Consider the following 130344-nt stretch of genomic DNA (forward strand, 5'->3'; position numbering starts at 1 on the left):
AGACAGACAGACAGACAGACAGACAGACAGACAGACAGACAGACAGACAGACAGACAGACAGACAGACAGACAGACAGACAGACAGACAGACAGACAGACAGACAGACAGACAGACAGACAGACAGACAGACAGACAGACAGACAGACAGACAGACAGACAGACAGACAGACAGACAGACAGACAGACAGACAGACAGACAGACAGACAGACAGACAGACAGACAGACAGACAGACAGACAGACAGACAGACAGACAGACAGACAGACAGACAGACAGACAGACAGACAGACAGACAGACAGACAGACAGACAGACAGACAGACAGACAGACAGACAGACAGACAGACAGACAGACAGACAGACAGACAGACAGACAGACAGACAGACAGACAGACAGACAGACAGACAGACAGACAGACAGACAGACAGACAGACAGACAGACAGACAGACAGACAGACAGACAGACAGACAGACAGACAGACAGACAGACAGACAGACAGACAGACAGACAGACAGACAGACAGACAGACAGACAGACAGACAGACAGACAGACAGACAGACAGACAGACAGACAGACAGACAGACAGACATATAGGTGCATTATAAAATAGATACAATCGGTTTTAGGTAGTAATAGTTTTTAGCAATACCACAATTACTGTGGAGCAAGAAAAAATATGTGATGGCCTATCTACACCACTTAAAAAGCTTCATACCTTCGTAAGAGTGTCTTTTCTTAGCAAACAGGATATGTTTTACCTTCACCTCACTAAATAAATACACCGTTGAGTTACATTACTGCTATATTTTAACCTTTATCAAGGATGTACAAGCATTTTAATTGTATGTGACAAAAATTGAAACAGTTGCAACGATGGTTAATTATTTAAAACACTTTAATGACAACAAAAGCTGATTCTGATCATTGTGGTGTTGAGTAGTGGAGATGTCAAAGATTAAAATTCTGTTGTTGTTCTCCAAAACGAGGTTTTACATCTTGTTTCTCGTACTCTATAAAATACAACACAAATTTTTAGAATTGACGCAATTGACGTTAATACGTTGATTATTAAAAATGAAAAACTTTCAACTAAGTACATTAAATCAGTCGTTAATTGGGAATGTTTTGGTCGAGTTTCAACTTCATCAATCAAGTTTTCATAAATAGAACATTCACTGGGATCTACACCAACAGTGGTGACGTCATCAATTGAAATTTTCATTCCGCCCAACAGGTTTGCTGAAAAATCTACTTTTTTCATTTGATGAAGATGTGAATTGAATTTTGGGATAGTTTTTGGAAGAGAGGATAGCCTGCGAAGTTGTCGTTCAATTTCCAACTTTTCAGCAACTAACTCAAAATGAGATTTTAAATTGAAAGTTTGAACGTATTCTGTAAGTTCTTGTACTTTCTTATCACCAACGAAATCATCACAAATCAATTTTGCTTTAAATTCTTTAGATTTTTTTATCGAATATCCGCAATAGATCTTCTTCTTCTTTATTTAACATTTTGAGATATTCTTCTAGTCGTTTTAACTTCCTATCTTTTAATTTTAGAAGAAATACTTCTCTTTCTTTCTCCAAATTTGTTAGAGCGTCACCGTATTTCCTTGTTAATTCTTCCCACACTCCCTTTGTTTCATCGAATGAAGTGATACATGTACATTGGAACCACTTTTCGTTTCCAGACCAATCTCATCTATTGATTTGATTCTGTGATTCTTACGTTGTCTGTGTGTGCAATACACACAGGTAAACAAATTTGCACAGTCAATACAGATAAATTTTGCAAGAGAGTTGTGTTGTTTACACAATGGTTGGAGCTCTTGCAATTTTTGATTAAAAATGACATTGGTGTATGATTTGCTGAAACAAGAATGAAGGTTTTGACATTTTTTACAGGTCTTTAAACTGCATGTTGTACAGAAATAGCCGATTATCTGCTTGCATTCTTCACTTTGTTGACATATAGGTTTAACATTTTCACCAGGTGACCTATGTATAAAATAATATCATTGTTTTAACGAAAACATTCTATATAACCAAAATATATATCCTTATATTTCATATTATTAAGATTCTTGACATATGCTATACATTTTTTTATAACGACCATGATCTGCTATTGTTCTTAATTTGTTCTTATATTTTGAACACTTGTATTTGATAAATTATGATCTAATATAAAATTTCTAAAAATCTAATTATAAAATTATAATCTAATATAAAATTTCTGCTTGAAAATATCATTTTCCTATGTTTGCTATTTTTTATAATTGTTTTCTTGTTTTTATGTTCTACCCGTTCCAAACCACATTTGCGTATAGGTAGGTCGAACTGAAATGTTAGGGATTAAAAACTTTTGCAAAATTATGATATTTTTATGCGCTTTTGTTAAGAATAGACATTCGTGAGAAAAGTACTGAATGAGCGTTTTTTCAGTATCATGTGCATAAAATTAACTTACACTTCGTCCAAAATGCTAGTTAGTATGAACATCTGCATTAACGAAGATGTTGTTTGTTCCTTAGTTATTGTTGTCTTTTTAGTACATCTCACTGGACAAGGCAGTTCAGCACTTCCATCTTCCATAAACACCAAAATGCCGTCTAAATAATCTTGGCAATAAGTATGCCCGCAGTTTAGATGTTTCGGTTGATGATAGGTGTTTGAACAAATCTTGCATTCCGACATTGCAGCAAGCCGAACTTTTGATAAAGCCATTTTATTACAGAAACTCAAAACCCTTTTAAACATAAAAATATTTCACATCATCGTATCATTTTTATTCATGTTGAGTGAGAATGTTCAGTATATTTATTGGTGGACAGCTTTCGACTTAAAGATGTTTTTGCTATACACTAGAACATAAGATCTAATCTCACCACGCATTCTGATAAGAAGACACTGTTCCAGTAATTACTCACTGGAACAGTTGCAGTAAGTAGGGTTTAGAAATATGCAAGTAATTTACAACATATATGCAAACAATGACAATAAATTTCGTGTGAAAAAGTATAACACTAAGATAAATACTTTACAACAATATTTCTATTGTTGCCATACAACGTATTTGCTTTTACAAGATCTTCAACGTGGAAACCTTTAAGGCACTCCGTTGTTTGTGTTTTTGTAAGAGATTTTTGTCAAAATAGCACGTCATCTAAATCTTTCACAGTCATCAAATTTTTACTCCTCATAGGGCGTTATATAATGTACAGTCCTAGTAATCTGTTAAAGGTGCTACGGAATGATTCAATAGGCTGAATCCCTGCACATTTTAAAGAATGGCGTGTAATAAACGGACCACTCAAAAGGTGTATGTGCAAGAATTATACACACTTTAGAACCACATAGACGTCCAGACAACCTGTTTATGAATAATCAATTTTTTATTATAAATTTGCTACCTTTTTATTTTTATTTCTTAAACAAAAAAAAATTCCGTCAATATTCTTTTTGACGGCAGAATAAGCTACGATCTGTAATTATCAGGAAATTGAAAGTCTGTTTTCACGACGTAGCAGAGACAACAAGAGGAGCTAGCTGCATTTGTTAAAAAATAATATGTTACTATCTTTAAGAAGGCAATTAATACCTTTAATAAGTTTTTTAAACCATCGTTGTTGTTGTTGCTTTGACTGGCTTTATATGCAATAAACTTGTATGTTCTTATGCAAAATGTCGAAGGATATAGCTAGCTAATACAGAAAATTTAAAATTTATTTTACAGTTGAACTCATGTAATTCGAACTCCTATAATTCAAATAATCATTTAAATCAAACGAATTTTCCGGTCCCGCCGAATTTTACTCTAAAATCCTTATAAGAAAACTCATATAATTCGAACTCTTGTAATTCGAAAAATCATGTAAATCGAACAGTTTTCTTAGTCCCGTGAGCAAATTTTGATCATGTAATTCGAATTTTCTTGTTTATTTATTTTTTACTTTAGTTGGTGTAAATTAGTATTTACCACTTACTATGTAAAACCAACTTTTAATAAATGAAATAATAATAATAATACTTTAAAGGATCTGGAAAAGGGGCGCTTGAACGTAGATGTAGATGTAGCCAAGAAATACAATATTCCCACTAGCACACTGGCAACCTGGAAGAAAAATAAGGAAAAAATAGAAACGCCAACGGAGGTTTAAAACAGATACGACAAATTAAATGACGCTCCGTTTAAGTGGTTTAAATCAATGCGCGGAAACAACATCCCAATCAATGGTTCAATCTTGTCAGGAAAAACACAAAGATTTGCGAAAGATTTTCAATATGAAGACTTCACGGCATCAAAATAAGTGGTTAAGAGGCCGGAAAGAGAGGTAAATTATATCCTATGTACCTTTACTGTATTCGATCACTCTCGCGAATGTATCCCGTCATGAAAAATAGCCAGAACAATGAGGAATTTCAATCTTTTTATAGATATGGAATCATTTAGAAAGAGGTATCTAGCGAATCAGAGAAAGTCACCAAAGAGATGACAGCGCCATGGGAACAAACAACCCTCCTAACTATTCTTGCCAGGTACGATTTGAAGGACATCTTCAACGCGTATAAATTTGGTCTGTTTTACCAAGCACTGCCCTCTAAGTCTTTACATTTTCGTGGTAAATGTTGCGCAGGTGGAAAACATAGCAAAGTTTTTTACCAATAGCGTTGGACGCAGCCATACCATGAGGCTGCGTCCAACGCTATTGGCAAAAAACTCCCGTTGTTTGTGATAGGAAAATCTGCAAAGCCGAGATGCATCAAGAACGTGCACAACCTTCCCTGTCGATACCGATCTCAAAATAAATCATGAATGGATGGAGTACTTTTTGAAGAGTAGGTACGAGAGCTCGACCGTCAATTCGATTCGCAAGACAGAAAGATTACTCTAGTTGTCGACAATTGTCCTGCTCAGCCGGAAGTCACAGGATTAAAGGCGATCAATTTGCAATTTTTACCACCCACCACAACTTCTTGTACACAGCGCAAGGAACAAAGGGTTATCAGGTCGAGATTGTTGATGTTGATGCTAGCTCTGATGATAAAAGGATGACTGTCCTGACGACGATCCAGTTTCACCACAGTCGCAGAGACTCTGAAGAAACTGACGTTGTTTGAGACCGATCCAAATTTTGATACTCTGCTGTCGCAAATGTCCGATAAGATCAACCATGGAAGATTGATTAACAGGAGACAGACCAAAATCATGGACTTTAATGAGAAATATTGATAATTAAAAATTGGTAACACTTGTTTTACATGAAAATAGCCACTTATTTCTCAAATACTACGCGTCGTTTTACTCCATAGGATGTTACAACATTGATAATTAATAGCGCCAAAATTCGGCCGAAAAAAGTCAAACTCCTATAATTCGAAACTCATGTAATTCGAACAAATTTTGAATCCCCTTGGAGATTCGAATTACATGAGTTCAACTGTATTGACTACTCCAGTTTATCAACCTGCTGTAAAATTTGATGAAAATAAATATGTTTGGTTGAATTAGTACAAATAATTATTCCACTGTTTTAATTTTACTTCCATCTCAAGGCTTACCATATAACCTTACCTTTCATCACATTTATTTTCACTAAACAGCTTTCTTGTGTTTGTACTAGGACCTCTCTTCTTATACGGGTAAAAAGTCTTTTCTTTCTTTGTCAGTTTTCCCAACCCTACCAATACAAGCCATTAACAGTCAAATAAATGTTAATGAAACAAGGACCTCCTTGATAAAATGGATACTAAATAATACACACATTAAAAAGCATATCGAATAAAAATGTACCCTAAAACTAAGTATCAACGTTTTATTAAAAACGCATTGCTGAAAAAGCACAACCTCGTCCCCAGGGCATCTTGTATCTTTTCTGACCCTGGGACGGCAATACGAACATGGCTCTGGAAGAGGCTGGTCCAATATGAAACCTGATTGGCGCGGATACACAATTATTGCGTCATACAAAACATTTTGGCGCTCGCTATTCTGTTGGACGGAAAATTGTTGCCTTTTATTTGCTATTTGAAATAAGTATACAAAAGTGAAATACTTATAATATGATGTCCTAAGTAAGCTAAAAAAGGGTTATTTGAGGGGATCTTAAAATAATTGGTTATTCTTTTGCTGAAAGCTCCTAGATGAGGCTACGATAGCAGATTAAAATCTGTTGGACGGAATCGTAATTTTCCTTTGCATTTTACAAAAAATCGAAAATAAGACTTTATTAGAAAAAGTATTTTTTTAACTAATGATAGTTTTCTTTGATACTTACACATCAAACATTTATAACATTCTGAAACCTAATGTAAATGCATAAAAATATGTTGAACGGAATTGTCTAAAGGCGTTCCAATCTTGTGAGATACCACGATTCCATATTTTGCTAAATTTATCGTTTTTTTTAATACAATTTAATAAGTGATACAAATATATTTTTACTTTTCTGAAAAGACTTGTCCTTTTTATCAAAAACTTACAACGAAGCTTTTCCGTCCAACAGATTGAAAAATCAACCTTCGAAAAAAGTTTACTACTCTCTTTAAGTTGGAGCATTTGATCTAATCCATCGTACATTTGATCTAATTTTTTTTGGAAAAGACAGTTTTGATTTTGTTTATTTAGAAATGTGTAAATTCATAAGAAATTCAAACGTTTTATTTTTACCCAAAAGTGTTTACCCATTCTAATTTAGCACGTGAGGCGGCAAGTATGTGACGAACAGGAGAAAGCTGTTCGTATTAAAATGGCGGAGGAGCTGTATCATCATGTTGTTTTCAAAGTGAAAATTTTAATAAAAAGTATTACTAAGCAATGAGAGTATAATATAAGACATCATAAAATAATACAGCTTACATGGAAATATTTCAATAGCTGGTAAAGTTTAATAAAACTAGAAAAGTAGCTAGCTAGCACACTATACCTAGCAAACTATCAAGATAAGAACAAAAGAAAGAAACTCAGCATGTTTCCAAGTGGCCAGGTTTAATTTGCAGCTTTATGCAATGAATGACGTCACATAAAATTACTAGCTGAGACACCTAGCCCTTTATAGACAAAATAATTTTGCACAAAATATCAAAAATGTTTTTTTAAAAAAATATATGTATCATTACGTTTTAAATTATATCAGGTTGTTATTAGTGGGCATGTTTTATTACTTTATATTTTTTGGTTACAATAAGAAATATAGAAAGCCAGTAGGTTAACCGTCGGAGCCATTTTATCATTGACTGTACATTTACCAGGCCTATTTCAAGAAATTCAAAGTGCAATAACTTCATTAAAAAAGTAAAGTTATTGACTTGAAACTTGTTATGGAGTACTTTTAGACCAATCCAATAAAAGATACTTTTACATAATGCATAAAAAAATTACACAGCCATTTTGATTCTTGCTATGCCTTTTTTAACACGTTATGAAGAAATTTCAAAAAATCGAACTCAATCAAATTTCAAGTCACACTTTAATTAAGCGCTCAGTCGGGCATATGGTTAAATCCAGGATGTACTGGAGATAGTGGTAGATATTAAGCAGCTCACCACTGTGATATATTATCTCAAGAGTTTTAATACTAATTACAAAGCAGTGAACATAAAAAAATGACAAAAAAAGTCTAAACCGAGTATATAGTATATATAGCGTCCCATAACTTCAGTAAAAATTAAAATATTGACTTGAGATTTGGTATGATATGGTTTTAGATTGGTTTGATAAAATTGAGCCAAAATAGTTCTATTATCGTCATAATTTCTTTTTGACAGCATATCAATTTTGACTAAAAAAAAGGTTCAGAAAATTTTAAAAACTATTCTAATCTCAGAAATAGGTCAGATAAGATTCAACCTAAAATTATGCCAGTAAACAAAAAATTTAATTGCAAAGAATATCTTTTTGCTATTAGTAAAGTCGTATACCAATTTTTTCAAAACTATTAAGGCAGTGATACATGTAAAAGCAAAAAAGACTTCTAAAGTAAATACGTTTTTGAAGCCTTTTTCACACTATAACTGCAAGCAGTGAGTCCACCATATACCAATTCAGTTTCAGTTAACTATTGTTTTAATAAATTTTGTGCAAAAAATTAATAAAAAAGCAACATTGAGATTCGTACAGCAAAATCTTGGTCATGCAGACACAGATATGAACTTACAGTAAATGAGAATTCTAAAGTTCAGCGCAAATGAATAAAAAATGTAAATGTTAATATGAAGTTAAATTTCTGCCTAGCTACTTTCAGTCAGGCACCTAGAATGACACGACCATTTGAAAATTATGTAGCCGTATTTGCACCTTAGAGAACCAACGAAGTGCTATGGTCAGGTGGGTAAATCATTTACTAATTTCCAAGGTTCCCCTAGCTACAAGTTTTGCAACCCAGTGCTTGCTAGCCATCCAATTCAGTACACATAACTAGTGCTTGAATTTCTTCAAGTAAACAGCGGCCTAAATAACATGATCGTATATTTATACCTTTAGAAAACAATCAAGGGCAATATTCAAGTAGTTTGTGTGTTGCGTATGAGAAAATCAAAACAAACTTGCCGCACGTATCTGTGACGTAAAACGTCGAGCTCGCTTAGCTCTGCAAGGTTATATATAAAACTTCGGTTAATTTAGACAAATCTCATTAAATATTACACACAGAAGAACTGTGTATTTGAGGGTCACGTGACGAGGCCTCTTCCAGGGCCATGTTCGTATCGCGTCCCAGAGTCAGAAAAGATACAAGATGCCCTGGGGACGAGGTTGAAAAAAGCAGTGGCTACTTTTTATATATTGTTGACCACAGTTAGAATAGGAAGTGATTGTCAGCTTAGGCGACAGTATACTTCATACTTCTCATTAAACCGATATAAACTACAATTAGCTGGTTAACTACACGTTTTTAGAGTTATTAGTTAACTCTTTGTGATATGAAGTTTAGTGTATGAACACTCGTAACTCACGCCCTGTTAACGGTATTATCTGTGCAGGGAAATCTTCATTAAGTCAAAAAAAGTGGCAAATACATAGGTACTTAGCTAATGCAATGCATGCCATTGATTGGCCACCTATTCGGATTTAGATTATTGATTAGCCCTGTTCATGGTGGAGTATTTCCAACTTCACATTACCGGGGGGCTGGCAAGAGGCAAATCCGCCCCTCTTCTCCTAATAACTATTTTTCTGAAACGCTTTCGAAAACGGAATAATACTTTACACCAAAAGAATAAAATGGGTAAAAACAATTTCACTTTACGTGGTAACGTTATCGTTATGTTATCCGAATCTTTAAACTTGTCCAAAAAAACACCGCTCGCTTAAAATCCAATTACTTCGGTTTCTAAAACGAATTATAAAATGCAGCTTTGGTGATTAATCTACCAGATTTTTTGTTATCTTTAAAACAAACAACTTCAGTAACTCCTAATATTCAAAATACTACACGTTCTGTCAACCAGCAAAGCGCTTGTGGAAACAAATTTTCAGTTTTAATGCAGATTTACTAAATAAATTTTAATGCTAGTTTTTCATATCTATTCTAGTTTAGTGCTGAAAAGAGAGGGGAAAAAGTATAATCCTGTCTTATTATTTTTTTCTTTTTAACTGTCTCTTCACCTTTCAATGACATGCTTCTGGCGCTTTATCCTACTTTGTGGCATGCTTGCATTTACATTAAGTGTTTAAATTGAAAAAAATATTTCAGAAAGGCAAGATAGGACATTCTTGATGTAACTCTTTTGTAGGCTAGTGAACTGAATATGTACCATACAGTTTTCGATTCGAGGAATAAAGTTCTAGCCGAAACATAATAAAAAGAACTATCATATTATTATTAGTGCACTATGTAAACAAGAAATAAAAATTGTAGCTGCATAAAAGCGGTTATTAAATCAGTACAAAAATATTCAAAGACATACAGGAGGTAATGATGCCCATTATGTAAGAAAGAATTTGTGTTAAAAAATAAACTTATTTAGATTAAAAAAACATACTTTTCCACATATTCTAAACATGAATTCACGACAGTACGCCTAAATTTGTCAAGTATTGTATTGAGATTTGTGTTCAGTAAAGTTGACGTGCAATCGGTGAAACAATTTGCGAAGTAATCAAAGTGGATATTGCGTGGGAAACATAAATGTTTTTTTTTTTTTTTTGAAAAGATAGAATGGCGCAATTTGACAAGGGTAAAAAATGGTTCCACGAAATGAGTAAAAACATATCACATACCATTTTAAAAAAACTCCAGCGAAAATTGACATTGCAGAAATTGTAAAAAAATAGACAAACCTGAAAACTAAACACAAATCAAAAAAAAAAAAAAAAAAAAAAAACCCCGCAGAAGTACGATATTTTATTATATCCACGTAGTCAGTATGTTTGGTCAAGCCGTAAGACTATAAAATCTTCAAAGAAAAATTACTTCTGTGCGCGTTTTCAAGCTTAAAGGGCAACTTTTAATGATTACTCACGCAAACCTCTCCGTAATTTTGTTTCGGAAGAACCTGCGTTATGGCACTTGTTGTTAGAATTTTCCTAAGTTTGATGGCCAGCGTACGTTTACGATAGCGTGGTGCATTTTAACGGCAAAACAAGAGATGAAAAGGTCGAAACATATCTTCGGATCTGATCCACACTACGTCGTACGTGCTATGATGTACAGTACTTTCAGTAGTGAAAATGGCAGCAAAGAGGTAGCCGGCAGTAAATTTCTGCGGGCTAAATCCGTGGAAAATAAACCTAGGTTTTGTTATTTAGTACAGCGATGACATTGTTTTAAATTACATATTACAATTTAACAATATTTATTAAAAACATTAAGAAATATTTTTCTTCGGTGTTTTTTTAATAAACATTTAATAGCATCCACATCAGTAACATCATAAGCAGTTTGCATGGGATTGTTTCGTCTATTTACATCAATTTGTGGTATAGATAACAGTAATTTAACACACTCAATATAATTACGTCGCGATGCAAGATGTAGTGGTGTATTACCGTATTTATCTGCATTGTTAATGTTATTGTTGCCATAGTTAATTAGAACTTTTAAAACTTCTTGATGACCATAACCTGCACTGTAGTGATATGCATTCCATTTATACTTATTCACAGCATACACATCACTACCAGCATCAATTAACATTATTATGATGTTTCTTGGTTTGTTAGTCATTGCAGCTGAGATTAAAAGCGTGCTTTTATCGTAAGCACCTTCCATTTTAACGACATTTGGATTGTTTATAAGAATTGCTTGTAATGTCTTTTCGTCGCCATTTTCCATGATTTTCTCAACTTCTGAAAACAAATTAGGCCAGAAATGATAACAGAGAATACATTCACAACACAATTACTCGTATATATATTTATTTCTTTTTGTGAGGTCATTTATCAATGCTGATATATGAGCAGGAAATTGGGAAACTTTCCATGCGTAAAGAAAGTGCTGTGAAGGACAGAAGTTTCGGAAAGGCTTAAATAATTTTGAGAATATAAGAAGTATCATCACAAAATTGCGTATAGATGACTAGAAAAAGTCCATTTTGCATATTTTTACCCATTGGTGCCAATGTTAGCATTCAATACTTAGATATTTTGTCGATTTCTTGTTACATTTAAGTTTCAGCTGATAAACTTTGCAAAATTCAATTCCGGTCAAAAACTAGTTCTTTAAACATTGACCCAAACCTCAGGCTTAGCAAATAATTTTTGTTTATAAAAGAGTACTTAAGAAAACGAAAAAACATTTCGTATTCCAAATGTTTTTTTTAAACAAACTATTCGACGTCTGATGAAATTTTCGTCACTTTAGACGGCAAAAATTTAAGGTCAAACTTACTGTTATCGGTAGGCAGCTCAAACATCTTTCTCAAATGAAATTAATTCAGCACTTCTGCTGCAACGATTTTTAGACAACTCGGTAGTTTATTATACTTTGCTTTTTTTACCCTATTTGCGTAACAAGTTGGAGCTGTTATTAAAGAATATTATAGTACTAGTCGATAAAATCGATGAACATCCACGTAGGGAAAATAAGAATGGAAAAATAATGGTTATCTAGTTTCGATGAGTTGGGCATTGCATAAACATAACATTTATTATAAGAAATTTGTTAAGAAGTTTCTCCTTATTTGTAGGCCGCAGAAAATGAAAAACAGGTAAGGAGAAATAAGGGTTTAAAAATTTTGTTAGCATTAAACTCGCTAAGGTATTAAAATTATTTTTTTTTAATATTTGCATACCCGTTGCCTTCACCGTATAAATCTTCAAATACATAAATATTATAAAAAGCAGGAAAATGTATAGGTTGACGAACAGTTACAGAAATATTAAGGTTAAAAGATTTTTGATGACGACATAAACCCAGGTTTGGATATTGACATTAGATTAATGTTGTTACCCTCGTGCCCTTACCAGAGAAAATTTAACATTTGACACATATCATTTTTGGCTAACTTCGAGACAAAATGAACACATCCACACACTGTTCGTGTATTGTAAATATAGATACACCCGTACCTTCAAATGTATAAGATTTTTTAAATTTCTCTGTTTCTTTTGCCTTGATGTCCCTATAAAGCAGAAATAAAATAGAAAAAAGAATTCTACGTCTTGGCGAGATGCTCTAGTTTGTTTTGATGGCTGGTTTTATGCTAGTTAGGTAGCCGCTATCTACATCAGTAAACTGAAAACAAATTTTACAAAGAATACCTTGCTACGCTGCACATTTTATAACCATAGTGTTGGGCATATTTTCAAAACTCCTTATAATTTACAACTAAAAGAATGTATATTATTTTACCTTAGATTATTTATGTTAGATATTATATTTACGTACTTAAATTGAAGCTGAAAAATGTAGTTTTTTTTAAAGGGGTATCAAAAAAGGCTGTTGATTTATGGCTTAGTCGTTTACACCAAAATCGAACTAAGTGAGGACAAAACAACATCGAGAATCATTTTGAATATCACAATTGGCATTGAAATATAACTGAGAAAAAGCGAAAAACGTTTCTGAACTAGCCAGCTAGCTATACTCTTGAAATTTTCCATAGATACATACAAGACTATTGCACATAAAACCAGTCTAACCAACAACGACTACTCTAAAATCTGTTTGGAGGTATTTATTACCTTCTTAAACAAGCAACATAGTATTTTCTTACCAAATATGGCTTCTCGTGATGTCGTTGTTAAAATAAACATATTTTACAGGTTGTAGCCCATTTTAACGCAAAGAATACTAAATGGATCCTGTTTTTAAAAAAGCACTGGGGAAAAGTAGCAATTTCTTCACCACAAAAGTATCTGTTCATAAATAGGTTGTGTATACAGTTGCAAAATGCGTATAATTTGTTGTACTTGACTAAACATCTTCATTCAAAATACGCAAGCTCCTTATAGCCACTTAATATATACATACATTCGTGTTTACGTAACAGAAAGTAATTTCAATTGACCTGCTATTTAAACGGTTAAGAACAATGAGGTTGGTTACAACAGAGTTAGATCTCATATCTCACTAATATGGTATGTTTATACAACGTCCCTGTATGTTGCAGTTTATTTTGTTTTGCTAAGTTAGCTAACAGCCGAAGTGTTTTACCACTAGGTTATAAGTCCATTGGGCTTATAATGATTGTTAAGCTTGCTAACTAGCCATAAGGCTTGGTGTTTGCTGATGGAAAGCTTGAGATGGCAAGCTAGCTAACAGAGACCTAGGCTAAGTAGCTTAGTATACCTTAACTGATGGGGAAAATGGCTGAAAGTGAAGTTGGCCAAGTTTTGTTAAAATCATATTTGCCACACAGGGAGAAACAGTATTAACTTGTAGCAGGATAGAGTGGAAATAGTTTAATTAAACAATAGATGGTAGTTAGTCATTCAATTGTGGAAATAAAATGTAGCTGTAAATAAATGTAGGTGATGGCTTTGGCAGACATCACAAAGTATGGTGTTAGAGTCACCCGGCCGATACTATTTTTTATGACAAATTTTGACATACAGATGAACCAGAATGAGAATAACATATTTTATACCCGTTGTCTTCCCACATTGATTATGATCAAAGAACTAAATTATTTCTACCTTTTTATCACAGCTCGAACATTATCAGCAGGTTTTTCATTCTCTAAAAAACATTAAAACGATATCTCACCTCTTTAGATTCAGAAAAACAATATGCCTACGAGTAATTTCGTAGTTACAAGTAAATAAGTGACGAACTGGAAGCATTTCAAAGGGGGTGAAACGTGCACGGTACTTAAATTAATGAAAGAAGAAACATGTGAAAATAGTTAAGAAATGTTAGAATAGACAAAACTGTACAACGAAGGAATGTCATGGAAAATATTAACGAGAAGTCCTGCCAGTAAAGCTGATTATTAAAATATAATAAAATTATACAGTTGTTAAATTAAGAAACGCATTTAATGCAACGAGTGAGTTGATAAGCTTTAAGAAAAATTATGTGACATAGTGATATTAAATAATCAACATTATCAGACAAATACTTACTATTTAAACATTCCACTAAATCCATCAAACTTTGCTTTAAATCTAATTGATTACATTTTATTTCAGTTTCACTAACGTGACTTACGCAAACAGATTTTTTGCCAGCATCTACACCAGCAGTACTTATATCAATAATGGAAACTGTCAACACGCCCAATGGATTGAATAACAAGTTCTGATCATCAAAATCTTCTAGATTAGAATTTAGACTCGGAACAGTCGATGGAGCCGATGCAATGCCGCGTAGTTGTCTTTCAATTTCCACTTTCTGAGCAACTAACTCAAAATCAGCTTTTGAATTAAATGCGTCAATATAGTCCGAAGCTTGTTTTATTTTGGCATCATCCGTATAACCCGCAGCAGTAACGTTTTTTCTAAATTCTGAAACTTTTTTATCAAATTTTCTCAACAGGTTTTGGTTCTCGTTATTTAACCGTTCAATATATTGCTCCACTCGTTTTAATTTTCTTGCTTCCAATTCACAAACTAATTTTTCCCTTTCACTTTCCAAGTTCATAAAGGCTTCATTATATTTTCCTGTTAACCTCTCCAACAAGACTTTCGTATCCTTAAAGGTTTCTATAAAAGACTGAAACCACGTCTTCGCTTCAACGCTAAATTCAGCAATAGATTTTCTCCTATGGCTCAAATGATCTCTATTTATACAGTATCTGCAAGTGAACATATTTTCACATTCTAGGCAGACCTGCTTTGCAAGAGTGTTATGTTGGTTGCATAATGGTCGAATTTCTTCTAATTTTTTATCAAAGGTTACGGTTGTGAATGATTTTGGTTGGCAAGTATGCAGTTCCTTGCATTGGTCACAGCTCTGTAGACCACATGTTGTACACATCAAAGCAATGTCATGCTTGCAATGATCTGTTTGTTGACATAGTGCACGCTGATGACCTAACGATCTAAATACAAAGCGGTACTTGCAGAAGCAGGACGATGTAAATTTCTAAATGTAACAACACTTTGCCGGACTGAAAATTCTAATTTTATCAAGTACTGAAGACATCTAAAGTAGTCTTTTTGTTTCACGGCAGAAACGGAACACGGACTTGTTTTGTCTCGTTTTATATGGCAACAATGCACATTTTGCGAATTCAGTTTTTTGTTAATATGAGAATGTTAATTTATTAACTTTGAAATCAAAGCATTTTAATTGAATTTGACATGAAAAGTGTTATTGCCACAATTAAAGGGGAATTTAATTCAAAACTTTATTTAATCCGACTTATGCAAATATACGTCGTTTTTTTGGAAGGCCAATTAGTACGCATTTAAAAAATAAGCAGTTACAGCAGTTTCTTTGTTTGCTTTATGCATCTGATAATGGGGTAAAATGGTGACAAAAAAGACTATTTTTGTGCCTTTATACTAAAAGAACAGAACTGGAAACTCAGGCTCAGGGTTCTGATAGCAACTCAGTCCGTTTGCAGCAATTTTTTTCTTCTTCAAAAGCAAATAATAGTAGAAGATACTATTAAATCATATAACGAAAACAAATTGGTGCAGAGCTACAAGGTTTTAAAGTTTCAGCAATCTTCTGGCTTGGTTAACAGTTTTTTCTGAGAATCTTCTCAGAAGAAACGTTTAGGGAAATTTAAAATTACTGAGCTACAAGCAATAAGAAATTTAGTCTGTAAACGCCTATAAAATGAACAATTCAAAGCACTCCAAATGCTTTAAAATATATAAAAAATTCATAAAAAATTACCCAATTATTAAATAAATTTTTCGATTTTTCATGTCTTTTTTACTTTCTTGGCTTATCTTTCCTTCTTTTTGACTCCAATTCCATTCCTTGTTTTGCCCGTATTTTTAAGACTTTTCACATATCTGAATCCTTAGTACCACTTAGTCTGAGTATTAATTTTATAATGCGGTTACTTATTATCTATATTATAATGCCCGTATACGTCCGTCTGTCCGTCCGTCCGTCACGCAAAATGGTAGCTTAGCTGCGGCGTGTGAACCCGTGGATTTTTCAACGGCGGGGTAACGACTAGTTTGTCATTATTTAGGATGAAGAACCATGTAATGTGGATATCCAAATAACTACTTTCGGGAGTCGCCTGTGGCAGATCTTTAGTTGTTCAAGATTTTTAGTTTAGTATTATTAATAACTGTGGGAAGTTTCACGCTTTTAGCTCACTTCTCAAAATCAATTTCTTTCCACGAGTCGCGAGTCAAAAGCATTTCATACTTCGTGTTTCAGATCTTAAAAGAAACAGTGGACTTACCCTTGACTCTCACTTCCAAACTGATCTATGATGTCTGAAAGCGGATAATTAGTTGATAAAAGTGATGTTGTGTCGTTTTCAGCTATTGTCACGACGCTTTTACATTTCAAAGGGCAACGAATTTCTGCGCTGCCGTTTTTCTGAAAAACCAGAATGTCATCCAAGCAATTCTTGCAGTACGTGTGTCCACAACTAAGAAATTTAGGGTTATCATATGTGTCCATGCAAATCTTACATTCTAGCAAAGCAGAAAGCTGATCTTCGAACATAGCCATTGTATAAAATAATAATTTAAAGTTTTCCTTTAAAAAAATCTATATGTGAAAAGAATTATAAGCTCGTTGTTTTTTCTAACGTAACGTAATTATAAAGCTTTCAACGTATACGTGTCTGGAATAGATTTTTCGTGAAACAACATTATAATCCTCTTTACGTCTGTGTTTATTCTAGAAATAAACTTTTAAATAATAGTCATTATGTATTGCTATGGTAGCCACACTTTACCGTTGGGTTGTGAGTGCACTCCTCCTTTGTGTCTTTAATGACCTTGTTGTGCCACGTCTTTTTCCGTCAAAATTTTTGTTGGTTTAAGTATTAAAGCCTAGTTCCCACCAACGCGTTTATTATTAAACATATGATTATTACTAAACTCATGGATGCGTTTGTTTTTCATCTAATAAATTATGCGGTAAGATTATGCGTTCACACTAAACTTAATTTTTGAACAAGTGGTTTGTAAGTATGCATGTGAACAGCGAGGAAATTTTAGAATTAGGCTATCTTTATTTAAGTATGATAAATACTAAAAAAAATTAAAGACCAAGCCTTGTTCTTCACATAATTTTTTATTTATCACTCTCCAAACCTTGTCTTTTTCCTTATATCCATTTTTAGCTTTATCATACAGACAGGTGTAAAATCTCGTCAGCTCAGATAGTGATTTCTCTGATACTATTCCTATTTTAGATTCATTACGTATTATTATTTTCAATTTTTGTCACTTTCGTTCTTTCACTTCTTGTGCAATGCTCTCATGATAGCCACTCTTACTTTGAACATTAGCGGTAAAAACAAAAGATTTCCTTGATGTTGAATAAACTTATGGTAAACGCATGATTTTAATATCAAAACTTTTTGATATTAATATAAACGCATTCATAAACATATGTTTATTGCATGCCAAATTGTCATGCGTTAATTTTTACCATTCCCACCTGTAAGTTAACTCTAAAACTTTTAAAATAAACATATGTTTATCAGCAAACGCATTGGTGGAAACCAGGCTTAAACAACCTAATTTATGTTTAAAACAATGAGATTTTATGTGCAATTTTGCAACTGCCATCCTGGATATCGAGTCCGTTGGGACATAGGGTGAAAGTTAGCGGCTCCGAGACTAATTTTTAAAGGAGGTGAAAATTTTAAATAAGTGAATATGTCAAACCAATAGCAACCGACCGACGTGGGTGGACCTGCTGCGCTTGTTGCTTTTGCCGATACAAACCAGCCAGCACTGTCAAAAACTCGTCCCTACGTAGTAACTGATGGAGACAGCAAATAAGGAAAAAAATGTCCTGTATCCAAAGCAAACCGTTGTTTTTGCCTTTCTAAAACAAAATAAAAAATGGCACCGAAGCTGGGCACTAAAATTTAACTCTCAACAAAAAACAAACAAATAATATTGGGGAACATTTTGCGCCATAACCGAGTGATGGCGAAGCCCCTTAGGCGATTGATTACCATCATAAAAGAAGTCATAATTACTTGAAATCAGCAAGCTAACGCAAGGCCGAGTAATTTTTTAATAAAAAATGAACATTAAGTTATTGTATCCAGAAATCATTTTCACTACATTTTTTTAGCAATTTCTACAATTGTTTGTTTTAACCACGCTGTAGTTTACAGATTTTAGGACTTTCAATTCTTTTTCTACCACGATAAGTTAGTTTACTCCTGTCACCAAAACAGAAATGTGGTTCACTGAGATTTTTGTCGGAGCTGATTGAAAAATAGCTGCACTTCACCAACCTCATCCTCAGGGGTTCTTGCTTTTTTGACATTGAGGCCGGCGACGAAGGAACCCCTGGTGTATGATGGTGTGAGTCCTGTAATGCGATTAATTCACATCTGACAGACAATCTATTCACACATCATAATATATGCAATGATTTGCTATAAGATGGAGGATTTTGTTATAAAAACATTGAAATATGAGAGGATACCTATCAGAAACGTTAAAAAAGATTCACTAAAAATATGGCGAGCTATACAGTAAATATTTCTACGAAATAAGTTATTTTTGCAGATTTTCATTGTTAACATAAAAAAAAATAAAGGGTCTTTTTAAAGCTTTGTAAATAACATAACTTTTAACAATTTAGCTACTTGAGAAAAAACATGCAGCTAGATAAGTAGCTATTTTGCTAACGAGCATAAAGGCAGATGTAATAAGCCATTACACAGCTGAAAGAAAAGGTAACTCCAAACCACTTGCGCGGTATTTCGCTTTTTGTAGTCGCCATGGATGTTTGCTGAGAAAATGTGTGACGAGCATGAATAGAGTATCAACAGCACAGATGGCTGACAGTAGAAATCCACCATCTGACTAAAAATTTGGCATAAAGAAATATGTTTAACAATGATAACAAATGACTTATTAACAAAATACTGCTGAATTTCCATGTTTTCTCAAAGAAATTTGAACTAATATAGTGGTGAAGGTTCAATTGCAAATATCGTAGGAATTTTGCCAGAAATGTGACCAGACATACATATGATATACACTGATATCGTCCCAATGAATCAAATGTCCAAATTTGTTGAACTTTGGTTGAACTTTGGTTGAATTCTGATTGAGAATGTGGTTTTAACTTTGGTTGAAAATGTTGCCTAATAGAGCATTTAGTCTTCGCTCGTTAAAGTAGTTCCACATTGTGCTTACGAAATGAAGGAGTAGCAACGTGTGTTTTTATGACAGTGGGTTACATTCGCCATAATAAAAATAGCAAAGACAAAAGAAAACAAAATAGTTGTGTTTTTAACAGTTGTTACCTTAACTCTTTAGAGTTTGGATTAGAGCAACTAATGTCGTTTTTCCACTATTTCTGAAAATAATTGATTGATTGAACAACATTGTGTAGATATAATGCAACTAACATATTTCCAAATTCGCAGGTTTTATACTTTAACCCTGATACGGTAGACTGAATATCAAAATGTGAGAAAGGGGGATGAAAAAGCGCCTGTGGGCATTTATCCCAATCTGCAAATATTTTAGACATTCGCTTTTTTGTTTTATGCTTAGTCAGTTGCACTGGCAACTTTTAGTAACATTTCTTTAGAAATCTTTTTTTTTAGAATTAGCGAACTACTCCAAATTAGGAGTGAGGCATAAAATTTATAATTCCTGGCGTTAACCGGATAGTAAAATCAACTTTAACTGTAAATAGTTCTTATTAATTTGAGTTTCTCTATTCTGTGAGATAAGACAGAAAGTTAATTACCTGCTTATAATCCGTAACGCATGATTCAGTTTCTTTTCACGTAATGTTTAAGACATATTTTGCAGAATTTATTCTTGATTCTAGACCTCATTTTTTTAGATCCGATGCCCTCCTTAGATGCTTAGATATTGGCCATTGCTGGAAATTAACCAATTTTTTTGATGAAATTCTTGCAATTGATAAATTGAAATGACATCTTTTAAGATTATGATTATCAGAGCATGAAACTTACAACCCATTACAGTGAATCATCTTCTATTACAATAATGCGATATGTCAGTGTGTTTGTAAAGGGCAATTTTAACATGAACTTTTTTCCTTTAATGTAACCGGAAGTTTTGTCACAAATGTTAATCTACAAATTCATTGACGCGACGTCAATAACACTAATTTAACGTCAAAATCTTAATATCATAAAGTCATAACAATGCACCTAAAACTTTGAGCCAAGACAACTTGGAAATGAGGTTGCATCAGTGATTTTCCCCACGTGGGTAACTAGGGGCAACCTGGGAATAAATTAGTAATTAATAATAAGGTTGTTGGGTCCTCAAATCCGTTTCGGAATATGGACGAGTTAATGATGTCATCCATAGACCTTTAAAACACAATATCTTTGTAACCATTAGTCGAAACCACACGAACCTATACATTTTCATGATCAGCGTTTTGAGGTCTACACAATAACAAGAAGGGATTAAAGAATTTCTGAAATTAAGGTTTTGTTCATTGGCCTTTGCTCACGTCGAGAGTAAATTTCAAAATATTTTATATCTCCTTTAGTGTTCGTTAAAAGCACATGATTCTATACGTTTCCTTGATCAGCATTTTAAGCTCTATGCAAATAAATTGAAAAATTAATTTCTTTGTGCATCCACGGGTCATTGTTGACGTCGTCAAAATTGAAATGACGGACGTTTTTTATTTCTTTTTTGCGTAGTTTGATATTTCCAAGGGCTTATCGACTATTTATTCCCGTTTATAAAAGTTTTGAAAATCTCTGAATAGAATTAACGTCTGTCAATAAAAAAAGGCTGACTCATAAAACCTTTTAAATAGCAATTAATGCAAGTATTTATTGACATATTCAATATGTATTTTCAAGGGCTTATCGACTATTTATTCCCGTTTATAAAAGTTTTGAAAATCTCTGAATAGAATTAACGTCTGTCAATAAAAAAAGGCTGACTCATAAAACCTTTTAAATAACAATTAATGCAAGTATTTATTGACATATTCAATATGTAATCAATCAAGCATTAAGAAATTTTAATAAGGTTTGAAATTAAAACAACTGTAATTACAAGATTTATGATAACAAAGCTTGTTTTGATAGCGTATCAGAGTTTTAGACTTTTGCTATCATCAGCAACCAGTTGATGCCAAGACAGGTTGGTTGATTCGAGCACTAGCTTTGCAAAATTCGTGTTCTAATAAGGTTCTCTTTATCAAAAAGCGTGTTACTAAAATTATCACTGTAACCTGCTTCACTAAAACATATTTCTCGTTATATTGTTGACAAATAAAGCAAAAATGGCTGCATCAAAAGTCGATCTGACTCACATATTGGAATGCAAGATTTGTTTGGACACCTATCATAAACCAAAACAGCTTACTTGTGGCCATTCTTATTGTCAAGATTGTTTAGACAGTATTCTTGTTTTTAACAATGATGGAAGTGCTGAACTTCCTTGTCCATTAAGATGTGATAAGAAGACAATGCTAAATGAACCTGAGACAACGGCTTCTTTAGTTACTGCATATACATTAAATGACCTTTTGGATCAGATGTAAGTCATTTTTGTGAATAGTTTTGTCAATAAAATATTTTGTGAAGAAAATGAGACCATTCCTGTTTTGCTTTTAGTAAACCTTGTTGAATATGATGCTTTGGTACATCATTAATTAACCCTTTTACTTGTAATTTTTGATGAAAAATATTAAAAAAATTAAAAAGGCAATATTATGCAACATTAGAAATAGTTTTAATTTCTTAACAAAAACCTGCTATATTTAATAAGAAAATGTCGGGGAATGAAAATAAATACATCACAATTATTGATCGATTATTTTTTAATTTTCAGGTCAGTTGGTAAAATAAATAGTCCTTTGTGCCAACAAAGTAAGGTATGCCATCGTATCATCTCCTGCTCCTGTACAAAATGCAGTGCAAAGATCTGTTACAGATGTCAAAACCCACATTCTTGTACCAACAAATCTTTTACCAATGTCAGTTTTAACGAAAAATTGAAAGAACTCCAACCATTGTGTAAACAACACAACTCAATTGCAAAATTTGTCTGTATTGACTGTGAAAATCTGTTTACCTGTGTGTATTGCACACACAGGCAACATAAGAATCACAGAATCAAATCGATAGATGAATTTGGTGTGGAAGCCAAAAACTGGTTTCAATCGTTTATCAACTCATTCGATGAAACAAAAGTGGTGTTGGAAAAGTTAACAAGGAAATACGGTGACGCTCTAAAAAAAATTGAGAAAGAAAGAGAAGTACTTGCTCTTAAGTTGAAAGAAAGAAAGTTGAAACGACTAGAAGAGTATCTTAAAATGCTAAATAAAGAAGAAGAAGATCTATTGAAATCATTTGATGATAAATCTAAAGAATTTAAAGCAAAATTGATTTCTGCTGGTTTTGTTGACAATACCAAAGTAAAAGAATTTAGAGATTACATTCAAAGTTTTAATTTAAAATCCCATTTCGAGTTAGTTGCTGAGAAGATAGAAATCGAACGACAACTGCGCAGACTATCCTCTTTTCCAAAAATTATCCCAGCTTTTAAGTCATATCTTTATGAAATGAACAAAGAAGACTTTTTGGTACATCCATTGGGTGAAATGAAAATTTGCATTGTTGCTTTAGCTTCTAGTGAATTTTCTGTTTATAAAAATGTGATTGATGAAAGTAAAGCAGAACTGGACCATTCACAATTATCAACAGATTTAATGAAATTAGTTGAATATCTGAGAGGTATTTTGTAGTAAAACTTTTATTCTTCTACTAGAAGTTAGTGACAAAGTGATAACATTGATGTAAATTGTGTGCGCCTGTCTTTATAGAGTATGAAAAACCACTGGCTAAAGCTAACATTGGTAGTAGGAAGCAATTAGTCGGGTAATGATCTTATTCTGTGTTTGCACTTGTTTCGCAAAGCGAGATAAGTTTTAACAACTGGATGTCTTGCCTTTAGCGGTGTAAAGCGAAAAGATACGCAGAAGGCTGAAAAGAAATACACATTTGACGGTATGAATGTTTTTTTCTTTTTGATTTTCCCTTCTTCATCTCTCTATTGTGTTCTGGAAAATTATTATTAACATGTATTTCTGCTTTATGCTTTGTGTGAATATAATGTACGGTTTGTGATACAAACAGTGTGGCAAAGATAGTTATTTGGCATCGGCATTAGAATGAAATTCTGCAGCTCCACAGTTCTTTTATTATTTTACAATCCCACATCAAATAAACTTTGATGACATCGTCATTTTCTGCTGACGTCATCAATTTTAACACTTGGGCAACAAATCTCAATAATCTATAATTTAATGCCCGTATACGTCTGTCCGTCCGTCCGTCTGTCCGTCTGTCTGTCACGCAAAATGGTAGCTTAGCTGCACAAGTAGCGAGACCCACGCAATGCGATATAAAAAGGACGGGCGAACCCGTGGATTTTTCCACGGGCTAAAGACTAGTCTCAATAATTATTCTTATCAAATGGTATAGTTTTTCTCGCACTGTGTTTCGCCACTCTACACAAAATATATGCTATATTGTTATTTTCTGCCGAGAAAAGAGTGGAATTGTTTTGCTATTTTCAATTTTACAGTAAAAAAAACCGTATATTTTTCCTTATTGGCTGAAATAGCCTGTAAAAAGCTGATATTTTTTCCTCATTGGTTAATATCTTGGTGACCAAAGTTATTGTTTTCTTGAAAACTAAAACCCGTCGGTAAATTTGTTTCATAATTTTCTCCTCATAAAAAACATCAACTTTTACGAAACAAACTAACAATTATTAATAAATATTCACAGTTCAATTATTCTTTTGTTCCAGCATTGTCATTGAAAAGAAGTACAAGTGCTCCCCACCGTAGAGATTTTGAGTATAAATGTCACTTCAGGTTACTGACGTTATATGTATAGCGCATAAAGGAGATTTGTTTATAATTTGATTTTTAGTAACTTATTAAACATCAGCGGTACTTATTAAGCATACTAGTCGTTAACCTGTGAAAATATCCACGGGGTTGCCTGTCTTTAAATTACACGCTATTTTGTGTGCCCATTGTGCATCACTTTTCTCGGGATAGACAGACAATGTCCAGCTATTATTACGGAGACGTAAATATTTTAGCGATATTAACGCAGCCGATTTCCCACTATAATGTTACAACCATTTGCTAAGTATATCAAATTACATCAAGAAAACCTGTTGGTTTAAATACACAATCGAATCTAAAAAAATAAATTAAAGGTTAAAATTAAAGGTTATATATATATATATATATATATATATATATATATATATATATATATATATATATATATATATATATATATATATATATATATATATATATATATATATATATATATATATATATATATATATATATATATATATATATATATATATATATATATATATATATATATATATATATATATATATATATATATATATATATATATATATATATATATATATATATATATATATATATATATATATATATATATATATATATATATATATATATATATATATATATATATATATATATATATATATATATATATATATATATATATATATATATATATATATATATATATATATATATATATATATATATATATATATATATATATATATATATATATATATATATATATATATATTTACAGGCTAATAGTTTTCAACCAGTGACAATACAGTATTAACATTTACGACCCGTCCCAAAGTCGCAATTTTTTAGGTAGCCAGAAAGCCAATTTTCTTGCTGGTGAAAAACTAGAACTGCTATACCTGCATAATGAAAAACGACGAAAAAAAACGTATTAATATTGAATTCCTGTCTGTTAAACGTTCCAGCACCAACCGAACATACCGAAAAGTTGAGCTAGGTATCACCTAGAGTATTCCAAATAGCTATCTAGCTAGCTAGCTAGCTAGCTAACATTGAAGAAATATTTTAAATTTTGGTGGTGTTGAACTGAATTATATGTTATTAATATTTTAATTTACAACTTCCCTGTAGCTACAGTATTCTTATAACTTAACAGGCTAGATATATAAATCTTGAAATATTTACAAAGTTATGCCATGCCATCATGATGTATGCTGACTGGAAAAAAATGAAGTATAGCTAGCTATATATGTACCACTTTTGCTAATTACATACCTTCCAACCCTGGGAATCCTGTAAAATGGGATATTGGGTGAACTTAGTTTAGAGTTTCTGTGAGGTGCTGCCATAGTTAGTAATAAAGGAAAAAATTTAAGTTTTTGAGCCTCTCTCTAGATCCTAAGAAATATTTTGCTGAGTTTAGAAGAGGTTGCCGATAAGCCGCAAACGCCCGCATATGTAGAGGCGAATTTGGGAATTTTTCCAATTAAATTGGCCCAAAACCGCCCGCACTTTCACGACCTCTCCCGGAGCATTCCTGAAGTGCAATTTCTTGTAACATGCAGACGAGGGTGCCGACTCGCCGAAAACGCTGTGTATGTCAGGGCGGCCACAGGCGTTTTTTTCAGGGTTTTCGTCTGTAACCGGCCTAAAAAGCCTGAGTCTGTCTGAAACCGCCCGAAATGCTACGTGGACAAGCTCCTTGGTGCTCATTTAAATTCTTACGGGAAGAAGAGAGGTGTTATTTTGTCGTCGTACTTACAGTTTATTATTTGTGGGATTTTATTACTGCTATTTATGAAATAAGTGATATGGAAAACAGTCTGCCACTACCATTCCTCAACATTAAAAGAATAAATTATACATGGTAATAAATGTTTAAAAAATGTTGTTTCGGGTTGATTTCGGGTTTCTCCAGGCGAAATTTCAAGTTTTTATTAAATTGCCAGAACTCGACCGACAGTCCCGTCGTTTTTGCGGCGTTTCCAGCAAGTCGGCAACCTCGTTAATGCAGTCGATAGTTGGAAGAAGGCACTTGAAGATAAAGAAGTTAATAAAGTTAATATATAAATTTTTTATCAAGTAAATTTTATTAAAAACTATCGAAAACAGTTCTTTTAAGAACTTCACTACCATTATATTATATAAGTTTATTTTTTACTTTTTGAATCATTATTAGTGTCTGTTTTTCTTTGCGTTTGGAGCATTATTGGGTCTATATAGGTTTTTGTCGGGCAAAAACACGTCGACTCGAAAACACCTGCACTTTTTACGGCATATGCAGCTTATTGACACCCGCGTTGGTTAAGGGGCTGCTGAAAAAATGTTTGGGCCCTGTTTATGGGATTTCGTGGTGTACTTCATGGACGGAAATCTTCTAAAGAGGGGAGGGAGGTCGTCCGAATCCAACTGCAATATACTGCTAACAGGGCCCAAAAGATTATCAAAGCCCCTTAACGTATATACCTAACGTAAATGTATGGTTTTATACAATGAAATGCGATTTATAAAAGTAGGGTGACCCTATGGACTTCTCCATGGGTAAACTATTAGTTATCCATATTTTGTTTGTTTGTCAGTTCGTATTTTGTCTGTTTGTCGACCAAAAAGGACTTGTGTAAAACCACAAGCGAAATGAACTGTAATATATTAAGCATACTAGTCGTTAACCTGTGAAAATATCCAGGGGGTTGCCTGTCTTTAAATTACACGCTCTTTTGTGTGCCCATTGTGCATCACTTTTCTCGGGATAGACAGACAATGTCCAGCTATTATTACGGAGACGTAAATATTTTAGCGATATTAACGCAGCCGATTTCCCACTATAATGTTACAACCATCTGCTAAGTATATAATATAATATAATATAATTAAATATACATAAATAAAATATATAATATAATAAAATAGTATTAATATTATAATAAAATAGTATTAAAATAGTAATAATATAATATAAATATATAATATAATAAAATAAAGCTCTAGACATCAGAATCCATAGAAAGTTAAACAATCTAAAATTTTCTTATTTTTACTGTGTTATACGATGACTCTTATAATAAAACCCTTTAAAATCTAATTTTAAAATTTATGTGTTAATGTGTCTCGTGATTTAAAAATATGTTAACTCAGCAAATAGCACTTTATCGTCTTTTTCTCTTCGTTTCAACATGAAATATTTCCTTAAGAGCCAGTCATATAACATAAAACATACATTTTCTGAAATCTTTTCTTATTAAAAATTTCCTTGCGTTCAATAACGAAAAAATTATGGAAACCAAAAAGTATAATTAAAAAAACCAATGAAATTAAATATTATTTTCGTTTTGTGCCATTCAGCTTTGAGATTTTTACATTTCTCAAAAGTTTTTTTAATAATGTAATTTTCTTGGACATTATTTTTTAGATGTTATGGTGATAATACGAAATAGTGATGTCAAGATGTTGCAAACAATTCTTATTGATGATCCAACTATCGTTGAAATGAGAAATGTTTATAAAGCAACACTATTGATGGAAGCTTCACGTTACAACAATCCATTTATAGTGAAATCTTTGATTGATGCTGGTATTGATGTGTATGCTGTGAATAAATATAAACATAATGCATATCACTTCAGTGCATATTATGGTCATCATGATGTTTTAAATGTTTTAATTAATCATGACGTGACAAATATAAACAACGTAAGCAAATATAATTCCACACCCTTACATTATGCATCTAGCAATGATCATATTGAATGTGTGAAGTTGTTGTTGTCTGTACCACATATCGATGTGAACATACGAAACAATAGTGGTCAAACAGCTTATGATGTTGCTGAAAATGGCACTATCAAACGTTTATTACAAGAACATCGAATGAATAATAACTAATTAATAAATTACTTTTTTATTTTCTTACACAATTTTAAAAGTCATACTACACATTGTTTTACACAAGAATCGAGATTTTTATATACATTTGTTAGAGAAGCCATTTGTGTCCAGATCTTTTATGAAATTATGAAATAGAAAAAAAAATCAATCTTTTGAGATATACTGTAACTTTAGGTTATATCTGTAGCGCGTTAAAGGAGTTTTGTGTTTATATGGAACGATTCTCCACTACAAGCGAATCAAATAGTAAGAGTTATAACATAAATCACTGCTTTTACTTGAACTAATTTCTATTGAATTAACATGAATGTACTATGCTCGGTTTATATCGTAAACAAGTTATCGCACTTGTTCTCGTCATATTTTTTTTTTTCGTTTTTTAGTCCCGTATATTTCGCCTAAACGACATAAAAAACTGAAAAAAAATATTTTGCGATATTTGTTTCGGCACTGTGCGATAACTACTACTACTTATTACACGTGTTTTCTGTACTGTAAAAAATTAATTGATACCAATAAAGATTATTCCATATGCACTATATTCACATTACTCAAACGATCTTTATCTATTTTGACTTCGTCATCTAGAGTATTGATGCTAAGATATACCCTACAATTAACTTTGTATCTCATTTTTATCTAGAATTGTAGATTAGGCGAAGATTTAGACTGATATATGCCCAACAATCAAAATTGTCTCCGTGTTTGTGTCTAGAATTGTTGTATAAGTGAAAGAATGAGATCTGCTCTAGTACATTAGGAGAACACCTAGGCTGAGATATGTTCAACAATTTAATTTGTCTCCGTATTTTTGTCTGGAATTGTAGATTAGGTGAAGATTTAGACTGGGATATGCTCAACAATTAAAATTGTCTATTGTGATTAGGTGAAGTTTTAGGATGAGATATGCTCAACAACTAATTTACTAATTTTGTGTCCGTGTTTTGTCTAGAATTAGGAGAACATTTATGCTGAGATATGCTCAACAATTAAAAACGTCGTAGGAAAAACCTAGACCTTTAATTTTTGTATTACGAGGCGATGCTTTATTCCTATTACTTAGATTCTTTTAAGGAGCTGGCTGGATTAATTGTTATAACATTTCTAAAATAGTTTTTTATAGATAAACATCTTTTATTGATTTCCGCCATCGCCACGCGGGCGGAATCTTTAAAATCGCCGGATGGAAAATATATCTTCAATCTATATATCTATAATAATATATATATATATATATATGTATATATATATATATATATATATATATATATATATATATATATATATATATATATATATATATATATATATATATATATATATATATATATATATATATATATATATATATATATATATATATATATATATATATATATATATATATATATATATATATATATATATATATATATATATATATATATATATATATATATATATATATATATATATATAAAGCAGATGAAGTGTAATATATAAAGGACAGGTGACCCCATGAATTTTTCCACACATAAACGATATTGCATGATATATGTTGTTTTGAAATTATGTGATTAAATACCTGTATAAAAATGCATGTGTAATTCCCTGTTTGCGATCGTTTGGTCAGCTCTTAAAAAAGTTTCTTTTTGGAATCCAGGTACTCTTGATCATATCCGTTACAAAGGAACAAAGTGGTGCACAAACCTAGGATGCACAAACCAGTACTTAAGCGGAAGTGAGCTCCCAAATAGTTTGGTTCTTGAAAATGAGGTCATACAAATACAAAGCTTAGAAAATGTTTCTCATATTATTACAGACGATAGCACTTCATTACGCACTTTTCATAATTCATCTGAATCCGATAAAGGGTAAGGCATGCTGGGCATAATTAGCGGCGCTAGTTTTGCTATAGTTTGGGACCACCCGCAAATTTATTTATTTGATCCTCATAGCCGAACTAGTTTAGGACAAATAACAGAACAGGGTACGTCAGTCGTTTTAAAATTTGATTCTTTTGATTCATGAAAAAATAAACCAATTTAAAAAATGCATTGAGAATGGGCCATTTTGTATATGTGTCATATGTAATCCTTTTTTATATAATCGGTCAATTAAATTTTATCGCCACGTCGATTATCCTGCCATTCCAGAAGAGCATTTTCGCTTCAGGGTACAAAGATTTAACGGCAAAGAATACATATGTGCAACATGCCATTCAAACTTACAAAAGGAAAAATTCCTTCCCAGGCTGTATCTAATAATCTCCAAATGTTTGATCTCCCAGAATCAATGAGCACATTACGACGATTAGAAAAAATTATTATAGCTAAAAGAATTTTATTTAAACGAATTGCAATAATGCCTAAAGGCCAGTGTCGTAAAATAAAAGGTGCAATATGTAATGTTCCAATAAAACCCGATGAAATAAGCAATGTCTTACCAAGAGGAATGGATAAAAATGGTGTAGTGAAAGTTGCGTTAAAGAAAAAACTGAATTTCAAATCTAACGTTTATTTAGAATCGGTAAGGCCTGATTTTATTCGGGAAGTTCTTTGTTATCTGAAAATGGTTAACCCTCTTTATTCAAATATTGAAATTGACCTCACAAACATACCACCTTCCTGGATTAATTTAACATCTGAACATGAAACTGGGGAAAGTGAAAATAAAATGAACGTTGATTTTGCAATAAAATCGACATCAAATAATAATATCGGTGATGTAAAAACCAAGAATGAAGAGAATGAAAATCTGTTAAACGAACATCGCTTGCCTTGCCAAGAAACATCTTTTGTTCCAACTATTCCACATGAACAAATTCACGACGGAAATATTGTTATTGCTCCAGGCGAGAATAAATTTCCCATACCAATAATTTCTGATGAGCATTGTGAAGAACTTTCCCAACCTTATCTATTTCAAACACGTAAATACGGATATCACACGAAAGGAGAAGTACCACTTTCCCCAACCAAGTATTTCAACCAAAGATTACTGAATTATAGACAGAAGTTTGCCTCTGATGCTGACTATATATTCTTTGCTCATGCAGTGACTCAACATCTTAATTTAAATAGTCGCATAAACATCGCTATGCAAAAAATTAAAGCGGATGGTCTTACAGCAGGAATGATGTCTGCGAATTTTAAAGAAAGAGTTAAATCGTTTATAGCCAGTGACGACGCTTTCACGTTTATGAACACGTTGAAAGGAACTCCTGCATATTGGAAACGATTTCTCTTTAAAGTTTTAGCTATGGTAAAACAGCTAGGACTTCCAACATTTTTTATGACTTTGTCCTGTGCAGACTTAAGATGGAATGAACTGGTTAAAATCATTACTAAATTAAAAGGTAATGGCATATCTGAAGAAGAAATCGAAAACAGTACAGACAGTAATCCAGTTTTTCTAGTAAGACATTTCCAATACAGAGTTGAGACGTTTTTTAAAACCATAGTTGTCAACGGGCCATTAGGTAAAGTAAACTACTACGCGATTAGAGTTGAATTTCAGGTTAGAAGTAGCCCACACATCCACTCTTTATTATGGGTTGCCAATTTTACGTAGCGATAACAAAAAAGAATATATTGCCTTTGTGGATAACATAGTTAAATGTCAGATTCCTAATAAAGACAGCAACCCAGATCTCTACAAACTAGTTACTAGTTAAACTAGACATATCAAACACATTCTCATTCTAAATCTTGTCGTAAATATAAAAACAAGAATTGTCGATACTCTTTCGGCACGTTTTTTACAGTCCGTACAATTGTTGCTGAGCCTTTACCTGATAACCTCTCAAAGAAAGAAAGAGAAACACAGTTAAAAGAAAGAAAGGCTATACTAGAAAAAGTAAAAACTTACATAGATTCAAATTTGAAGCCAAAATTCAACAATATTCTTCATCCAGATGAACCGAATTATAACCAACCAGCTACAATTGAACAAATCCTTCAAAGTTTAGCCATAACAAAAAAATAATATGAAAACGCACTAAGTATCTCACCTGATACTGGATTTCAAATTCACTTGCGAAGGCTTCCAGATTCTTGTTTTATCAATAATTATTTTACTAAGGGTTTGAAGGCATGGGAAGCTAACATAGACATTCAACCTGTTCTTGATTTTTATAAAGCAGTTTCTTACATGTGTGCTTATTTGTCGAAAGTTTGAAACGAATCTTCAGAGGCAATGAAAAAAGCTGCATCGCAGGCACTAGAAACTGGTGATTTATTATTTGAACAGATGAAGTCAATTGCAAATGCGTATCGAAATCATCGTGTCAGTTCAAGAAGCAGTAGCTACCATAATTCCAGGAATAGGGTTACGAAAGACATTTCCAGCTGTAGTTTTTGCAAATAGTAACATTCCTGAGAAGCGATACAGGGTTTGTCGTAACGAAGAAGAAATTTTAAGTTTGCCACCAGACAGTACGGATATTTTTAAACGAAACATGTTGGATAGATACATGGATAGACCAAATTTAGAATTTAAAAAAGGCAGATACACCATGTTGGAACAAATGTGTTATGCTGAGTTTTTGTCAAGCTATTCTGTGAAAATAAAACCGAAACCAGAAGATGAAAATGACAGTCAACCAGAAGTACTCAAAAGAAATGTTGAACTTGCAAAAAGAAAAATGTGTTCTAAGATACCATGTACCTAGTCGAGAGAAAAATCCAGAAGGATATGCACATCATTTGCTCTTTATGTTTTATCCTTTTCGCCGAAAGCAGAATTGTTAAGCAAAAACACGGGTACTTACACAGAGCAAATTATTGGAAAACGGTGTATTAGAAATTATAAATACAAATAAAAGAATATGCGAACCATTTAATGAACTTGTTGAAGAAGCAATGATAAATTTTCACGCAAATGTAAATAATCTTGATTCTTTCGCCGAACAGGAAAACGACGATGTTACTGATGAGATTGTAATATAAACATCCATGACACTGACAAAATTCGAAGTGAAACCGAAAATATCCCAGTTTTTGGAAACACTTATTCATCTATTACTGAGCCTGGAATTTCCGAAGACGAACTCCATGAAAAGATGCAAACATTAAATAAAACTCAAAGGTAAATTTTTGAAGTGGTAAATGATTGGGTTAGAACTTACGTAAAAGGTTTAGCATGTAAGGCACACCATAAAATTAAGCCAATTCACATTTTTCTAACAGGAAGTGCAAGGTTGTGGAAACTCCCATTTTATAACAACAATTTCTGACATGCTAGATAAAGCACTTTTCTATCGTGCAGGAAACTTAGAAAAGGACAAAATTCTCATTTTAGCACCAACCGGTGTTGCTGCTATTAATATAGAGGGAAATACAATACATTCAGCCTTAGGTATACCAGTTGATAGAAGTTTCAGTAAAAACATTTCTAAGTTAAGTGATAAAAAGAAATGTATGCTGCGAAACAAGCTTTCAGAACTAAGCTTTATTGTAATAGATGAAATTTCAATGGCTTCAAGCAAGCTACTTTTACATATTCATCAACGGCTAACCGAAATATTTGGATGCGCAGATGACATTCCATTTGCAGGAATATCTGTTATAGCATGTGGCGATTTCTACGAACTTCCACCAATTCAAGCAATCCCAGTTTACGCAGAATACAAAGATGCATTAATAAAGCTTTCACATTGCTGGAAGCATTTTAAGATTGCTGAACTAACAGAAGTTATGAGACAGCGTGGTGACCAACGTTTGATTGAATTATTAAACAATATCAGAGTGGGAAAATTAGAAAGGCGACACAAAGATTTACTAAAATCTAAATTTATTTCACCAAATGACCCCAAAAATAAAATTCATATATTTGCTGAAAATCAACCCGCCTCTGAGCATAACAACAAAATGCTTAATAGCATAACATCGGACGAAATAAATATCGAAGCTATTGACAAAATTTCAGAAAATATACCCATGCAATTAGCCCAAAATCTTAGTTCTCGCACTCAAATGGAAACAGGTGGACTTGCGCGAAACCTTCTGTTACAACTTCATGCAAAAGTCATGTTGACGTCAAATTTTGATGTATCTGATAAACTCATTAACGGACAGATAGGTACTGTTCATCGGTTGAAAACCGATAGCTCAGGCAATGTAACAAGAATATATTTGAAAATGGAAGACATGTATACTGGACTTAAAGCTGTGAGAACAGATCCATATGCTATTCAAGAAAATGTTGTTCCAATTAACAGAGTAGAGAAAAAAATCAAATTTAACAAACATAATCCATCTTCACCTTCTATGAAACGACTGCAATTCCCACTAATGCTGTCATGGGCCTGCAATGCTCACAAGGTTCAAGGTACAACGTTTGATAAAATTGTTGTCTGTTTTGATTTATTAAAACAACGATCCTTTCAGTCAGGACAAATCTATGTTGCATTAAGTCGAGTCACAAGTTTAGACGGTTTATACCTAACGGGTACATTTGCTAAGTCAACCATTAAGTCAGACACACGAGCAACAGAGCAATACAATTACATGCGAGAACATTCAAAATTGGCACAGAAAGAAACTGGTGTAATTAGCGAAAATTCTATTATGGTCACTTTGCTTAATACAAGATCCTACAACAAGCATAAAAACGATATTAAATCCGACCGCGTTCTCATGGGAAGTGATTTATTATGCCTAACGAAAACTCAGATACCATTGAACTCACATTGCGACTCAAAACTAGATTACTTTACTTTAATTCCAAACAACAATGTGGATAGGTTTTCTAGTTTATTAGTTGGTCATAATGAAACTATAAATTTGCTTGATATTATAAAAATTCCTGGTGCAATATTTTTTAGAATGACAAAAAGAACGTTTTACAAAAACGCTATTAATGTTTTGCTTCTATATCCAAAAAATTCCCTCAATAGAGATGAATCAGTATACCTTATTCAGTATTTTTTGGGAAATGAAACTGTTGATATTATACTCGGAGATTTTAATGTTTGCTTAAGGCGGAAATCTTCAAGCCACAGGGCTTCTTGTTTAATTATAATTAGACGAATGTAAATTACAATTCTCAAAAAAAATTATGACTTCAATCACAGTCACAAAACCCAAGTATCTGAGAAAGAATAAACATACCAATCACGTAGTTTAAAAGGTTTTATCGACTAAATTCTTATTTGTCTCAACTTGATGTATTGTAGCTATATTGTTGCTGAAAGTTCTAGCTAGCGGTGTAAAAACCATAAGCTGTCCCCAGGTACACCTGAATTCACATAGTCACTTAAGCCTAGACCTAAGACTGAATAAAAATTATGTCTGCACAGGTTTTACGAATGCAAGCAAAGTTTCACAATAAGAAAACAACACCGAATATTCATTATGATCATATATATTCGACCACATATAAAAACACTTATAGAAACATTTTTTGAAAGATTTTAAACGAGCACATTCACCCTCAGATATAAATTATACTTTCCACAAAATAAAATGTACACCCAAATCTGAAAGTTATACTGGGAATATTGTTAAACGACGTTATAACCATGATTGTATCACGTCACATGTTAGTCTTGTTACTTAACTTGACTCTATAAATATTGTGTCTTCATTCTTCCTTTTGAGGACTTCCTTTTTCACTTGTATTCAACAAATAAGTCCCGCATTTGCATGCTATGAAACGTCCGTCAAAGCTTCGTCTTTCGGAATCTTTTCGTTTGATACAGCGGCAAGGTTACTTCTTTTCCGAGCATGCGCGGCAACTCCAAACCACGTGCGCGATATTTGGCCTTTTGTCGTCGCCACGAACGTTTGCTGAGAAAATGTGTGACGAGCATGAATAAAATACCAACGGCACAGATGGCTGATAGCAGAAATCCACCAATCTGAGTTGGAAATAGTTGTTAAGAAATAACTTAAACACTGACTTTAACACAGACAGTTTTTCTTTTAACCTCAAATAAGTTTTCAACAAAATACTTTTAAATTTTCACAGAATCAATCATGAAGGGTTATAGGAATGTGCAAATTCAGTAAAATTCTGCCAAAAATGAAGCATGGAATCATCACATCCGTACCGTGCCCAAAAATTGGAAGTTGATATTCTAAATCCTTTCGAGTTGTATATTAGAACATCTAACGTAGTTTCTGCAGTATTTCTAAGACAAATGCGTGATTAGGACAACCTGGGTAGGTATAATCTTAACAAAACATTATTTTCAAATTCCAAGTATTATAACACGATCCTAATAAGTTAGACAGACTATGGAAGTTTTTCTACCCGTCGTAACTTGCTTATGTAAGATTTTTCGCAAGTATTTTGTATTTAAAGTTTAAGTTTTATCTCTACGCATTAATTTGTATCCATCAAAAAGAATTAGATATTTACCATAAGGAAATTCTTTCGAGCCATCAATGGATGGGAAACAGTGGAATCTGTAGTCGTCGTAACATATGCGCGGTATTTATGATTATCTAGAACAGTTTTGTTAAACAGATAACCAGCATTTCTTGACAGTTTCTCCATCGTGACCTCACCAAATCTGCACGAGAAATTAAAATACCAGAAAAACACGATAATGTAACAACATATTTGTTTTGTTTTCTATCATGAGGTGGGTGGGTGGGTGGGTGGTTGTTGATTCAGCAGCTAATTGCTCAGCACCAAATAAGTGTTGAATTTTTTGTCTTTTAATAACTTTTTTCGGGAATTGTAAGGAAATTTTTAATTTTTCTTTTTTTTTAACAATATCTAGCTTTGGCTAAAACTTGACGTTCTTATAAAACAACGGGTAGTTAGAATGCAAGTAATTCCGCTGAATCTGAATATTCGAGGCACAATCTTGAAAAGTGTGTAACTGCGTATTTCTACGCGGTTTACTACGTCACAAAAAACACTAGTTCGATATTTTTTGATGAGTGGGAGTCACTTTCTGCTGAACAAAGAAAGGCTTTACCCATTTGACAAAAGTTCAAATATTATTTTTAAGATTAAAAGTATCCAAACGTGGATGATTTCAGGGATATTTACCTGACTAGCAAATAAGTTGAGAGAAATAAACTAGAGTCCGAAATACTACCTAAAATGTCTTACCACGATTTATTGCTTTTCCCTCCATCCAAATAAAGCATTTTTTTAACTACGCTTATCCAACGATTGTGGGGAAGGAAATAAATCATTTATTTTGGTCTCTTCCACAGACGTTCGTACTTGTGGTTTAAAATGTGATTGGAACATAAAAAATATCTGAGACGTTTTATTACAAAAAGCGCCATGAGTTCTGGGTAAGTATATATTTTTTTGGAATTTATCAGATTCATCAAAAATAAACATAAATACTTATACTTGTAAAAAATCCAGCGATTCAGGCTACGGGGGAGTGGGGGAAGATAATAAAAGACAGAACAAGAAACAATACAAGATGGCAGATGGTTACCAAAACATTGAGATTAGATATGCACGGATAAATCCATAATTTAAACAAAACATTTAGGCGGGAAGAAATCGATTTCTTTTGATCTAAACTGGCTGTGGAGAAATTTATTAAACAATGTGTATTATTTTATCGTGAAGCTAGCTGTGCGTCTTTAAAAGCAAAACAAAAATCAAAGTTCTAGATCTTTTAGAAGATATCGGAGGACAGAAACAATAAAAAATATATATAAAATAAAATATATAGAGCAATATTGTAAAACATTGTTAGGGGAAAGCTGATATTTGCTTTTATACAACATTTCACCGTGTGTAACAACTTTAGTTTAATTTCAACAGAATGTTTTCAACTCATTTTCCACAGCTTCCTGCAAATTGGAGTTAATATATTGGACGAAAAAAGCTTTAAATTCCTCAGAAATTTTTTTCAGAAAGAATAAAAAAGAGAAAAATATTTATATTACGATTTTGCGGGACAGAAGAAGATATAATTTACTTTGTCTGAAGTCCACACTCACGTAACAAAATAAAATAAAATGGATGCTTTGAACCATCTATATTTACTAATTTCAAAGTGTTTATAGATGGATCTCAAGTAGAAGCTCAAGAATCAGAGAACCAGCCTATTGGAAACAAAAATAATTATTCGAATTATATAACGCACGCGTTAATACAAATTCAAAAACGCGCACAAACTGAAATCATGGACGTTACTTTTGCGTTCGGAATTAGTCAATTACTTGAATTTCGATTATAATCATCAGCGTAAAGGGGGATTTTCACGAAGCGAATTGAACGGCGAATTCGACGGCAAATTGTATCTGAGCATGCGCAGTTTTGTTTGTTATGATTTTGCATCAAAATATACGCTTCGCTGAAAAGTAGAAACAGTTCTTACTTTTTCGCGGCTAAAGGTTTCGCTGCTAGTTTTAGACCAATCAGAACGCGGTTAACCAATGTAAACAATGAATTTCGCGTCTTATTTATTTTGTCGTGAAAATTAAAAAGCGAATTCGCCGTTCAATTCGTTTCGTGAAAATCCCCCTTAAGCGTCGAATGTCTACGAGACGAATAGTGTCGCGGTGATATAGTTTATCGCAGCAGGACATGCGCAAGAGTAGAAATTGCAAAAATTTTTGACAGAAAATGTCGAATCTGGTTTATTATTAGACAATCAGAATGCACAAAAATGTAAACAAACTGCTCGTTAATGAGCGTTTTCCAAAAAAATAAATAATTTTATGTTTCGTCAGTTAACACCAGGAGCTATAAATTTCTAAAATTGTTCTGGATATTATGTAACGTTTAAAAAAATTAAATTTCTTTAATCAAAGTATGGTATTCACCTTTTGATGCTCTCTGAAGACAGATGTTTCGAGCTTTCGCAGACAAATTGAGTTCGCTGCACAATTTGGGCCGAAGAACAATTTTTTTCCTTATTTATAAAAAGAACTTGGCAAAATGTTATTTACAGAAAGACTTGATGAATCCTTTGTACAAAGGCAAACGCAGTAAAAACAATTTATAATGGCAGCCGTACCAATATATTCTCATTATCAGTGGAATATTAAAATGATTTTTGATATTAATTTTCTAAATTTTATAATACACTAAACCACTTTTATAATAAACTAAAGAGCAATGCAATTTACAATATTTGTACTAAAATATGTTAAAGGTCAAAAGCTTGCAGAAAAAAGGTTTTAGCCATTTTAGTTGTTTTTATCTTTAGAACGTATACCCAAGGAAATTAATTCTCACGAAGACTTTTTTACGCGGGTTTTTCTTTCTGGACTTTCGCGGGGAAGAAGGAAATTTATTTTCGTGGATTTAGCGTTGAACTTATTTTCGCTGATAAGGCAAATTTAGAATTTCGCAAGAATTTATTTTCGCGGCTCACAATTTTCAGGTAAATATAAAGTAACAATAAAAGAAAAAATGAATGATATTGTATATAAATTGTAGGTACATTAGTTTATACATCATTCAAATCATCTTCCAACATACTAAATAAATAAACTTATAATGGATAGATAGATTATAAAGAATATATATCGTTGTCTTTTGTATTAAAATTTACCCGGATTTAGTGTAAATTTAAGTTTTCTTTAAAAATATCAGGAAATAAAAAAAAATTCGTGGAATTTTATCTTTGCGGATCAGGCCGATTTCGAATTTTCACAGAAACTTATTTTCGCAAAAATCCGCGAAAGGTATCCTGATTTGCAGTTACATACAAATTATAAAAAAATCAAACCTGTTAAATCCTTAAACGGCTAATAGCTAACAAAGTGTAATTCCAAGTGTGTTATCACAACATTCATTTCTGATTTTCATGACGTATCAAAGAAAATAATCCTGCTTTTTTCCTGGCATCGTGAAAATATTTTGTGTCTATTCATGACTACATTAAGAACTAAAATTTTCGGCGGAAAAACTTTCGGACAAGATTTATAAAGTCTTTTAAACGAATTTTAAACAATATCAAAAGTAATGATTACGGAAAATGACACAAAAAGAAGATCTAAAAAAAGGTCTTTAAGATCCAACTTTATAGATAGAGCTTCAGCCAAATGTGAAAATGACGAAAACAATAAGTTCAAAAACTGCAGTTTTTATTGATTTTCTGATTACCCTATATATAATTTACAAACACTGATTACCCTTTATACAATTTCTATGCACTGGTCCTTTTTTAAAAAAATTAGAAAACCAAAATTTTCGGACAAAAAAACTTTCGGCAGACAAAAATTTGGGACAGAAAAAATTTTTAGACAAAAAAAAATCGAAAGTTTTTCCGTCCGAAAATTCCGTTTCTAATGTATCCTAGCATTTCTAAAAAAGTGGACAGCCTGTAACAGATCTTATCAAGTTTGAGTTTCAATCAGCGTCAATAAATTATCAGCGACGTTAACTGATCAACGTCATCAACTGTTTAGCAACAACCGGATCCATAGTACTTATTGCGTCCGCAAAATGTTCGTCGCCGTACGATTGTTTCGTTTCGTTTAATTTGTCACGTACGTAGTGCAGCAAGACGATAGTGTGGATAGGATCTTGTGACAGCAGCTATGAAGAAATGTACCTTTATTAGTGGGGCTTTAATTTAGTGATCGTGACAGACAAAAATACCTTGAGTACCAAGAAAAATTAAAAGAAAAATAGTTACATTCTGATAATGATTTAAGTTGATAACCTGTACTAAAATAATTTTACACTATAACACCAAAAGTAAAACTTGATAGGACGAAACAACCGGGCGTGACGGACGGACAGGGATAAAAAAAGAACTTTACCACTTTTAAATTCAGAATTTAATTCTATATAAATATATGGTTTAGTGGTGAAACATTAGAAGCATTATATAGTTGATGCATTTTATTGAGAATATATATATTGTAGCTGCCTTTTTCACTAATTTTTTGTAGGATTTCAGGGAAATTTTCTTGTAGGGCGACGTCTTATTAGTTAAGCGTGTGTGACTGACGGACCGTGATGGACGGACAAAAATGTCACCTTGAAGTTGGTGTTATTGATATCTCAGGGATTCTAGCTCATTTTATACCTACTTGTATCCGTTATTCATATTCATATAGTTGTGACAAAAATTAAGGAAACAATAATATCGTCCGTCCGTAATAACCCTTAGTACAAAAGAAAAGACTTTTCGAAACGTTTGAAAAACAATAAATAAGTCGTTTTTAATTTGCTGAATATGAAGATAGAGATGGTGATGATTGAAATGGTGCTAGCTTGAGTGGATAAGATTACAGAATTTATAATTTATCTCACCCATCTTTCTTTTGCATCTTCCATGCTATCTTCTTCTTCATTCTCTTCGCCGATCCGCGTGTTAGCTTCATCCACAATTAATGAACTGAATGTTGAGCACACAAAAATATAAACAACATATGAGATAGTAAAACCCAATCATGATGGTCAAGGTTTTTACGGCTTTCAAAATTTATAATCTATTATTATTTGAAGTATTAGAAATTAGGATAGTCTCTTCACTTCCTCTATCAACGCGGTTCATACAAAGAGGTCCCAGTGCACGTAAATCTCCCATTTGAGCTACGACAGCCCTGCAAACACAGCAATTGATCAAATAGACACCAACAAAGATAGCAATATTACTCCCGTGTTTAACACTAAGCATAAAGGATAGATTCACACTTTTATAGTCTCTTACATGACCCTGCCGGATTCTGCGCCCAAGACATCCCGCACTGGAGGCGAATGCACATTATAACGCTATCAATGGGATATAAGCATAATACAAAGCCTTTACGAAAAGAACTCGGACTATTCGAAAAAAAGGAAAAATAGGTAACATTTCTTATAAATGACATACTGGGGTAGAACAAAACGCGGATGATAGGTTAGTAAACAAAGAGTAATTACTCACTCAACTGCACAATGATCGGAAACACTGTCTGCACCAGACCTCTGCAAATCGTACATGACGTTGACGCACAAGTCCAAAATTAAACCAATTCGTTCATGAACGAACCTGCACATAAAGTTAATCACATACATGCAGGATGCCGTTATGCATGTCAGAAGATTTATTCGTACACCTTCTGATCAGATGTCAAAAAAGAAAAAAAAGCGAAGGAGGATAGTATTTTACATAACTTTGCTAATTTGTGAGAGAAATTTTCCCGGACAAACTTTCGCGAGTTAGAGAATTGAAACATTTCGTGCAGATTCGGTTCAAACTTTTAGCAAATGATTATTTCTCATTTTTTGTTAAATTTAGCGATATGGGTGCTCACTTGTCGTGAATACATTACTTGTTTGTCGGTAAAATTACGCTTTATATTTTGGAGAAATTGTACGTTCCTATTTTATGTTATTAATTTCGATTTCTTAAATTCTGATTCCTTACCATGAAGAAGACATCACAAATCTAGTACGCCCCGCAGTTTTAGGAGGGTGCTATTTTTCGGATAAGAAGTTGAGAGAATTTAGATATCCTAGTGAATTTTCTCAAACGAGCAAAAACAAACAAAAAAGAAAACCCAACTTGATACTTACTTCACTTTAAGCGGGAGCAAGCTCGACAGAGACAAAGCCGACATTTTCTTTTCCTGCAGCATCATGCAATCGACTTTGTCGAGCCACAAGTCAAATAACCTTCCCATAACATCATCATAAGAGCAACAGTTCATTTTACAATACACTTCACAAAGCTGGAAAAAGGCTTGAGGCGTTCGAAACGCAATGTGCGCCAAAAGTGTGACGTAATTCACCATCAGCGGTGGATAGTTTTCGTCCTTTAAAGTATACTTTAAAACCTTTAAAACTGTGTTTTGATACATGACCAAAAATTCGTTGGGTAACAATTGGAAGGATAAAATGAGGATTTTCACAATTTTCGATGCATGGTCTTCTTTCACGTAATCAAGTAGCTCGGAAAATACTGTAGACAATCCATGACCGTATTCCTAAAAAAAGTTAGTGGACGTAAATAGTAGCAAATAAAGTCAACATATATCTAGCAATTCCAGTACAGAAGTAGCAGGGTTTAAAATACAACGTAAGACATTGGACAACGGTAGGAAGGAATGGCAATTTTTTGAGATTTGGGAGCTACATGTACACGTTGTTATTTTTGATCGGTCCGGATTTTTCCACTGAAGTTTTGACATGTTTGCCAAATTTTTTTGACCTCTACTGACTTTCGTCAAACGAACAAACACAAAAAGAACACAAACCTTGAACAACATCCCAACGTCAAGCAAAAGATACGATTTAGTGATCGCCAAGCAACTATCAAGGGTTTCAGATGCACGTTCAAACAAGACTTGCAAGTTCTTATACAACTGCAGCATGTCGACGGTTAGTTCTTTGCTGTATCGTAACATCGTTAGCCACAATTCTAAGCCGTCTTCCAACAAATATACATGCGCTGGCTATAAAAATATCATCGTCATATAGTACTACTAAACTATCACTGTTGTTGCGTTAGACATATTGACAAAATAATTGTCACTAAGAGGAAGCCTGTCACCATGTCATAGTTCCAATTTTCCTGCATACAATTTTTTTTCCCCAACCAGAAATGCTTATCGGCATATTAAGATTATAGATAAGATTATAGATTGTTTTGACAGGTGGATTTCCGTAGACTTTTCCACAGGCTTACTGGTTTTATATCAAGGACTTAAAGGGTGGAAAGTTTCGAGATTTTTTTAATCTTTCCCCGCGAAATTACAGATAATTCTTCAACTCGCGTATGTTTTTGTCGAAGCACCTCTGTCTTATATCTCTCACAACCGCGTGTTTGGATTACTGTATTAACATTCAATGAAATGGATAAAAAGAGCGATAAGTAGGAAGATGTTACTGAAAGAAATGATTGACTTGTTTTTGCAATCCATCAATAAAAATCTAAAAACCTGAAAATGCATTTTTCTTTAATTGCAATGTCGAATCTGGTTTATTATTAGACAATCAGAATGCACAAAAATGTAAACAAACTGCTCGTTAATGAGCGTTTTCCAAAAAAATAAATAATTTTATGTTTCGTCAGTTAACACCAGGAGCTATAAATTTCTAAAATTGTTCTGGATATTATGTAACGTTTAAAAAAATTAAATTTCTTTAATCAAAGTATGGTATTCACCTTTTGATGCTCTCTGAAGACAGATGTTTCGAGCTTTCGCAGACAAATTGAGTTCGCTGCACAATTTGGGCCGAAGAACAATTTTTTTCCTTATTTATAAAAAGAACTTGGCAAAATGTTATTTACAGAAAGACTTGATGAATCCTTTGTACAAAGGCAAACGCAGTAAAAACAATTTATAATGGCAGCCGTACCAATATATTCTCATTATCAGTGGAATATTAAAATGATTTTTGATATTAATTTTCTAAATTTTATAATACACTAAACCACTTTTATAATAAACTAAAGAGCAATGCAATTTACAATATTTGTACTAAAATATGTTAAAGGTCAAAAGCTTGCAGAAAAAAGGTTTTAGCCATTTTAGTTGTTTTTATCTTTAGAACGTATACCCAAGGAAATTAATTCTCACGAAGACTTTTTTACGCGGGTTTTTCTTTCTGGACTTTCGCGGGGAAGAAGGAAATTTATTTTCGTGGATTTAGCGTTGAACTTATTTTCGCTGATAAGGCAAATTTAGAATTTCGCAAGAATTTATTTTCGCGGCTCACAATTTTCAGGTAAATATAAAGTAACAATAAAAGAAAAAATGAATGATATTGTATATAAATTGTAGGTACATTAGTTTATACATCATTCAAATCATCTTCCAACATACTAAATAAATAAACTTATAATGGATAGATAGATTATAAAGAATATATATCGTTGTCTTTTGTATTAAAATTTACCCGGATTTAGTGTAAATTTAAGTTTTCTTTAAAAATATCAGGAAATAAAAAAAAATTCGTGGAATTTTATCTTTGCGGATCAGGCCGATTTCGAATTTTCACAGAAACTTATTTTCGCAAAAATCCGCGAAAGGTATCCTGATTTGCAGTTACATACAAATTATAAAAAAATCAAACCTGTTAAATCCTTAAACGGCTAATAGCTAACAAAGTGTAATTCCAAGTGTGTTATCACAACATTCATTTCTGATTTTCATGACGTATCAAAGAAAATAATCCTGCTTTTTTCCTGGCATCGTGAAAATATTTTGTGTCTATTCATGACTACATTAAGAACTAAAATTTTCGGCGGAAAAACTTTCGGACAAGATTTATAAAGTCTTTTAAACGAATTTTAAACAATATCAAAAGTAATGATTACGGAAAATGACACAAAAAGAAGATCTAGACCCTTTATACAATTTCTATGCACTGGTCCTTTTTTAAAAAAATTAGAAAACCAAAATTTTCGGACAAAAAAACTTTCGGCAGACAAAAATTTGGGACAGAAAAAATTTTTAGACAAAAAAAAATCGAAAGTTTTTCCGTCCGAAAATTCCGTTTCTAATGTATCCTAGCATTTCTAAAAAAGTGGACAGCCTGTAACAGATCTTATCAAGTTTGAGTTTCAATCAGCGTCAATAAATTATCAGCGACGTTAACTGATCAACGTCATCAACTGTTTAGCAACAACCGGATCCATAGTACTTATTGCGTCCGCAAAATGTTCGTCGCCGTACGATTGTTTCGTTTCGTTTAATTTGTCACGTACGTAGTGCAGCAAGACGATAGTGTGGATAGGATCTTGTGACAGCAGCTATGAAGAAATGTACCTTTATTAGTGGGGCTTTAATTTAGTGATCGTGACAGACAAAAATACCTTGAGTACCAAGAAAAATTAAAAGAAAAATAGTTACATTCTGATAATGATTTAAGTTGATAACCTGTACTAAAATAATTTTACACTATAACACCAAAAGTAAAACTTGATAGGACGAAACAACCGGGCGTGACGGACGGACAGGGATAAAAAAAGAACTTTACCACTTTTAAATTCAGAATTTAATTCTATATAAATATATGGTTTAGTGGTGAAACATTAGAAGCATTATATAGTTGATGCATTTTATTGAGAATATATATATTGTAGCTGCCTTTTTCACTAATTTTTTGTAGGATTTCAGGGAAATTTTCTTGTAGGGCGACGTCTTATTAGTTAAGCGTGTGTGACTGACGGACCGTGATGGACGGACAAAAATGTCACCTTGAAGTTGGTGTTATTGATATCTCAGGGATTCTAGCTCATTTTATACCTACTTGTATCCGTTATTCATATTCATATAGTTGTGACAGAAATTAAGGAAACAATAATATCGTCCGTCCGTAATAACCCTTAGTACAAAAGAAAAGACTTTTCGAAACGTTTGAAAAACAATAAATAAGTCGTTTTTAATTTGCTGAATATGAAGATAGAGATGGTGATGATTGAAATGGTGCTAGCTTGAGTGGATAAGATTACAGAATTTATAATTTATCTCACCCATCTTTCTTTTGCATCTTCCATGCTATCTTCTTCTTCATTCTCTTCGCCGATCCGCGTGTTAGCTTCATCCACAATTAATGAACTGAATGTTGAGCACACAAAAATATAAACAACATATGAGATAGTAAAACCCAATCATGATGGTCAAGGTTTTTACGGCTTTCAAAATTTATAATCTATTATTATTTGAAGTATTAGAAATTAGGATAGTCTCTTCACTTCCTCTATCAACGCGGTTCATACAAAGAGGTCCCAGTGCACGTAAATCTCCCATTTGAGCTACGACAGCCCTGCAAACACAGCAATTGATCAAATAGACACCAACAAAGATAGCAATATTACTCCCGTGTTTAACACTAAGCATAAAGGATAGATTCACACTTTTATAGTCTCTTACATGACCCTGCCGGATTCTGCGCCCAAGACATCCCGCACTGGAGGCGAATGCACATTATAACGCTATCAATGGGATATAAGCATAATACAAAGCCTTTACGAAAAGAACTCGGACTATTCGAAAAAAAGGAAAAATAGGTAACATTTCTTATAAATGACATACTGGGGTAGAACAAAACGCGGATGATAGGTTAGTAAACAAAGAGTAATTACTCACTCAACTGCACAATGATCGGAAACACTGTCTGCACCAGACCTCTGCAAATCGTACATGACGTTGACGCACAAGTCCAAAATTAAACCAATTCGTTCATGAACGAACCTGCACATAAAGTTAATCACATACATGCAGGATGCCGTTATGCATGTCAGAAGATTTATTCGTACACCTTCTGATCAGATGTCAAAAAAGAAAAAAAAGCGAAGGAGGATAGTATTTTACATAACTTTGCTAATTTGTGAGAGAAATTTTCCCGGACAAACTTTCGCGAGTTAGAGAATTGAAACATTTCGTGCAGATTCGGTTCAAACTTTTAGCAAATGATTATTTCTCATTTTTTGTTAAATTTAGCGATATGGGTGCTCACTTGTCGTGAATACATTACTTGTTTGTCGGTAAAATTACGCTTTATATTTTGGAGAAATTGTACGTTCCTATTTTATGTTATTAATTTCGATTTCTTAAATTCTGATTCCTTACCATGAAGAAGACATCACAAATCTAGTACGCCCCGCAGTTTTAGGAGGGTGCTATTTTTCGGATAAGAAGTTGAGAGAATTTAGATATCCTAGTGAATTTTCTCAAACGAGCAAAAACAAACAAAAAAGAAAACCCAACTTGATACTTACTTCACTTTAAGCGGGAGCAAGCTCGACAGAGACAAAGCCGACATTTTCTTTTCCTGCAGCATCATGCAATCGACTTTGTCGAGCCACAAGTCAAATAACCTTCCCATAACATCATCATAAGAGCAACAGTTCATTTTACAATACACTTCACAAAGCTGGAAAAAGGCTTGAGGCGTTCGAAACGCAATGTGCGCCAAAAGTGTGACGTAATTCACCATCAGCGGTGGATAGTTTTCGTCCTTTAAAGTATACTTTAAAACCTTTAAAACTGTGTTTTGATACATGACCAAAAATTCGTTGGGTAACAATTGGAAGGATAAAATGAGGATTTTCACAATTTTCGATGCATGGTCTTCTTTCACGTAATCAAGTAGCTCGGAAAATACTGTAGACAATCCATGACCGTATTCCTAAAAAAAGTTAGTGGACGTAAATAGTAGCAAATAAAGTCAACATATATCTAGCAATTCCAGTACAGAAGTAGCAGGGTTTAAAATACAACGTAAGACATTGGACAACGGTAGGAAGGAATGGCAATTTTTTGAGATTTGGGAGCTACATGTACACGTTGTTATTTTTGATCGGTCCGGATTTTTCCACTGAAGTTTTGACATGTTTGCCAAATTTTTTTGACCTCTACTGACTTTCGTCAAACGAACAAACACAAAAAGAACACAAACCTTGAACAACATCCCAACGTCAAGCAAAAGATACGATTTAGTGATCGCCAAGCAACTATCAAGGGTTTCAGATGCACGTTCAAACAAGACTTGCAAGTTCTTATACAACTGCAGCATGTCGACGGTTAGTTCTTTGCTGTATCGTAACATCGTTAGCCACAATTCTAAGCCGTCTTCCAACAAATATACATGCGCTGGCTATAAAAATATCATCGTCATATAGTACTACTAAACTATCACTGTTGTTGCGTTAGACATATTGACAAAATAATTGTCACTAAGAGGAAGCCTGTCACCATGTCATAGTTCCAATTTTCCTGCATACAATTTTTTTTCCCCAACCAGAAATGCTTATCGGCATATTAAGATTATAGATAAGATTATAGATTGTTTTGACAGGTGGATTTCCGTAGACTTTTCCACAGGCTTACTGGTTTTATATCAAGGACTTAAAGGGTGGAAAGTTTCGAGATTTTTTTAATCTTTCCCCGCGAAATTACAGATAATTCTTCAACTCGCGTATGTTTTTGTCGAAGCACCTCTGTCTTATATCTCTCACAACCGCGTGTTTGGATTACTGTATTAACATTCAATGAAATGGATAAAAAGAGCGATAAGTAGGAAGATGTTACTGAAAGAAATGATTGACTTGTTTTTGCAATCCATCAATAAAAATCTAAAAACCTGAAAATGCATTTTTCTTTAATTGCAAAATTTGGAAAAATTTTTTTCCTCCAAGAAGATTCTGCTAACGAAGCAGAACGCTGGAGCACACATTAATAAAATGTGCAACACTTTTTTTCTTTTGTGTTGTTATCATTATTATTATATGTTCAAAAAAATATGTTTTTCGAAATATGTCAAGCTTAAAATAAATTTTTTAAAGCTTACTCGAACATGCTTACCAAGTTTTAGGATGGGTTTCATGATGTCACATTTTCTTACTACAGAAGGTGACAAACCAACAAAATGACTGCAGTGATGATGTTGAATTCAACACATGTATTGTAAAACAACCCTTGTAAAAATAATAACAGTAGCAATACTATAGCAGGATGGCTAACCTGTTCTACGGACGTACTTAAATGAATTACAGGTAACGTAATATGATACAAACTATGGCTGTCAGCACCAAGACCCTAAAGTAAAAAAATAAATAAATAAATATACATGGGAATGACTATGAAAGTTTTAATGCCGTCCGCGTCCTAAAAAACTCACGAGTGACCATTTTGTTGTTGTACACAAACAAACAAACAAACAAAACCCAGGTCAACATGTTAGACTTTTTGTACCTGAAAGAAAGAAAATAACATACCTTTACGAGGTGAACCAAAACATTAACAACAGCACCTCTCAATAAATTATGCGCTTCAGACAGCTCCCACAATTGTGGAAGGTACTGTAACAGTACTTCTGCATTAGTCTTAACTTTCCTACCAATTCGCTCAATCATAATAGATAACACATTCAATACAACCATTTTGGTATCGCAAAGCTGGACCGACACTAATAATTTACTCAAAGCCATAAAGATACTACTAACAAAGGGGTTAAAATCATTCACAATAAAATCGAAGTCATCAATAGCACAACGCAGTGTTTTGCAAGCTGTCAAGCGTAAAACTAAATCAACACTATCATCTTGCAAGATGGCACGCAGCACATCATACAACTCAACACGATTTGATTTAGAAAATTTGACATTAATCCATTCACCAATCATCCAGACAATATGATGTTTTAATAAAGCATTTCCACTGCTCTGCTGTCTCAGTAAATGAACAAGTTTACTTTCAAACCAGATATCAAAGTCCAAGTCACCAAAAAGTTCATAGGAGGCCAGACCAACAGCTTTATAAACTGCCGACACATTTAAAATGTCAGCTTGTGACATAGTAGTGAAATCAAAGCTGTTTATTTTCTCAACATATCTAACTAAGAACTGTACAATGTCATTTTTATATTCATAAAATAAACCAACAAACAAAGTTTCCATGCACGGGCCCAACAAAAACTTATGTGACTCCCCTGCCTCCACCAACATAAATCCCTCTGGGTCACTTTGCCACTCTTCCAAATCAGTTTCGGTTAGTGGGAAGTAACACGTCATAATATGGTGGCACAAATTCTCTAGACATTCCCGAGTTATAATTTTATCTTTTGTCAAATTTGCACTGTGCACAATGTGATCCTCCTCGGATAAGTCTACTATTTGTTTTTTAGGCTTTTTGTAGCTTCGTGTGATAGAACGTAAAAGATTGCCGCAATGTATTATCATTGGTTTAAACTCTGTGTTGCTCGATGATGAGAGAATTTGTTGCAGGCACAGCTGGAGGGCAGGTTCGAGAATTGGTAAAAATGACGAACTATGATTTTCCTGTAACTCACTTAAGATTTTCATTAACAATATTAAATATTTATCATATTTATCTTTGAGTTGAATATCACGACATTCTTTTTTTATAGTCAACAATGACTGTACTTGTTGCAGGCAATTTTGTGTGTACTTTATTTGAATTGATTCTGCAGAATAGCCAGTGGCCCCATAAATCAACAGTTTTCTCAGAACTTTGGTCAGCAAAATGGACATTTCTATAATTTCATACGAGTAAGTGACGTTACCAGGACAAATTAGTTTGTTAAAGGAATCAAAACTAAGTTGAGCTAAAAATTCAAATATGTTTTTCGAAATTTCTTGGAACACTTTTCTGTCTGATATTAGTCGTTTTGATGCTAGTTCTTTAACAATTTGATTTAATGTCAATAGAGCTCTATGACGGAACAACATGTTCTCTGATCTAACAGCCTAAAACAAAACAAAATAAAAACAAAAGACTGGATAAAGGGTAAAAATAGCCACAAAGTCAAGAAAGGTAATAAAAACTTTTCAGCAGACATACCTGTAGGGTGTGCATTATTACGTCTGGCCACAACTTTATATCCATTCTTGAAACTTTACCAATAATTACAGCTAGTTGTACAGCAAGCTAGATAGCACAAAAAATACAACTACAGGCACTTACAAACTCTATCACATAGGTAATAGCTTTCATGATACTTTTTCAGTTAGCCAGTTGATTGTTTTAACCTTCTTTCAACAACTTTCATGAAGTACGTTTATCTTTTTAATTTTGTGTTTAAGGGGAAGTTTGGTCAAAAATTATATTTTCATAATTAATAGTCATAAAAGAAAAAAAAAACGGATACCATAATTATTTTCAAGTGAAAATCTCTTTTTTCTGAAATAATCTGTGTTAAACACGCGTAAAAACACCTCCGTATATTGACCCCTTTATGTTTTACGAAGGCTGGTTCGAGTTTGAATTATGACGATTTATAGTTCAAAAAGCGAAGTTCGGTGTTGGGGTTTGATGTAATCACATGAAGAAGTATTTTGTCTATACATTTTTATTACTTTAATATGCCAAACTGCGACGCCATCGGCGGTACAAATCAAATTAAAAGACATAAAAGATAAGGGGAGTAAGAAACTAAGGAGGTAGAGAACGAAAAGCTGACGATGAAAGACGAAGATAATAAAGAAAGAAAATATTGGGTAGTCGCTTATCAGATTCCCAGTGCGAAAAAAAATAAAGAGCTTCGAAAAAAAATGGCTACATAATATAAAAAGAAGTGGTACCTTGCCCAAAAACTCTGGATTTTGTATTTGTTCTCAACATTTTGAACCTGGATGCTTTTAAGAACAAGTGCTTTCATAAGACGGGGGTAAAAATTTTGGTCTTCTCTTCTACCGAGTGCATTGCATTGGCCCTTAAATTATTGAGGGCAGACAGTGCAGTGGTTAGTACTGGTTTACAAAGACAAAATATCCCAAATATTTCAGCTCAAGTTTTGATTTCTGAGCACACTTTCTTATTCGATTTGTAAAGCTGAATAGAATAAAACAACCACTGTTGTGTTTTTTTGTGATGTTGTTTTGGCATTAAGGAATAATTCCGAATAAAATATATGTGAAGGAGAGAAACTCATGTTAGGCAAAATATTTTGAGAGAAGTTTTGAGTCAGTTGTCATGCTCATACGCATATTTTTTTATCAACGCGAAGACTAATATTTAAAGGGAATGTGTATAGTTTTGTTATGGTGTTAAACACGAAAAAGAATATAATGCTTGGCTATTTTTTTGTTTATTTCACCTTCGAAAGGATTGTCAGGAATTTCATTTGTATCCCTGCAACACAAGCATTTCACTGTATGACTCCATCGCTTTACAGTGACCACCGCATTGGCACCAGGTATTGTTACCGATCCTAGAAACTTCTTCTTCTACCTCATTACTCTCGGAACTACATGTTCGTAATTTATTCAGTTCTTCCAAAGAAAGTTCTGGTTCGAAATTTAAGGGATTAAGAGTAGATAAATCAGGTATGTCATCATTTTAGATCTTGAATCGCTGTGAATTGGATCCATTGCTTACAAATTGACACTGTATTCTCAAAGAAGTAATTTGTTACAGATTTGAAAAAATGTAGCTAGAAAAAAGTAGATTCTTTTAGCAAACTGCTTAGCCTGTGTTGTGACTTTCACGCGATGCAATGTTTTGAACTATGAAACATCATACTTGAGTTAGAACCCAGCTTTTTTTTTCTGACACGCTTTTTCAAAAACGGAGCATTTTCAAGAAAGGTGTGTCAACATTAGAGACATTTCCAAAACTCTGAGTTTAATGAAGTAAAGTTTTTCTGTTTTTATAAGTATAAACACGTGGAATTATAAAATAAAATGAAATAATTTTTTTAGACCGAATTTCCCCTTTAAGTGGAAGGAATAAGAGCAATAAAACATACAAAGAATGTAAAGTAACTAGCTAGCAACAACTTTTGAATTTTTACAAATCAAAACAAAAAAGAAAAGGTTGTGATAAGTTTGATTGATACATTATTGACCTGGGGAAACTTTAGGAAGATTGAAAACAAAAACAAATTCAAAAAAAAACATGTAACATGTAACAAAACCTGTGATGAAAAAAACGTGTTACATACCTGAGAAATTTCTTCGTCAAATGATTCAATCAGTTTGCGTCTAATTATAGTCTTTTCGTCCTCTGATAATCCTCTAAACCGCACAAAAAAAGTTGAAATGTACACACCTTACACCAAAGAAGATAAACATCGTTTTTAACAAAGTTACATATATGGCTCCTAATTGCACACAATTTGGTAGGCCATTTCTTAAATAAAACTACAAAAAGCACCCACTAAAAAAATTATGAGTGCTATTGTGCGTGAAAAATCGCATGAAATTTCAAAGGCAATGTGAATATTTGCAAGTGTGTTTCACACTTAACTATTTTTTGTTTTCCATAACATTATATGTTATTTAAACTGTATAGAAATGATGTTTGAATACTAAGGAATCGTCTCCACGATTGATTCAATTCGTATATTTTATTTGAATTGATCTCTATACGATTTTAGGAAGTGAAAATACCAAAGTGGATCATTTCAAAATCATAAAAAAGACATCGTAGAAAGCAAAAATATCGCCGTAGATTGTTTAAAAATCAGAAAAACTGAATCGTAGAAAGCGAAGAGATCGATGTAGATCGTTTAAAATCATGAAAACGGGATTGTAGACAGCGACAAGATTGCCATAGATCGTTTAAAAATCATAAAAACCGCATCGTAGAAAGCGAAGAGGTTGATCCAGATCATTTAAACAGCATGAAAACCGGATCGTAGACAGCGAAAAGATGGCCGTAGATTGTGTAAAAATCATAAAAACACTATCATAGAAAGCCAAAATATCGCTGTAGATCGTTTAAATATCACAAAAGCTCTTTTTATCACTCTATAGCTAATATTTTAGAAAAAGAAATATAATTCACAAATTATTTTACGAGTGCGCGAGTGAGTGCGTGTGCCATCGCACTCGTCTCAAGGAATGATTTGGATATTCTTTTTTTTTAAAAAAATAAGTTATATGGTAACAAATAAGTGTTAGTATATATATTAATTTTAGTTGTTAATTCCTCATAATAGCATTTAGTCGAAAAAATCAAATGTTCCGAAAAATTGAAACAAAACCTTATGTTGGCAGCAGTGTGGGAAACTAAAGTGTAATGATATAAGGTCTACAGAAACACACACACGCCTACAGAACTTAGGATTGTTAACTCTGCGTTTCCCTAATTTGGTTGTGTCATGCCAGTTTCAATGTTATTTACCACGCAAATAGTTAAAACATTTAATTACTGATGCATTTCACCAAATTATCTCATTGAGGTGGGGGAGGTTTAAAAGCAATCTTTATGAGCAGTGAAACCCAAACACTTGTTACACTGCATAGACACCTAATTTCATTTATTTGCTGTTAATACTGTCAAACTTTGGTTAAGAGTTTTTTTTGATGTCTTTAACAACACTTTTTTATGAGGACTGTAAGATCTCATATTCTACAGACATCAGAATTCACAAATAGACACAATGCTCACTTTTGGTAACAATATCATTCATGGACATGCATTTCAAGGTGTATTCCCTAAATAATATAATACACTAAAGAGAAAGATGTAGAGCAATTTCTTCAGCTGGTTAAAAGAAAAATGGAATCAGAAGGAAGGAGTTGAATTATTTTTTTTATATTTTATCTCTCTTTTTTCGCTTTCATGACACAGGTGTTATTGTGTTTTTATATTAGAAATGAGGAGGATGAACAAGCCAATAACTGCAGCCTAAAATGAAAAACTTTTCCTAAAAACAAAAATTAAAAAAAAAAACACATACGTTATCCCAGGCCTTTTCCAATACTTCATGATACCATTTTTTAGGTACAAGACTGCCATCCATCGTACATTAACATTCAAAGATTTTGTTTTAAAGACATCCTAAAATACAAGGATTTTACTGTATTTGCAAGATAAAAGAAGTTGTTTTTTAATACATGTATTAAAGAGCAGATCATTTATTATTGTGTGAACGGATTTGTTCATTAACAGAAAATAATTGGGAATGTTGCCAGAATTTTAGTAATTCTTGGAACAGCAAGGAGAATCAGACATGAAAACAGGTTGTAAGGTTTGGGGAAGAGGTTGTAAAATTGTTACAGTTTTGTCTTCGTTTCAAAACATCTTTCAAATTGAAGAAATACAGTACCGTGAAAAGGTTTGTTAACACCATGGTTTGTGTTTATTTCATGTTACGCACGAACCACGATAGCCCACGATGCATATTTTTTTAACAATCGTGGACCTCATGATCATGTTTCGTGGACTACACGAACGAAAATTAAATTAAATCGTGGCTTCCACGATAGATAACTTCTATTGTAAAACAACAAAGACCGTTAGTTTATCAATTAAATCAAAAACCGACGGGAAAAAAATAAATTAACACTTGTTGTTTTAATTCGTTGTCATAAAGCTAGCTACATAATAGATTTTAATCATTTGTGAATCAAAATGCGATGTAAAAAAACATTTCTATCGCCGCTTTTCGTCTCTAAACTTTTAAAATGCGATCTTAAAAAACATTTCTATCACCGCTTTTCGTTTATAAACATTTAAAATGCGATCTTAAAAAACATTTCTATCATCGCTTTTCGCTTATAAACTTTGAAAATGCGATCTAAAAGAGCATTTCTATCGCCGATTTTTGTTTATAAACTTTTAAAATGCGATCTTAAAAAACATTTCTATCGCCACTTTTCGTTTATAAACTTTTAACATGCGATCTTAAAACACATTTCTATTTCGTAAATATACGATCATGTCCATGACGAAAAAGTATACACCAAGCAAAAACTACAAATATGCTTTTTTAACTTAATAAAACCTAAAACAAACAAATTAACTTTTTTGAAAAGAAAAAAAATTAAATTATACTGGCTATAAAAATCGTGGAGCTCGCGAAAATAATCGTGGGACACATGATCCTTCGTGGAGATAATAATATTAGCATGGTGGCCACGATAGAATGTTTGAATGTTTGTACACATAAAGACCACAATTTTATTGTGGTTCGTGTGCACCACGCTCGTTACACGAACAACAAACCTTTTCACAGTATTGTACCTTTATTATAATGCTTACTATATACCTTTAATTCAAAGGTACCATACCTGTAGCGATGGCTTGCAAATGAAAATGCAAAATAATTCCCAAAAAGATGCTTTTTGTATTATTAAAAGCCTTTAATTCAAGCAAATTACTGTCACCACTTGCAGGTTTAGCAAATTATTTGTGCAAAGAAAGATCAAACATGTTCCGGAAATTTTAGATAATATTTTTGGACGAGCATAACAACATTTCTAAATCCGTACGTCAAATGGCACTAAGGTGTCAAGTATCAGTAGTTGAAATAATTCATGCTTATTTTTATTAAAGATAAGACACACAAGATACTAAGATTTTAATTTCCCAATTTTTATTAAAGCTCTATCTACATATATACATCTTGTGCTTCTATCATCACATTTTTGGTCAAATTGCTGCAACAAAGTTTCCAATCCCTCTTTAGAATAAAGGGGAAGTAAGCTCTAATTTTTTATTTAAAAAAACAGTAGCTGCAACAAAAAGAACTTGAAATATTTACTTCTTCTCATATAAAAGTTTTAATAACTTAGTAGAAAGTTGTGTTTACTACGTGTAAAATCGCTTCGTTAATCTGACCCTATTGCGATTTTAAAAGGATTGGGTCAAGTTAAAATTATGACGTTTTTCAGTTCAGAAAATGTAGTGTGTTGGCGGTGGTAGTAGTATTAGTTGTTAATTTACTTAAACATTCGAGTTTAACTGCTTGAAAACATGCCAAATTGCGCCACCATCAACTGCACTAACAGAACTGGTAATAATAAATCAAAAGAAAATGTTGACGATGTTTTAGTTTTTTTCAAAATTTTCAGTGCAGAGAAAAAAAAAACGAGCTTCAAAAAAGATGGTCACATGACATTAGAAAAACTGGTCCCTTGCCTAAGGATTCAAGATTTTATATATGTTCCACGCACTTTGAGCCAGACTGCTTTCAAAGAGATTTTCAATTACCTGATTTACGTAAATCATTTGTTTTTGTATGTATCAAACAAACACATGCTTCCTTCGTATTTGTTTATCAAAATAAAAAGATACAAGCTCGGTATGAACTTTCCTGTTCGTAACCAAAAATTACATACCAAGTCAACAAAAATTATATTTTACACTATGATAATTCTTTCTTTTAACATTAACGATTTCCTAATAACTTCGTTTTGTTAATTCACTTTTTTCAAACTTACTTTGACTTTCAAGTTCAAAAATTATGCACCTCACAACAAGTAAATGTTTTCTTTGTCGCACCAATGTCTTGACAGACAGGGGTAATGACAACAATTCGGAAATATCTATCAACTTTAGAGTATTTATTGCGGATTGCCCATAAAGCACACAATGGTATGTCTTTCTAAACATCTTTTTCTAATCGATTATGTACCCATCAAATCTGTAATACATGTTTTTCTCAAAATAGAGAATTTAAAATTTACCCCCTGTTCACGTACACTCATTAAGAGCACATCTCACTATTGTATTTCTTCATTAGAAAGCATCTTCGGTATTCTATTTTTTTAATCCCTTCAATAGTGTTGCTTTCCAGACCTTCTTCATTGAATTTTAAAGATGCAGTTGCATAAAAAATTTCAGATGGAGAGCAAGATGATTTTTTTTCACAAAAGATTGTGTTGAAAAAGTTATTGTAAAGAGCTTGATGAGAAAATTTTTATCATGTTGTGCGTATGGAAAATGTATTTCCTTTTTTATCAGACTTTTTATTTTTAACACAATTAAGTTTAGCAATTTCAATTAATTGAAGACAGAAGGATATTAAAGATATAAAATGGATATCACTTTAGTCATGATTATAAATATGTAAGACTTTACATTTGCCAAAATTATTTGTACTTTCGAAGTAGTCGTCAGTAAATTCATTATTATCTTTGCAGCACAAACTTTCATCGGTCTACAGTGACCACCTCACTTAAACCAATTATTATTTTCAATTTAATTGCCTTCTTTTTGTATAACTTCGTCTTCATGGTTTGAACTTAAAAATTTATCTTGCTCTTCCAACAACATTTCAGGCTCAAAACTAAATGGCTTTAGAGCCGAAATGTCCGGAACAGTGTTTTTCTTCGTCACTGGACAAGAAACTATGATGCATTTTTTTTGTTTCTTATTCGAAAGTCTGTTGCATTATAAGCACCAACATAGGGCCTTGTCTAGCTAGCACAATGTTTTGAACTATAAAACGTCATATTAAAATTAGAACCCAACCCAAAGTTTTTACAGAGATGTGAACAAGGAATATAGGTATTTAGAAAAAAATTGTGTTTATGTGTTATTTTTCTGATTTTATAAGTTCAAATAAAAATACATAGTCGAAAAAAAAATTTCACATTTTTGAGGTTACTTACTATATAATATATTTAAAAGTTTTTCTCAACTTACTGCGATTTCAGAATTAGAATACCACTTTTAATCCTATCCCGGCACGTTTTTTGTTTACAATTGGCCACTACTATTAATGTTCAACATGTTTGCTAAAAAACAAGACCTGAGACCCTAAAAAATGATGCTGAAACATAAACATAAGCAAAGACATCCTAAGCAGTAAATCTCTCTAAAGAGCCTACACATTATGGCACTTTTTTGTAAGCTTTGCTACCGAGAACGGAAGGTTCAAAATAAAACTTGCCCAACTGCAATATAAAATTAAAGATAGTATCCTAATTCTGAAATCGAAATTCCAAATCAGCTATGGCAGACTAAAAATTTAGTGTATAATAACAAATCTTAGTTTTTTAAAGTCTGATGTTATCACATTTTTTTGAGGTGCTTAGATTTATCACCTGATCTCTGCTCCATAAAGTTTATTGTCAATAAGGAAATGTATGCTGGGCTTCCAATGGGTTTTTACTGTTGGGAGAAGACTAACTCTGTAGGAGAAACATCACTAAACAAAAACACCTCTAATCTTGTATTATTTGTGCCATCCATGACTTTACAAAAATGATACATGAGCATGTATACAGTCTCCACAACACACTTACCAGTAGGGCAGAATAAAATCCTGTATTTGTTTCCCACATTTTCAGTTGTTCTTCTGCTTGTTTAATGATGTGAACATCCTGACTGGCAGCACCTTCAAGTACAGCTAGAATATCTTCATTACTCATTGTGTTTTATATTGTGATCTGCAAAAGAGAATTCAATATTTTCGACATTATATAAGGGATCGTCTCAAAATGTTCGTATATTTTTTCCGTATAATTATACGAACGCTACGAAGTACTTCGTTTTGTTAAACGAATGTCATACAAAGTGCTTCGTTTAAAATAAAAAATGTAAACAAAGTTTATACCAACTTTTATAATATATGATAGTAAGACCTGTCAAAATATTCACAAAAACTTTATTTTAGAAATCTGTATACCTGTTGCCTTCATTGTATAGAACTTGAAATGTTGATCAAGAAAATGTATAGGATCATGTATCTTCAACAAACGGTTCCATAGATATTGGTGTGTTAAGGCTTTTTGATGACGTCATTAACTCATCCATTCCGAAACGGATTAGGGGACCCAGGTTTGAAAAACTTACCCAAATTGGTCTTAGCCGGTCCTTAGTTACCCATGCGTAAAAACAGACTGACGAAACCACCTTATTTCCAATTTACTTGGCCTCAAAGTTTTAAATGCATTGTAATGGCTTCATTAATTTAAAATAAGCTATTGACGTTAAATTAAAGTTATTGATGTCATGCTGTAACGTCAGAATATTTAACATTTGAGACACAAGAATTAAGCAACACACATGTTACTTGATGCGTATTGTTTTTACTCTCTTTTTAGAGCTTGTTCTATTGTGTATTACTTCACCTGGGTACTGACTGTTTTTTAATGGCTTTTAATCGATTTTTAACATGCATTACAAACTTGTAGCAATTTATATGGATTGATTATTCAAGAAATTCATTTATGAATATATAATTTTAACTCTTTTAATCAAACTATGTTGGTTATTCTTTACCTTGTGTGCTAAAATAGAAATATTACATGAAATAAATGGAATTTTTCTACTGGGTCGAATATATAGAATATTATATACATAATATATATAAATATCTGTTTTCTTTTTAATATTTAATTTAATTATTATTTGTTATCCTAAATGGTCTCCTCATTCTAAATTGGCAAAACACATGGAATATGGGGAGACAGTTTAAAAAGTTTCCTGATCTCTGGAAAGACTAACAGGAATTACCAGGGTGCCCATGACTGTACTAACTTTAAAGGCTACCATTAAAAGTATATAACGTATACAATCCTAATTACGTGATTATCTAAAAAACAGCTCTAGCAATGATCTGACTAAACAGAGGTGTCTTAATGCCTCAAAAAATAATTACAAAGGAATCTTTTACAGAAGAGAGTGCCTCAAAACTAGGTAAGAAATGAAACAAGAAATAATTTTGGGTCAATAAGTACTGTCACTACTTCTTGTTCTTACAAAGAAACACTAAAGGACATCTCAACACAGCAAAAACGGCAGCAGAGACTTACGCGTCAATTTAGTGACAGAGAAAACAAATTCCGCTATAGCACTGACAGTACCAAGAAAGTGAATGCACTCGTCTTGTTTAGTGGTTATACCCCTCGCACATTGTGCAGGAGACCAGGGTTTGATTCTCCTAACAGGGATTTAATAGACCATTTTGGAATTTATGCTTCATAATGAATTTGCAAGTTGAACTTTGGACTTCACGTTTTATTCAGTCTTTTGCCTTATGGACGTGCTTGTGGGCAGGACAGTTTTGCTTTTTATCTGTTTTTAACTTTGTGATACCAATTTTTTTATAAATATTTTGAAAAATACTTTTATTAGGCACATATTTGTACTTTTAATTTCTTTTTGTGCAATAAAGGCAACTTAATATATCCTAAAAATCTTTAAACTAGCTAGCTAGCTAGCTAGAGGTCTCCCAAATGCTTTTAGAACACTGTACTGTAGCTAGCTATAAGGCTGTAATTAGTAATTAATGCTTGGTTAAAAGTAATTTCATTTTATATTTAGATATTTAAAATTGTGTACCTGCTTTGTGCATTATAAAGATATTAGCATTGGATTTTCAATTTTTGATTTTGGAAATACTTTACTGGATTTGGACTTGAACTTTGTTTTTGGATTTGTAAAGAAATGTTTAGGTTGTAATATTTGTGAAGATCTAGAGAGTTATAATCCATTGTCAAAATACTTGTCAAAACTCTACAATGTTATCTATTCCAAAGTGAAACTTGAGCTCGCAAAATAATCTGGCTTCTTCTCTATAATGGATGTAAAATTTTTCAATACACTGCCTAAGAGATAACAGTAACAGGTTCAGTCGCAGATTTTAGGAATAGAGTCACTAGTCATTTTAATTGAAAAAAAAAAAATTTTTTTAATATTTTGATATTTTTATAATTTTGTTTTTCAGTGATAATTTACTAATCTGTATGTTTGTCCCTTGATCTTGATCCGTCTACTTAAACACTCCTATCTTTGAGTCTTTCAAGAGTGGTATTAGAAAGAGTACCTGTCTTTTTTCCTTGCTTTCGCTTTTGTCCTATAATTTTTTTGTACGCTTCACTTATGGAAAAATATTATCATCATTTATCATCATTCTCGGCTTAACGTCCGTTTTCCATGCTAGCATGGGTTGGACGTGGTATATTAATGACCCTCTTCCAATCTGATCTAGAGTTAGATCTAAACTCAACTTCCTCTGTATCAAGTCTGTCCATATAAACTCCTGCCAAGTCTTTCTCTGTCTGCCTCTGGGCTTTGCCCCAGGAACTATCAAGTCTCTACACTTTCTTACCCAATTATCCTCCTCCATTCTTTCCAAGTGCCCCAGCCAATTCAATCTTCTTATCTGGATAACATCTTTAATTCTACGGAGACTCAGCCTGCTTCTCGGCTCATCTGAACTCTTTCTGTCTCTCAAATAAAGAGTTTTGGCAAAAAAGGGAAAAATGATAAGTTTGGTTTACTAGACTATTAGACGATTTTTTGTTTGTTATTTGTTTCAGTCACAATGTATATTTTACATGATCTTTTGTTATATATACGAATGTCTTCATTGGTTTTTTATCAGGACATGCAATTATAGCCGTAATTTATTACTAAAGTGTAAATATTGATGATAAATAAATAAATTACTCTGTGAAGCTTGTTTGAATTATTGGCATAATAAGTTCCATTGCAGAAAAAGCTCTGGCGATTAACTCAACTATTACTCAGTCCACAAGAAGTGAGTCAGCTGCCTCACACTAAGTTCTAAAAAATCCTCATACGTTGTAAGAGCTGACAAGAAGTCAGTCAGTTGCCTCACACTAAGTTCTAAAAAATCCTCATACGTTGTAAGAGGCATAATTCGATCGTAAAAATATTTTTAAAGTTGATTAAATATCCACTTCAGCATTAAATTTTAAATGTATTAAATAGGAGTCAAAAATAATAATAAAACACACTCGGTATCCCTTCGTCCTACACATGTATTTAATTGCTATTTATAATTCATTAATAAATTACTTAGATAAAAACATTAGGAAGACCTCAACACGCAAGAGTGTATACAAAACTTGTTTCTTTTTGTGTGTGTTTAAGAGAGTTTTCTACTACATCATATAGCTAGTGTTCAAAGTTCAGCTTGCACCACCGGGCTTTGAAAATCCATAATGGCGCATAATCTCCAAAATGGTCTATATGGGAGAGTGAATGTTACACCATAGCCCTCTCTCCGGGGGTTAACCCAAGCCATGTGAGGAAAATTTGGGAGATGACACACTGTGTGGACCGTTGGATGTTGCAGGAAGTTGTCTGTCAAAACAAGCATTAATTGCTCTAGAACTCCCCATCTAAGCCATGGCTTCTTCTGGAAATAATAGACAGGGTATTATCCCTCAATATTTGTGGAGGCTAGCTAGGCATGTAAAATATATACACACACATCTATTCATTTAAAAGAAACAACTTGTAGCTACCTACTTACCCGATAAACACGCATGACGCCCTGATAATCAATCCATGGCATAGCCAGCCATTGTGGTCAGTGAAAGGAGAAAGTTACACGAGAAAGGTGAAATCACGGAATTTAGACGTTCACGGAATTTGGTCGGTAGCTACGTGTTTGTTGACATTAATTTGTCAAATTAAAAACAATTCGTCACCAAAAGACCCAAACCTCCTTCGCTGGAAAATTGCGCGAAGTGTGACGAAAATATTGTACATTCATTAATCTAGCTTATCATTATCTCATCAAAGATTCAAGGACGCTTGAAATACTAACTTGCATGTGCTTACGCCGCCATTACACTTTGGTAAAAACATCAGAAGCACAATTTTACGGAATGGTTATTTTCCGTCTGTTATGGGTGTATTGGAAAGACATAAAACCATTCCGCATATTAGCACAAATTAAGATTTGCTGACGCCAGCATAAATTATGGCCATATGTCTTCCGAATGTTCTGGGTTTGTGAAGGAGCGTCGGTTCGGTGTTGGGCAACTAAAGACAACATACTGCTGCAAACAGGTCATATTTATTTAAAATATTACAGTGGAAGCATAAATAAAAAGATATTGCAAATATGATGCGTGCACCAGTCATGGTTTTAAGTAAGTATCACTGTAAAAAGTTAAAGTTTCATGCTCGTGACTAATACTTTCAGAAGGAGGGGATGATAATTTTATTGTAGCTAAAGAATAATGCGCACAACAGCCACCAGGTCAAGCTTTTTACTAGTATGCTGTATAACTACAATACTTAGGCCACCATTAAATCTTTTTTATGTGTACAAGCTCATCATAAGCCATAAAACAATGCATACAACCCCAGTCAGGTCAACCCTTGCAATACACCTTTACGATAATTCAATTGTACATGCGTTCCTACGGCTCTCCATTGTTTTACAATATCGTAAAAAAAGAGGTAAAAATCGTATCAACTTCTTTCAAATTTTCATGAAACATTAATGTACTTTTCATTAAAAACAAAACGCGGCAAGAAAAGTTATCACAAAAAAACTTGTTTTCTCCTTAATAAACTCTTATAAAAGTGTGATGTTTACCTCCTCCGATCGCAAAATAAGCTGTGATGGTTGTGTTGGTTTTCTAAAATTATCTTAAAGGTGTATTCATCTTTTTATAAGCATCTGCAAATAATTGCTATCACAGTTTCTGCACTTGTTAGAACACTGCATCATATGTGACATAATTTTTTGAACCTAACAAAACAAGTCAGCAAACTCATGATATTGATGACCAATTTTCTTTCACACATTTTACAGAAACATAGCCAGCTAACTACAGTGGGTTCGCCCATATACGCCCAGTGTTTACTTTATTACTGAAACTCACGAACAGCTTTCAAAAGTGTGGCATAAATAGACACTGGGTATACAGCAAAAATAATAATATTGTCAAAATTGCCCTATTTCGACCACCCAATATTATGCTTAATATGCATCTTCATTGGTCACCAATAGCATTATTTATAGTTTTTTAAGAATAATCGCTGTTAATAACACTTTTGAGATACTATTAAACTAGTCTGACGTCTCTATACATGTTTTTTACTCAACCAATTACGCGCTTATGGCAAACTAAGACAAAAATAAAGTATCTATGTCATTCCAATTTTTATTTTTCGTCGTGAAATAAAAAGAAACTAGAATATATAAACAATTTTTGCAATTCCATTGTGAAAGTGCATCAATTTCATTCTTTTACTTTTTCTTCTGGTCTGTACATGCCACATGAAACCAGGCCAAACACTGGTCGCATTGAATCCAAACCTCCCCTTCCACAAATAATTTTTTCGCATTCCCCACAGATATAATCAACATCCTCCAACTCGTCTCTTCTTCCTCCAACTCATTGTCCACTCCATTAAAAACCTTTTCTTTTTAAGCAGGCGACTTGATTTTTGTGTCACTACTATAGATTGGGTAACTTTGTAGCGGCTTTGTTTTTTGCTTTTGCAAATTTCTTTCGTCAGTTAGCCTCCTTAATTAACTCTAGTCGATTTTTTTAATGGCTTCATCACTGGTCACATGTTTTGGAAAGTCCTTCTTTGTTTATTGTTTTTTGTTATCTTTCAATCTCTGGGTAACGTAATATCTTGGTAAAGGCTATAGTCAGAGATGTCAAAGTCTTCCATTAAACGTTTTAGAAAAATATGTTTTTTATTTCCAATGCTTTGTTCTAAATTATTTAACACTTGCTGAACAGGATGCATTTTCAGGGTACTAGCCTGTGTTGCTAGTAAAGTAGCACTTAATCCACCAGGAAGAGTTGTGCTACTTTGCGGTAGCTGGTTCGTCTTGACTCCACTAAATTTGCTACTAACCTGAGCCATATTTCTCACCTTTGACGGATTATCTATCCTGCATGCACCACGAAAACTTGGCTCAGACAGCAAAGTAGCATCATTTTTCCCTTGGTGATTCAAAATCTGGTTCTCCAGTTCCAAATAGACATTTGCAGGTCTAAAAAGGTCGTAATCTTTATTTAATCTGTTAAAAGGCAATATTCCAGTTGCACGGAAAAAAGATTTCAAGGCATCGTTGTGACATGACTAGTCAAAGGCCTTTGTAAAAACGGTCGAAAAAACCCTCTTTGTCATTGCAACTTGGCTTATGTACGGCACATTTTTATATTATTTGGCACCTATATGTACAACAGTTAAAATATTATTTGGCACTTATAGAACAAACATAATCAGGGCTGATCAGCTTTTATATCATTCATCATCACTTCTGACAAGCAAATAGCCCTAGTGCCAAAGTTGTTGTTCTCAAATGAAACGCAAATTGCCTAGTTTTCAATGGTGTTCTTGCAGAGTAAAATTACGTTGAGACTTTTTTTCTTTAGCCATACCTAATTTTCAATGATGTGACAAAAATACATCAATGTTGTCTGATATAATGGCTGCCTGGCCAGCTATTATATCAGCGTTCATAATCTAGTCACCCGACATGATCAGGGCAAAAAAGATGCAGATGCAAGCTTCTAATATATTTTTAAAATATGAATTGTGCGCAATTAATGACTCAACTATAGTTTCGCATTTCTCACAATTGGACAAGTCTTTGCGTGAGCAATAGCGATCACTCTCCCCTGATGATAGGCCCAATGTCGGCACATATTTACCCTATTAAGGCTAGGCTGTATAAGGGCTCTGTATGGCTAAAATGTACGAGCATTTAGCACATTGTATTAAAATTGGAATAACAAAATTTAGATGATGTCATTCAGTCCAAGATAGCGTCTTTTTATTTTTTCAAACCTGAAAGAAGGTTAAAACGGTAGAGCATTGACTTTGAGATAATAAAAAGCAGTTGCAAATGATTTAAATAGGTAGAATTGCTTGATAGAAGCATAAAAATGCTTAAATATGACTTTAGAACCGTTAAAGAAGAACAAAAAAAACTGACTCCTGGGTTGAAGGTTGTTTTTTGTGTGACCAGGTTATGAAAGTAGTGAGTTGCATTTTGGGAATTTATAATTCATGTGACTTTGTGCATGAGGTTGTTTACTGGCTTCTATTTGAACTGCCTAATATCATTAAAGTACTAAATCCTGTTTGTTTGTTTTTTTGTTTAACCTATTTATTTTATTTGCGGCATCATATCAACTTTTTTTTTCTAGATACCAACACTAAGAGGGAGAGTGGAAAGAAAGTGCAAATAAGTAACATTGAAGCAGCAAAGGTATGCCTTGCTTGTTTGGGTTACTTGTGTTAATTGTTTCATTTATTTCTAAACAGGTGTTAATTAATTTACTGCACTTTGTTGCGATGTGTAAATTTAAAAGACAGGCTAACGACTAGTCTCTATAATGTGTCTGCAAGAAAAGTGTTGTGCAACAGGAACACGAAAAGCGTGTAATTTAAAGACTGACAACCCCATGGATTTTCGCACAGGTTACAACAAGTATTTTATTAATAGACAAATCATTAACCCATGGATTTTTCCACGTGTTCGGCCATCAACATAAGTGAATTACTTTGCAGAAGGTCAGAAAAAAAGCTTTGTGCAACTGTTTTTAACAGACAAAATACAGCTATTGTTACAAAAATAAACTTTTGCCTTGAATCTCCCCAATCAGTTTTAAGACCTGTTGAAATAATATGAATTCTACTACATGTGTGCACAACAAAACACAATGAAAAGTCGACCTTTACTAACACCATTTACTGTCCTCAAATTAGTTGTTTTTAAAACAGGTTGGAAGTTCTTGTATATTTTGAAAATATTGTTTAGACTGTTGCTGATATTATTAGAACATGTCTTGGGCCGAAAGCTATGTTAAAAATGCTAATGGATCCTATGGGCGGCATTGTGATGACCAACGATGGCAACGCCATTTTGCGTGAAATTCAAGTGCAACACCCGGCAGCTAAAAGCATGCTAGAGATTAGCCGAACACAAGATGAAGAAGTTGGTGATGGAACAACTTCTGTTGTTATTTTGGCAGGAGAGGTTCTTTCAGTAGCCAGCCAATTTATCGAAGACAAAATCCACCCTACGCTTATTATTTTGGGGTATCGTAAAGCGCTTGACGACATGCTTGAAATCCTTAAAGAACAGATCAGTATTCCAGTTGACATAAACAATGATGAGGAAATGCTGAAAATTTTAAAAAGTTGCTTGGGAACTAAATTTATGAACCAATGGTATTTCCCTTTTCCTTTTACCCCAACCTAAAAAGTATTGGAAATCATATTAGCTGGTCCAGTTAAACGCATTTCCCTTACATTATGTGCATTTAAAGTAACATTGAAAAATAAGCGGGACTGAAAAAAATAATAAAAAATGCAAATCTTTATTTAGATTTTGTAGTGCGTTATGTTCTGGGAAGTGATAACTGTGGTGACTATAAACATACATTTATAAAACTTCTACTTAAATGAAAATATTGTGGAAAAAGTGTTTTGTTGCGAAGTCACTCTACCAGTTTCACTCATACCCATACCAGTTTTATGATGATGTTTCATTCTTTTAAAAAAAATACTGGTGTTCTCTTTTTCTTTTACTACTCTGAGTATGTTTTTGTATGCTATCAATGGGACGTCTGTCTTTTAAAATACAAAATTTATATTTTTAAAATTCATAGGTCGGAACTTGCATGTAACATGGCACTAAAAGCAACTCGCACGTGTATAAACGAACAAGGTGGTCGTACTGAAATTGACATTAAACGCTATGCGAAGGTAGAGAAGGTCCCAGGAGGCACACTAGAAGACTCCTGTGTCCTTGATGGTATAATGATCAACAAAGATGTTACTCACCCCAGAATGAAAAGAAGGATCGAAAATCCACGCATATTGTTACTGGATTGTAATTTAGAATATAAAAAAGGAGAGAGTCAAACCAATATAGAGTTAAGTCAAGACGCGGACTTCAATCGCATTCTTCAGTTAGAAGAGGAATTTATAAAAAAAATGTGCGACCATATTATCGAGAAAAAACCAACCTTGGTGTTTACAGAAAAGGGTGTTTCAGGTTTGTGCTGAATTAAATTTTATTTATTTTGACAACTTAGCATGCTCCTCTTTTGAAATTAAATTGTAACGATGAGACATAACTCGTATTTTTTTCCACATTTCTCTTTTTAGATTTAGCACAGCATTACTTAGTCAAGGCTGGAATAACTGTTCTTCGTCGGCTGAAGAAAACAGACAACAACAGAATCGCTAGGTAATAAGGTTTGGCATAGGAAACAAAACTATACCTAGCATTTCCATAGCATTTATATTATCTTTCTTTTATTATAGGGCCGTAGGGGCGACTATCGTCAATCGACCAGAAGAGATTAAAGAAGAAGACATGGGTTTGAAATGTGGATTATTTGAAGTCAAGAAAATTGGCGATGAGTATGTTGTTAATATTTTACCTGCTCGAATTTATTTTTAGCACCTCTAAAAAAATTATCATTTTGGCAATTGCCATATCGTCAACGTCAGAGAAAAAAGAAAAAGAAATAACCTTGAATTTAAGAAACGTAAAAAGAATATGCAAAAATGGTTTAAATATTAATCACACTAATATGTCAAACAAAAAATAGTGTCACAAAACCTAAAGCTTTAAAAGATTTTTAAAAAATTGTTTCAAAAATAAGTTTATAGAGGCGCAGCACGAATAGGGTTAAATTGAGTTGTATCAACTGAGGTATCTATTAACGTTTAGATATTTCACTTTCCTGACAAAATGCGAGAATCCGAAAGCTTGCACGATTCTTTTGCGTGGTGCTAGCAAAGATATTCTAAACGAGGTAGACCGTAACCTTCACGACGCCATGCATGTAGCAAGAAACGTTATGGTCGATCCACGTCTAGTACCGGGAGGTGGTGCAGCAGAGATGGCTCTGTCTCATGTAAGAACTTTCATTTACGTTATATATCTGTAAAACAGCTCGTCCGGTGCAGTATGTTTCATAGGATTCGTTACCTCTTAGATTTGTTATAGTTGGACTCTCTATTCTTACACTGCTCTGTGTTAGATTTTATTAAGATAAGTTTTTAGATGGAAATTTTTATCCGTATAATCGTAGAATCGAAATGTTCTTTGTATTTTAAGCACTTAGCTGTATGCATTTAGTCTAATTCGGATATTTCGTTTTTTTCTGTAGGCTTTAGAGCAGAAATCAAAAAGTGTAACTGGTGTAATCCAGTGGCCTTATAAAGCTGTCGCACGTGCTCTGGAAGTAATACCGAAAACTTTAATCCAAAACTGTGGAACTAATGTCATTCGAACATTAACTGCGCTGAGAGTAAGTCTTTCATATATCAGTCATTCACACACGTGCATTTGCTTTAAATACGTACTTTTTCGTTTCTTAAGAATATCACTATACGTTAATTTTGAACAATTTATTGTACGACTTGACGATGCCATCACCACGTATAAATGTAATGTGTGTCACCTGTCCTCAACAATTGTAGTATCTAGAAATTGGAATTACGGAATTTGTTCCTTCCCACTGCTCGTCGAAACTTCTTGATTTCAACTTTTTTTTCCAGCGAAATTGTTTAAAACTGAAAATTAAGAAGGAAAACATTACGTTACAATATAATTTGTGAGAATTAAATACTTGTTAGGATACCATGCTGATGTTACGTTCAGAGAGTGTTCAAATGCTCAACCTTGCGTTCTTATAATTTCAGGCGAAGCATGCTGAAGGAGGAAACAGTTCTTGGGGCATAGACGGTGAGACAGGCGTTATTGCTGATATGAAGGATGTGGGCGTGTGGGATTGCTATTCAGTGAAAGCTCAAACATACAAGACCGCCATCGAGGTAATTTTTAGCACCCTTTGCTGTAACTCTAGGTCCATGTTATGGAAAGAATAGTATTAAAATTAGCTACCAACTAGTATTTCAAGATTCGCGAACGAAATTTCTTTCATTTACTTTTTGTAGACGTCTTCTTGGAAACTTTGTGTGGACATCTAAGTAGTATTTACCTTGTATTTATTTTTTCTCTAGACCGCCATGCTGTTGCTACGAATTGATGATATTGTGTCTGGCACAAAGAAATCTTCTGGAGAAGCAAATGCACCCGCTCCTGATGACGCTCCCCCGATGGTGACTTAAACACGCGCTGCACTTCACGACGGAGTATCTTTCACCGACGTTTCTGTTCACACATGAACAAATTCCATCTGTATATTTTTCGTTCACAAAAATAAAATTAGCGATCGTTTGATTTTTGTTTTTGTTTTTGTCGAACGATGAATGTTTGTTTGAGAGTAGGACTAAAACAACGGCATACAATTTATTAGCCATAACTCGTGACCACTCAATTTTAAGCTTTCAAAATGTAAGGTCTAAATGTAAGGTAAACTTTCGCGGTAAAATCATTGTGAAATTTCGGGAATTGACTTTCGCGGTTAATTCCTTTGAGAGAATTTTAGAGAAATGAACTTTAGCAAAATTGAGCAGCTGGAAAGTGTTTTGTAGAAAAACCTTTGTGTTTTATTACCGCAAAAGATTGTTTCTGCGAAGGAAACGTTAATGTTGAGTTGACAGGTGATAAGAATTTGTGTTCAGTGAAAAAATTCTGAGTTTTTCCTCTGGCGTGTGTTAGGAGACCATGTTTCTAAGGCTTGTAGCGTTTTCTATATAAGGATGATGCGCGTGTAAGGGTTTATTTGAAGTTAGAAACATTTTCAAGTTTACCAACCAGTTCGACTGCATAACCCATCTGGGGTCGGATAAAATCGTTTTTGAGGTTTTTTTCATACTCCACTGACACCTAAAGCTGAAGTTGGCCAGCTTCTTGGCAAAAAGATATTTGGATATCTTTCCAGAGATCTTCAGCGTCTAATGGTATATAAAATTAATTGGAATACAGTTCTGTGAGAACAACAAGCTAAAGGAGACCAACCTCATACGAACATGTTCGTATCGCCGTCCCAGGGTCAGAAAAGATACAAGATACCCTGGGAACGAGGTTGAAAGAAGACAAATTACTGTGAGAAACATTCTAGGATCTTGTTTTTTTAATTCCGCTGTCATTCTGTAAGTGCTAGTAAGTTTATAGTAGAAATAGTAGAAATTTTAAATATCGTCCAAGAAAAACATTCGCAAAGAAATTTGGTTATTTCAAAACAGGATTTTGGAAAACGTTTAAATAACGTAACGTGTGAAAATAAATTACCACAAAATGTAAACAAACGCGGCTTTTTATGTTTTATATAATAAATTTCAACGCTGTTCTCGGACTTTGTTTACGCTCCGCAGTCAAGCGCGTAAATTACACAATGAAAATAATCAAGTTAGCGCATTTTATTACATGATCTCGATTTTGGGAAATGACAGATCTCTTGTTTTTTTAGCAAAAAATATATATAAACAAGAATAAATAAATAAATATATATAAACAAAGATGGCGCCGCTTGTTTTGAGTTTTGCGTAAAGTTATTTAACCGCATGTTGTTAATATTTTCATCCTGCATTTAGTTTCGCTTCTATTTTCCTTCCCTTTGGCAAAAGTTCAAAAAATCACGTATTTTAAAAAATTAAATTGGAAAACATTTTCATCAAACTTTAAATGGACATCTCTTATTTGCCTTTGATGAAGAATTTTGTCACTGTTGCCAACACTTTTAAGGAAACATCCATTTTTTATTTATTAATTTATTACTTTTTGGTAAATTCCTTGCTGTTGTTATATTTTTTTCACAACGCGGTCTGAAAATACATGCGCTGTGTTTGAGTGATGTGCTGTTTGACGGGAAATAAAATCGTCTGTTTTCATGGAGACAGTAAAGTCATAACATGGCTCAAAATATCATCAAGAAGCTTGACCGATACATCCATACAGCATGTCAAAATAGGCAAATGTATCAAAAAAGTGCAAAACGTATTACAATATGGCATGTATACTTACATATATATTGAAAGGATTGTTCTAAAATATTGTGTCGAGTATCACCAGCACCCTGCCTGAAAAAGTACCTCTAATGCGAAGTTTCCGCCGTATGGCATGACCACTATAGACCGCATCATCTTTTTAACCTCTGCTAACCACGTGAATTAAATAAACCGGAAAAAAACAAATGAAAAACTCTTGATTCAAAATTCTAAAAAACATACCCTCAGCCAGAAAATACTTCACCTCCCCCGCTCCCTTGTATTGTACAAAATTTGGCAAACTTTTGAAGTGTTTGTAGAAGCGAATGGAAAAGCATTTTACATTCACAACAAATGTCCTAGTAAGGAGACTCTACATTCCTAGTTCATACCATCAGTAACCCCGAAAGTAACTTCCTTGTGACCAACTATATCCAGTATGTATAATTAACTTTTTTTTACTTTTTTTAAAGATTTACTGTTTCACATAAAGATTTTTTTCTACAATAGCATTGTAAAAAGTGTTGTGCAAACATTGGTCATTTAACAACCTCTAAGTGCCGTGGAAAGGTGTCGTAAAATGTCTCACAAAAATACATGCGCATTTGATAAGTGGGATAGGGACTAACCCTAGGTTACTTAGAATTGAATGTAAAGAAAGAATGTCAATATCTGCAAATAAATATAATTATGATAAATTTCGTCATCATCTTCGACGTCAATGTCTGCAACACCTCTTTTCGTGAATTCACGATAATTAACAAGCTTTGTCATGTTTACTACCAAGCTTTGCCATGCCTAAAACACAACCTCAACCCAGGGATTCTCTGTGTCTTTTTTATACTGCGACGACCTGAGGGTGAAGGTTAATCTAAAATGCAACCTTGATCTTTCTGCGATATAGAAGAGCAACTTTGTTAAGAGACTAAAAGCCTGAAGAGCTGAGATAAATTAGCAGATTTGGCAAATTTGATGGATGACAAGTAAGGGGATTAAACTTTATGTTGAAAATTAATTCCCAGAGAATGTACAAAAACAAAGCCTTTAATTTTTCCAACTGATAAATGATTAGCTTTATAATGAGAGCCACCGTCTGTCTCTACGCAAAATAGCTGCTTCACAGCTTTATTTCGGACTTCCCGATACATAGTAATTCATACTTTGTGCTAATAGGCAACCAAGGATGCACGAGATGCCGACGTGGGAAGATTTTTGCATCGGGTAAGAAAAAATTTGTACAGGTATTAACGTATTCAAAATAAGAATGAAGTAAGTTTTCTGTGTAATCGCTAAGCTTCTTTCCTTCAGTGGATAGAGGTGAAGAGAAAACATTTAATCCCGTTATAAGAAGACAACGAACTTTTTTGTGAGGCTTAACTTTTCTTGTGTACTTCTTCCACAAATCAACTCTAAACAAAACTCGCTGCTTGCCATCTTTCGGCATCTAATTGAAATTTGCTATACAAAATGTCATGATTTTTTTGTTGACTGCGCAATTCTACCTTCTCAAGTGTGTAAAAGATGCTTTCTAAAGGTAAAATCATTGTGGTCTGCATGATGCTTTCATTGAGACCATAAACTAGTTTTATCTCCTCTATTTCAGCTATGACAATTAGAGAGTCATCCTTAGAGTGGCACATATGTCACTCAAATGAAAATCCTAATTGGCTTGATTATAAAATAATCAATTAAAAACAATGAAAGAATTGTCTGTAAAAATATCCCGAAAACTAATAGAGGTATAAGCATAAAACCTAACAATGCATTTAAACATACACTTTGTGCCAAATTTGTCCGGCAAAACCGCACCAGTCTTTTCGTATGTCATTAAGCATTACAGTCTAGATTTATAAAAACCGCAAAAGCCTGGGAGCGAATTACTTTAACAAAGTATAAATAAGTAAGCTGCACAGCATGCTTTAGTTTGTGAGTAAAAATTGGGAGAGCAAGGCAGACACTGTGAATTATACAGTACAAGAATGGCGTTGGCATTGCTGTTCTTCATCAGTATCACGCTCTTGCCATGTGCACACACAATCTGGCAGAACTCACTACAACAGTGCTTGGCTAAAGAGTCTTGTCAAAAGTTAGTAACAGGGTAAGTGTCTTTGAATTTAGTGTTTATTAAGATGACGTTGATAAGTTAGTCAGGTAGAAACTGAATGCCTTAGTCCCAACTCTTGCTCCGGCAGTAAACGTGTTTGGATACATCCGATGGCTCTGAGTTGAATCCTGAACTGTAAGAACTCGATAAACCACAGCAGATATAAAAAACTATAAGAAGTCTTCTATGATTGTATCTCTCATGTAAATACGGCAAGTAGTACATAAGCACCTGTATATATCAGGCGACTTATATACAGCTTTAAAATAATAAATGTCTAGAAGTGCAGTGGAACAGGCGAAAAAAAATTCGAAGTGGACAGTCTAAAGCAGAAACCTCCTTAAAGCGGACACTGTTTTCAGGTCCCGTACTTTCTCCCAGAATTTTTACTCTTTTTGACTAGCTGTATAACTTTGCAACCATTTTCAGTCGTACCAGTTTTTCATATTTTTCTATCCTCTACTGCCTAAAATATCCAAAAACGTCTCTGTTGAGCAAAATTTTATTTCTTTAGGGCATATTTTCTTTTAAAAATGTTTATTCGCCTAACTGGGGAAAGGGAAAATTGTAATATTGACAGGCCTAATGGGTTTTCGGCTACGCAGTAGATTTTTTTCTTGCCAAAAAAACGAAAACCTTTTCAAGGAGGACACTTTAAGTGTTTGCTTTAAGGAGGTTCCACTGTACATTTTAATTTAGTTTTGTTTTGTATTTTTTTTAATATTCTCTATTCACTAAAAATACCTTTCGATTGGGTGACATAAAATACAGTGGAATCTGAGCCTTGTTTTTTCATTTTTTTCTTATCAATAACTACACGGCTTGAACGTTCTTTCTTAACTTCTCTGCAATTTATGCTTGTATGAGAAAATTGTTTTGTTTTTGCTGGTAATACATTACATCAACGCGCCGATGTAAATGTTATTTCGAAATATTATACTTGAATTCTCATTGGAAATTCCATTTGTACCTTCCGTTATATTAAAGCGTACCCTCTTCTACAGCAGATACATTGTTATACTTCCGACACTGTAAATTACTTTTGTTGTTGTTGCACTCAGACTACAAGTCCACCTCCTTGTTTCTACAAGCTAGAAAAAGATTCAAAGAATCAAGTTTTCCTAGTGTCCATAAATAGACTACTTCACACATAACAAACTTTTGCCAAACAGTCTTAATGAAAGGTTTTTTTCAGTACCTAAGAGCACAAATCTTCGGGAAATTGTTCCAACAAAAAAAAACAATTCAATATCTATGGTAATAATACCCTTGTTTGTCTGTTTGTGCGTCAGATATTACCGGAGTAGCTATGACTTCCTTTCTTGCCGCTAGTAAGTAATAATTGCAAAACCACACACAAACATGTAGTTGTACATGCACAATGTCAGATGTAAACAACATAACCGGAAATTAAAATATGTTTTGTTGTAATGATTGATTGCGTTGGAGGAGAGAATAACTACTTTGGGTTTTTCATAATTTCTTGAAAAGAGCAAAACCATTAATCAGATTCTTGACTCATATGGAATAATGATTTAAGTGAAAAGATGTGTCAAGCCTAAAATGTTCTGAAATCGTTCTGAACATTTGACTCAACTGACAGCTTTGTCTGAGAGATTAAACACAAACATTTTTTTCTTAGAAACAATTTTAAACAATAAAAAAACAGCATATTAGGAAGTACTAGACAACTATAATACCAACACCATTCATATCCACCTTCTGAGCAACATTGCTGTGACTTACAGCTAGTTGAAACTTTTGAAATACATTGCTAAAATACTAATCAATATAAGTACTACAGATTGAGAGTTTTTATTTGATGATGTTTTTGTTGTTGTTATTGTTGTTGTTATTGTTGTTGTTATTGTTGTTTTGTTGTTGTTATTGTTTCTGTTGTTGTTGTTATTGTTATTGTTTTTGCTGTTGGTGGTGTTGGTGGTGGTGTTGTTGTTTTAAAAGATATTTCACTATGCATTTTTCAGTGTGGTATATGAACACTGTAGCGGTTTATTCAATGCAAGAAATATCAAAGATAAAATGGATAACATCAACATCACATGCTCACTGCAATGTCGGTCACATTTACAAGAACTTGAAGTAAAATCTGCTGATTTCAACAAACTAATGACCACTGATTGTGGTGATAACACGGATTGTCCAACGTATAAACATCGTATACGTCGCTGTTTGCGTGGAGAAATACGAGAGTTTTCTACTTCAAATTTACTCAAAAATGGCTGCACCAGAGCTTATCAACGATGTCAACGAAACAAGCGATGCAAAAAAATGCATGATGACATGACAAACATTCACTGTAACTTGTTGATACCTGGTATTGAATGCACACAAGAATGCGAAAAAGCATTAATGGCGTTGACTCACACGAGGAAAGCGAAAAAATATTTACATTGTCGTTGCGACAGTAGTTTTCACTACGAAGGAGTGTGTCATAACATTCGAAATAACGCTCTTACTCTGTGTAAATCGAAAGAATTTCGTTCGTTCTTAAAACACAAAAACTTCCGCACATAGTGTGAAATCTAAGCGAAAAAAATAAAAATAAAAACTTTGTTGTTAAGTAAAGCAAATTTTACCAAACGTTGATGATATTCAACTGGGCCAATGCCTCGTTGAGTATCACAAGCTCAACTAAATAATTTTTGATATCTGATTTCATCTCTTACATGATCTGTTTATTTAGTATTTTCGTGATATTTTATGGTTCCAATTTTGTTATATGAAGGTAATTTTTAGCTGAATTATTTTGAGTGATTCTAAACAGATAGTTATGAAAATTGGTTTTCATCGTTTTCATTGTCCTTTTATGGTTCTTGTATTTTATCAAAGCGCTATAGACCAAGAAGTCGTTCGTTAGAAGCGAATTTCGAATAGAAAACTGGGAGAAAATGCAACCTAAAATAGCACTTGAATGATTTCATATTTATTATTCTCTTATATATATTCTTTGTTATTATTATTCCGCATATTTATCCAGGATATAGTCACTTCAGTGTTGGAAACAATCTTATTAACGTGAGTCCTGTGTTCTGAATGTATACATTAGGTGTACACCGGCATTGCCTACCCAATTTTACATTACAATTTCTCTCACATGGCATGGCCCGACCTGTAGCTGTGATGAAGACACTTGCTTAGCATGCCCGCGCTGTGGACCGAACCATGGACTTCGTGATTACGTCACTTCTTTCATTTTCTAATTTACGCTCATTCATAGTTACTCGAGTTTTTCGAGTAACTATGAATGATTCAACAGTATCTTCTGGAGGGTTGTTCAATATTTGTGGGCCTAAGCGTGTTCGGGATAATTCAATAAAGTAATGCAAGGTTCTAAATAAGGTGCCTAACAAATAAATGTTAGTCAACTTGAAATAGATAAACGAGGCATTTTTATGACGACATTTGCTTCGTCATCGAATAAAGGTGGAAAGTTATATCATTGTCTCTGAACCTTTGACCTTATCACAAAAAATTAGCAAGCTGGGAGATTTTTAACATAGTTGTTAGGACAATCAATTAAGTTAGTGATGTCTCTAACTTAATTGATTATCACATCCACTAATGCAAGTACAATTACTGTCTTGATCATAAAAATAAACTCAACTAAAAATGAATAGTTTACAGCATTTTCAAATATGGTAAGACATTAATGACTAAAAATACTATTATTTAATGGCATCATTGTCACTATGTGTCTTACTTACTCGTTCACTTTGTCCCCAAAACATTTTTACATATTTTCTTAGAACTAAAATTACAAGCAGGTGTAATCAGCACTCTCCCGCTCAGTTAATGTTAGCAACCCCACGGAGGAGGGTCTTTGTATCAGTTTAAAAACAATAAAAAGAAACTCGATATAACAGCGAAATCTTATGCAAAATTATTTCCAGAACCGTCTTTAAAATCTTTGAGATACAGTTTATCTGAAAGAGGTGTGGGGACTATAATTGAGTCTTCCCTATAAGCTACGTAAGTTTGAATTCCTCTTTTTGATGTGTTTATTACAAATTAAGAGGTTTTTGCTGTCATAGTTCAGTGATCCAATAACTGGTGCATTCTCCTACTTGATAAAAGAAGATATAAAAGATGTTTCTAAGGTAGGAGGTTTGATAAGTCAATCACCTTCGCATGTGTAGAAAGAATTATATTATAAAAAATCTAAACAACGAAGTCAAAGCGCGATACAACAAGCTACAGCAATACAATATTAGAATATTAGAAAGCAAAGCAACAAGCACTGAAAGTTTGAAGATAAAGTCTACGGTTGGAGGGCCACAAGATACGGATGACCTTATCTAACATGTTCACGTGAATTTAGAGCCAAGCTTAGAAACACTTGGAATTTAATTAGCATTTATATATCAGAGTACTCACAAGTGATGGTGTATATTGTATTAGTCGCGGGTATTAAGTTTAAAGCAACCGAAAAACAATTTTTTTTCAAGTGTATTTCGCATAACGTCTTTCGGCGTACCAATCATTGCGTAAATTAAAATTACTCAACAAATAGCAAGAAAAAAAAACAGTAAAATTAAGAGATTCACAAAAGATACGAATGCGTTACCTTTCTTTGTTTGTTTTCGCGCCTTTAATTTTCAACCAAAAGTTTCGCTATCGAACGTCTTTGTGCCAAGACACAAAAATTAATACGAATAAGGTGAGTGCGCAAAGATCCTGCGCGAAGAACTTGTGTATATAGTTGAATTGCTTTTTTCTATGATTTAAATTCTGCACTACACAGTGCCCTATCATACAAACACTGCAAATATCACACGTGATTGTCAAATAAAGAAAAGCCGTAATTGTAATCCAGACTTATCCAGAAGAGCAAAATCTGGTTCGGATACTGCTCATGTTTTTCAAGCAAAGAAATCAAATTGTTAGCAGCGTTGTAATAAGAACTAAAAAGCTTACTTGATCAATGATCTTGTAAATTAGACAGACTAAGGCAGTGGAAGCATCAAATTATTACTTATATTCGAAAATGATTAATGACATTTTATACTTTATTGGGAAAAATTTTGTCCCAATAAAGTATAAACTAATTAAAAAGTAAACTAACAAAAGTATAAACTAATAAACTGGCTCTAATTGTCTCGATTCCAGGAGCTGTTGTCTCTATTTGCATATCGGACGGTGAAATGAACTTACTTCATCAGACCTATCAATAAGCGCAGCGCCGAAAAGAGACAAAAAACTTGGGAAGGAGGTTGCATGAAAGGTGACTTAAAAATATTAACCTAATGAATGAATTGGCCTAGGTTAAATATTTTGTTCGCTTTCAGTCGATTTTATAGAGATTGAGCTTTAGTGATCTATAAAGAGGACCTCTTATCTTTTCAATCGATGATTTTTTGATCGATTCGACCATTTTTGTTTAATTGAAACTGCCCTAGCCCTTAATCCTCACCTACTACAACCTCGTATAAAGGGCTGGTTAGATTTTTGCATTTAATTTTATTTCAATACGAAGACTTAACAAGCCGTAAAGGAGCGAGGTTGCATCACCAGTTGGAAATATAATATAGCGGCATTTTTATGTATGTTTTTTTTATGTATTCACATAAAAAAACATGTCTGAACTAAAGATGTTGCTATTGTCAGCCTGTTTAAAAAATTCTTTAGTCTTTATTGATGTGCATTTTTTTGTGCTTGGAAAAATTTACTGACTTAACATCCTTATGTTTAGTTTCAATAAGCTACTGAAAAACAACAAAACAACAACAACAACATACAACAAAAGGTTTGCCATTTTTAGTTGAGAAGATTTGAAGAGTTTTGCTGAGAATTTTCAAAAAAAGCTACTGAAAAAATACAACACGATTTTTAGTCACGTTTTCGTCCGCAGGGTTTGTTTCCTTATGCCAAAGCCGCTAGCGATTACTTCGCCGCTGGCCTCAATGTTAAAAATTCAAAAGCCACCTGGGGACGAGGTTAGTCACAGGACTCTTTTACGTTTTCTATACTTACAGGACCATTAGCCACGAAAAGTTGGTTTTGAAGGCGATCTGGGTATTTATGAATAGAGTACATGACGAGTATGAGCATATAACGAGTTGAACTAACCGAGCTAAATGACCTAGACGCGGTAAACCTAATTGCATTCATAATTTTATAGAAAGACAGAATTGATGGTGGTTTTTGTTTCACAAGATTTTTTTCTTTTACCACATGTTGCATAACACGAATTGCGTGCATTGAAACCATGTCTCGATTACGCAAAAAACTTGTATTGAAATATGGGCTCTACGTTTTTCCAGTTATCTAGCTGAAAAATATGTTAGTAGAATGAAATTTTCACAATGAAAAACTTGAATGATGTGGCTTCATAGGAATATATACCATGTTGCTGGAAAACTTTCATATTTTGTATATTTGACGTGCAAAATGGGGAAATTCACTTATTTCTCGTCGGATTATATTCGCTATTTCCGTAACCACACAACAATGGCCATGGCTGCAATTTTTGTTGTTTTTACGAGACGGTGGCCTCGCATACCATAATAAAACAAATTTTGGATCTACATATGTAGGCGATGGACTTTATTTTGGGCTGCACTACTTTGAATTTGATGACGTCATCGCTGCTTAGGATTTTTCGATTTATCTTTTCAAATTTTTTGCGTATGCGCGTTTCTGAAGATCGCTGCCGCGGACTATGTTGAATGAGCATGAAAAAGGCAAAAAACCCTGGGAACGAGGGTAGAGGTTGCTTTACGCCATAAAAGTTACGCCGCAAAGTGTTTTGAGTTGGGCATAACTATTTTCCATAAACTGTACGTCTGCCTGTCTCTCAACGGTCCGCAAACAGTTTGATGCCCCAGGCTTGGTTGAAGATTTCAGCACGGGAACTGAAAATATATTAATTCTTTATCTTTGTTTTAATAAATTTCCAAAGGAGAAAAAGTTTTTATTTGACCTCTACTTTAGCCAAGGCGTAGTTTTTCTTATCACTAGGACATCACAGCCAGGTAAGAACTGATCTGAATTTTTCACGTAATTATATATAGTTATATACTAAAAAGGTTATTTTCAAGCTATAGCTAAAGCTAGATATCCATATTTTTTTATTATAACAGTCCTTCAGTAGTTGCACACCTAGTCTCGGATTGGGGTTAGCATGCTTCTGATCATGTTCATATATGGTATAGACCTTTTTGACTGTTTACATTTTCCGCGGTAAGTCCTTTTGGTAACAACTGCGCGGTAGGCAGAAAGATGCAGGAGTTTGCTGACGAAAGGTCTTTTCCAGCCAATTTTTCTACAGGACAAAATTGTTGAGGCTTTTAACTATTATCAAGTGTATATGAATAACATCTGATTGACATATATTTATATAAGGTCAAAGGAATTTGTACCTCAGTTTACCGTCATCTTCATCTTAGGTGTACAATGCAGGAAATTTTCATAATACATTATTTATTATTTTTTCCCTATGCTTGAACTCCAAACCCTCAGAGCCCGAACCGGAACTACTGGGACATATATCCAAATGAGGCAAGGCTTTATCACACGACTTTGTATGCCATGCATCGTACACATCAATAAAAGCCCATGGTATAATAATTTTTTATCTTCAAATGCAGTGACTCGAACACGTATGGAAGCCATTTTTCAAATGAACCCTTCGTTTATTTCTTACATCACATATAAAAACTTTCAAAAAAGAACACTTTCGATCGATTGCAACATCAATCCAAATTAAGCAATAGCTTTTTCGAAATAGGATGTATTGAGTATATTTCATTTCTTTCTTTGTGGAACTGTAATGAATATGTTCATCATTTATGTATATTGAATTTTTAATTATTTTTTTATTTATTTATTTTATTATATATTATATGTTGTACTATACCGGTTCAGTATTTTTTTCATGCTGGTTTAAAGAATGTGGCTCAGGGGCAACTTAAAATCAAACTTAAAATAAAGCATAACATGCGCGGTGATTTGAGTTGTTGTTGGAAATCCTCAGTAATGACGGTGTGATGGTGTGCGAAGCATGTCAGAGGGGTTTATTAAGAAATTTTTTGAGTGATTACTTCATATTTTTATTCTCTGAATGGAAAGTGGATAATAATGAAATTTTTTTAAATAATGAAATTTTTCATGCGGTGGTAAATATACATGCAGACGGCTGACGGTAAACATGCATGTGCCTGACGCTCAGGACATGTCGATGCGCCTGACGCTCAGGGCATCTCTCATACACCTGACGCTCAGGGTATGAATAAAAACATCATTATTCTCTAATACACCACGTAAAAAAAAAAACCATAATTAGCATGTGCCTGACGCTCAGGACATGTCGATGCATCTGACGCTCAGTGCATCTCATAAAACACCAGTAATTAGCATGTGCCTGACGCTCAGGACATGTCGATGCGCCTGACGCTCAGGGCATCTCTCATACACCTGACGCTCAGGGTATGAATAAAAACATCATTATTCTCTAATACACCAAGGAAGAAAACACCATAATTAGCATGTGCCTGACGCTCAGGACATGTCGATGCATCTGACGCTCAGTGCATCTCATCTGTATCATGTACCTGACGCTCAGGGCATGAAGACGCCTATAATGCGTATCCTGACGCTCAGGATACGCATTATATAGTGGGGCATATCCTGACGCTCAGGATATGCATTTTGAGCATATGAAGAAGCACGAAGGAGGCACCTTCATTCCTACCCATTCCCCAAAAAATTTTCCATAAATAATCTACGCATACTGAACGTGTTGTATTTACTCATTCCAATAGAAATACATTGTTTCTATCAGTTTGTGGTATTATTCTGGAACCCAAAGCAATTAAAAACCATGTGATAGAAAATAAGAAGTATAATTTGCTCAACTATGTACTTACGAACGCGAAGGCATTCAAATAGAAAGCTCCCTTGCCGTAAAAACAAACAAACATAAAAATTTCTCAACAAAAGGTGACATTAAGAAGTGGATAAAGAATGTCTTTTTTTTCAACGATCCCTTAAAAAAAAATACAGATATAAAAAGCAAGGAAAGTCAAAGTGAAGAAGTAGAGTGGATTAAAAAAGCATATAATTTGGAGCAGGGTTACCATCGACACACAAAAAACAACAAAAGAACAGTCCCTTCATCATAAAAAAGTGAAAAATAAAGTATTTCAAAAACCGTATATAAAAGAGAAGAAAGAGTCTAAGTGAAGAAGTATAGAAGTAGAAAAGTGAAGTTGGAAGCCACAATAAGTTACTTTGAAAGTAAAGAGTTTGGAGCTAGAAGTAGTAAAGTATAAAGTTAGAAGTAGAAAATGAACGCTAGAGTACAATTATATTGGAATTCAGTAAAAGGAAGAGCTTTGATATTTTTAGAAGTATATTTTTATATGTATATAGCACACATAAAATTGTCAAGGAGAATTGCTTTCTCATAAAAATACATTGGAGCTTCAAACTTAAATTTTTATATTTTACCTCCTTTTTTAAAAAATAAAAAAGCTAGCATATTTGTTTACATTTTATTTTGCATAAATAATGTGGTGCGTAACTAATTTCTTTAAACAAAAATTTAAAATGCTACACTAAGCTGTTAGCTTGAACAAATTTGCTAGAGAAAGAGGAAATTTTGGTTTGTTGAACTCTGCAATTTTCATAATTTTTACATTACTATTGTTTCTTTTTATATGTGTTTTACTAAGCATAAATAGCTACCTAGCTTATGTCTCCCAAGTTTAACTATATTTAGCTGGGTGTCCTAGCTAATGTTAGCTTCAAGCTCCATTAGCTAGCTCTAACCTATGAGTTACGTTGTTATTCCTCTTTTTTAGCTATTTATAGTTTTATAGGCGTTTTTAGGCACGAATTATGAAAAAAACTTTTTAAACTTTTAGGTTAGGGTTTATTCGTTTTTATGCCTAACATACAATTTTCTCACGTTAGCTATACATTACAAGGGGGTCACATGCAATATGACAAAAAGAAGGATTTTTGTAAAATTAAGTGTGTACGTTAATTGGGTTTATTTTTACTATTTTGTTTTTGATATCCAGTTAAAATTTTGTAAGCCAGCAAGCCAAGCCAGTCAGGTTATTTCTACAAGTGTTTTATTGATAATTATTACAAAGGTTGTTGATATTTTTAGGGGGAATTTATTTTTGGTTCAAAATCTCATAGAGAGGATAGTATTTTTGTCTGTTTATATTGTTTGTGTTGCAAACTACTGTTTTTTGCAATTTTGTGGAAACTTTCGTTAGAAACAGATCACATGCAATATACTAAAAGAGCAATTTTTTGTAGAATTAGACTCCACTGTAAGCTGTTGTGTAAGCTTTTGTATTTTTATATTTCGTATTATAAGCTTTCGTTGAGAAGAACTAACTGCATGTGATTTTTGCTGGAATAAACTGTTTCACGCTTTTGTGTGTGTTAAGAATTTTACAAAATTTTGTGGGAATAGATGTTTGTTGATGGAAAAAAAATTACTAAATGTTCTTCAACAACAAAACCATTTTTGTTTCTCTGAATCGTATAAAACCGTTCTTGTCCTGAAGACATATGAGTTACTTGATCATATTAAAAATGTTTCTGGCAGATCACAAAGGAGAAAATGACAACCTGAAAAGATGTGTATATATAAAAAATGTGTATATATTTTAGAAGATCAAAACATTAAAGTCTTTTACATAAAAGCATTCAAAATAGCGTTCCATGAGTCTCCGTGTTTTGACTGTTTTAAGAATTTTGCATATTTAATAGAAGCTCGTGTAAAATAAAATTATCAGATTTGTTTTTTGTTGAGTGCTGTTAACTTGAGAAACAACCATTCAAAGATTTGTGGATTAGACTAGTTATGTCTTTTTTATTGTTTTTATTGTTTTATGGAAGATGCACCTGTTCATCTTCCACCTAATGAGTTTTTTAGTTAAATGGACCAGTTTCTATACCTCCCAACGTCGCTCCCAAAAACGTTCTAATGTTCCAAAACATGCTGAAGTGAGAAATGCATTGGAAGTATTGAGAAAACTTGACGTATACAAAAAACATTGTTAAGAGACTTAATAAGACACTATTTTCTTATTTTTCACCATAATTGTGAATGTGTATCTAGTATGTTAAAAAAAATTTAAATTTGGGTACTTCAAACCTTTTTTAACAAATATTTCTCCAAAAGATGTTTTGTTTTTGTATCAAACTTATTTCTTGGTTATGGTTATATGACTGAGCAATGGAAATCACCTTGCATTGGAAACTTATATTCAAGTGCATTCAAAATAGAACGGACCTTAACAAATAAAACATATTTTTAAAAAAAATATTTCCATGAGAAATTAAAATTAAGAAGAAATGCTAGTTTTGTTAGAATGGTCATGTTCTATATGCAAGGTTATAAATGTACATAAATAGCATTTTCTGGGGCATTTTTGAAACTTCTGCACTTCATAAGCAAACACTGGTATTGTGCAGTACCATTTCTGTGGTGTATCTACCTACCTGTATATTGCCTGGGTTGTTTCCAAGAATTTTGGCCAAATTTTTCAAAAAGAAATTTAAAAAAAGTGTTTTTTTTTTAATCATCATTTCTATGGTAAAACTTTCTACAGATATGAAGTTTTCAATATTTAAATGACTTCCACCTTGATCTATTCTAGAAATCAATATATTGTTATTCTAGTCCTATCAAGTAGTAATATTTTGTCCCATATGTAACAGCTCTTACTTTGGAAGTTTGTCACTCTAAACAAATGTTTTCATTAATAAACCTAATTAAAAAAAACTTTCAGGGATTCTAGGGCACATTTTGTAAAAGAATTTTATTTACAAGAAAATCAATGATAAAAAAAAAACACAGTTTTATGTTACGTATGGCAATTTTTACCGCAAGGTGCTCCTGCACTTAAAAACAAAACAGAGGGCCTACAGAAAATATAAATTTTCTAACTGAATATCACACATCAGAGATACTTTATGACTGAAAGACTTACATATTTGTCAAGTCAAGGTTCTGTTATCTCAGTTAAGAATAACTTAATTTATTTAGGTTCTTATTGTTTCATACCATGGGGGACAATAAATAACACGTGAAATTTTACTCTTTCTGGCTTTCACTTTTCAAAAAAATAATACAAATATAGTAGGTGTTACGTATGGGACATTTATGGATTTCTTACAGAGTGTAAGCAAAAAAAAAAATCTTGATATTGTCAAATTAACAGGGAGGAAGACTTAATGTTGTTTTTTTCAAAAGGCAAGAAATCTTCCTTAACAACTAATACAACTGGAAACACTAACTTTTGATTTATTAAAAATACCTGAAAAGAGAAAATAAGAAATGTTTGAATGTGATTTGCAATGGGACACGTTACGTATGGGACATTTTAGGGTATTTAGCTGTAAATATTTTCACCAATAATTGTTTTTTTTTTTCAAAACTGTGATGGACTCAATAGAACAAAAACCCACATTTAATGAGAATTGAAGCTGTTTGCTAAAATATAGAGGCATGGGACACTTTTTTTTTAAATCTGGGGAAACTTCTTGGAAACGACCCGCCTGTTCTGCTTGTACAGTAAGTGTACTTATGCGGATTTGTTTCATCATTTCTGATCGGCGTTCCAGTGAATGATCGCATAGCTAGCTATCAGCTGTAATTTTCAGTTACTAACTATAAACGTGGGTGTGATGATATCTTAGTTACTAAGTAATTCTTTATCTGACTGAGGAGTCGGTGGATTAGCTAGAATGTACAGGTTGGCTTTAAATAGACTTTTATTGTTTAGTTTTTTCACAATAGAACAAGAAAATTTATTCCCTGGTGGTGCTCATTACATTTTTCAGGAAAGTATAATCACTAGGATCTTGAAATTAACAATCTTACAATCGTCAGGTCTGAAAACGTTTTTTGAAGTGTTGGTATGGTCATCTTTTTGAGAGAAATAAAATAAGCAAAAGATAAAAAAAATTTTTGACAATAACAAAATGTTATGTTAATTAATAATTTTCATGATCCATCCATCATTAGCTGTTCAGCGCTCAGAAATTTAAAATACATATAAATATTGTTTAATAGTATATGTAACAATTGTAATCGCTACCACTATTATTTTTATTTCGAGTTGAGGAAAATGGGCGTATGCACACATTCTGATAGGTGAAAACATTTTTAAACAGGTCATAAAGTATAGATTGGAAAAATTTGAAAAATATTAAAAAGTGTCTATAATCACCTTTCTTGAAAAAAAGGTGTTTTTGTTGCATAGTTTAATAAATAAAAAATAGTTTTTTAAAGGCATCTATCAAATTGCTCCATATTTTATTGTGCTCAAAATGTCTTCAAGCAAAAACTGCCACAGGAACTCTTTAAGATTTTAAGTCTTATGTCCTAAGAACATTGGCAAATGTTCACAGCAGACGTTGACAAGTTCAAAGTGTGTCAATTGCTTGTGTTTACGGGTAACCCCTTCTTTCTTTTCAATATTTTTTGTCTGGAATTGTTGCTGATGTTGTTGCTCTCGTGTTTTACTTTTGCTCACAAGCAATTTGGGAAAATTTCATTTTTTTTGTCTCAAAGTAGGTGGTCACATGTATAAACAAAAGAAGTATTTAACGTTTGCAAATAATTTGAAACTCAAAGATTGAAACATAATTATATTCTTTTATAACTACAATTTATAATATTTATATATTATATTTTGCAGCTAAAAATTTGCCGTATATGCATGCATATTTTAAAAGAAGAGTTACTATATACCCACCATGAATGTTTTCAAGAATTATTATCGTGCACCACAAACTTTATTAAAATTACCAAGACAGCTGTGTTTTTGCGTACATTACTCGCAAGCTTCTACAAACCATTATAATGTACAACAATTAGAACTATTGGGAAGGAAATATCAGAAGGATGAAATGACAAATATCGGCGAAAACATTGTGAATAAGTTGGGTCGAAAACTTCATTTATTAAAAGATCATCCTCTTGAAATAATAAAACGCAAAATCAGAGATCATTTTCATGCTAATTACCGATCACGTTTTGGTGGTTGTGTTTTTGCCTCCATTGATAATCTTAATCCGATCGTAAACATAAAACAAAATTTTGACAGCCTTTTAGTTCCAAAAGATCACGTAAGTCGCGCAAAAAATGATAATTATTATGTAAATAAAGATTACGTTTTACGATCTCACACGACAGCTCATGAGGTTGAACTTTTAAAAAGTGGTTGGAATGCGTTTCTGAATTGTGGAGATTGCTATAGAAGAGACGAAATTGACAGCAGCCATTATCCAGTGTTTCATCAGATGGAAGGTGTGCGGTTATTTGACCAACATGAGCTATTTCTTGGCACCAAGGTATGGTGAATTACAACCTTCAAAACGTTTTTTTTCTATTTTCTCAGTTAGTATTACAACCACATGTATACAAAATAAAGTGCTGAATTGTGTGCACTTCTTGGGTCATCAGAAAAGTGTGTTTGTTATTAGACAGTTGTAGTGCTTTCGTTGGCCTTGCCCGTCATTTTTGTTGTGCTAAAAAAATTTGGTCTTTTTTAGAGTTGATTTTTTTTAAAAAGAATTTAAAAGCAGGAGTTTTTAGTTATTTCACCAATTTGTATTTTTACAGCCGTTATATGGAGGAAGATATAACCAGATCGTAAAAAATATTGTATCTGGTTCTAGTTTTATAAATAATGGCATGATTTTTTAGGATGACACTTTGAAGATTTTAGAATCACACAATATGGAGCGTACCTCACAGAAACAGGGCTGGTACACTTCCGATGCTACAGCAGTGACTGAGTATAATCTTAAGTACACCTTAATGCAACTTGCGGAGTATTTGTTCGGAGACGATATTGAAATGCGATGGGTAGATGCGTACTTTCCCTTCACACATCCATCGTGGGAACTAGAAATCAAATTGAATGGTGAGTGGATGGAAATGCTGGGGTGTGGCATTCTGGAGCATGGTATTATGCAAAATGGTATGTAAATACTTTCTTAGTTTTGTATACATTTGCTTTGTAAAATGTTTTACTTTTCTTTGTCTAATATTTTAGTCTTAGATGTAGTAGTATTTTGTGTTATACTTTCGTTTTTTTTGTGTTAGAACAGAAAGAAGCCAGGTAAATAAGTAATTATAAAAATTATATTAGAGTTGACTAGATGTTAACCTTAATATAAGTATGTAAGGTTGACTGGATGTCAGGAAATTTTTTTACAGAAATTCAGCTTATATTTTTTTAACTTATGGTCCATCGCTCTTTGCCAGACATTTGGCAAACTTTTTTGCTGACCGGGGTTTTTAAAGTTGATGTAAATTGAGCTTAAAGTTTCGCTCTCACTTTTATCTTACTTAAATGTTGTTCGTCCATGGCCGATGTGAAAAACAAATTTGCCGACGTGAAACACAAGTTTGCCGACGTGAAGTAGGCAAATGGTATTTCCCAATTGAGATAAATTGAAGGTCAGCTAGAAGTCAAGAAGAACTTCTCGTTATAAGCTCTAAGAAGTTTATAACATTTTACTTCACAACTACATCTTCAAAATTATCAAATTTAACAAGGTCGTTGTTTAAAGCTGGATACGTTTTAGAAAGAAACTCTGGTGAAGTTTTCCACTTATAAAACGTGAATCTAATTTCGGTTTGTTTGCTTTTATCTATGTTCTTTTTAGCTGGTGCAGGTGATAGAATTGGATGGGCCTTCGGTCTTGGACTAGAACGATTCGCTATGAAATTGTTCCATATTCCAGATATTCGATTATTTTGGAGTACAGATCCGAGATTCTTGTCGCAATTCGAAGGTAAAGAAAATGCTGTTTTTAAACCATTTAGCAAATACCCGCCATCTTACAAAGACATTTCGTTTTGGTTGAATGAAGATTTTGCGGCAAATGATCTGTTTGAAATCGTTCGATCGGTGGCTGGTGATGTTGTCGAAGAGGTATTTTTTTTTTTTTTTTACTTTTGAAGACCTATAACAAGTAACGTTTTGTATTACTGTATTATAATGATTTTTTTTTAAGTTGTCTAAAATATCATTTGGCAGTAATGTACAATTAACACAATCCAAATCTCTGCAATTCAAAAAACTCCATACTCCCAACAAATGTAAAGTCACCGTGAAAATTCCTCGAAGAATGTTATCAATCTCAAACATGTTTTGATACAACAAGTTGCAATCCTTTACAAAATATATTGAGAGGAAACGACAAATTTCGTTTCTGCAAGTAATTATGTCGATCATTTATTTCTCTACCAGATTTTTCACAATATGAACTTCTCAATGTTCACTGCGGACTTCGGATCCTGTTTAGTTAGTTAGATCCAAACTTTTAAAATTTGCTAATTGTTGCTAAATCAAGGGTAGGCTTTAAAATTGCTCTTATTTAACATTAGAGTAAAAATGGATAATAAAAACACTTTTCTGTTATCGTGTCATCAGACCTCTTTCATTTTAACCGAAAGTATCAATAACAGAAAATTTGACCTCTATTGCCCTTTAACATTCATGTTAACTGCAGTAGAAAATTTCCACATAGCTTTCAGATCAGTCATATTTTATCATGACTACCCAGTCATGCTACTTTGCGGAACTAGAGATCGTCCCTTTATTCTGCTACGGCTTCACGAAGGTTATTTAGGTTTCTATTAGCCTAGGCGGTTAAAGTATTTTTTCTTGCCGAATTCGCGATGAGGACCACTAGTTCTGAAAATGTTCCGGCGAAATTGCTAGTTATGTGCGTACGTGACGGTGTACTTAGTTTTTATACATTTTTTACTGGTTTACTCGAAAGCAAAACCAATCCTACTGATAATCGTACTGATGATCGTACTGATGATCGTACTGATAATCGTACTGACGATCGTACTGATGATCGTACTGATGATCGTACTGATGATCGTACTGATGATCGTACTGATGATCGTACTGATGATCGTACTAAGCGAAAGCTTATTAGGTACACTTGTCTTAATTTTTTAAAAAATAAGTGCATATCTTACTGCCATTTCCCTAGACAATAAAGGGCCTGTAATTACGTTCCACGAACTACATTTGTGTGCATGACTCGCTTTATCGTTTCCTAGCTAAACGTTTTTTTCACATAATTATTTTCCTTTAGATGACTTTAGTGGATCAATTTATTCACCCAAAGACACGTAAAAGCAGTGTGTGTTATCGCATCACTTATCGCGCGATGGATAGAACGCTACGCGACGAAGAAGTGAACGAACTTCAAGATGAAATTCGCAACAGCGTGGAAAGGACATTGAACGTTAGTTTGAGGTGAAAATTTCTGTTGATGGATATAGCTTGCATTGGGGTGATGACTGCTCCGTTCCACAAATGAAAAAGAGAAACAGTCCATGCAACGAGAGAGATATTTGATTACACTGATTGTTATTCTCGACTCTCGATTCTCTTAAATATTGATGTAAATTGCGGGAGATATAAACAAAGTTGAAAACAATTTTGAATGCACGCTTTTAATTTGTCACCAAGTTCAAATCTTTAAAGTTTGGCGGTAATGGTAATTAATAACCGCAGTTTCAGTTTGAAGCATGGATTTTTTTTCAAAATCTGCTCCCTTGCTGCTACACGCCTGTATCAGAGGATCAACATTTGAGCTGGCAGCGATCTAGAATCGATGAAGGTCCACTTTTTTATAAACACGCTTGTTTTCACAGGATTTATTGGTATATTTTCTTTTTTATACAATTTACAATCTTCCCTCTCCAACTGAAAACCTGTGTTGCATTGCAGGTAGCTGAACTAAAAAGTGTTTATAAATGTGTATCGTGTGCTAGATTGTAAGAAGTGTTTTCGTTTTAGTTGTAATTGTCAAGATAAATATTTTTACGTTTTAAGAACGAACGAAATTCTTTCGATTTACACAGAGTAAGAGCGTTGTTTCGAATGTTATGACACACTCCTTCGTAGTGAAAACTACTGTCGCAATGACATCGTAAATATTTTTTCGTTTTCCTCGTGCGAGTCAACGCCATTAGTGCGGTTTCGCATTCTTGTGTGCATTCAATACCAGGTATCAACAAGCTACAGTGAATGTTTGTCATGTCATCATGCATTTTTTTGCATTGCTTGTTTCGTTGACATCGTTGATAAGCTCTGGTGCAGCCACTTTTGAGTAAATTTGAAGTAGAAAACTCTCGAATGTCTCCACGCAAACAGCGACGTATACGATGTTTATACGTTGGACAATCCGTGTTTTCACCACAATCAGTCGTCATTAGTTTGTTGAAATCAGCAGATTTTACTTCAAGTTTTTGTAAGTATGATCGACAATCCAGTGAACACGTTATGCTGAAGTTATCGATTTTATCTTCAGCGGTGTTTGCGTTGAATAAATCCATGCAATGCTCGTATGTCACCCTGGAAAAAAATTAAACGTTATCATTTTTCGCTAGCCAATCTGAACCTCTCTAATATACTTTGTGAGGCTGGGGCGAGGGATGTTCGAAGACTGTTAGCTTTGTGGTAGAGCGTTCGTCTCCAGTGTGGGAGGTCTTTAGTGCAAACCACTGCGAAATCATGCCAGAGACTATAAAAGTGTGAATTTAGCCTTTCTGCTTAGCGTTCGGAATAAGAATAGGATTAATATCTTAAGTTGGTCAGTTGAGCGATTTATGTGCTCGCGCGACTTTCATACCTCAAATGGGAGCCTTAAATGAGCTAGGCACCGTTAGCACGACCCTCGTTGATAGCAGTACCAATAGGAACTAAAGAAGCTGTAGTGGGTAACCAATTTCAATAATAATAAGGGTTATCGAGTGGAAATTTTTTTAAAAATATTCTGAAACGAGCAATCATAATGACCCTTTTGCCGTACAATATAGTACAGTAGAGTAACAATTCTTCCGATCATATCTCCGTAAAGACCTGCTTATTTGGTGATCATTAGAAAAATAAGGTGATGCATTGAAATGTGAGAAAAAGGGTGATCATTCTGGCCTTTAAAGCTCTCAAAAAGCTTTGGGCATTTGTGAAATTTTGCTTCTTCTTTTTCCGCGCATTGTTAGTTAGTAAACCTAGGAAGAGATTTAAGCTTTTAAAGCTTACAAGTTTAACTTTCAGGTTGATTGCTGACTGTATGATCTTACGTCGAGGAGTCCCTAAAACGCCGTCTGGATTGGAATATGTTAAATGCAGAACAGTAGTTGGACAGCTACTTAAAAACGTTAAAACGTATGCTGTGGACGTTTCTATTCAGTAAATTGAACAATTGGTCACAAAAGTAGCAAAAATGCAACGTTGAAGCATACTTCGACCAAATATGCTACATCTCGTTGAATTCCCGGACTTTATTTTGTGTCTTAAAAAGTTATTTTTTTCTCAATCGTCAAATTATTAGGGAAAGTTAACCCCTTAATATTTATTATGTTATGCTACAAGTTGAATCTGTCTGTTTAAAATGGTTTCGTGCAGCTTTGTTTGGGACTCGCTCCTGCCACAGAGTAATTCAATTATAGGGTCTTTCTACGGCCTAACGAGCAGTTACAATAATAACACCCTCATTCTGTTTACAATAATGACTAAATCGCACCCTCGTCACCAGGCTTTTTCGCCTCTTTGATATGTGAGAAGATATTTTTCGCCTTCATCTCTCATATCAAGAAGGCAAAAAACCTGGGGACAAGCTTGGACCGAATCACTACTTTGTAGTTGCACGAAATAGTGATGTACGGGATACGTATAATTTAAGGAACAGATTATGTACGGCGAAAAAAATAGACAACAAACAAATATAACAAACAAATAAACTACACATTGTGTTTAGCAACCTTATCCTTAGGACCTTTTACGTCCACGAGTTCTTGATTCGTTCAATGTTCAAGCAATGTTCAAGTATTTGATGTATTAACTAGTTGATGTACGGGAAAAATGCGTTGTATAATTTTTATAACTCTCTTGCTGAATGAAAAATTGAAAATGAAATCTTTTTACTCTTAAGAACTGACAGCAAGAATGTCCGAAAATATAACTTATTTTTAAATGTGTTTGCTTTCTCACAATTACACAAAACAAGATGGATGTAACTGATCCATGTAAATAAAACAGTTATGTTGAAAGAAGAAACATTCCAAAACTCTGTGTGGCATTTTTTTCTAGCTAGCTTTTACAACCCTTCATACATCATGTGTCTTTTTGTTGTTTTACCGATGGAGAGTTTTGATTTCTGAAGTCATGGTCTGCTCTACCGAAGTCCGTAAAAAAGACCAACTTAAGCTTTAAAGACCGACTAAAATTTTGTACCAACTTTAATTTCTGCTGACGCATATTATTTATCGCGCGATGGCAATATGAACGTATTTCGCGCGTGTTAATTTTCGCGCAAATTTAAATTCAAAGACAAATTCATAACTATGGACAAAAAGATGGAGGTGTTTAACACGTCTTTCTTCGAAAAAACAGGATATTTTTGCTGCGCGTAATTCTTTCGTGCAAAATATTTGGTGCGTAATCTGTGCGAGATTAAGTTAAATTAGTAAATTTGCGTGCTAAGAAAATTTTCTGTACAAATGAATAAATATTATAGATAACTAAATTTGTACGAATAAGGTGGTTACATTTAGAATACAGACAAGGATAATTTGGAAAACTGTTTTGTATCCATTTTGTTTTCCATTAGTTATTCCAAAAACTGTTCCGGTCAGAAAAATAGTGTTCAAGTTACCAATATATATTTACCGACCCTTTTTTGCTGAATTTTTTGCATAATTATGGTATCCATAAAATTGCAAAGCGAGGCTAGGATTTTAGGGGATTTATGGTAGTAATTAATCGATACTATGGGATCAATGTTCATTGTTTCATTGTTCGTTTCAGATTTCTGCTTAATAACCTATAACCTAATTGTATTGCAAGTATAAACTTAATGTATTCGAAAACACACAATCTTGCAAAAATGGTTTTTTACAAACTTTATCTTTATCAATCTCCATTTGAGGTCAGCTGAATATCTTGTAAAGAATTATCCATAAACCTTGTTGAGCGTTTATTAATGAAGAAAACGCTTTACGTATAATTTCGAACTTACCCTGAAAGCATGCTACTACAATCTTTATCAGTCTTGCATTCGTTCACATAAGTGTCCCAAAAGGCATGAAGACGCGGTAAGGCAACTAACAAAATATACAAAAGCAGAGCACACGAAGTCCTCATGTTTATAATAGTATCTGTACTTTTTAATCGCCTAATTCAAATACTTACATCATGTTATTCACAACTCATATTATATATTGAGTGGGGTGGATTATGCTCCAGACCCCTGTGGTTTTATCGTCCACGGCGAGCCAAATTTTTGTTTAAACAATTTGTTATGGTGTCTTAATTACAATGTTGTTGTGTGTTTTTAGATCATGATTTTTCTTGTGTACAAGAATGTTGTTTTTATAGAGTGTATTGTTTCCGTTTTAAATTCTGTGTTTTTTACCAGCAGACATGCATGACGTCATACCATTGCCTTGAAGTATTTGGAAATCTGTTTTTTGTTTGTTTGTTTGTTTGTTTCTTCGTGGAGACTTTTTTTAACATATCTGCGATCTAGTTTCTATTCTACGCTAACTTAAACGAAGAATGGGTAGGATCACTCTTAATTACAAAGAAAAACTAAAAGAAATCAGCTATAAAAAAATTGGAAATCCCACGTAACATGTCTTTTCAAGAAATTGGAAATCCAAGCTTAACAGGCTTTAAGTAACTTATATTTTACCTTCGTAAAATGTATTTCACATTATCAAATTTGCGTTGAATTAAATTAAGGCACTTATGATCAAAAGAAACTTTGTCAGGAAGAATTCATTTAGAACTCACATGTCGCATCTGTGAACAAACGATGCAGTATATAGATTTATTCAGCATGTAAAACTTTCTGCTAATCACATGACCGCCTGACAAAAATCGTGCAGTAGCAAGCTAATCTATTAAAGGATATCTTGAGTTGGTAGTCTAAAAAAATTCCGAAAATAACCCCCTTGTAAATATATTAGAATCGTTAAATCGAAGTCAGCTTTCTATGTTGCCAATATCAATAACTTCAAAAGTATCATTAGATAAATGAATACAAAAAATGTCGTTTGGCGCGTAAAAAAACAAAGTAGATATTAAACCTTGTTCCCAGTTTATTTTGCTTCAACATCAATCCTCAGAATCCTTGAAATGCAGTTGTAGTTTCCCATGCAAGTGTAGCTCTTTAGTTCATTTTCATATTCTACAAATTCTGAAAGTTACTTCGGAAATATGTCTTCGGGAAAGACAGAGTTTAGTCGGGGAAAACTATAATGAACCAATATAAAGAATTAGTCGCTTTCCCTGATTAAAGTTGGGCTTCAGTTGAAGAAAAAAATATTCACTTGTTTATAGCAAATTCTCTTATCTTTCTCAATCATGTGAAAATCGAATTCCATTAATGAAAAATAGTTGACTTCCTTGCAGAAAAAACAAAAATGAAACATTTCAATGATAAATAGGACCAGTAACGTTGTCAGAAGATTTTTAATCTGGTATAAATTTAGTCAGGGAAAATTGTTATTTCCACTCTTCTCTTGCTGCTAAAGTTTGAAAATGCACCTGAAAGACATTCAAAACACACTTCAGAAGCCACTTGAATCAATTCTATTTTGATGTCTGTTAAGCGAGAACCTTTGAGAGTGCTTGAAACATCTAACGTTTAGAATGACATACGAAGACATACCATTCATTCTTGACCGTACGCGTAATAAACGGGTTTATACTTTATGTCTGGTTGTGATGACGGAGATGTTGAATAGCCTGACGTTCAGCTATTCAGCATCTCCGTCATATATGTATTCGTGATTTTTTTAAAAAGTTAACCAACCACCCAAGTAGCCAAACATATCAACTTCTTCGAGTATAATATCTAGTTTCACAACAATTTCTCTTTTGACCTTTACTATTAATGACTGAATATTATGAATTGACTTTTATGTACAATGTTAGCTGCATTAAATACTAAAAAAAAATAATTCGCTTTGGAGATTCTTTGAATCACAAAAGAGAGAACAAAAGCTAAAAAACCAGGTGAGTTGTCTGAGCGATAATCATAAGAAAGATGACAAATTAAAGAGAACAAATCGAAGAATTGATGACATGGTCGTAGAAGTAAAAGAAAAAGATCCAAAGATAGAGGAATTAGAAGAAAAACTTGCTGAAATTAAGGATACTGACAGAGAGAAGTGGAAAAAGTGAGAAAATTAGAAACAAAATGTGCTAACCTTGATTTAATTATCAAGGAAGCGCAAGAGAATTTTTTTTCTCAAACAGCTAGCAATCTGGTAAATGCTGCTTTAAAGAACTCTCCAGGAGAACGTTTGCCGCTTAACAAAGCACCTGGCAGATTCGCAAAATGAAGAGAAAAATGCGAAAAACGAAGATCTAGTTCTTACTGCTTCCAATGTTTCAGCACTAAGCATCAAAAAAAAATTGGGAAAAAGAAATTGTTTAACTTAAGGATAAACTTGCTGACTCAAACAAGAGATTGGAAAGCAGGTTCGTCTAATGTAACAAAACAGAGCTCCAGGATATCATGTAACAAGCTAGATGATATGATAACTGGTGAATCAGCAGAAAGAGTTCTGGATGTCAGTTTAAAAGAGATAGAGGGTCAAGTGACGCAAGGATTATCTGGTAGAGATTTCCACGACGGAAGATTCGAGGATGATATTTGCATTGAGGGAGTAAAAGATTGGTAGTGGAGGATTCTCTTGCAAACAAGAATGTGCGAATATCAACAACGAACTGGTAGTGAAATCTAAATGTGCGAATATCAACAACGAACTAGTAGTGAAATCTAAAAATAAAGTTAAAAATCACGTTTTTCATGCTTGCTAAAGAATGGCAGAGAAAGATTGAACGTAATCAAAAGTCGTCTCAACGGCGCGTGGCCTTGTGGTTATGAAGTTCGCTTCGCAATCATAAGGGCCGTGGTTCGGTCCACAGCGCGGCATGTTTAGCAAGTGCATTTACCACAGCTACGGGTTAACCCATGCCATGCAAGGGAAATTGGATAGGTATTACCGGTGTATACTTAATGTATACATTCCGAACACAGAAACCACATACTGTAGTGGCTATATCCTGTATAAATATTTGGAAAAATAATGATAACTAGTCGTTAGCCCGTGGAAAATCCACGAATTTGCCCGTCCTTTTTATACCGCATTACGTGCTTCTCACTACTGCACAGCTAACCTACCATTTTGACAGACAGACAGACAGACAGACAGACAGACAGACAGACAGACAGACAGACAGACAGACAGACAGACAGACAGACAGACAGACAGACAGACAGACAGACAGACAGACAGACAGACAGACAGACAGACAGACAGACAGACAGACAGACAGACAGACAGACAGACGTATACGTGTATTATAATATAGATAATAATGACGTGATATTTCAACAACAGAGATCCAACATGAATGTGTTTATATACAATGGCTTGTGTGGACTGAAAGACATGTTAACGAAAAAGAAAAGTGGTTTCAGAAGAAGATCTAAGAAATCACATGTTGCAGACATTTTAATAGGGGTGGCGGAAAAGAACAAAAGAGTTAGTTTTAAAAAAAACTAACTCTTTGTGAACATTTTTGTTTTAATTATTTTTTATACTAAATATACTTTTTTTGTTATTTTATTGGTAGTGTTCGTTTGAGGAGCTTAATGGTTACAAAATTTGTCTTAGGACTTGGCCCTCCCCACTGAACACGAGCGCACGAGTGAACAATGTTTGGAGGAGCAAAACCATAATGATTGCTTATTAGCAAAACACTAATATTTCATCAAAATTATTATTTTTTATTCGTGTTACATAAGAAATTACTTCTAGAAACGACTCCAAAGTAGTTAATGGTTATGTTTGTGCATCTAGTGTTTGAATATGTGCTAAGAGAACTTTCAACCGTTAAAATATTACTGTTTATCTGGTGCAAATCAGCAGGTATTTGAATTTCGGATTTAAGTCAAGAGTCACTTTTTTATTATTCACCGCTCGATCTAGTGTAACTCTAGCTATATACGCCGGTCTGACCTAGCGTTGAGTATAAACGGTGCCTAAAAGCCGGCTTTTGAAATATTATACATTTAATATAACGGCTACTGATTTAATTTTATATTTTGGCGAGACCTCATGCGTGATCATTTCTATTGTAGCCCATTTGAAGGCGTACTAGGAAAAAGTCAAGGGCGTCCTGGTGGCCTTAATATGCTAACCGATGTTTCTTTTTATTAGATAGGAAAATGTTCGTTCTAGCGCAGTCGACGACGACGACAAGGGAAATTCCCCGAAATCCAAAATTCCAATTCCAACAAATCCGAAAACAAATCCGATTCCGATAAAATCCAACGCATGCGCAATAGCGACTAGCGGGAATAACGCTGACATCAACAAAAATAGAGATTGCGCAATTGAGTAGGGGAATGTCCCTTACTCAAAGTACGACCGCACTAGAAATTTTATTGATTGACATCAAAAATCTATACAATAAAGATGAATACATATACTTTGAAACAGTTACACGCTATAGCGAAATCCCATGGGCTTACGGGCTATTCCAAGCTACGCAAAGCCGACATTGTTGCTTTATTAGAGGCACATGCAAGACCTGTTCCTGCTCCAGAATCAAGGCCACAAGCATTTACACCAGATGTCTTAGATATATTCGAGCGTCAAGAAATGGCAAAAACCCGTCCTATTAAGAGTAAGATCGAGCCTCGACTCCCCACACCCGAAGCTATGAATGTTTTGAACGCCAAAAAATGGCGAGGACTCATCCAGTAGTCAAGAGTAAACTGCGAGCGTGGTCTCACTGGCTTGTGAACTATGTACCAGAGGTTATTAGAAAGCCTGTGCAAGACATATTAACATCGGTAAAAAATCGCATCCTTGCTCTTTATGATGGGGCAAGAAAGACCCTGATGGGTGAAGTTGAAGAAGAGGCAAGGGAGGATCATGCTGAAGACGAGCAACCGAACCAAGATTTCACACCCCAGGAACATAAGTATGCTCATCATAGGACCTTCAGGAGTTTCCGCATCCCTGGCATAGACGGTACGGATGTAGATGGGTACTTGGAGATGGTGCGATCACACGTGAAAACCCTGGTCGAGAAGCAGGCTAAAGACATGGGGTCTGCCAAGGTGCAGTGCTCCCTCTGGATTTTATGGAAGAAGCCAGTGCAGGGCACTAGCAAGTTTATCGATAACGTCTTCCATAGCAACATGACATCAGTATTCCAGGGTACAGTCGTGGACGAGCTGTTGGATACGATGTTTGCCCAAGTCAGAACGTATGTGGAGAACCCAGCGTTACCCAAAAGTGGCTTTACAATTAGTCGAATCATGCATCTTGACATAGATTTCCATAAGCTACGGCTAACAAGGGGTTCCTCATATATCAAAGCACCCAAGTGGATAGCCACCGAAAAAGCTATCATTAACCCCGCGAACAAGAATGAGGAGTGCTTCAAATGGAGCATCATCGCTGCTCTGCATCATGAAGAGATAGCTAGAGATCCACAGAGAATCAGCAAGCTGAGACCTTATGCAGAGCGCTATAACTGGCAGGACAGAAGTTTCCCACGAGCATCAAGGATATCTCCAAGTTCGAAAAGAACAACCCTAACATCGCGGTGAACTCTTGTACGTGACTAGGAAGACTTTCAATATCCTACGTCGATCTGCACACAACGGACGCAAGAAACAGGTTAATCTGCTACTCCTCACGGACGATAAAAAGAGTCATTATATAGCCATCAAGAATCTCTCACGGCTCCTGAGTACCGAGACATCAAAGAATCATGCAAAGATACACTTCTGTATGAACTGCTTGCAAGCCTTTCCAACAATCGAATCGAGAGACAAGCACTATACCTATTGCAGGGATAACGAAGCGGTCAAGATCATGATGTCAACCGAAAAGGAAAAGAGGCTATACTACAAGGATGGTCAGCAGCAGTTCAAAGCACCCTTCGCCATCTATGCGGATTTCGAATCCCTGCTCGTTCCCATGACGTAAGATAAGAGGGAGACCAAGACGAAAAAGCTGAACAAGCACGTACCATGTGGCTAGTGCACGTAGAGTACCTTCGCCTACGAGTCAGTGCCAGACCCACTAGCAGTCTACAGGGGTGAGCACTGTGTGAAGAGGTTCGTCGACCACCTAGAGGATGAGGTAAAGCGACTCTATGGCACCTACCCTCAACAAGACATGTTACCACTAACGGAGGTACTAAAGAGGGAGCACGACTCCGCCACGATTTGTCACATCTGCATGAAACCATTTGACAACGACGAGTATAGTCGTAAAGTTCGAGACCATTGTCACCACACGGGGTTGTATAGAGGTGCAGCGCACGCGATTTGCAACCTTAGATACAAGATACCTAGCCACGTACCCGTTATCTTCCACAACCTCTCTGAACTTGGGAAGAAGTATGATACCCAGGATATTGGTTGCATCGCTGAAAACACGGAAAAGTACATCTCCTTCAACGTTAAAATCAGGGTGCCAATTGCAGGCATGGGGCACGATGATGGTGATATGTACAAGACCATAGAGATCAGATTCATCGACAGCTGTCGCTTTATGGCATCCTCGTTGGACAAATTGGCAAGCAACCTCATTGGTATAAACACGGCAGGTATGAAATGTCAGCAATGCGCGGATTTTCAGAGCATTGACGCCAAGTATGTGGCAAGCGTTTGGTGTAAAAATTGCGAGTCGAATACCACGAAGCAGCTAGACAAGGAGCAGGTAAAGACAAACGTACCATCCATGGCCAAATTCATTGACAAAGATAATATCTTCAGGCTGATGCTTCGAAAGGGCGTCTATCCCTATGAGTACATGGATAGCTGACAGCGATTCAAGGAAACGGAACTACCCCAAAGGAGGCTTTCTATAGCAAACTGAATATGAAGAAGATTAGCGACAACGACTACAAGCATGGTCAAAAAGTATGGAAGTGCATCACTCCAGAGGGTGCTGAGGTCAACATGGGTGACTATCACAATGTGTATCTCGTCGCAGACGTCTTGCTACTAACCGACATCTTCCAGGGCTTTCGAGGAGTGTGTCAGGAGAACTACAAGCTCGATCCCACCCCTTTCTACAGTGCACCTGGTCTCGCTTGGAAAGCAGCATTGAAGTACACGGGGATCAAGCTGGAGCTCCTTACGGATCCCGACATGCTCCTGATGTTTGAAAAAGGTATCCGGGATGGTATCACTCAAGCTGTGCACAGATATGTCAAAGCCAACAACCAGTACATGGGGGAGCAATACGATCCGGAGGTTGAGTCGTCATACTTGCAGTACCTTGATGCCAACAATTTGTACGGCTTGGCCATATGTCAAGATCTGCCCACGCATGGGTTCAAATGGCTGTCGAAGGTTGAGACCTTTACAGAGAAGAGGATCGGGAAGCTCGTTGCTGACAACAAGCATGGTTATATCTTGGAGGTTGATATAAATTATCCAAAGAGCCTGCACGACAAGCACAACGAGCTGCCCTTCCTACCGGAGCGCAAGGTGATTCACAAGGTCGAGAAACTAATACCAAATCTCGAGCACAAGCGGAAGTACGTGGTGCACATCAGAGCCCTTCATCAAGCTTTAAAGCATGGGCTTGAGCTCAAGAAGGTATATAGAGTCATCCAGTTTAGCCAGAAGCCCTGGCTGAGAGGTTATATCGACCACAACACGAGTCTGAGAACGGCCGCCAAAAACGAGTTCGAGAAGGACTTCTATAAGCTTATGAACCTCCCGGTGTTTGGTAAAACTATGGAGAACCTGAGGAACCATCACAACATCCAGTTGGTTACCAACGAAGAGAAGTATACGAAACTTGTCATGAAGCCAAACTTCAAGGGCGGGAACTACTTCAGCAGCCGCCTCATGGGCGTGGAAATGTGTAAAACAGAGGTAAAGATGAACAAGCCGGTGTATATTGGTCAAGCTATTTTAGACAACTCGAAAATCGTAATGTACGACTTTCACTATGACTATATGCAGCCCAAATACGGTAGAAAGTTGCGGATCTGCTATATGGCCACCGATTCCTTCGTGTACCACATCAGAACAGAGGATTTTTATCGTGACATTTCCGATGATTTAGAGACACGTTTCGATACCAGTGCCTATAGCAAGGATGATAACAGACCTCTCTCAATTGGCAAAAACAAGAAGGTGGTAGGTCTCATGACAGATGAGCTTAATGGTAAGATCATGACAGACTTCATTACACTGAGAGCTAAGCTGTATGCATACAAGAGTCTCACGAAAGAGGGCGGTGATCGCAAAGCTAAAGTGGCTTTGAAGACTATCAGCGCTGCTTGGAGGATGGTGTTGACATATACAAAACCTGGGTCTGTATCCAGAACAAGGGGCATCAAATTCTTACGCAGGAAGTGAACAAGCCGAAACTCAATAGGGCAGATGACAAATGGATAGTGCAGCCTGATCATATCACAACACTTGCCAGGGGTCATTATCGCTTAGCGGCTAAGGAAACATGATGACTGAGGTTTCCATTTCCAAAGTTTTGTGAAGTAGTGCTTCACAAAAGCAACAACAAAATGGAGTTTAAGCAATGAAATGTAAACACCCTAATAATATAATTTTAGCATTAAGGAGGACGGACAATGGACGAAAAGGTGTATCAAATGCATCGATACTCAGAAGGCGTCATATGAACGAACAAAATGCCAACATCAAAAAGTAAAACGACAACCGGGAAAATCGCATATGGGACATATGCGATTTCCCCGGTTGTCAGTATAACCACATTAAGGCCAGGATTCACGATGCTCTAAGGTATGATACAGAGATAGCATCCACCGAGTACCTGGGGTGTGGTATCTGCACATTTATTGGTCACATCCAGACCCAGTTTAGGGATGGGATGAATTGGGGAAACCGAAGGCAGTGGCAGTTTGATCACAAAATCCCGATTAAATATAGAGAGAATGGAGAATACCCCAGCGAAGAAGTGCAACTCGAGAGGCTCCATTACACAAATATGCAGCCCATATGGGTAAGCGAAAATCAAAAAAAGTGCCATCGATATATAGCCTAGTTATTTGATCGAGGACACAAGACAAATGGACGTTGTGTTACTTATTGCTATATTACTGCTATATGTCTTGATCCTAGCTTGCTTCTTTCGTTGTCGACATCTAATAAACATGTTTCAAGATATTGCAGTGATATTGGATGTAGTCGATACACCAGCAGAAGCCCTTGATCAACGTGAAAAACTTATAGACAAACGCCAAGTCCTGAAGGATGCCATACGTAAAGGCAAGGCCCATCATTTGCCAAAAAAATGTACCGAGGCCTTCATCGACAAGACATCAGATGAAGCAGTCGAGAAGATGCATGCTGACTACACCCAACGTGAAATCCAAGATAAAGGTGAAAAAACTGCCAAAGCCTTCTCCTGTCATGCTATCACCATGCACACGAAGGCTATAGGCAACGTGGTACCTCTCGATAGCACTGAGGGTCTGAGACAAGATATCGAAGCTGCCCCATCATCAAAGACTCTATGGCCGACTTGGGCATCCTTGTGTACTCAGCTTTCGGAAAGCTTTTAACACCTCTGCTTATTGCTGCACATACCATTAATCATACACAGCTCTCAACGTCCAAGGTAGTCGAGAGGGAGGTTGATGAGAATCAAGAAAACAATGAACAATAGTTTATCGAAGATACACATGGGCAATCGTGAAATAGTCGATACATCAAACAATGAGGTCCTGTGCAAACGCAGAATACGAGCGTGGTATACGGACTGGTGTAGTGTTTACGGAGACTGCTACGCACGCGGTCTAATGATTTTGACACCAGCGGCTGATAGATTTCTCACCGCGGCATTTAATTTAGTGAGGGTTCCATGAATGAATGCGATAAGATACGCTGGCAGAGAAGGTTTGAAGGCTAGCTAAAGTGATTTGTTACATGTTTTGCAGCTTATAACAAATGAGTGGGGAGTCTACTACTCAAGTAATAACCAAGAAGAATGAAGGTCGTGTTGCTGCTGGCAAGAAACTTGCTGAATGGAACCGCAAGGACAAGCTTAGAAAATTAGAAAGTTCTTCATCAAGTGGTGGCCAGATTCCTGCATCAAGTGGCCAGGTTCCTGCATCAAGTGGTCAAGTCCCACACAAGTCAAACGACGTATATCTCTATAGCGCTGGAGGTCTTGTTGTACTTGCTTGCGTGGAGGCAGTTGGGGTCTATATCTTCCGTAAGCTGCAGGATGGAAAAGAGCAACCTGTTGGTGCAGAGCCATTGCCTGGCGGTTCTGGAGAGGCACGTGCGCCCCAGCAAGAGCCCACAGCACAGCCCGATATTGACGACATTCTTCGTATGAGATAATCTATAATATAAACATGAGTTCTCATGTTACGCCCCTGCAAAAGAGATAATTGACGTTCTGTATGAAACAGTCGTGGACCTTGGGTTCACATTTGTATATGCCATGGTTGGCAAGAGGTTCCTTGGGATCTTGAGCCCCAGTGCCAAGCTTGACACCAGCGATGTGATGAAGATGATCGCTTATTTTTCAGCAGGTAGAGGTTCAAGAGAGATGGCTGTGAGCAAAGGCTGGATTCCCGCCTCCATAGTACCAAAACCCAAATAAGGCATGCAAGGTTTGTGACTGCCTAATGGGCAAACACAAATAAATGACTCTGTATGTTGCTCTTCACCTTTATACCGCGATTTTTACAGGACCTACCTCGTGCGGCAAGAACCAACGAGTGCTCGACCTACTGGAGAACGAGTACAGGCACCATTTCCACAATATCATCATACTCTGTCCAACGATCTGGTGGAAGAAGACATACTTGGAGAGAGCCTCGCTGTGAGAAGATGATTACGTGTTTTTGATAGACCCAAAGACCAGTTTTTCGACCGGATAATTAAATTACCAAAGCTCCTAGCAGGGAATGACACTCTGTTTATCGTTGATGATATGATGGCCGATGAATCTCTCGATAAAACTCGTGGGTATTGCTGGAACTAGCTGTTTCGGGCAGGCATCGAGGGCATAGCTTGTGGCTGCTAACACAAAGATATAAGAAGATCCCAATAACGGTAAGAGACCAAATGAAACAGTTTTTTGTTTGGTATCTGAAGAATCGAAAGGAGCTCGAGCTCATTCATGAAGAGAACGATGTAATTTCGAGTAGGGAAGAAATTTCCATTATTAAGGCTCAGCTCAAAAAGTCCAAGCATGCCTGCTTGTATGTGATTGGAACAGCCCCGGGCCTGGAAAATTTTGGAGTCACGCGGACATCAGTTGTACCCGCCGGGTACAACTGAAATAGGAGCATTTTTTTGCCTTGACTTCAACTAAATAAATATGTCTTGTGTCGAAAAATTACGGGATGAGTTTGAAGGGGAGATCCGGAAATTGGAGGAAACAATCGAGGACCTGGAGGAAACAATCGAGGACTTGGAAGTGAGACATGAGGAAATCGATCAGTCGCTGTATAAGATGTGAAAGAGGGATAAACACGACGATCGGATCGCTTTAATCGCCTGCGTCTCGTCGCTGGCTCTTACCATGATCCACTATATGATGAAATATTAAGACCGTTTTAAGTCATGAAATAGAGGTCGTTAATAACGACCCGTTGGAAAAGGGGCAGAGACACTCATGATATTGGGGAAGTATAAAATGTGGCTTGGCGACGCTATAAACTGAGCGGTTCGCCCGCGCGGCTTTTCTTCATGCTTTTCCTCACCTTGCGGCACCTCCTCAAGTTTGATCGCTTTCGAAGGTTTCATACTCTTTATCTCGACAGCCTTAGCCTCTAACAGATTTGTCACGTCCGACTTGAATTCCGAACCATTGTCGCACTGAAAAATCTTTGGATATCGGAGAGGTCCTGCCTTGTAAATATCCTTGAGCATGTCGGCGACCTCACTAGCCTTTTTCGTTCTCAGGGTCTAGCCACCTTATACCTATGAGGATGTATTTATAGGTGTTTCCATAGACTTTGTCATGGGGCATGTAGAGCAAGTCAAATTGGTGCATTTCATTCGGCTTTGTAATTGTGAAATGAGGGTAATTGATACGCTTGGGCTCTCGAATATGCCTGAGCCAGAGCAGTTGGCGAGAGAGTCAGTGAATAACTCTTTAAAAAGGCCAGCGAGTAATTTGATCGCTTTTCGACCAGTCCAGAGATGTTCTGGAGAGTAGTAGATACTGCTTAGTTTTTCCTCCTCTTCAGGGGTAACGATATGTGCTTTAGACATTTATTAAATGTCAAAAACGTTCCTTACATGTACTTGTACACTGCGAAACCCAAAAGAGCCAAGGATCCTACGATGAACGTAAGCTCGCCGTCTTGTTGCTGCTTGCTGGGTGTATAAAAGTCGGATAACTTCGGGGCTTTTTCGATCGTCGCTATGTAGCAGTCCCGCATCCCCTCATCAAACTCCTTCAGACTCTGCCCCGCAGCACGCTGTTCCTCACGCCTCTTGTTATATGCATCGATCTTCGCTTTCCTCTCACGTACCCAAGCTGCTTGAGCTTTTGTAATTGTTCGATAGCTTTATCGTGTTGTTTGCGCTCCTTTTCACCATGCCAAGATAGCTTGCTAAAAAGGAAATTAGACCCGCTAAACGCGATTGCGTTAATCGCTGCGCCCGCTACGAGTACACCAATAGTTGCCATCTTTATTCTAATATTCTACAGAGTGGAAGCGCCCATTCAAGATCTTCAATCGCGCATCCTGGAGCAAGTACACATAGCAGCGGATATCCTCACTTGTATCGTCAGATTTCTTGGTATCTTTCTTGGTCATGTGGAGAGTGATGCTATCCCTAAGCATTTGAAAGGGTCTGCCAGAACCATGGAGACTGTGATCTGGACTACTGCAGAAATCAATGAACAGGGCGTAGCGTTCAGTGAAGAACTGACCGATGGTCACTTTGCTATCGTGGGATGCGAAGAGTTCAACAATTTGCTCGAGATGATCTTTGGGGAACATAGCATGCGAGTAGACCTCATTGGGCTCACCTTCCACCGTGATCGCGATTTTCTCTATCTTTGGGTTGTAGAAGGTCTCGTTGGCTCCACTGTACGCCTTCACTTTTCCAGGGTCTACGAACAACAGTAAAACGCCCTTCAGAGACTTGGCAGGAGTGTCAATTTGAAGATTATAGCTGGTATCAGCTTTTATCATTGTTATAACTTTGCTTCGAAGTACTCGTTCATAAGGCATCGCGAACTGTCTGTACCTTGACGTCATAGCACTCGTGAGCTCCTCGTTCGTTACCTTATCAAACTCGTAGCAGATGTTGGTAATTTTATAAGCACCATCAGCGGGCTTAGCTGCCGTGCTTCCAGAAGCTGCCGTACCTTCATCTTTGATGACTTGGTCATATGGTGCGAAGTGCAGTACAAACCGTAACCTGTCATGTACGCCTGCTTGATAGAAAGGCAAATTTCTGGTAAGTTCGAACATCTTACCTATAGGGATGGCGAAAGTGTTCCCATAGGCTGCCACGATCGCTTTTTCTTCATCATTTCCAACATGGTTACTGACTTTGACTTGCAGAGCTCTGATGGTGCCGTCATTGGGATTGATGCCTTCTAGAATTAGATTGTTCTCACACTCAAATTTTGGGAGCCACAAATCCCTATACAGGGCGAAGACATTGTAATCGCTGATGTTTTGCACTTCATGGCCGTTCAGGCTTATGCGAAGGTTTTGAACCAGGGCTTTGCCGATGTTGCTGACAATGGTGCGTTTGGTGTTGGTGCCAGTAAGCTCCAGGTCAAATGAGAGAGCCCGAGAAAATTACATCATCTTTACCTAAATTAGCAATATCCACGTACAAATCTTCGTTTTGATTGATCGTGCTAGGGTTATGTGATACCTTGACACGCTGTTTCTTGCCTTTCATGGCCCGCATTGTCTTTAATTCCTTGTTAGGATCTAGCTTCGTTCCGTACATTTATTAGTAGAGTTATAAAGCTTGAATAAATGGCTGATAATTCAAGATACGAAGGAGACTTTAAAGGTATTCAGATGGATGATCTCGGGCCCCAGAATGTCCCTAGTGAACTCCTTGTGCCGCAGGGGTTCCGTGGGCTCGAAGACGTGCAGGGATCCAGCCCAGCAGGAGATACCACGACGGAGCAGCAGGGGATACACTTGATAAAATAACGAAATCTGTGCTGGAGGAAGAGGTAAGTGCTTTTTTCACACGTCTAAATAATCAAGACCTGGGACCTCTGGATAAAACCCAGCTAGAAATCAATATCACCAAGGGTAGCTTTTGGCGTGAAGGGGAACAGTTTTTTTTCAAAGGTATAAGCGTTACGAAGGAGAATGGAACTGGGTTCCTAGCATTAAGTACATTACACAAATATGGCCTTACGGCTCAAGATATTCGCGATATGGGCTTCACCAAGTATGTCTCTACACCCAATAATGGTGGTCGGGCACAGGCTCAGAACCTTGCGCTAGAGGTTGATGTTGTTGTTAAGAAGGGTGAGGAGAAGGCTTCGGGTAAAGAGGAGGGTGAGACGATTGAAATGCAAACAATTGATAGTGTTCAAAATTTTGCTCGTGGCGTAAAGGGTTATATAGATACTTCGTTCGCGGGCATCGACGATGAGAACGATGTCTCTGATATGAGGGAGTTAAAGCTCGAAATTGAAAACCTGCAGAAGACTATTAAGGAGGTGAAGGATAAATTTGAAAGAACTTAAAAAGCAGAAGCCTGGGGTGCGAAGGCTTTAGGATATTAATGATCTTGAGAAGGAATTGAAGAAATTGAGGGAAGATAAGAAGGATGAACTGGGTAGACACGGTCTTTCCTCCGAGGATTTTAAGCAACTGAGGTCCATTAATTCCGAGCTGATGAAGATTGCTGGAGACGATAAAACCCTGCTTGAAAAGCTTAAAACCCTTTTCCGGGAGCAGGGCCTGCCTATCGCGAGCATTGTTTCTGCTGTTGGCTTGCTGGTCTCTACCATCGTCCTGGCAGTTACGGGAGGTGGAGGCACTGCCGGAGGAGCTGCTGGTGGAAGTACAGGTGGGAAAAGTTTTGTACAGAAACAGCTTGAAAGACTCGGGAGATTTTTAAAGTACCTGGCAGGCAATTGGCAGCGTGGTCTTGTTATTCTTCAGAGTTGCTGCAAGAGTCGTCGAATATGTAGCAAAGCACCTCTACCTGGCCATCGCAGGTGTTTTGGGTATTGTTGTTGCGTATGTGGGTAACAGGAGCAAGAGGGGTGGTAAGGATCGATGAGAGTCTAGTATGTTGATCAACACATTAGACCTATTTCTTCATCCAGATGAAAGCGAGGATTAGCCCTACTCCCAACGTGATAACTGTAGCCTTGGTATTCTCATTCTTGGTATTCCGAGTTGCATCGACTCCTGGCGCAGTTTGCGACTCTGATCGGGGGAGGGTGGCACCCTCCCCTTTAATTTCTTCCCTTGGTGCTTGATGTTTGGAACTCTGTGGTCTGGCAGCGTTAATCTGCGGGTTAACACCAATCGAGAAGTACTCCTTGCTGATGAGAATTTTATTCGTGAAATTCACGACACTCCCGATATCAAGGCCCATGTTACTCGGAATCATGTAGACTCCATGAGCAAACGAGAAATCGACCTTGCTGCGCGCGTACTTTAGCACATTTTGGAATCGCCTTATTTCCTCACCCGTATCACTAGGCCTTGTGATCAAGTCCTCAAATTTTGTCAAGTATAGACGCTGCACATCGATCGAACTACCTTGATTGCCAATGATGTTGGAACTCGCGTTAGCTTGGCTCTGAAGTATGAGGTAAGCATAAAATCTTGCGCTTTGGGATAGGCGTTCAATACCTATACGAGTAAGGCCTTGACTTTTCTCAAAGATCCATCGACTCCAAGAATCTTCATCAAAATAACTAGACCCGCTGCCGGGATAGTCTTTACGAATAGCTTGCCAGCTACTGAAGAGAGTCTCGTTCCTCCACTCTTGCTCGCTACTACTTACTCCAAATTCACGTGCTAATTGCAAGAACTTCTGCCTATTGAATGGGTTGTTGAGGCGTCGAAACCTATCGAAACCCGGTAGAGACACTTCGAGATCTTGAAGTATTTTACGAATCTGGAAGTACACGTGGAAACGGCAAACGGAGCGAACAAGAGGTAGGGATGTGGTTAGATGCTGCATGGAAATACCACAAGCTGAAGTTGCGCAGTAGGTATCAAAATTTAGCTGAGTGGACTGAAGGGGTGGCTTTGCCAGGTATTTAACACCGCACCAGAGTGGAACTCGTATTCGACAAAGATGTTGGGGAATTTCACCTTGAATGAGGACCCCTTCGCATCAATAACGATATCTTGCATTGAGAGATCATCACCCTTGAGTCTCTCGAGATAGCGCCCATGTGTAGGGACATACTTTGCTCTAGGGTTATACGAGTAAATGCTCATCTTTTCTTAAAGAGACATGAAGCAGCTGTATGTCACAGATATAGAGAACCCTACGATATTTGAGGACTACCTAGGCCAGGACACGAGGATAGCTCTGAAGTCGATCAGCATTCGACCTACGTGGCTGAACCTCTTCAGTAACAACGAGTTTGCCATCCGCAAATTGAGATCATGAATGGGTTGTGCAAGATCGAGGATTTAGCAAGTATCGTCAACAAGCGGGCGGAAGGTAAGATTGAGCTCTTCGTACTCGGGAACGGACTCTGCAGGCTCCGTGTCAATGACGGGTACACGGTGGTGATTCATCGACAACTGCAAGAGCTCTTGGGCCTACCCTACGATCCCAGTAAAAAATACTATAAGAACGGTGACTACGATTCATTCTATAGGACTGACGTATACCAGCGGCTGAGACTTGTTTGCCCTCAGTTAGATGAGGATGATTGCCAGCTCTCTTAAAGGTTTAACAGACAGGCTGGAGCTTATGCTCACGGATGAGCATCACCACGATAAGAATGTTTCGTTCGTGGGAATAACTATGCACCTACTGATAGAATAGAATAAATGACGGAGGGTATGGAGGAGGATAGTTCACAAGTCCGCAGACTGAATTAGATCGAAGAAGTGGAACAATATTTGCGGGCTGAGATTAAAGAGCGGGACAAGCTCGCTAAAAAATTCAAGACGCATGGTACGTGGGTTAGATACACGGATCACGGGTTACTATCGGTAATTGTGATAACTTCCGGCGTTGGCGTTTGCAGCATGCTATCCGGGATTGGTGTACCATTAGCCGTGGCTATGGGTGGAATTACGATTCCCGTAGGGTTGGGACAAGCTGGTCTGCGGAACGCTGGGAAGAGGCTAGATGTCAAGAGTAAGAAGCATGAGAGCATCAGACTACTGGCGGAGACCAAGTTGAACTCTATCGCGCCCTTGATCTCGAAAGCCGTGGAGGATGGTGTGATTAGCGACCACGAGTTCAGATTAATTATACAAGAGAAGCAAAATTACATGACGCTGAAGGAACAAGCCCGACAACAAACACGCAAAAAAGTGGATTCTAATAATGAACGGGAGCGACAGCAGCTGATCGCACAAGGGCGTGAAGAGGGTAAACAGGAGTTGATAAAAAACTTGCAGTCTGTACAGTATGTCAGCAGTACTTAGAGGAGCCACCAGCTTATTCATAGGTCTAATGTGTTGAACAACACACCGCTTACTCGATCCCGAGTACTTCGCCGGTGTCTCGATCGATCACCAACTCAGCATCATATGCAACACGTCGCTGCTTTTCGGAGAGCTGTCTCGAGTATTCTTCGAGATTTTTCTGCCAAGCGATAGTACAACAAGGTTCGCAATAGGGACCGTCTGTCCGTGTAGAAGCGTCCTTGTACTTGACCTTACGGATTGCTTCGAGGAGTTCAGCTTTTTTCATAGTTGAATACTGACGGATCTTTAATGCTTTCGCTTCCTTTTTCAGTGCCTTAACGTCGTTCATGTTTTTTTCTATGGCTGAATACCAACCATATAAACCTTTGCATCCACTACAACTCAGTGAGGCTCTGAGCGCTGAAGGTTCACCTGATTGACTGTCGTTTCTTACTCGAGGTCTACAGAGTTATCGGATGGTAGAGAGTCAAAGTTGTCGGCTTCATCGTCCGAAAAATCTCTTTCATCCACATCAATCATCAGCGATTGCTTTGGTATGTCGTGAGCCCCAGTGATTATCGCTTGTCGAATCTCAAAGCTCCTTTCTGAGATGGTGTTGGACGAAAGGTACACATCTCTGTATGTTATGGCTGCCACCATGGAAAGCCTCTTTCCTTCATAATTCGCCGGATTTACTTGCTGTCGGTGCCTGTTGAAGAATGGCGTGGTTATCTTCCTGATAGGTTTGCCATCCTCGTACTTTGTGCTCTGCTGACAAAAGGTGGGAATTGATCTCTCCTTGATCGGGGAGTTATCCTAGATGTGCTTGATCATCGGGTGCTTGTAGTTCTTGGCGAGCTCACAGATCCGGGCGTCGATCTTTTGCATGCACTTGATATAAGCGGCCTGCTTCGTATTTTCTGGGTCGATGATAAAGCACACTTTCCACTTGGCGGTCTCGTTATATTTTTGGATACCATAGCTGTTCTGCTTAGGAGCCTGGATGCAGAGGGATGTGATCTTGTCTTCCGACACCCTATATCCCACATAGATGCGCTTGAACTTGATCGTGTTGTCATTGACTAAAAAGTCGACCATCGACGAGATCACGACCTTGTTCACATCGACTTCGGAAGGTTTCATGATTTCCGAGTCCACATTGAACAAGATGTTCGTGGTTGGTACTTCGATTCCGGAAAAGTTTAGTGTTTTGTTCATTTTGTCAGACATGTCTATTTTATTATAGAAAAACAAAACCTCAACTAGCATCACATGAACAGCTGCCACCATTATACGTGATATACTCCTGGTAGCAGTACCAGCAAAGCAGTTTACCTTTTATGAAGAATCTCCGTCCACAGGAGCATCTGTCATAGGTGTCGAGTACTCGTTCACACCCATCGCATTGTTCCATTTATCTTACAACCCTGGGTTGTAAGATAGTCAATGATCTCCATACCTTATACTAACTCTCACGAGGATCCCCGGGGGAACACGTCCTAGGATCTGAAATGCTCCGGACATGCTTGAGCAGCCGGGAATATATGTCAATTGCCACGATGCACATTTCTTGTGTTTTGAAACGGTCCGGAACATATTTTAACAGGAAGGGATTATCTTGAACCACCCTGGTACACATTTCCTCGGTCTTGAAATGGTCCGGAATATACTCGAGTAGTACAGGATTCACTCCGACTGCCCTGGTACACATTTCCTGGTAATGTAATGGTCTGGAATATACCGCAGCAGCCAGGGGTATTCTTGAACTACCCCGATACACATTTCCTGGGTCCTGAAGGGATTCTTATGATGTCGACTCATATTTATATCATATCCCGGCCTCAACTAGCAGTCAAAACTCTATGGACTTTCCCCTACTCAATTGCGCCATCTCTATTTTTGTTGATGTCAGCATTACTCCCGCTAGTCGCTATTGCGCATGCGTTGGATTTTATTGGAATCGGATTTGTTTTCGGATTTGTCGGAATTGGGATATCGGGGAATTTCCCTTGTCGTCGTCGTCGAATGCGCTAGAACGAACATTTTCCTATCTCTAATGTGAAAATATTAAATGATCCATAAAACACAAAAACATATTAAAAAAAAACATACATTTTTAAACTTAACAAAACACAAAAAATGTTTTAGCTAGCTCCTAAATAAAGAATATTATTTTTGCCGGAGAAAAGCAAAGAAAAATAAGAAATAAAATAATGGTTAATTGCGTAAATATTAATGTTCAACGCAGAAAAAACGACATTTTATTAAATATATTTTAGCGTTTTCTGCAATGATTTAATCAAACTACATTGGTGACAAACTGTTTTTAATGATGCAGTTGAATCGCATAAACTAACTGTATTTTTGCTAAGTTTGTTGTTCGTGCATTACAGTAGGAGGCAACTGAACAATGCTCTGGAAAAACAAATACTTTTTTCCGCTGTTATATCTTCGGCTATTTTTTACACGTCCAATCGTACAATTGCAGGGGACTTTTTATGTGCGATTTTACCACGTCAAATAATTGCCAATGTGAAGGTACTTGTTTTGAAAATATGTCGGTAATTACCTCGACAAATTCTGATCAATCCGTATCAAATTACAAGGGTTGTTACCGCCCTTAATCCTATTCGTGCTGGAGGGGTGATGCAGCACCCTCTCCCTTCTTTAACTTTTTTCCATAACTTTTTATGGGCTTATAGTCACACCTTGATATTTTATTTGCCTTTCAAAATACATCATTTTGAAACAAAAACCATACACAAATGTGTGACATGCTGAATAATGAGTAACTCTCACAACCGGCGTCTCAAATAAAAGTCCTTCGAAATAAAAATCATGCACAACTTGCGTCTCAAATAAAAAGTCCTTTGAAATAAAACACATGCATATTTTATTTTCATACTTACCACCTACAACGATCTACAACGATCTAAAAGGACCTACAGCGATCTACAACGATCTAAAAACCGTCTACAACCATCTACAACGACCTAGAACCAACACATATACATTTGTTGGGGACTTATTTCGGCGCATGTTTTTGTAAACTCGTGAATGGTGAACTGATGTTGGGAAAACCAGAAAAACAAATTCATTTTTACAAGGAGATACATATAATAAAATAAGGAAACAAAAGAAGAACCTCGTTAACTAATAATATTCCTATCGAAATTCTTCATCGAAAGTCTCTTTTTCTAAATAAGCACGTACTGTGGCTATTGTATACTTAAAATCATGATTGTGCTTGCTTGTTCTATAACACCTGGTAAGTTCGTATATAATAGCACACTGGGGAGTGACGACCTAAACAATAACAAAACAAGCAAAGCATAAATCTATTTTACAAATTGTTGGCTAGGATAACGTACAATAATGTACCATCCGATTGACGAAGATTCAAAGTACTGCTTTTCAAAAGGAGATTGTAGGCCTTCAGAACGATTAAATGATCCACCTCATAAACTATGGGTATGCGTTCTGAAAGGAGACAGTAATCGGATTATGTCAGCAGACTGCACCTGCATGGCAGGAATGTCCGAGACGTGCAACCATGTTGCTGCACTTTTGTTTCGAGTAGATGCTGCAGTAACATGTGGGCTGACAAATCCATCATGCACAGCCAAAGCTTGTGAATAGCTACTTAACCGAAAAGGAGTCAGACCACAGAAAATGATAGATATAGTTTCAAACAGAGATGAAATGACGGTATTGGGTTTTTAAACAGTGTTCTTCTATCTCTTGTCGCTTTCACAAGTTTCAGCGCTACCAAATACTATGGAAAACATCCCCGAGCCCTGGTTAATTTCGAAAAAATCTGGTTCTGCGTTATGATTCACAGATTTTTGCTGCTGATATCAGCATATTTTCGCCCTCGATTCCGCATAACAGGAAAAAATGTGAGCTGTTAAACAGTTTAACAAAGAAAAATTATCAGGACTAGGATTCGGGATACAAAGGAGTAGAACATAGTATGCGTATCAAGAAAGAATATTTACAATATTTACAAACGTGTATTTATTTATAAATACATTAATACCGTAAAAATTCGAACAAACACCATTGCTTAAAGTTTTTGTCCCATGGACATACAAATAAAAACTTACAGTGTTTGCTCAAACTTTTACGGCATTAACAATGTACAATAAAAAAGACTTTTCGTTATCATACCGTAAAAGTTCGAACAAACACCATTGCTTATAGTTTTCGTCCCATGGACATACATATAAAAACTTACGGTGTTTGCTCAAACTTTTACGGCATAAATAATGTACAATAAAAAAGCTTTACGGCATTAAGAAATGTTCAATAAGCTATATTATAAGACTTTCCGTAAACACACGAGGAGAAAGTGGAACTTAATGTTCAACCTTCTCAACAACGTTCACTCAAGCATTTACGGCGAGTACCATCTCCAAACGAACAAAGCAAATTTTGTTGTCAAAAGGTCCAGTCTGATGACATGCCAGTAAAATGTAGAAAAAGAGACGTATAAAAAAATAGAAGTAAACAAAAGCTTCATCAAACAAAAAGTTGTACGTAAAAATAATACAACAATATATATCGAAACACAACTTGTACGCAACAAGCGATATTAATACAACAATAGACCAAAAAATATAAAAAAATACGTGTCTTGATATAGCTTTAAAAATGTGGTCTAACCGGTTAGCGCTTTAAGTATTTATGTTCTAAAACTTAGCTCAACATGGTATTTGAAAACCTTACCTAACTTTATCTGGCATCCTTATCCATGTTCAAAAAATGCCACATTGTTAGATGAAAAAATCAATATTATATAAACAAGCTTTTCGATAAAACAAGGCTCACATGCTTTTTTTACACAATATCGCTAATAACAAGTCTGCCATAATTACCAACGAAACTTTTGCATATTCAAGACGGTACAAACCCAGACATATTTACATATTTAACGAGAGGAATCACTCACAAGAAGAATTCAATACGAAGGCTGTAAAACAATTGAAATTATTGGTATTTTTAAAGAGGAATCACTAAAAAAAGATTGTTTGAATTTCAACACGATGCAACGACAGAAAATTTTTTCATATATATAGAAAAGAATCACTGACAAGAAAAATTTCTGTAGTTAGAGACGATGCAACGACAGGAAAATTGTTTATATATATAGAAAGGAATCACTGACAAAAAGAATTTCTGCAGTTTAAGACGACGCAACGGCAAAAAATTTTCTCATATATATATAGAAAGGAATCACTGACAAGAAGAGTTTCTGCTGTTTAAGACGCCGCAACGGCAGAAAAATTTTCATATATATAGAAAGGAATCACTGACAAAAAGAATTTCTGTAGTTAGAGACGACGCAACGACAGGAAAATTTTTCATATATATAGAAAGGAAACACAGACAAAAAGAATTTCTGCAATTTAAGACGACGCAACGACAGGAAAATTGTTTATATATATAGAAAGGAATCACTGACAAAAAGAATTTCTGCTGTTTAAGACGCCGCAACGGCAGAAAAATTTTCATATATATAGAAAGGAATCACTGACAAAAAGAATTTCTGTAGTTAGAGACGACGCAACGACAGGAAAATTTTTCATATATATAGAAAGGAAACACAGACAAAAAGAATTTCTGCAATTTAAGACGACGCAACGGCAGAAAAATTTTCATATATATAGAAAGGAAACACAGACAAAAAGAATTTCTGCAATTTAAGACGACGCAACGGCAGAAAAATTTTCATATATATAGAAAGGAAACACAGACAAAAAGAATTTCTGCAATTTAAGACGACGCAACGGCAGAAAAATTTTCATATATATAGAAAGAAAACACAGACAAAAAGAATTTCTGCAATTTAAGACGACGCAACGGCAGAAAAATTTTCATATATATAAAAGGAATCACTGACAAAAAGAATTTCTGCAATTTAAGACGACGCAACGGCAGAAAAATTTTCATATATATAGAAAGGAAACACAGACAAAAAGAATTTCTGCAATTTAAGACGACGCAACGGCAGAAAAATTTTCATATATATAGAAAGGAAACACAGACAAAAATGAATTTCTGCAATTTAAGACGACGCAACGGCAGAAAAATTTTCATATATATAGAAAGGAATCACTGACAAAAAGAATTTCTGTAGTTAAAGACGATGCAACGACAGGAAACATTTGCATCTTTAAAGACGGAAATTATCGACAAGCACAATTTTTGTATTTTGAGGTGATGCAAGTACTGAAAATATTTGCATCTATAAAGATGGGTCGTCGAAAAGAAAAATTCTTGAATTAAAAGGCAATGGAATGACCAGAAAATATTTGCATCGTTTAAGACGAGAACCACCGAGAAAAAGATTTTTGTACTTAAAGTAACAACAGGAAATATTTGCACATTTACAGACAGGCATCACGAACAAGAAAGATTCTTGTACTAGGCGATACAATAACAGGAAAAATTTGCATCTTTACAGACGGGATCACTAACAAGAAGAATTTTTGAATTTAAAGACGATGCAAGGAGATCATCGGCAAGAAGCCTTTTCGTATCTAAAGGCGCCTTAAAGATAGGAAATAATCATAAACGAGAATTAAACGAATTTTTAGTTTTAAACACAATGTAAAGAAAGACATTTATTATGCATATTTAGACATTAAAAAAAAAGGTTTCACCACTTTATAAGTTTACAGACAAAAGGCGCATTCAAGAATATTGAAAGAGTTTTGCAAAGTTTATATTATAGGTATACTAAAAACAGAAAGGCAACATTTATTTCTATATGTTGCTAGTACGAATTCAACCTCCATAGCGTCTCACTCAAGAGCTTTACCTTTTAGCATTTTCGTTTCTCTTTAAAATTTTAACACAAGCTTTGTAAATCATACAGCTTTGAAAAGGTGTGTGGTTTATTGTTTATAAATATATATAAATATATATAAATTTTTCCTTTGACAATGACTAGATGCAGCATGATATGGTAATGAGATTTCTTCTAAAAATGCCTGAATATTTTCAGGAAATAATAAAGAAAGTTCGAATTGATAATACACTGAGTAAAAATTTCATCTGCTTGAAGAGTGAAAAAAGGTTACTGCCACCTTCATAGTTAGCATTATGAAGTCTATTCCAGCCCAGGCCCTGGATTTGCTATTGCAATTTCAAGAGACAGTTTAAAGATGAAGGCCTAAAAATAGGTGCAACTATTGAGCACCTATCAGTTTAACTATCGCCAGTTAATCTTCGTCCTAACCTAACTGTATGTACACTCACATCCATCCCTGGCATGCACAGTTATTTAAAGGCCTTAACCAAGCAACAGCTGGCATTACCTTTCTCATGGAGAGATACAAAATGGCTATATACTTACCTTAGATACTTACCTATGATGTTTTCCTATGTTTAAAATTGCATTCCTCTAGCCAACCTGTGTGATGCGAACTCTTCCCTATTCCCCACTAGGTTACCATTGCTTTACAAAACAATAATAAAAAACTAAATCTAACTAGACAAATAATTAACAAAAAGAATAAAAATAAAAAGCTTAAGTAAGATGCTGACGTTAAGTGAGACACTAAATAGGAGAAAGTTTGAAACCTGACCTTCTGCTAATTGTCTCATGGGAACAAATCTCAGCGGTTTAGCACATTCTGACGACCATTAGCATTTTAATCTTTAACGAACATAATTCGAACTTTCCTCAAATATAACTAACATTTGCCTTTTGTACACTATGACAAAAATATATTGTGTATTCAGCTTCTTTAAATAAATAGTACTTTAATGTTAGAAAACTAATTTATTTGACGGAATGTTTCTATTTACAAAATCAGAGTTTGGTTGACACAACAAAGACAGAAAGGCAACAAAATAATCAACAACAACAACAACAAACAAGAAACCACAGATATTTGCAAAGTTTCGCAGCTACAGTTTTACCTCATTTACAATTTTAAGATTTCTCGTAACGCACAAAGCTTAGAATTTTCTTTTTTGCACAAAAGCATCCAACATTAAAGTACGATAGAGTTCAATAAAAAGAGAAAATGCTTGTCGCGTATTAGATGAGTGAATAAGTGTTCTATTTGCTATAACAATCAGTTCCCTAGTAATTCCATCACAAACGACAAACATATTTGTCGTTTCCATCGGAAAAACAAACTTTCGTCGTTTCCATCGCAAAACACACGTTCATCGTTTTCATCGCAAAACACAAGTTCGTCGTTTCCATCGCAAAACACACATTCGTCGTTTATTTCATTAATTTGTATTGTTTTAATCTTTGACAAATAAATGGCCTGCCTGCCACATTACAGTTGGAATTTCTAACAAGAATCCTCGAACACTTATTCAGTCATTTACCGTACTAAAACCTGTGGGTTTTGATCCAAATATATGAAGTTCTTCTTAAAAAATAGCTGAACCTTAATATGAGGTTTTGCAAAATCTACTTTATTTTTAATGCTTTACTTAATCTTTTAAATAATAAAACTTTTTCTGTTGCCGGTTAACTATGTAGTCTTGCAGTCTAATCTTAAAATACAACACAATTATATTATAGTGACTTGCTTTTATAAAAGGCACCGATTTTTATGTGCTATCCCGCGACATGGGTAACTCTCCAGTCCTTTCGTTTTTAACATGACATAGGTCCACATTCTCTATCTTCTCATTTTCCTTGGAATGCATTCAGACGTTTTGCTTTTCTCAATAACAAAGGATAATAGTTCATGGTTTCTCCACAACATACATAAATATCCAGACTTTACATATTTTCCCATGGAATAGATACATATCCAATCTTTCATTTAACAGGGTTTCCGATGACATAGATTAATATCAAAATTTACCAGGTTTTCCATCACATAGAATAATATCCAGACTGTAACAGGTTTTTCCATGACATTGATAAATATCCAGACTGTAACAGGTTTTTCCAGAGATTAATATTCAGACATTAAAGGATTTCCCACTTGGTAGATTAATATCTAAATTTAACGGGGTTTTGCATAACATAGATTAATATCCAGACTTTAACAGATTTCCATGACATAGATAAACACCCAGACTGTAACAGGTTTTTCCATGACATTGGTTAATATCCAGATTTAAACAGGTTTTTCCAGAGATTAATATTCTCACTTTGATACGTTTTCCGTGATACAAACTGATATACAAACTTTAACAGATTTCCATGACATAGATTAATATCCAAACTTTAACTCATTTCCCATGACATAGATAAATATCCAGACTTTAACAGGTTTTTTCATGACATAGAGAAATATCCAGACTTTAGCAGATTCTTCATGACATAGATAAATGTCCGGACTTTGAGAGGTATTCCAAAGAATAATATCCAGACGGTAGAGGATTTCCCTGACAGATAAATTTCCAGACCTTAACAGGTTTTCCACCATACGATTAATATCCACACTTTGATAGGCTTTACATGACAAACACTGAGATCCAGACTTTAACAGATTTTCCATGACATAAATAAATATCCAGACGGCAACAAATTTTTCAATGACACAGATTGATGTCCTGACTTTAACAGATTTTTCCATGACATGATTAACATCCAGACTGTAACAGGTTTTTCCATGACATAGATGAACATCCAGACTTTAACAGGTTTTTCCAGAGATTAATATTCAGACCTTAAAGGATTTCCCACCTGGTAGATTAATATCTAAATATAACAGGGTTTTGCATAACACAGATTAATATCCAGACTTTAACAGATTTCCATGACATAGATAAACATCCAGACTGTAACAGGTTTTTCCATGACATAGATGAACATTCAGACTTTAACAGGTTTTTCCAGAGATTAATATTCAGACGTTAAATGATTTCCCACCTGGTAGATTAATATCTAAATTTAACGGGGTTTTGCATAACATAGATTAATATCCAGACTTTAACAGATTTCCATGACATAGATAAACATCCAGACTGTAAAGTGTTTTTTCATGACATAGAGAAATATCCAGACTTTAGCAGATTTTTCATGACATAGATAAATGTCCGGACTTTAAGAGGTATTCCAAAGAATAATATCCAGACGGTAGAGGATTTCCCTGACAGATAAATTTCCAGACCTTAACAGATTTTCCACCACACGATTAATATCCACACTTTGATAGGCTTTACATGACAAACACTGAGATCCACTTTAACAGATTTTTCATGACATAGATAAATATCCAGACTGCAACAAATTATTCAACGACACAGATTGATGTCCTGACTTTAACAGATTTTTCCATGACATAGATTAACATCCAGACTGTAACAGGTTTTTCCATGACATAGATGAACATCCAGACTTTAACAGGTTTTTCTAGAGATTAATATTCAGACGTTAAAGGATTTCCCACCGGGTAGATTAATATCTAAATTTAACGGAGTTTTGCATAACATAGATTAATATCCAGACTTTAACAGATTTCCATGACATAGATAAACACCCAGACTGTAACAGGTTTTTCCATGACATTGGTTAATATCCAGATTTTAACAGGTTTTTCCAGAGATTAATATTCATACTTTGATACGTTTTCCGTGACACAAATTGATATACAAACTTTAACAGATTTCCATGACATAGATTAATATCCAAACTTTAACAGATTTCCCGTGACATAGATAAATATCCAGACTTTGACAGGTTTTTCATGACATAGAGAAATATCCAGACTTTAGCAGATTTTTCATGACATAGATAAATATCCGGACTTTAAGAGGTATTCCAAAGAATAATATCCAGACGGTAGAGGATTTCCCTGACAGATAAATTTCCAGACCTTAACAGGTTTTCCACCATACGATTAATATCCACACTTTGATAGGCTTTACATGACAAACACTGAGATCGAGACTTTAACAGATTTTCCATGACATAAATAAATATCCAGACTGTAACAAATTTTTCAATGACACAGATTAATATCCACACTTTAACAGATTTCCCGTGACATAGATTAACATCCTGACTGTAACAGGTTTTTCCATGACATAGATTAATATCCAGACTTTAGCAGATTTTTCACAACATAGATAAATATCCGGACTTTAAGAGGTATTCCAAAGAATAATATCCAGACGGTAGAGGAATTCCCTGACAGATAAATTTCCAGACCTTAACAGATTTTCCACCATACGATTAATATCCACACTTTGATAGGCTTTACATGACAAACACTGAGATCCAGACCTTAACAGATTTTCCATGACATAGATAAATATGCAGACTGCAACAAATTTTTCAAACACAGATTGATGTCCTGACTTTAACAGATTTTTCCATGACATAGATTAACATCCTGACTGTAACAGGTTTTTCCATGACATAGATGAACATTCAGACTTTAACAGGTTTTTCCAGAGATTAATATTCAGACGTTAAATGATTTCCCACCTGGTAGATTAATATCTAAATTTAACGGGGTTTTGCATAACATAGATTAATATCCAGACTTTAACAGATTTCCATGACATAGATAAACATCCAGACTGTAAAGTGTTTTTTCATGACAGAGAGAAATATCCAGACTTTAGCAGATTTTTCATGACATAGATAAATATCCGGACTTTAAGAGGTATTCCAAAGAATAATATCCAGACGGTAAAGGATTTCCCTGACAGATAAATTTCCAGACCTTAACAGGTTTTCCACCATACGATTAATATCCACACTTTGATAGGCTTTACATGACAAACACTGAGATCCAGACCTTAACAGATTTTCCATGACATAGATAAATATCCAGACTGCAACAAATTTTTCAACCACACAGATTGATGTCCTGACTTTAACAGATTTTTCCATGACATAGATTAACATCCTGACTGTAACAGGTTTTCCATGACATAGATGAACATTCAGACTTTAACAGGTTTTTCCAGAGATTAATATTCAGACGTTAAATGATTTCCCACCTGGTAGATTAATATCTAAATTTAACGGGGTTTTGCATAACATAGATTAATATCCAGACTTTAACAGATTTCCATGACATAGATAAACATCCAGACTGTAAAGTGTTTTTTCATGACAGAGAAAAATATCCAGACTTTAGCAGATTTTTCATGACATAGATAAATGTCCGGACTTTAAGAGGTATTCCAAAGAATAATATCCAGACGGTAGAGGATTTCCCTGACAGATAAATTTCCAGACCTTAACAGATTTTCCACCACACGATTAATATCCACACTTTGATAGGCTTTACATGACAAACACTGAGATCCAGACTTTAACAGATTTTTCATGACATAGATAAATATCCAGACTGCAACAAATTATTCAACGACACAGATTGATGTCCTGACTTTAACAGATTTTTCCATGACATAGATTAACATCCAGACTGTAACAGGTTTTTCCATGACATAGATGAACATTCAGACTTTAACAGCTTTTCCAGAGATTAATATTCAGACGTTAAATGATTTCCCACCTGGTAGATTAATATCTAAATTTAACGGGGTTTTGCATAACATAGATTAATATCCAGACTTTAACAGATTTCCATGACATAGATAAACATCCAGACTGTAAAGGGTTTTTTCATGACATTGGTTAATATCCAGATTTTAACAGGTTTTTCCAGAGATTAATATTCACACTTTGATAGGTTTTCCGTGACACAGATTGATATGCAAACTTTAACAGATTTCCCGTGACATAGATAAATATCCAGACTTTGACAGGTTTTCCATGACATAGATTAATATCCAGACTTTGACAGGTTTTTTCATGACATAGAGAAATATCCAGACTTTAGCAGATTCTTCATGACATAGATAAATGTCCGGACTTTAAGAGGTATTCCAAAGAATAATATCCAGACGGTAGAGGATTTCCCTGACAGATAAATTTCCAGACCTTAACAGATTTTCCACCATTCGATTAATATCCACACTTTGATAGGCTTTACATGACAAACACTGAGATCCAGACTTTAACAGATTTTCATGATGGAGATTAATATCCAGATTTTAACAGATTATTCCATGACATAGATTAATATCCAGATTTTAACAGGTTTTCCATGACATAGAATAATATCCAAACTTTAACAGTTTCCACGACGGAGATGAATATCCAGACCTTAACAGGTTTCCACCACACAATTAATATCCAGATTTAACAGGTTTTCAATGACATAGATTATTATCCAGACTTTAAGAGGCTTTTTTCTTGATCATGGCGTTGCTGTTGATATCCCTGACTAAGTTTTTTTCCAAACAATTGTTAATAACTATCTATTCTTAAAACGAGTCCTCACTTTTCTATGTCTGTAAAAAAATACTAAAACTTGTACATTAAAACATAATATTCATGGCAATAGCTACAATCTTTTTCCTTTCTTAATCTATTCTAAGACAATCCATTTTTGATGTGATAATGAAGAATTAAGCATTACAAACGAGTCTCAATAAAGCTTTTCCTTTTTCATATCTGCAATCCTTAATCAGTATTTAGCTTTGGCGAAAGCTGATCTTTAATTGAGCCATGTGTAACTTGTCATTGATCACCATTGACTATTACATTCGCCTGACAAATGTTGCCTTTCTAAGCTTTTAACTAATATTCAAGTTTGCTAGCGTCATTAATACAAAACAATGACTTTGCAAAACAGTTAACACAACTCCACATAAAGCCATTGTAATGAGCCATACAGTCATAAAAAAATTTTAATTTTATTTTTAATTATTTTTTGCAAATCATGATTTTTTGACCATATTAAATAAATTGCAAAATACAGAAAATGTTTCACGCAAGCTTTCACTAACTTTTTTAAGTAATGTTACAAAATAGCAGACAAGCATTTTCATCCTACATTGTACTGGTATATAAATTTTACACATATAAATAAAGATATTTACCCTAATTACACGATCTCTCCTCAGAAAGCAATAGTAACCCACTGTAGAAACGCAGGGTAAAACGGGATGATGTGGAACTTAGTTTTATAGCTTAAGAAATAGTTTTGAAATGTTTTTCATACAACAGTATTAATCATATATTCTTAATTATGTTGGGAGAAATTTAAGCAGATTAAATTTCACAGAACTTAAATTTCAACAGTAAACCAATTTGTCAAAATTTTCAGGGTATTATAAAAATTAGGTTAATAAAAAAAACTAAATTATACCCACATAAAATCTGTTCAATTCAATTTAGCAGTAAACAACAAGCAAATATTCCCTTGGATGCCATTTTCAGGGTTTTATTAAAATTTATGAAATTTTAATTCTTGTGAAAGTCAATCTTTTTAAAGTATGTAAGGACCAAAGCCACAAGAAACAGATAGTCTGAAGTTTTCTTTGTAGAGGGGTGGTTCTAAAAACGCTACTGCAGAATTTTTTAAATGGCCGCTACATAGAAAGGTTGTCTGCTCAAATATGCCCTTAACGGTTTTTTGTGAGCAACTGATGCTGGTATGTTTCACATTGCATAATAGGATTAATCAGATGAGATTGAAAAAGCACCATTTTGCTTATACAGATAAAAATTGAACTGCTTTGATATTAACTGTCTTGCACAAGGAAATTTTTTTATCCCCAAAGATTAGAGAAAGTGTGTGTATTGCAGTCCAAAGTAGTTTCCATAAAAATGTTATTAGCCTGACAAATTCGTCATTCAAGACAAACCCATCCGTTAGATGTGGGTTCGTTATGAGCCATTATGGTTAGATTTGGTACAAACAGAATTAAGCTTTTGATGTAGTAGTTCTACATGCTTCAAATGTGATCCTGGCATCTCATTATGGCCAGTAACAGGCACTCAACTTAGTATCTAGACGGTCCAATAATTTTGGGTTATTCCAGGTGCCAATGTCAGTCCACAGACAAGCTAATGTCACAATGTATTAGTGGAAGACAATAAAAAAGGAAATTTATGCATTAAATTTAGCTTGATATAGCTGTGTTCATATCATAAACATCATTTTAAGCCATAAAATAAGAAGCTATTATATAGCTATGATAAAACTAGCACTGCAAAGTATTATTTTTCGAACAAAACCACCATGAAGTTGTGAATACTAATATTACTTTAGTTGCTGCAACAGGGATGTTTTACATAAAACAAAACGTTTGTTTTTATTTGCAGCAAATTCTTCGTGAAATAAAAGATATCTGATATGCTTTCAAGGATAATATCGTGAAAATTCTGATGCAGTAGTTTACTTATGTGGGGCAATAAACCTATGTAAACTAGATCTTTGAAATCAGTTTAATAAACATGTTGCTCTAACATGTTATGACTGGTTCATTTAGCCTGAATCTTTAATTAGTATGATCACAAGCCTAGAACGACTCATTACTGTCTTGTAAAGCCCTACTCATAAATCATATGATTTCATGTCGGAAGTTGTTCTCCTTGGTACCAGATCTGTCAAAAATAGTTTGCAATATACGCCTTTTTCTTAAGACTGGTCCAAAAACACCCTATAACAAGTTTCAAGCCAATAACCCATATTGCACTAATATTGTACTTCTGATTTTCACAATATAAGGCTATGGGATATTCACCCAGAGTACCAATTGACTTCTCATATTAGCCTTTGAAATGTTACCTTGCATTATTTAAGATCATAAAACATGTACATTTCCAAACAATCCTAAACAACGTGAAGAATTATTTCTTGCGAAAATGTACAGTACAGTTTACTTGTAGCACTAAATACGGCATATGTCAGATTTCTAGGCTAACATTATTAGCCTTCTACAATATGGCATGATACCTAATGATAGTTTTTTAAGGATATGTGGCTATAACATATTGGACCATTACCTTTTAATTATGCTGACAACGACCTTATTTCAGCTTATCTGAAACAACAAATACATGAATGCCTGCAAAATCTATCTGGGATTTGTCTTTGATAAGGATGTGCCTTGCAATTTATTGCCTTTTAATGTTATTTCCTAGAAAGAATATTGTTTCTTAAAGCACTATTTTGTGGGTCACCTACTTGCCTCAGCTACCAAGGTTTTAGCCTGGCCGCATGTTCAGTCGCTAACTTGTTTTTGACCTAAAACTCTGTCAGAGGCCTTAACAAATCCGTTGGTGTAACAAAATGTAAAGTCCAGCTGCCCTACTCTCTAGTTTTCTTCACCAAGATATTATTACATAATTCTTGTGATGTCAGGGAATAAACACGTAAACCACATGGGTCAAACCTTATTTGCATCTTATTATTGACAAGGCACTACAAAAAATAAAAAAGGATATTAAAGCAAGAAGCGTTGTCAATCAGACCCTATCTCTGTTTCTTATGACTACGCTAGAAAAAGATATGCATCATACTTTATAAATGTACGGCAAGTCATATTTGAATTAATTGTATATAAAAAAATAGAGCCAGAAAATGTTTCAGGATCCAAAAATTTCTAATTAAACTTTTTATGGCTAAGAAACAAGGAATAAACTCAAATCAATCAATTTGTATCCAACAAGTTGAGAATTTTAATTGAGTAAAGAAGAGTCTATTCGAGATGTTTCTAGGATTCCTAATTTAAATTTACCATATATGAGTATAAACACATATCTTTTATAAGTATAAAATTATGATAAATAGCAGTATTCCCATTAAAGCAACATTTAAATTTCAGAAAATTCACAAATATGAACATCTAGACGCTAAATT

The 130344-nt window shown here is 34.7% G+C and overlaps 8 protein-coding genes across 9 annotated transcripts; 4 read left to right on the plus strand and 4 right to left on the minus strand.

Moving 5' to 3' along the window:
• Positions 1-10048: 10048 nt before the first annotated feature.
• On the minus strand, positions 10049-17178 carry LOC130644506 (E3 ubiquitin-protein ligase Midline-1-like). The gene is made up of 5 exons (XM_057450145.1): positions 16759-17178; positions 14510-15426; positions 14081-14123; positions 12512-12564; positions 10049-11290 (listed from the first exon to the last, which is right to left on the minus strand). The coding sequence occupies exons 1-5, from the start codon at positions 17031-17033 to the stop codon at positions 10788-10790; spliced, it is 1791 nt and encodes a 596-aa protein (XP_057306128.1). The 5' UTR covers positions 17034-17178; the 3' UTR covers positions 10049-10787.
• A 4442-nt stretch (positions 17179-21620) lies between these two features.
• On the plus strand, positions 21621-28825 carry LOC130644514 (putative ankyrin repeat protein RBE_0319). The gene is made up of 5 exons (XM_057450157.1): positions 21621-22051; positions 22346-23250; positions 23340-23394; positions 23471-23523; positions 27817-28825. The coding sequence occupies exons 1-5, from the start codon at positions 21795-21797 to the stop codon at positions 28287-28289; spliced, it is 1743 nt and encodes a 580-aa protein (XP_057306140.1). The 5' UTR covers positions 21621-21794; the 3' UTR covers positions 28290-28825.
• Positions 28826-35421: 6596 nt separating this feature from the next.
• Positions 35422-37450, minus strand: LOC130636052 (uncharacterized). Its single transcript, XM_057445679.1, has 3 exons — positions 37341-37450; positions 36636-36789; positions 35422-36132 (listed from the first exon to the last, which is right to left on the minus strand). Exons 2-3 carry the CDS (start codon positions 36771-36773, stop codon positions 35935-35937), a joined length of 336 nt encoding a protein of 111 aa, XP_057301662.1. The 5' UTR covers positions 36774-36789; positions 37341-37450; the 3' UTR covers positions 35422-35934.
• Positions 37451-39207: 1757 nt separating this feature from the next.
• LOC130644522 (uncharacterized) lies at positions 39208-43968 on the minus strand. The gene is made up of 5 exons (XM_057450168.1): positions 43400-43968; positions 42720-43129; positions 42088-42192; positions 41472-41556; positions 39208-40748 (listed from the first exon to the last, which is right to left on the minus strand). The coding sequence occupies exons 1-5, from the start codon at positions 43547-43549 to the stop codon at positions 40590-40592; spliced, it is 909 nt and encodes a 302-aa protein (XP_057306151.1). The 5' UTR covers positions 43550-43968; the 3' UTR covers positions 39208-40589.
• A 524-nt stretch (positions 43969-44492) lies between these two features.
• LOC130644530 (importin-11-like) lies at positions 44493-63904 on the minus strand. Of its 2 annotated transcripts, XM_057450188.1 has the most exons (12): positions 63576-63904; positions 59593-59736; positions 55299-55399; positions 53556-53628; positions 51455-51541; positions 49870-51360; positions 49616-49690; positions 48552-48749; positions 47872-48281; positions 47240-47344; positions 46624-46708; positions 44493-45900 (listed from the first exon to the last, which is right to left on the minus strand). In XM_057450188.1, the coding sequence occupies exons 2-12, from the start codon at positions 59716-59718 to the stop codon at positions 45742-45744; spliced, it is 2910 nt and encodes a 969-aa protein (XP_057306171.1). In that variant the 5' UTR covers positions 59719-59736; positions 63576-63904; the 3' UTR covers positions 44493-45741. The 2 variants fall into 2 exon arrangements, with proteins under 2 accessions (XP_057306171.1, XP_057306163.1); XM_057450180.1 differs by having other exon boundaries at positions 59593-63904.
• Positions 63905-64036: 132 nt separating this feature from the next.
• On the plus strand, positions 64037-71291 carry LOC130644548 (T-complex protein 1 subunit gamma-like). Its single transcript, XM_057450200.1, has 10 exons — positions 64037-64200; positions 67234-67295; positions 67848-68260; positions 68701-69089; positions 69203-69284; positions 69362-69460; positions 69774-69960; positions 70216-70356; positions 70751-70882; positions 71072-71291. The coding sequence occupies exons 1-10, from the start codon at positions 64173-64175 to the stop codon at positions 71177-71179; spliced, it is 1641 nt and encodes a 546-aa protein (XP_057306183.1). The 5' UTR covers positions 64037-64172; the 3' UTR covers positions 71180-71291.
• A 5793-nt stretch (positions 71292-77084) lies between these two features.
• Positions 77085-77579, plus strand: LOC130657821 (uncharacterized). Its single transcript, XM_057460849.1, has one exon. The coding sequence runs from the start codon at positions 77085-77087 to the stop codon at positions 77577-77579; it is 495 nt and encodes a 164-aa protein (XP_057316832.1).
• Positions 77580-81782: 4203 nt separating this feature from the next.
• LOC130644552 (phenylalanine--tRNA ligase, mitochondrial-like) lies at positions 81783-92935 on the plus strand. Its single transcript, XM_057450212.1, has 5 exons — positions 81783-82036; positions 88733-89387; positions 89743-90019; positions 90711-90979; positions 92160-92935. Exons 2-5 carry the CDS (start codon positions 88791-88793, stop codon positions 92325-92327), a joined length of 1311 nt encoding a protein of 436 aa, XP_057306195.1. The 5' UTR covers positions 81783-82036; positions 88733-88790; the 3' UTR covers positions 92328-92935.
• Positions 92936-130344: the final 37409 nt, after the last annotated feature.

Source organism: Hydractinia symbiolongicarpus, chromosome 1 (genome assembly GCF_029227915.1).
Source record: "Hydractinia symbiolongicarpus strain clone_291-10 chromosome 1, HSymV2.1, whole genome shotgun sequence".
Classification (NCBI taxonomy): Eukaryota; Metazoa; Cnidaria; class Hydrozoa; order Anthoathecata; family Hydractiniidae; genus Hydractinia; species Hydractinia symbiolongicarpus.

What these genes read in the sequence shown, in the direction of transcription:
- LOC130644552 (XM_057450212.1), top strand. Translation starts at nt 88,791, where the DNA reads ATGAATGTTTTCAAGAATTATTATCGTGCACCACAAACTTTATTAAAA. An exon ending in AGCTATTTCTTGGCACCAAG is followed by an intron (nt 89,388 to 89,742) that starts GTATGGTGAATT and finishes ATGATTTTTTAG; the next exon opens with GATGACACTTTGAAGATTTT. An exon ending in GCATGGTATTATGCAAAATG is followed by an intron (nt 90,020 to 90,710) that starts GTATGTAAATAC and finishes TGTTCTTTTTAG; the next exon opens with CTGGTGCAGGTGATAGAATT.
- LOC130644548 (XM_057450200.1), top strand. Translation starts at nt 64,173, where the DNA reads ATGATGCGTGCACCAGTCATGGTTTTAA. An exon ending in TGCACCAGTCATGGTTTTAA is followed by an intron (nt 64,201 to 67,233) that starts GTAAGTATCACT and finishes TTTTTTTTCTAG; the next exon opens with ATACCAACACTAAGAGGGAG. An exon ending in CAGAGATGGCTCTGTCTCAT is followed by an intron (nt 69,961 to 70,215) that starts GTAAGAACTTTC and finishes TTTTTTCTGTAG; the next exon opens with GCTTTAGAGCAGAAATCAAA.
- LOC130636052 (XM_057445679.1), bottom strand. Translation starts at nt 36,773, where the DNA reads ATGGAGAAACTGTCAAGAAATGCTGGTTATCTGTTTAACAAAACTGTT. An exon ending in CTCGAAAGAATTTCCTTATG is followed by an intron (nt 36,133 to 36,635) that starts GTAAATATCTAA and finishes TTTCCAACTCAG; the next exon opens with ATTGGTGGATTTCTGCTATC.
- LOC130644522 (XM_057450168.1), bottom strand. Translation starts at nt 43,549, where the DNA reads ATGTTACGATACAGCAAAGAACTAACCGTCGACATGCTGCAGTTGTAT. An exon ending in TTGCTCCCGCTTAAAGTGAA is followed by an intron (nt 42,193 to 42,719) that starts GTAAGTATCAAG and finishes CTTTATGTGCAG; the next exon opens with GTTCGTTCATGAACGAATTG. An exon ending in TCCGATCATTGTGCAGTTGA is followed by an intron (nt 41,557 to 42,087) that starts GTGAGTAATTAC and finishes CTCAACATTCAG; the next exon opens with TTCATTAATTGTGGATGAAG.
- LOC130644514 (XM_057450157.1), top strand. Translation starts at nt 21,795, where the DNA reads ATGGCTGCATCAAAAGTCGATCTGACTCACATATTGGAATGCAAGATT. An exon ending in AATGACCTTTTGGATCAGAT is followed by an intron (nt 22,052 to 22,345) that starts GTAAGTCATTTT and finishes TTTAATTTTCAG; the next exon opens with GTCAGTTGGTAAAATAAATA. An exon ending in AAAGAAATACACATTTGACG is followed by an intron (nt 23,524 to 27,816) that starts GTATGAATGTTT and finishes ATTATTTTTTAG; the next exon opens with ATGTTATGGTGATAATACGA.
- LOC130644530 (XM_057450188.1), bottom strand. Translation starts at nt 59,718, where the DNA reads ATGAGTAATGAAGATATTCTAGCTGTACTTGAAGGTGCTGCCAGTCAG. An exon ending in TAATAATGCACACCCTACAG is followed by an intron (nt 51,361 to 51,454) that starts GTATGTCTGCTG and finishes GTTTTGTTTTAG; the next exon opens with GCTGTTAGATCAGAGAACAT. An exon ending in TTTTGGTTCACCTCGTAAAG is followed by an intron (nt 49,691 to 49,869) that starts GTATGTTATTTT and finishes TTTTTACTTTAG; the next exon opens with GGTCTTGGTGCTGACAGCCA.
- LOC130657821 (XM_057460849.1), top strand. Translation starts at nt 77,085, where the DNA reads ATGGATAACATCAACATCACATGCTCACTGCAATGTCGGTCACATTTA.
- LOC130644506 (XM_057450145.1), bottom strand. Translation starts at nt 17,033, where the DNA reads ATGGCTATGTTCGAAGATCAGCTTTCTGCTTTGCTAGAATGTAAGATT. An exon ending in TTTAGTGGAATGTTTAAATA is followed by an intron (nt 14,124 to 14,509) that starts GTAAGTATTTGT and finishes AATGTTTTTTAG; the next exon opens with AGAATGAAAAACCTGCTGAT. An exon ending in AAAATCTTATACATTTGAAG is followed by an intron (nt 11,291 to 12,511) that starts GTACGGGTGTAT and finishes ATTTGTTTTCAG; the next exon opens with AAGTTGAGAAAATCATGGAA.